Source organism: Mixophyes fleayi, chromosome 4, assembly GCF_038048845.1.
Source record: "Mixophyes fleayi isolate aMixFle1 chromosome 4, aMixFle1.hap1, whole genome shotgun sequence".
Taxonomy (NCBI): domain Eukaryota; kingdom Metazoa; phylum Chordata; class Amphibia; order Anura; family Limnodynastidae; genus Mixophyes; species Mixophyes fleayi.
The window spans coordinates 251,319,034-251,463,212 of NC_134405.1; the positions used below are offsets into that span (position 1 = coordinate 251,319,034).

The window sequence follows — 144,179 nt, forward strand, 5'->3', positions numbered from 1 at the left end:
TTAAAATGAGTTTCCTGGATAAATGCTATATCCACCTTGTCTATGTGTAGTGTATGTAGAAGGCGGGAGCGTTTCTGTGGGACATTTAGACCTATGACATTGGTAGAAATAAATTTCAACTTATCCATTGAAGAAGGAGTTGGCATCGTTGGTGGAAAAACAAATATTTATGTGAAAATTTAAAGACTATTGTAAAATTTGTAAATATAAATACATATTCAATGAGTCCATAATTTTCAATTATTATATATATTTCCCCAATATAGAAAACAAAAGGGGGACATTCAAATGGTATAATAAAAAGGGATAAGAAAGTGTAATTGAAATAGGGCACATGTACCAAATAGGTAGAACAAAAGTGTACTTATCTATATGATGAAGGGTGTTTGTAAATCACTATGATCCTGATCTGCCAGGAGTAAGCAGCTCCAACAACACCATCAAATGTACAGGAAGCACATACAGTACTAATTTTGTATGGCCAAAATGCCATATGCAATAAATAGTTGAACAACATAAAAACAGACTATTAAGCTTTAAGATGTATATCTCACCTTTCTTCTGCCTCTTTTTTGGTATATGCTCAGACAATTGATTACACATGAAGATAGAGCAAAAACATAAATTATATAAAAGTGTTTCAGGAGTGGAATACTGGCCCACCTTCAAAGACATCTGAAGACAATAAATTTACTCTGCTTCTGGAAGTACTAATCACAAATCTAAGATAGTGAGGCAGTACAGTGTGACTATGTCAGGAAGACGTCTCTTAATTATTGAAGCTTTTACACCATGGTGTTTCACAAACGTACAAACTCAGGAAGGAGTTATCCCATAGGAAGCTCCTCCTCCCACTCTGCTTGTATCATATTTTACTGTTCTCTCACCTGTTCTGTGTCCCTGCAGTTATCACCTCACAGAACAGTCTTTTTAAAATGTTGGACTTTTAAACCCTATATTTACTGCTTTACCTTTGGTATATGCTATTTGAAAAATAAAATAAAGCTTTTGAACAGTACATCTAGCCTTAGGAATTTTTCTATCTCTCTAGTTATCTGAACAGTAGTGTAACATAAACAATTTTGGAATAAGGATACATGTCCTAATGGAACATACTAAATAAAGCAATTTTATAGTATTTTATGTGCGTTTGTATTAATTGGTGTTGAAGCGTGCTGCTGAGCCAAGTGGCAGTGCTATTTCATTTACGCAGAGTGGGATGCCAATAGACTTGCTCCTTGCCACAGTATCATGGTTGCTAAGCAACCATATAACCTAAAGCTCTGTTGCTACGTTCCATTCTCTGTAGTGGGGTAAAAACTGTATATGTGTTTAAAATAGAATCATTGATGCAGCCATCATGTTATAAAATCGGATAGCCCCATGTGCATTAAGTACATTATATGCTGTATAAAGGTTTGATGTGTTTTGAATATAAGTGTCAATTACTGTCTCTATGCACATTCCATTAATTGGATATTCCAAAAAAAGGATATATACATTTATTTTTCAGAGAACTGTTTACTGTACATTATATTACAATAATATAAGTATTTCTAATTTGTATATAAAATCTGTGTTTAGCTAGTCAGTTTTTTGAATAAACTTGTACATACGATACAGCAGGTAAAACATGCTTGCTTTTAAAACTATATGCTAAAAACTTCTGTGTTGTGCCATAGCTTTCTGTAGTTCAATATGTTCAAGCAACAGTGCAATAATAAAAGAAAGAGAGAAGGGAAAAATGTTCCTATAAGAAAACGGGAAAAAATATATACTATATGGACAAAAGTATTTGGACGCTTGACCATTGCACCAACAGGGACTGTAAAGACATTGTATTCAAATACATATACTTTAGTATGGAGTTTTACCCCTTTTGCTTTGATAACAGCTTCCACTCTTCTTGGAAGGCTTTCCACAAGATGTAGGAATATTTCTGTGGGAATTTGTGCCCATTCATTATGTAGAGCATTTATGAGGTCAGGGACTGATGTTGGATGAGAAGGATTGCTCGCAATCTCCATTCCAGTTCATTCCAAACCATGGGGTAAATGTATCAAGCTGAGAGTTTTCCGGCGGGTTTGAAAAACCAATGAGATTCTAGCTATCATTTATTTAGTACATTCTACAAAATGATAGCTAGAATCTGATTGGTTGCTATAGGCAACATCTCCACTTTTCAAACATGCTGGAAAACTCTCAGCTTGATACATTTACCCCATGTCTTTTTATTCCTTGCTTTGTGCACTGGGATACAGTCATGTCGGAATAGAAAATGGCCTTCCACAAACTGTTGCTACAAAGTTGGAAGTATGGCATTGTCCAAAATGACCTGCTATGTTGAAACATTAAGATTGCCCTTCACTGTAGATAAGGGGCCTAGACCAAACCCTTAAAAACAGCAATATACCATTATCCTAATTCACAAAACTTCTCAGTTGGTATAATGCCGTTAGGCAGGTAAAGTGCTCTCGGCATCCACCAAACCCAGACTCATCCATTTGACTGTCAAACAGGACACATTTCCTCTGCTCCACAGTCCACTGTCGGTGTGCTTCACACCACTCTCTCCAACGCTTGGCATTGGTCTTTGTGATGTGAGGCTTTCATGCAGCTGCTCGGTCATGGAAACCCATTCCACTAAGCTCCCGACGCACAGTTTTTGTGCTTACATTAATGCCAGTGGAAGTTCGGAACTCTTCAGCTATGGAATTAGCAGAGCGTTTGCGACTTCTAAGCACCATGCGCTTTAGCAGTCATTGACCCCGATCTGTGATTTTACGTGGTCTTCCGCTTCATGGCTGAGTTGCTGTTGTTCTTAGACTCTTCTACTTTATAATAATATTACTTACAGATGACCGTGGAATGTCCAGCAGAGATGAAATTTCATGAATTGTCTTAATGCAAACTTGGCATCCTATCACAGTAACACGCTTGAAGTCACTGAGCTTTTCAGAACGACCCATTTTGTATCACAAATGTTTGCAAATGGAGTCTGCATGGCTAGGTGCTTGATTTTATACACCTCTGAAAATGGGTCTAATTGAAACACCTCAATTCAATAATTAACAGGTGTGGCCAAATACTTTTGTCCATATTGCGTATATATAAAAGGTACATAGAAAAATGAACTAATGTATTTAAAGGTGCATCAAACCAAAGTGGGACAACTATGTTGCTCCCTTTACTCATACCAATATTTGATAAAGGATATAAATATATTAACATGTTAAGTAGTCTAAATAAGGTCAGATGAAGAAGCCACCTTGTTGCTGTCATTTTGGTCGTGTGTGTGGGCAATTTACATCCAGTACATACTCTCTGCATAATTCTACAGCTGGTCAGAAGTGTTGGATACCCAACACCCAACATAGTCCCCATACTTTCTGAGGGAGGCATTTTACACCTTCTAGTTGAACATTTGTAGGCACACTTTGACCAATGTAATAAAAACGTACAAACACACAAAAGTGACAGATGTAACACAAATAATATCCCCTCTTGCTCATGAATAATTGACAATTGGGCATATCTCTGCAAATAAATAAGCAGTAAGGGTCCATATTTTCTGTAAATGAGCCATAACATATGGAAAGAAAGTGGATGATTGTTTAATAATCTGAGTATATTTGCATTAACCATCCATAACAAGCTTCCTACTTGTACTATCACACAATCACATTGCAGTTCTCACATACTCTTCAGGATCAGAGGTTAATATTTGTCTGTTGCTGAGAATTTTCTAGTGACCAAGCCAAGTTTCCCACTTTCTTTAGAAGTTTTGCTTTCACTGGGAATAACTGTTTTATTTTGTAGTCTACCAAAATTTTATGAAAAGTAAGTAAATTGATACACTTATGGGGCTAGATTTACTAAACTGTGGGTTTGAAAAATCAGATTCTAGTTATTATTTATTTAGTGCATTCTACAAAATGACAGCTAGAACCTGATTGGTTGCTATAGGCAACATCTCCACTTTTTCAAACCCACAGTTTACTAAATCTAGCCTTTGGTATCTATTTTAAATTAATCTCTAGTTCTATGTTGCAAGGGTTTCTGTTGGTTTATGTGAGATACTGTCAAAAGTATAGAATTTGAAGTAAAAATATGGTATTATAATTAATAATTATAAATCTGTAAATGAGTGGTTGGAATGTTGTTCCAAATGTATCCCTTCATCCACCATAAATTCTGGTGGGTGGGTGTCCTCACACCCCCGCGATGAACACGTGGGCACTAAGGGTTCTGGGAGTGCTGGGATAGACTTTTTAAGTCTGGCTATGGCAATTCACTTGCTCTCTCTGAACCATCTTACCCACTTAGAATGATCACTCCAGCAGTCAATACAATCCCATTCCCAACATTCTTCCATACGCTCTCTGCATAATCCTCATTACTATTACTAATATTCTCACTATTCCTCCTGCACTCTCTTCATAATTCTCATTACTATTATTTTCACTAGTCTCCCTGCACTCTCTGCATAATTCCCACTATGCTCCTTGCGCTCTCTGCACTGTTTATATTATTGAGAAAGAGAAAAAAATAACATCAGGCGCTAGTAACCAAGAATAAATTATATTAAATTAGTGCCTTTCTAATCTGCTGCTCTCAATGACAGGGTACTCAAAACTGTATACAACAACAATATAAATACAAATAAGTGAGCACTGATATAGAAAAATATTACAAAATTTATTAAAACCAAATAATACAAACATTTATGACACTGATCAAAGCTGAAAAAATATACAAATGCCCATATATTGTGAATAAATAACCAAACACCTATATCACATAAAGCATGTATTATAATTCACAATAGGTTAGATGTTTTTTCTCAGAACGGCTATAAATGTTCCTTTCCAGATCTGCTATCCACTTTTTGGTTTCACATATTTACTTTTGCATCCCGCATATTCTTGTGTGTGTAAGCACCACAAAGTTTTGATTGTAAGAAAACAGCTGTTAGAATAGATTAGTGCTATATTTAGGTTATATGAAATTCAAAACTTCCCAATCTTTAGTTGCAGTTAGTCATAAAATACTATTCTATTGTTGCACCCCTGACAGAGGCATATCATTTACATCTGTTTTCGGTTTAAAGTACATACCGAATTTGACATTATTAAGTCACATCATCTTTGCACTTTTATAAAAGCCACTAATAATGTCATGTTAATTGCAGCTAGTCCTGAAGACAGTGCGAATGTTCACACTAATGTCATTTATGCTGCCAATATTCAACATCTGGAGAGCTGTATATTGCCCTGTTATGCACAGAGCAGTCTAAGAAAGCATAGGTAACTTCAAACCCCAATATGACTTGACTATGAATCATGAGTTTAAAATAATTTGATTGTTTCATGTATACTCTTTTCCATTAAATTATAACCATCTGCCAAATATAGAACAGAATAGATACTTTATATTTCAATGCAAAGTATCTGCCGCTTTGAAGAAGTGCTTTTATGTGCAAAATAGCTTTCAGCAAGGAGCCATTTATCTTAGTCATTTGTCTGACATTTATTTTTGATTCTAAATTAGTACACTTTTATACCCTTTTTAGGTGCATGTAACTAGAGTCTGAGTATTTTATTGTAATTAATCTTAATTTCCTGCTCGTCTGTATTGTACCAAATTTATTAACTAGTCAGATAATTGGAATGTTCACAGCACAGTCAATCAGGTCATTAAAATATTCACAGTATATCAGGATATTTCAGTGAGTGTTGCTATTGTTTTTGCTCTGTTTCTAGATTCTTCTAAAATGAGACAAATGTAAAGTGAATTAATCACGTCATTAATAAACACTGATGCTAATGAACAATAGTAAGGTTTGAGCACATCATGGTATGTAGATTGTGCATACATGTTGTAGTTATTTAATTGAACAAATGAAGAGCAGCCAGTGGTATCTAGCTGGATACATGAAATACATTTTACATAGAGGTGCAGTTATTGACCACAATCTTTCAAAATTGGTTTGACAGAGGGTCTCACATAACTGTTCTGTTGGAGGACCCTGCTCTTTTCATCATATAATTCCCATGATGTGGCCTTGTTCTTGCCTCTATTCGCTTCCTTACACCACCATTATCTGCTGCTGTCACATGCAGCCCAATCCCATCAATATAATAACTCAAAAGGACAGGTCATTGCCATCCACCAAATCAGCATGTCTCCCTTTCCCATCTTGTCCAACCTCTGTCCACTTAAAAGATTTGCACCTCTCATCCAATTTTCAAGTAGTTTGCTAAAGCTGTATGAACAAATGTTAATGCATAAATAATAGGCTCAAGATGAAGAGTAACAAACATGTTATTTGTCCCTAGTACTAGGCACATCGAAACTGCTAGTCATATCTTAAATTACTTGTGTTATATGTTATGTAAAGAATCATGCAGTGGTACACTCTTCAGTATATATAATCCCCAGAAGAATGTTATATTCTAATAGTGAGGGCAGTGTTATAAAGAGGGTGACAAATAATAGAATTGTTACATTTAAGTGCACTTTGTGCAAAGAATATACCTGGCATGAATATTTTACTTAGAAAATTATATTCATCAAAATTGCTTTATTACAATAGATACTGAAAAGTCTAGATTTTTAAAACAAACATAGCATCTAATATATAGACTCATAAAACTGACATACGTGCCTCAGTGCATCAGATGATAGGCAACAAAAGAGTAATACAAAACAAAACAAAATCAAATCCTGCCATTTGGACAGAACCAATAGACAATATGAAGAACCATATGGCTGATTTTATTGGGTGCAAATGAAAAGTGCAAATGAAAAGAATTTTGAAAAGTATATCAACTGCTTAACCTATGGTCACTAGATTGTAAATTAGCATTTTTCCACCACATTTACAATATAGAGATTTTTATACCCCATTCACATTTAAATCACTGCCTTCACATGATCCATTACTCTGGAGAATTGTGTATTACAATGAGAAATGAAGGCCCTTTTGGGTCTTGTGTTTGTTCTGCATAGATTATCTTCTCTATTAGATATAAAAGTTTCTGGATTCTGACTTTATAATCCCATACACAATGTATATTTGTACGTGTTTAATGCTTTGTAATGTTTGTAACTGCAAACTGTTTTTATTTGTTTCTAAATGTCTGCTATGTTGTGTGTTCATATCTATTAATGCAATAAAAGACCAATGTTTTAATAACAAACCTGATCATATAAAAATTTGGGAGATTCATTTATTATTTGTCAGATTGTAAACCAGACGCAAGCAATTTATACAGGCAGAGTAAGCTGATGACAATGATGGCAAATCTCAGGAGATCCTGAGCTATCACACATCTTTTTAGCCACACAAATGGACCTGAAACTTACAGCACATTAAAAGTGTCAGAAACCAGTACATTTCCAATAAATGCAATCTATGTAATCATGCACACCTAAACGAATGTTAAAATCAAGATACATAAAAAAAATTAAATAAAATATTTCATATAATTTGCAACAATGGAAGTCCCAATTACTGTTAGGAGTTGTACATATGTAGATTCACTGTGCAACACAAGTCCTGTTTTTTTTTTATAAGTGACCATCTATGAAAATTACAGTGCAGTTTCTCAGAAAGTCATAAAAAACCAACAATTTAATTTATGCGGAGACCTTTTGACACCCATTCAAAAAATTATTATATATTCTTACACATTTAATGCTTGCTACTTGCGGGTCAATCACCTACATGACCTTATTTTCACAATCCCTGGACTAAGAAAAAAATCATGCAGACAGTGAATCACAATTTTTAATGAAAATATTTAAATCATACTTTTTATTTCCCCTGTTGAAACTACATTAACGGTATTAGTGAAAACAGAATCCTGTATCATGTGTATTTGGCACTCAAAGGATGCACAGGGTGATAATATTCAATATTCACATCACATGGGTCCTGTCTAACTTTTTTAAAATATGGGAATGCACAGCCAGCTCACAACTTTCAAAGAAACAAATTACAACATATGCGTCTCTATCCTGCTAATCATTGTTTATTTGTAAGACACAACAAATATCTGCAGCGCCAGACAGCCAAAGTTGCAAATCATGTGAAATTGGAGGAGGAAAAGCATAGGTCATATGCAGAACAAAGAGAGCCAGAGGGAATGATAAGGGCAGAGATACTCTATATGGTGGTTAGGAGTTGGGTATAGGAGAGATGAGTGCATGTTTGAAGATGGATGGAAAATTGGCATTAGATAGTGACTGGTTGAAGATGTGAGCTATGTACTTGCCATCATTGGGGAGGGAGGTATGGATGAGTTGGGACGGAACAAAATCAAGGGCACAGGTTGATGGGAAACAAGAAGAGAGGGGTGTGAAGATCCTGTCTTCAGAGATGGGATAAAGAATTATCAGTGAGTAGGTTAATCGAGGAAAAGGTTGGCAAAGTGTGATGGGAGGAGATTTCTTGATGGGTTATGTTGATTTTTCCTTTTAAGTCTGTAAGCAGTGAGGGAATATGGGGAGGGTAGTGAGGTGGGCAGAGAAGTGAACAGACTGTGGCAAAGAGGCAACGGGGTTGGTGAACTGGGCAAATTTTAGTAGAAAGCCTAGTCCACCTTGTCTGCCACCTGGTGGAGTAATGTAGGTTAAGGAGAGCCCGTTATAGGAGAAAGACATATTTCAGTAATGGCAAGTAGACAGATCTAACATTACAGCACAGGAAAGGGGTAAATGGGAAAGTGGGGAGATGGGAATGTGGTTGATTTGAGGTATGTGGTGGGTAGAAAAAATTATAGTGAAAGAAGGAACGTGAATAGTCAGGATTTTGCAGTTTCCAGGGTTGGGAAAAATGTCACCAGGAGCCAGAATGATGAGAAAGAGCCCAGGGGGAGAGATATGTGGGTGAGAAGGCAGTACCAGTTAGGGTAAGCTACAGGGAGCAGAGCATTTAAAGCTACAGGCAGAAAAAGTGATGAAGGAAAGGATAGAGGGGTCTTGAGAGAGAAGAAGATGTAACAATATAGGGATGATAGCAGAGGATAAGGGTAGCAGAATCATCTAGTACAGGGCAGAAGAGGGACAGTAGTAAATAAGGAGTTCAATAAGAAGGAGTGCAGAGGAAGTATATATGAGAAAGTGAAAAGGTTATTAGTACACCATAGTGAATAACAGAAAATTAGCCTATATGAGAGGGTGAGTGAGGTAAGTAGCTAGTATGAGTTGAAGGAGAAGATGAATTAAGATTCAAAATACTGATATATTAGCATTTATAGTTAAGATTGTCATTTGCAAATCATGGAAAGGTCCTGAGTAATCTATATTGACATATACAGTATAAAAATGGTGTCTCCGACTTACCAGTCATTTAAGCTTGAAGTTCTGCAACATCTTCTTTGTCAGAATTATCTTACACTGGGGAAGTGATAAAATGGTGCACAAAAGTTAACATTCTAGTTAATTTTATTATCAAATAAATCACAAAACTCAAGTATGTTACAAAGAACCCTTCTCCAAAACTGTAGACATTTAATTTAAAAAAAGGACTTTGTTTCCTGAGATTTCCAATAAATTGTTTAAAGATATTTCCTTTTTATATCTGCATAGATATTTTAAATGAAAGGTCACATTGTAATGTATTATGCACAAAGGTTTGTATGTACAGACAACAACAAATGAGAAAGCATCTAGGTAATAATGTTCCATCTACTCTAAATTTTACGGATATAAAAAAGTAGTTCAAAAACAAAGTCAGAGCAGCAGAGAGGGTACTTTTATACAGGTCATTAAACACTGAGATGTCTTTAATTATCCTTTTTATTTTACAGTAATCAATACATTATTTCTTGTATGACATACACTTCAATTTGGAACAAAACAAATTTCTTGCATGAGGTAATCCACATATTGTATATCGTCAAAATTTAGATTTTCTTAAATAATATATCAAGTTTCTTTTGGACTTGTGGAAAACATAATAGTGGAGCACAGTAGATCACATAACCTGGGGCTGCACAACTTCATTGCATCTTCTTGTACTCCTCCAGGGTTAGCACAAAGATGGAGTCTATGAATGTGAAGATAATGACTTAGTGGATGTGCACAGAGTTCTGCTACGTAACTAACTTTGCTCATGTTTTCTTTTAAGTAAATTATGGTGTCTGAAAGTAGAATCTGAAGATACTGGATTTCTTATTGCCAACCAATGTTAATGCTAGCAGATCAGAGGCATGGAGTTTAACTGATCTCCATTTTCACCAGGGACCCTTGCAAGGAGGTTTGGGCTTCACTGAAAACAGGTCGCAGCCTTCTCATATGTTCCTTACTGTGACAAGCTGGTAACCAAGGGATGCGTGGTATCTAACCAGTAGGCAGGAGATGAATCAAGTGGTCTGAGGTCTGGTACACTACTGGACAGTGAAGCAAGAAATCTGAAGCCAGAATGGAGATGGGCTTTAGATTCCAGACAAACAAGGGATCAAGAATGTAGAAACACCAAAAGAAGTATTGAGTCTTCAACAAGCCAGGTCAGAAACTTAGGGAAGCATCTGAGCAGAAGGAAACAACAGAAAACACTGGAGCTTTGAGGCCTATGGAGACCTAATACTCTGGTACTGAATAGTGCATAGAGGCATGCCTGATATCAATCAGTCAGTCAGGACTGAAGTCATTTTAGTCAGACATCACTCTAAAACTCAATCTTTTCTTTGCAAAACTTTTCTGTAGGGGAGATTGATATGGCTGCCAGCACAAAAAAATTATCTGTTAGCTGGAAGGATTTGGTTTCAGCTATGTAGTTGCTCATGAGGAGAGTGTAATCTGAGTCAAAGCAAATCCACTGTGAAGCTCCTCAGTGGCCATGTGATGGCAGAGAAGAAAGGGGGACGAGGGATTGTGCTATTAATGTGCGTGCTGAGAAGAGAAGCATTCCAAAACCTTTCCGCTCACCGCGTCATATGTTATGTTATTATGACTGACATGGTGATCACATGACACTTGGCAAACTGGAAATCACAATTAAAAGCTTTAAAAAAATTATATGGAAAAATGTAGTAAGTGTCCTGCATACAGGTAACCAGTGTGATTTATGTTAAAAAAAAAATACATATTATTTATTTCTTTAAATATATACAGTGTGCCTGATTCATTAAGGAAAGTTAAGTAAAAGATTAAGTAAGTAGTCTCCTGGTCAAACCTATGTTACCGTGCAAGGGGTGCAAATTAGCTTTCTATTTCGCACATAAGTTAAATACTATCTGTTTTGTCATGTAACACACAAATAGTTGATAGCTTATTTGTACACTGAAATTTGAAGTTGATATTTGTGTGCTACATGAAAAAAAAGACAGTATTTAACTTATGTGCAAAATAAAAAACTAATTTGCACCCCTTGCATTGTAACATGGTTTTTTCCAGGGGACCACTTACTCAACTTTACACTTAGCTTTCCTTAATGAATCAAGCCCAGTATCTCTAAACCATTCTTCAAATCTAGCAGATAAAGCTACTTGCCAGATTGTGGCTGAAAAGGGATGCTGGGATTTGTAGCTCTCCAATAGATGGAAGCCTAAACTGACTCCAAGGGACTTTCTGAAGTGATGTTCTGGATTTACTTACTTTCTACCTGTTTAAATGATGCTACATTTTTTTTATTACTGCAGTCAAATATAAATGTACATTTCATCAATCAATATTATTGTTGCTGTTTGCAATAGGAGCTTAGCTGCTTTCTTGTCTGTATAACAAATACTGTCTGTAAACTTTTTTAATGGTGTAATCATATTAGATGTGAAATGTAATATTCACTTAACGTTCATATTGTAAATTAGTCCCATTATACTACTTTATGGCCGACTACAAGTACAAGTGATAGAACTGTCTACAAACCATCTCTCTTTGCTAGTCCATGATTAGCTTGCTTAATACTAGAGATGCTCAGGCTTGGTTCCCCGAGAACCAAACACACCCGAACTTATAATATTCGAGTACCGACCACTTTTGCGCTTTTTCGGAATTGAAAATGAGGCAAAACATCATTACGTCGTCGGATCTTGGGAGTTTTGAAATCTATTAGTACCGCCCTCCACGGCGATCTAGCGCTATTTCACAGAGGGACACAGAAGATGTAGCACAGTCTGTAGTGCAGTTGGGCAGCAACATAGATAGAATAGATAGAATAGTAAGAGGAGGGGGTTGTAATGTTCAACAAAATCTACAGTGACATTCAGGAGAGCTCCATTGCTCCATTGCTAATTTTCATTGCTGAAATACAAATCGTAGTGCTGGCAGGCTTGGTGTAATTCTGCAATCACATTCTGCTGTGTTATATAGGTAACACACAAAGAGGAGAGCTTCATTGCTCCATTGCTAATTCTTATTGCTGAAATACAAATCCTAGGGCTAGCAGGTTTGGTGTAATTCTGCAGTCACATTCTACTGTGTTATATAGGTAAAACAAAAACAGGACACCTCCATTGCTGAAATAGAATTAATAGGGCAGGCTTGGTCTTCTAAATCTGCAGTCCCATAATGTACAGTGTTATATAGGTAACACACAAAGAGGAGATCACAATTGCTCCATTGTTAATTCTCATTCCTAAAATACTAATACTAGGGCTAGCAAGCTTGTTTTCTGAATTTGAAGTCAAAGTGTATGGTCTTATATAGGTTACACACAAAGAGGAGAGCTCCATTGCTCCATTGCTAATTGTCATTGCTGAAATACAAATAATAGGCCTGGCAGGCTTTTCTTCTGAATTTGCAGTCAAATTGTACAGTGTTTCTATAGGTTACACACAAAGAGGAGAGCTCCATTGCTAATTGTAATTGCTGTAATACAAAATTATAGGACTGGCTGACTTGGTCTAAATCTGTAGTTACATTTCACTGTACCATAGCTCACTCAGAAACAGGAGAGGTGGCAGGGTTCAGTGCTGAAACAGAAATTGTAATAATAGGGCTGTTAGTGTTCTTAAAAGTCTCCAGTGACATTCTACTGTGCCACAGCTCATACAGAAATATGTGCTAAAGCCTATGTTCAAGTGCATAGTGGTTTTAAGTCAGGGAAACAAAAATGTAAATAAAAAGCTTGTACCTTTTTAAAGAAAAAAATACGCTCAAATAAAGGTGAAAGTTTAGAAAAGCATAAAATTGCCAAGATGTTGTTCTACCCAAAATATTACCAAGCATACCAGCATCAGCTAGCTCCCTTCTCTTAGCTAGATTTTAGCACCTGTAATCTACGCTGTCATCATATTCACCCTCATCATTGTGTACATGTTCCTCAAACAATATTAATTCATCCCCGCTGGAATCCACCTTCACAGAAGTCTGTGTACTTTGATGTAATTGCCGATAATGGCCTTCCTCATGGAATTTGTAGTTCATTTTATGGCAGCGCTGTCACGATTTTTGGGCAATTCTTTTAGACCAGCCCAAATGTCAAAATGTTGTGCTGACTCATCTGCATCACCACTAGGTGTCTTTGGAAAGCTTAGTTTTTTCCAATAAGCAGTTGCCAGAGTAAATGAAGGAGACGTTGTTGTGTCATGTACCACTTGAGCTGTTAGCCTGCTGACCAGGAGCTCATTGCATCTCTTGTGATCGGGGACAGTGGGAAATAAAGACATAGCTCTTAAACCTAGGATCAAGCACAGTTGGCAAAATGTAGTCATCCAATTTCAAGATGTTGATAACTCTTGGATCCTGGCGAAGCAAATTAAGTACTTAATCTACAATTACAATATAGTTAGCCGATTTGCTTTGTTTAATTTTCTCCTTCAATTTCTCTAGCTGTTTCTCCAAAAGTCTAATTAGGGCAATCACTTGACTCAAGCTAACAGTATCTGCACTTTCTTCACAGGTGACTATTTCGCTGGACTAAAGTACATTTCCCCTCAAATTCTATTCTTCTTGCAGCTGCTGCCTTCTCCTACATGCTGTTGCACAATCCCAAAAATGACCCAATGATATCAATATTTCGGGACACAGACAGCATCTCCTGTATGTCATTGTCATTTTTTTAAAAAGTTCTGTACTACCAAGTTGATTGTGTGAGCAAAACAGGGAATGTGATGGAATTCCCACTGCTGTTATGCTCTAACAATATTGGTGGCATTATTAGAAATCACATATCCTCAGGAGAGTCCAAGCAGGATAAGCCATGTTGCAATGACATCCCTTAGTTTTTCAAACAGGTTGTCAGCGGTATTACCTCTGACCTGCGCCTTGTCTCCTGATAACCACCTCTCACTCCTGCCTTCAAAACTTCTCCCGTACTGCTCCCCACTTATGGAATTCCCTACCACATTCAATCAGACTTTCACACAGCCTTCAAATCTTTAGATGCTCTTTAGATGCCCAATAATTACATTTTTACAAACCTTCTGGTAGAGGTGAGGAATAGCTTTTCTAGTAACATGGTGTTTGTGATGGAATCTAGTGATGGAATTTGGTACCTGGGACAGAAGACCTCAAGTAATTGTCTAACACCAGCTGCATTAATAGTGGATATTGGATGCAGATCTAATACTAGCATAGTCGCCATGGCGTCTGTGATCCGCTTTGAGACTGGATGACAGCTTTCAATCTTGCTAAGGATTGTTTAACAGTCAATTGTTGTAAACTACTAGTAGTCTTCTTCTTGGTCTGCTTCTGGCTTGAAGATCCACCCCCAGTAGCAGGAGCAGCAGCAGTGGGCTTAACACACAAGGATTCTTCTGAGGAGTCCTGGATAGGGGAGGAGTCATCTCGCATTAGCAACTTGGATGCAGGACTAACTTCGATCACTTGTGAGGATATTGATGCTGAAGGTGTTGGGGGTGTAGATTGCAGGTGCTGGGATCTAGATAGAGAAGGTAGGTAGCTGATGCTGGACTGCTTGTTGTTATTTTGTTAGCATAAGTTTCTGATTTTCCCAAGAGCTTTCCATGAACTTGCTTTAAATGGCGCAACATGGATGAAGATCCTAGATTGTTAAGGTCCCAACCTCTACTGACTGTGGCTTTACAAACGCTACAAATGGCTATACCACTGTTGTCAGGATTTGGGTAAAAATAATTCCACACTTAAGAGGTCGATTTTTGGTCTTATGCCCAGGCATGACAATGGCCTTCTTCTTATTACTGGCAAGAACTGCTGCAGTCTTTGTTTGAAAGTGTATAAAAATAATATTCTGACCTGTGAGGTGGTCAAAATTGACTGCAAATTACATTAAATTAGTGTTATTGAGGTTAATAATAATGTAGAAACAAAAAAAGAGCAAGATTATGTGATTTTAGCCTATTTTAGCAATTTTTCTAAAAAATATAGATCCAAAACCAAAACACACAAGGGCGGTTTTGCCAAAACCAAAACCAATACACAAAGCTAATCCAGGTCCAAAACCAGAATCAGTTCACGGGGGCCAGTGAGCATCTCTGCTTAATGCCATAATATATTATTTACATATTGCAGAGTGCGCCACTATAATTGACAATGGGTTATTTGTGTCTCTAGCGATTGACATCATGTTTATTCTCTTACCTCACTGGCTTGGTTTTAGTCTAGTCTCTAAGGAAACATGACGCATATTTTAACTTGTTCTAAACAATGACATTTACCCTATAGCTGTATTGTAGTAATCTATATCATGTGCACGTTCTCATCAAGCATACATAATCAGCAATTACCTATGCTTCCTTTAGCATGAAATGACACAGTTAGACAAAAGTAAATAAATTAAGATTCAGCCATACTCTTATTTTTCCCTGTAGGAGGCATTGCCGGTTAAGCGTTTGGATCTCGCACGTATAGTGCAACTCCACATTTCCGACGCCAGATGGCGCACGTCTACAGGTGAATAGTAAAGCTGCTCCAGACTGAGTGCCGCAGGAACAGTGTGCTGCAATAGGCGCCCTTTCCCCTTTAGTAGCTCTCAGAAGCCGCCGTTTCAGGATCGTTGTCTGCATCAGCACCACGAACAGCGCTCAGCTCTGCTCCCACCAGCGTGGCCATTGAGAAAAAGCATCTCGCTGTGAGTATTGTTCCTGGTTATTAGCTACCCTGTTCTCGCCCTAAGCTTTTGTAGTTAAAGACACTCCCTAATTGTATAACGATAGATTGCCTATGCATAGGCTTGTATGTGTTAAAGATGTTACATACCAACATGTATGCTCACTCTTCATCGTGTGTAAACAATCGGATAGCATGCTGAAAAAGCGTATCGATTTTGTACATTACTATAATACTCATGATGCCAACCTAATAGTTGGATTGATCACTATTACCAACATTTGTATTGTGGTCAGGTCTGCTCGCCTCCATTTATGCATGTGTATGCTCTTTTATGTTGATGTGGGACATTTTCCTCGTTTTCGAGGTCTGGGAAGAGAGGAATAAGGATGGTGAAACTGGGGAGTAATCTGAGTGACAAAAACAGTAAGGATCCTTCTGGTGAAGATGGATTTCAGACGGTGCCTTTGATCACACCCTTGGATGTAAATCATCTGCAGTTCTCTGCCCCCGAGAAGGTAATATTATGGATATTAATGGATGTCCTTTCTTAAATGACGGGAAAGCACATCACTGTGACTGCTGAACTCTCTTTCCTATGCATGATCCATTAAATCAGCAAGACATTCATGTCATTGTTATTGAGGAATGTATGTTTAAAAGATGCATTTCTGGACAGACAATTATATACAGTACACAGGGGACATAGTTTGGACCCGCATATCTCCACAGCTTGTTTAGTGAAGAATATTCTAGTCGAAGTTGATTGTTTGATGTCTAATGGTGGACATAGTCAGGTAAAAATAGTTATTCAGTGCACCATAATGTTATCTTATCTTACAATTTTGAAGCAAGTGGATTATTATTATTTTATTTTTATTCAACAATAGGCAAAAATTAGAAGTGTATTATTATTTTATTTTGTATTCCAAAATATACATCATTTAAGCAGTGTTTAAAATTAATTATTGAACATTTTTGTTAAATGTCACATAAGATAATGGTCAATATAGCTTTACTATACATATAGACCTACAAAGAAGTGTTCAGTCAATTTGAACACACTTCCAGATTCATCCTTGCAGTAATACAGGGCCCTGAAATGAACAGTTAAATCTTAATATTACTTCAATTTATTAATTTATTCATTGTAGCTTTTTTTTTCTGCAGAAAATAATCCCAACATATAATCCCTTTTGACAAATTTCAAGTATTGTATTAGTAACATTTTCCAATATTCATTTGAAAAATGTTGGTGAATATTATGTTTTATGCATTGAAGTATAGAGTTAAACATCCGCTAATAAATGTAAGACTATGTTTCACAAGTGGGAGTATCATGTTTTGCTGCGTTCGTTCTGTGCAAATAATGAAATGGGTTTATATTATTTGCAAATATGATTAATCATCAAAGACTTTTCACATAAGTGTGATGGACCATGACATAAGTACTCTATCATATAGACATGACTGGCAAGCATTCTTTCTTACATGTAGGCATAGCTGGTTATTGCTCAAACATAACACATAGCTGGTTATTGCTAGTACTGTTACATATATACGTGGCTAGATAATACTATTACACAGAGACATGACTGTTCACTGTGGTGGATGGCTAGTTTTATTACGGATAGACATATCTTGCAAGCATTGTTACACACGCACATCTAGTATAATAGATATGGCCACATAGATGGCTTACACCTACACATGGATAGTTAGTACCTCTGTGAATAGCTAGTACTCCTGTTCAGAAATGGCTTGCTGATTATTTTTGTCACTTATATGTTCAGTGACAGAGTAATATTTTCAGACAGGATGGTTATTATGAAATGTTGAAAAATAACATTTAGAATAGAAACTCTACTCTGTAAGCAATACAACACAATCAATTATTGCAAAATGAGCTATATACAGTTTTCTCTTACAAATAGAAACAAGAGGATTGTTGCTCTGTTCAATGTTTCTCACTTTACATTTTGTAAAGCAGTTTGTTGTTATAAAAGTGCCGCCCGCTATTGATCACAGAGGGTAATGCATTTTCACAATACATCCTAGCTAGCTTGTTTATGTTTTTTTTTATAATGCTGCTGAAGTAGCATATTTTTATGGACAGATATTTTCTTTCTCTGAGAAAACACATAGAAGCCAATACAAAAGATAGGTTGCATCTGTTTATTGTGGTTTGAAACCTCCATTTAGTCGAATGAAGGTGGAAATGTTTCCAATATATTACTCCTTCTTAGACCATTACTTTCAATGAAGCTTTTACTTTACATCTTGTTTCAATTTCAGAGAAAAAACATGTTTTACTGTGGAAAACTACTTTTTTTTTTTTTTTTTACATCAGACTTACTTTTCAAAAGAGTTTTGCATTGTTTTTTTTAAATGTCTTGTAAAGATTAAGTGCTTCTGATAAATAAACATTTTACACTGATTATTTCAGAGCTTTACATATTGCACTCACCCCCTAAGTTTACATGAGCATTTTTTCCAATTTTGTTGGATTAATCTCTAAAAAAATTGTTTTGGATACTTATTGTCATCTCGGTTTGTAGTTAGCGAATCTACATTATAGGCAAGAGATGAATTTTAAAACTTTTATACATTGTAAGCAGGCACACGTGTGTGCATGAGCAAATACAAGTACTCTTGAGAACACAAGTAGATATACAGTTCTGCTAATTGTTGTAGTTAATACCTTACACATATTGTACCTGATTCATCAAGGCAAGTATACTGAGCGCAATGTGCGTTTGTTTAAGAATGTACGTAATTCGATTCTGCGCACACGCCCAAATTCAGCAAGGAGCAGATCTGCAGATACGTGCGCTGATGCATATGGGTGTAGGCCTACCCTGCTCTACTACACAGGACACTTCAGGATACATCCAATACCTATGTGGATTATAAATTCTCAAAAGAATGCACAGAAAAAAAATAATTAATTATTTTCACCTGGTAATAACATAGACATTAATGACAACACATTAAAACATTTTAAAAATAGTTTTTTTTTAAAAAAAAATGTTTTCCCTTAAAATACATTTATTAGGATGATATTAATGTCTACTGCACATAAAATATTTTTTTACAGTTGCTACTGATTGCATATACTTGTTATAGCATGCATACATGGCTGTCGTCATTAGTAGGCTACACTTAGACTAGCCTTGTAGCTGGAGCAAGCGATACGGCTGAAAAATAAGTACTTTTGAGATGCCCAGAAATTGGATCGGACGCTGCTGCATGCGCTAGTGTTTGGCTCGCCCTTACCGTAAATTGACAGAGTAAGTGCTTCTGATGAATAAACATTTGACACTGATTATTAAAACAGTAAAAATTAGTAAATCGTAGGCTGTAGTAAGTGTCCTTTGCTCTTGAAGATTAATTGAACTTTGCTGCGTTCTGTGGGGTATGAGCTGGTTCTGGGCATGTGTGAGGGATTTTGCGAAATGTACGCACTAAATCGCCATTTACGGTCCTTGATGAATCAGGCCCATTGTATCTTAAGTTTCTTTTATACATTGTTCTTTAAAACATATCAGAAATCATAGCTAAATGGACACAGCATGAATATCAAATGATGCAGATATCTATTGACTGAATCTGCTAATATATAGAATACTATAGGCCTGATTCATTAATGAAAGTAAAGCAAAAAAAATGAGTAGCTTTGCACCTTGGCAAAAACATGTTGCATTGGAGCGGAAGGCAAATTTAAAATGTCATGGCAGATTATAGTTGGGGGAGGGTATGTTCTAGATCAACTTTAAATTTCAGTGTACAAATAAAGCTATCAAGTATTTGTGTGCTACATGAGAAAACAGCCAGTATTTATCTTATGTGCAAAATAATAAACTCATTTGTATTCCTTGCATTGTAACATGGTTTGTCCAGCAAAAAAGTTACTCATTTATTTGCCTTACTTTCCTTATTGAATCAGGCCCTATATATTTTATTTTTTACGAGGAGAGATTTTCACATTTGTAAGATATTTAGCCCTATTCCCCAACAATAAAATGGTCAAAGAGGGTCAAGAAATCTGACAATACACTATGGCTGATTAGTATTAATGATTACATACCACAGTTTAATAAACATAGCTGAAAACACACAAAGTAGGAAACACTAAATAATATATAGGCTGCAGTGCCAGGCCTGCATCAGAGGCAAGTGAAGCTCTGCACTGTTCCCCATCACATACCCCAATCATCTGCTGGATGTAGTATTCCCCTTGAAACTCAGTTGCCTCTGCCAGCACTCAAAGTGGGTTGGAAAATTAGGAGATGACCTGTTAGCCAGAAAGCAAACTCCAAGTAATTATGTAGTTAGTGACATGTATATAATCTTGTGCAGCAGTTCATGACATGCCTTCATTCGCAACTGCACTTCTTTGGGTTTAAAACATCCATGTTAGGGCCCCCTACAAAAATCACTCCAGGGATTGGTACACTCAATGGAAGGTACATGGCTGGTACGTTAGTAAGGACACAGGGCTGGCACATTCACTGATGGCACAGGTCTGCCAAGAGGGTTCCAGGCTGATATAATGTGCAGGGGTCTTGCTGGACATAATGAGCACTGTTGGATAATGTAGGAGGTACTCTTGGGCATTATGTGTGAATGTAATGGACTTTGCCATCTTTGCCATGGGTGTGAAAACACATTGTACCATCATTTATACACTTTGGAGCCAAAAAAATTCTTTGGGACCCAGTAGATGAGTTTTTGTGTCCAAAATAAACACAATTGTCAGGTACAGTATTTTACATGCTTTGCAGCATGCAATGGCTAAATTGTATTCACTTCACTAAAGCTTTTTTAGTCCATATTGTAAACTAAACACATTCATAGCATAGTGGCTATTTTAAAGTAAATATTCCACCATCTGTTAGAGTTTGAAATATTTTTTTTTCCATAAATGTGCTACCGAGTGGTATTGCTGTAGTTGTTATTATTATGTAATTGCTCCAGGTTTAATGATCATATGTTTTCAAAAACATATCATATTAATCATATTATTATTAATACTAATCCCATTATTAATGTTCTACTCTGGTCAATAAATATTAAAATAGGTAATTTTAACATAATGCATATAAGATCATCTTTAGAAATAAAATACTAATTTATTAATATTTTTAGGTGGTTGTTAAGACAAGGACAGAGTACCAGTCTGAACAAAAAAACAAGAAAATTAGAGTGCCTAAAATTGCAGAGTTCACTGTCAGCTTCACTGATGGGGTGACTGAAAGGTTAAAGGTAAGTTATCTATATTCTTCTCTCTAAGATTTATTTGTTCATATAGAGATTTGATTAGACTAAAGTTTAAAAAGAGTATATATTCAATCAGCAAAGTTTTTGTGGCAAATGTTTATCAAAAGCGTGTTTTAATTTTTTTACGAATCAGAATTACTTTTCATAGAACCCATGTATGTTCTCCCAGTCCCCAAGAAACAAACAGAAAAATAAAATAATAAAAACAAATAATATAATAAAAATAAGATAAAATGATAAATAAAATAAACAGTTTTCAATTTTTCCATCTAGTATTCAAATTGAAGCCAAGAATAATTTTGTGGTTTGACTTTTTAATGTATTTATATATTTTCCTATATAATGTTGGCTGCATCATAAATACACAATAATATTATAATTTCGCTAACAAATAACATTGTTTGTATTTTGCAAACAACCATTTTGCTAAACGATCATTTGAAACCTCTCTTTCTTCATACATATATATTGTTGTGTATATATATTGTTAAGTTCATTTTGTCACTTACCAATAAACATTGTCCAATGCGATTATTGTGGTTCCAACGCACAAAGATATTTAATTGCACAATATAGCAGGATTTACAGTAAGCCATCATAACGCATAAAAGATATTACAATAAATCAGGAAAGTATAAAAACATCAAATACATTACATTTTCGCTAGCGCTTCAAGATACAGTCATGTTGTCTGTTGTCAGGAAGATAGGGAAAAAAATGGCCCAGAGAAGCTTGCTTATATGCAGTTTCAGTTTACAAAGAACACTGATGATGTCACTATGTACACAGACAACACGTTGAGAGGTCTTCATTGGTTCAGGGTTCAGGTCAGTCCAGTATAATGCAAATCCTAGGTCAATTTCAAGAATTCCTCTAATAAGGTGTGGCCAGCTTACTCCAACAGCTGAGCACATGTTGTTCCTAAGAGAACTGACCTAATCCAGTTTTCACCAACCTATTTGCATTCCAAACACAATGTCATTTTGAGCATTAATCGTTAATCTTCCATAACGAGCGATCGCAGGAAGCCGATAGTAGCAGATTCATCATGGTAATGTGTAGATCAGAATGACACTAAACATACACTATACACTAAACATTTCCTATATCCTGAGCCTTAGATACCTTTAATATATTATCATTTATGTGTAAATAATCTCTAATACATTTTACTAATAAATAAATGTGGATTGGAACCTTAATAAATGTATATCATTCACAAGTGTAAGTGCGAATGTAATTGTGTGTGTTATTAATCCGGACGTTTGCATCATAACACGTGGCGTACTAATCGCAACTGCACGGTAAAAATAAAACAATATTAATTAATTTGGTTTACTTCATCCAATCATTTTACTTTCACGATATATATATATATATATATATATATATATACACATACACACACACGCACGTGGGGACGTGTACAGTGGTATGCCACACCGCCACCATTCACTTACATTTCAATTACAATTTTCATACTGCCACTTCTAAATTTCCACTTCGACCACTTTATATATATATGCACATACTGTATATACACATGTTGTCCCCATGCATTGCCATAGCTTCGCCCCTATATTGTGACTTTCATCATTTTACCAATGTGAGCTGAAGATTGCTTAGGCTATAAAATCCATCTTTATTTTGGGTAGCAACTACTGTTAAACATTTACAGTAACCAACTGCACTTGTCCTGTTGATTTTGGTGCAGTAACAGTATAAGTTATGAGAAAGTAAGAACTGTGAGCAAAAATATTTTTGGTAGAAATAAATGGACTATCTGGGAAAACAAATAGAAGCTGTACCCAGGATATCAATGAGATCTTTAGAGTCTAATAGATTTCATATAAACTGGCAGATGACCTGGCATTAAACTGTATCAAATATTTGATATATATACTTTAAATTATATTTTTTTGGGCATTGTACCAGTTGTGTGAAAAGTATATATTAGAATAATCTTGGAAATGGTTTTGCATTCAATTTCTCATGTAATGCTCTTAAAAGGCAGTTATTCCAATACACTATATAAAGGTAGCCAGTCTTGTTCTGTCTATCTGTATGCCTGTCTGTCTGAAGCATTATAGTTAGATAGCATATATGTATTATCTGTCTGTCTATCTGTCTATCTATCTATCTATCTATCTATCTATCTATCTATCTATCTATCTATCTATTTCAATTAAGTAAACAGAGAAATGATAAATGTTATATCTGCATGTCACAGAAACATGAAAGTCAGATTGAATAATTAAGATACCCGCAGATATGAAGATGCAAATAGCTCATTCACCGTCATATGAATATTAAGATCTGCTTAGGGGCTTTGAGGGTACATCAGTGCAGATCTAATGCTACCCCAACTGAGTAACATTAAATTATCATTTCTTTTGAAATATAATTCTATTCAGTATGATAATTTTGAAACTAAGTAAATGATATATTGAGTGTCAGTAATTGTTCAAGCTATTTCTGACTTGTGGGATAGAATGTTTTCAATGTGTCAAAGCTTGAGATGTGGCTATATGTCAGGTGATAATGAGCTAACACTTAGCGAAATCTGGAAATAAAATGTATGGTGATTGCACTCTTACTTTTAAGTAGAAAATATATTCATATAAACTATTCTAAAAAACAAAATTTATGACCACAATATACAACACATTAAAACCAATATTAAAAAGAGCCTGTAAAAAAAATGTTGTAATAAAACAAAAAAAAACCAATAGTCTCTATTTGCCAGTATTGTGAGCAGCATGAATGTTGGTAACTATGTATATCGTTGCTAACGAATATTGTAGTGTTCAATAGAAGAACCGACTTTCGATAGATCCTCATTGCTAATAAGTATTGAATACGTCCCGAACAGATGTTTTAAACATTTCCAATCACGTGATCTCCAATACGAGTGAAAATACAGCAAATAGTTCTTTAGCAAGTGGCAGATAGATTAAGCCTCAGAGATGAATGAAAAACTTGTCACTTCGTAAGCTAGTGCCTGTAGTGCACATCACCTTCACATGGGCAAAAACCACTTGATACAGCTGAACAGTGCTGAATGTTCTGGAGCTCCGAAGTGTTCAATATCGCATTTTGTTATACGTGATCGGATGACATCTGGACTATAAGCACTGATTAGCTTACTGGCAGGGGATCGTCTCCAATCAAAAATAATATTTCTATTCAAATCAAAAAACAGGAATATGGACCTTGACTGGTTTCAGTGCTATATACACTTTCATCAGAAGGATAATTTAACGAAATCTATCGAAAAGGAACCTTAACGTAGAGCAAGATTTATGAAATTCCATGAGCCATTACCACCCTATCAATTTCTAATGTTAATTTGATTATTTAAAAATAAAATATAAGCATCCTCTCTGTAGTATGATTTTGGTTGCTGTTTGAGTATACCATTGTTTAGATAAAGTGGTAAGAAAGCATTAAAATATAGCAAAGCATTAGAACTTTTATGCAGAAATATAGTATTGTAATAGTTATTCTGGTTTGGCTTACTGCAAAGGTAAAAGTGGACTAGAGATGACCAAACATATTATGAGCAAGTATATAAACAGCACATCCAAAAGGAGGTCCATGCTGCTACAACTGTTATGCTGTAAAAGGAAATCCCTGTGATGTCATCATGTGATATTATTGTTATTAATATTTATTTATATAGTGCCAACAACACAGTTAAAAAAGACTGGGTCTAAAAAAGGCAGACAAAGCAGTAACAGGGCCCTGTTACTATAGGAAAATAGGAGATTGGCGCATGAGTGGAAATGCCACAGAGCCGTAGCTTGGAATTCTAGCGCCCTGGGCGAGAAAGACAAATGCCGCCCCCCTAGCCCTCAATTTTAATTAACCTAAAATATTCCTCAATTGCGCCCCCCTTCAGGGTTGCACCCTGGGCGGTCAGCCCTAGTTACAGCCCTGGCCACATGTTGCGTATTGGGCTAGTCACATAGCAATGAGGAAAAGTGCTTAGTTTAGCTATGTGATCCAATCACGTACAATGTTGGTTTGGAGTTCAGAGGGTTGCTTGACGCTGATAGAAGAAGAATAAATGTAAGTTTTGCATACATTGCGTAGAAGTGTGTTAATCAGTTAAAAGATGGCTCACTAATTTCATAAGCTTGCATATAGTATTGAGTTTTCACCAAAAGCTTGAAGGTTTGGAGGCTAGGTTAAAGTCTTGTTGTATGAGGGAAGGAATTCTAAAGTGTGGTTGCAGTCCGAAAAAGTCCTGTAGTCTGGAATGGGGACAGAATGAGTGTGGATGAGAAACGCAGATCTTGGGCACAATGGAGGGTTTGAGTTTGGAGATATTTTGACAAAAAGGAAGATATGTATATCGGTGAAGGTTTGTGTATGGCTTTCTATAATAATAGAAATATTTTATATTGTATTCGGGAAAATACAAGCAATCAATGTAGGGACTGACAGAGCAATGTTTTGCATGGGAAGTTAGTCTAGCAACTGCTTTCAAAATAGATTGTAGAAGTGAAAGTCTAGATAGGAGAATACAGGTATGAAGAGATTAACAGAGATTAATAGTCATGTGACTGCATGAATTTCATTTTTCTCAGTGTCTGTGTGAGATACGTGTATTTTGTAAAAGTTTCTAAGATGAATCTGATGGGATTTGGAAACAGATAGTATGTAGGGAACACAGTTCTGAGTTGACTCCTAGATAGCGAGCTTGAGTGGTGGAGTTTATTATCATATTGTCAAAATGTATGTATGTTGTAGGAATGTCATAGGAATATTTTTAGCTCAGGTTTTGAAAGACTGAATTTTTGGTGGTAAAAGGACATACAAGATGAAATGGCAGAAAGATATTCAGTAACACGGCCAATGAAGATAGTGAGAGAAACGGAGAGGATAAATAAATTTGTGTTTCATCATTGCAAAGAGGTGATGCTGAAATCCAGAGGAGCTTATTAGCTTTCCAAGATAAATGGTGTACATAGAGGAGAGGGTTTAGGACTGAGCCTTGTGTTTGTCCATCTGATAGCTGAAGCGGAGAGGATGTGGATCCGGAGAAAAAAACACTATAAGAGTGGCTTGATAAGTAGGATGAGAATCTTTGAGAAGAGAGTGGTAAAGAGTCTCAAATAAGGCAGAGCGGTCTTGGAGAATTAGGAGCGAGTAACCACCTTTACATTAGCATTGATGAACACCTAAGTTAGTGCAATCTCTGCTGGGAATGAAAGCCATACGAAAGAGGGTCTAATATGTTGTGTGAGAAAAGAAAATGTGTGAGGCAGCCCCTCCAGACGCTTAAGGGGTATGGAAGTTGAGAGATGGGATGGTAATCCGAGAGAGAGAGTTAAGGTCATTTGCCTTTTTTCAGGAGAGGAGTAATAACTGCATGCTTTAATATTTATGGAAAGATACAAGTGGAGAGAGAAAGATTACAGATGTTAGATATGGCTGGGTTGTGCACAGAATACAGTAATCTACTGAGTTGTGATGGCCCAGGGTCAAATAGAAAAGCAGTAGTGTGGGAGGAGAAGAAGAGAATAGATATTTCCTCATCAGTTGTGTTGTCAAATGAAGAGAAGGTGTCAGGGGATGCGGGAATGTAATTGAGCAGGTTGTTACTCAGAGAATACCATTTCATGTAGGAGCTTGTCAGCTTTGTCCTCAAAGTAGGAAGTAAGATCTTGGGCAGGGATTTTGGCCAGAGGGTTTTGAATGGGACGGTTGAGAAGAATTTAAGTGTATTAAAGAAGTGTTAGTTCTTAGAGGAGATGAGAGGTTGGCAGTATGTTTAGCAGTGTCCAGAGTTTAGGAATTGTAGAAAGAAATACATTTGAGGAAGTCATTAGAAGTACAATATTTGTGCCAAGGTTGTTCTACTTTGCAGGAGAGTTTTTGAAGTCAGAGGGGTATATTTACTAAACTGCGGGTTTGAAAAGTAGAGATGTTGCCTCTAACAACCAATCAGATTCTAGTTGTCATTTATTTAGTACATTCTACACAATTACAGCTAGTATCTGATTGGTTGCTATAGGCAACACCTGCTCTTTTTTAAACCTGTCGTTTAGTAAACATACCCCAGAGCGTTTCTTTAGTGTGTCATGCTGCAATTGTGATTGACGCTAAGAGAAAAGAATGGTTGGAGCCACTTGATCAAGGCCTGTTGCTAGGGTTTGATAAATTTGTGGTGCTTCCAGATCAGTTCTCAGAAGAAAGTTGGTTCAATAGAAGAGCACGACTGTTATTGTATTTTTGTTATTGATGTACCTTTGCTGTACCCCGCTGCAGAATCTGTGTCACTTTATAAATAAACAATGATGATGAGAGAAAGAGTAGTTTTGAGGCACAAGGTGAAAGTGGAAAATAAATAAGGATTTTGAAACCACCCAAGATGATTGTGCCAATGTCAGAGGATAAGAAAGAAGGGAGCCAGGCAGTGAATTTTTCAAGGACTTGGTATGGTTTAGAGCAGGGGTCAGGGAACTTTTTTACCTTTTACCCCCAAATATATTTAGATACACCGACGTTACCCCTTTAATTTGAAAGGAAGGAAATCATATATTATTAATTATTGGAATTCAAAATTTTATTGAATCTATTCAAAATTTCTTTGAAAGCTTCACCTTCAAAACTTCAGGTTTTGGAGAAATGATGTTGCTTAATTTTTGATACGAGAACATCAATATTGGGGCATTTTAGAGCAATTTGGATACAGTCTTTAGCGTCCAATCAATTTCTCTGCTTTGTTTTTATGTTCTTTAGAGTGGAAAATTCTTGTTCGCAAAGGTAGGTTGTTGCAAAAGGCAGCAACTTTTTAACTGCCTCCTCATGTGCAATTTTGATGCCTTTGCAGCTCTTGACATCCAAAAATATGACAGATCTGCTTTGTTATCAAATGCAATACATGCTTCATTATTGCATCGAAGCTCAAGAAGTGCCTCTGCCAACCCTTGAGGCTCTTCTGGTACAACAGCAATTTCACATTTAAAGGGGTCTACAATCCAACTGACAGCATATGAAGCGGCAGCATTACCCCCATGAATTTCATTTTTACCCCATTTGGGGTAATTTACCCCTGTTCCCTGACCACTGGTTTAGAGGGATAGTAGATAAAAGCAACATGCAGAGATAAGGGGTTGAATATCCATATAGTTTGTACTTCAAAAGACAGGAACAGTTGATAGATCTGTAAATATGCAGTTTGGAGGAAGCAGGAGACCAACTGATCTGTCTGCTCCAGGCCTGGAGGTATGAGTAGAGTAGAGGCCACTACTGGAAATAACTACAGGTGAGGTGGTGTCTGACGGTATGAGACATGTTTCTGTTAATGCCAGAAGATTGGGTTGTTTGAGAAGAAGAGATTATGGATGGAGGTTAGTTTGTTGCAGACACAGCGCACATTCCATAAGGCACATTTAAATTATTGGAAAATGATAAGAGACAGGTGATTTGCATAGTTTATGAAGCGGAATGAGGTGAAGTATATGGGAGATGTGGACAGTGGTATTTGTCGATATGTTATCACCTGGTAGAAGCAGAAGGAGAGAGATAGAAAAGATGATTGTTTCAACCATTTTGTTTTATGCTTTCAGCCATCTTGTTTTACTCTCATCCATTTGCTGCAGCATATTCTGCTAAAACAGGGCATTATAGTCTTTACACTTTGCTATACATACGCTATCCAATCCTTCACTTTGGGAAAAGCGTTGATACGGACTCATATGTTATTGGGACTTATTACCTCAACCATTGGATTCCAATACCTCCACGAAGAGAGACTGTGTATATTCACCATTACCTCTCACTCCAATGTGACATCTGGACTCTATAGTATCTAGAGACTGCATATTGGGGTTTTTCTGATTGTCTGAATCACTATTGATAACTGTCATTACTCCAGCTACTTGCTGTTGTACCCTTTATCATCATACACATCAGTACCACTGTTTTATATGTATGTTGGGTCACAGTCTATGCGAATGCCATTCATTTATTGTTTCCATTTATGTACCAATAAAGTGGACATTTTTAACACATACATCATCATTTGCTCTTTGGCGCCACAAGGTCCCCCATTTTTCTATTCATCTAACCTAGAGGGTTGAAGCCCACCCCTCATTTTTCCTTGATGCAGCCTACCATTTCTATACACTTGTGGGAAGCGCAGATCCCAACTTTTTTTTATATCACTCTATTGTGTGTGTATTGCTTAAGGTGTGCCAGTATATTGTGTGTGTGCGTGAGATGTGCCAGTATATTGTGTGTGTGCGTGAGATGTGCCAGTATATTAATATAATGTGCGAGGGAAGGGAGTCTTAATATAATGTGGGAGGTAGTCTATTAATTTAATAGTTGAGTGCAGGTGGGGAATAATTATTGGGTGTTTTTTATTTGTGGGGTGATGGTGGGACAATTTAATTTAATAGTGGGGACTATGACTTTAAGATGAGGTGATTGGACCTTTAATCTAATACTGGCGTGGTTTGGGAGCTATTAATTGAACATGGGTCTGTTTGGGGAAAATTAGGTATATTTATTAAATGTGAATATTAGTTATTTAGTGCCTGGGATGATTGTGGGAAATATTTACTAAACGTAAATGCTATTAAATTTATTGCTGGGGCTGTTTTAAGGGAGGCAAATAGGTTTGTTTATAAAATATGCATGCTATTAATTTAATGTAAGCTCCAATGTGTCAGGGACTAATGTGAATGAGTTCTCTGAATAGTGCTGCGGAATTAGTGGTGCTATATAAATAAATAGATGATCATGATGATGATGTCAGGCTAGTTGGAGGGAAAAGATCTATTTATCAAATATGAGTACTGTTATTTTAATGTTGGTGCTGGAGGAAGGCCTAATTATAAAAAGGGTGCTATATTGATTTAATGTCAGGGCTGGTTGAAGTTTTTCTAACTTTCATGTACCCATTTTTATCCCAAATAGGGCCCCCAACATTCCAGGATCCAGGCAAGCAGCAACTGATCTAAAGAAAACAGGAGCCACAGGTGGTGAAAGTGACAAGAACAGGTAGGAGAGAGCAGGACAGTCTACTTTCCTGAATCTGCTGGGGGCAGACCCAAATTTGGGTTACTGTCTCTCTTAGTCAGGATTTGGTCTGACTACAAGGACAGTTGGGAGGTATATCCCGCTTCACACTGTACAGCTTGTGAAGGCAGAGCTGCATGCATCCACCCTTTAAGGATGGGCTACTGCTTATGAGCCAGTGCTATTTGCTTGCCTCCCGGTCTACAGTCTGCCAGCCAGCCCCTGTTTGGGGATCACCAGGGGTTGGCGACAGCAGCAAGCACTATAATTAAAATTTGCAAGGTAAGTTGGATAAAATAGTAAACATTATTATAGTACGCTTTTAACTAATGTGAAGCTATGAAAGGGACCTCTTCAGCAGGTTTCAACAGCCTGAGAGGTCAGGTCTATTCCAAGGCACTTGAGTTAAGAGGCCTCCATATTTGTACTTAGATGGCTCTATTGCCTAAACAGTTAGCCTGCTTATCAGCTAATTATAACTTAATTTCAGCTACAACTTTCAACGCAAAGTCAACCCACTTTGCGCTGACTGGCCACACAGGGATGTCTTACTATACCAGGGACGTATACCCAGTACCTACTCGGAGTTAACCAATCATTCAGACAAAGCTTTTATCAATTAAAATTGTACTTTTATTATTTTACAGTGTATCTGAATAAAAATACACTTTAAACAAATGTCAGGCAGGTTTAACACACAAGCTGCCCCTTACCCCCATCTAGCCAAAAGGAGTGCAGTGACATTTTCTCTTGGTTCTTTGAATCCCGGCCGCTTTATCCAAGTTTATTCCCAACTACCGGTGTGGTAGGAATCTGATGTGATATCCCCTTGCTCTAGCACACCCTCCATGCTATCATGGGGTGACGGGTTGAGGAAGCATTAACGTGCACTAGTCCAGCAGAAGCCAAATACTCCAATGCGTGGACCAGACCCTCAGCACAGTAACCTCTGCAATCACACTGTTCTTCCCTCTCCACCCTGAACCACCACCCTGAACCACCTTCCCCCTCCTTTTAAACACAGTTTGATTTCCCCTGGTGGACTTGGTTATATAACCCTTCAGGGATTTGGCAACTGTTATAACAGTCTGTAACAGGGCTGTACCTTCTCATACCAGTAAATCATACTGCCCCCTGCTGATTTGACTCCAAGGTGTCTAGCAACAGACACTGGGGACATACTCAGGTAAATTAAAGGCCTAGGTCAATATGATGTCCTCCGGTATTCACTTATGCACAAATTATTGCTGTGTCCTCTGTTGTCCAGGTTGTCTCTTTTATTTGGTAACAGTTTCAGTTCTATGGTCTGGAGAGCCACAGTTTCCCATAGGCTGTTGTATTGTTCATCTGAGGCTTCTTTGTTTTCCTCTGAGGTTGATAGTTTGGTCCCAAGATGTGTAAGGTATACTTGGAGAGTAGCTTCCTCTTTACAATCCATTTCTTGAAGCTTGACTTCCTGCATCTAAAAGTATTTTTCGGTTGGTATCTGTTGCTTCATTGGTAAAGTCTTAAGAAGCTGTAGGATTTTGTTGATATCATGTTTTTCTAGTGCTGCAGATGTGGTCTTCCACTACAGATGCGATTTCAGAAGTAGCTGGGTAGGTGGGAGCAGAAGGCTGGTTGTACAACTCATATTAGAGGTACTTGGTGTTGTCAAGAATGCTCTTAGGTCTGAGCATTGAGACATATCTGCAGTTTTCCCGGTGTCCTTTTAAAGGAACTTTTGTTATCTTTGCCCATTTATGTGAAAGGATAGTAAGTTGCGTATGATTCTCGAAAGGTCTTACTGAAGTTAAAAAGTGTAATATTAACTCAGTGGGCTATGACTGGCCACTGTCTTTCAATTGGAATTTAAGCAGTTATTTCTATTTCATATTGATGCACTAGGTGTTGTGATGGAATAGTTAGGGTCAATTCATGTAATGTTGGCATTCCGCCATTGGCCACATGGTTTTAGAAGAGATTTATTTAGTTGTAATATGTGGAAAATTTATTTTTTGTGCAACAGTGTTGTTTTAGTATTCAGCAGAGGATTATGTTGATGCCCCTCAGTGTAGAGTTAGAGATTTGGATCAGGAAAATCTTGTGCAGTTACGAATGATCCTGTGGATTACTATTTCCAGTGAGCATCAAGCTTAGGGAACTAATTTGTCCAGCTAGGGAGTGTTGATTTAGGAGTCCCTATACTGTAGGCACCAGATAATGTAGCAGGGATGTCAGGACTCCAGCCTAGTCTATTATTCAACTTATCTCAGGTCTAGGCAGCTGGTAGTCAGGTGAGTCCCAAACAGTACCACTGGTTCTAAATGGTGGCTAGCTTATTTGACTACTAACTGGTAGGCTGGTGGGTATCCAAGTTCTTGTCTTGGTATATCACTATCTGCTGGAAATGTCGATCAGATTGCATGGAACACAAGTCTCCAGCTTTTTGGTCTAGCTTTATCTAGGTTGCCGTTGGGGAAGTTCACAGCCTACACTACTGCTTGTTTTCCCAGTAGATGTGGAAACATAGCCCATTGGTGGAATCTCAGGTCTCACAGCCTGAACACTTGTTATTCAAATTAAACACTTGATGTCATTTTTGGGGTGAACTGGTGTACGAGGAGGGGAGGTATTGGTCACTGTGGGTGAGGAAAACTATGACAGCAGTTGGTTTCCTTGTCCTGCTAGCAGGAGCTCCATGAATGTATTTCTTGCCAATGGCTGCCAGGCCACGTCCACACATGGTAAACAGTTCCTGTGACCTTGCTTAACTGAACCATAATTTTGACTCATTTTAATATTCTACCAAAATGGTAGATAACCCTGGACATAGAAAGTCAACCAATCAGCCAGAATTATGAAAGATATTTTCCAGCTACTAAAATGTTTTTTGGTTTTTTTTATTGTTTTTTTTTCCAAAAAAAGAAAAACAAAATACCAAAAAAACATGAAAGCAAAGCGTACGGATTCAAATATGGCACCCAGACTTCTTTCGAAAACCACGAAAGCCCAATGTTTCAGGGCTTACGTTGGCCCTTTGTCAAATGCATCCAATGAAGGACAAATATAACCCTCAGAATACAGTGCTTTTCTGGTCTTCTAATCAAAAAACAGTGCACATTCCCCAACAGTCCTTGTAACATCTAGCACTAGTTATAGTTGTCAAAGGCCTTTTAGAACATAATAGGCATATTTGGTAACATTTTGGTAAGGAAGCAATATTGCTATTTTGGGAACATTATTATTGTTGTTGCCTGTTTATCTGACATGAAGATTGCCTGTTTCAAATGTCTTACAAATTACAAATAGGCTATTTGTAAGCATTTTTGTAAATTACTTTAATTCTTAATTATTTAGCAAAAATGAACAGTAGCTATAACAATGTAAGGTTCTTTATTTGAAAGTTAAGATAATGGAAGTTATGTGTTTGCATAAATATTAACCAAAGACCTCCTCCGGTGGAATGTAGCTTGCCAGTGAATCCCACTTGTTGTCAGTTAACCTTGTATTCTTAAACATAAAACATAAGGCACATTTTGTACAGCTTGTCTCACTTTAACTGAAAATCACAAGAGATCAGAATGTATCTAATCATGGGCTTATGTGCATCCCAAGACTAAACTCTAGATGTGTTAGATGAATTATTGTCTTGCAAATATTTAGTCAATGCAATCTCAATCTAGGGACACACTATTGAATCTAATAGGAGACATTAATTTATTTTTCTGGACAGCGACACAAAAGTTGACAGTGTCTACTTGTAGGACTTGTGGAGTTTAAATGTCCTCCTTATAGTGTGTGCATTTACTTCAGGGGCTTCAGTTGTTTTCCAGAGATCATAAACATACTGATGGGTTAATGGACTTCTAACTAACCCTATTGTGTGTCGTTTCTGTGCCATTGGTAGGAAAAATGAATTTAAGCTCCACTGCGGCAGGATCTGAATAGTTAATAAGCATTCTTTGTACTGCCCTATATAATTAAAGAGTTATAGTAACAATAATTTAGTTTTCAGGAATTATAGTCTCTTCCCATTCTCCAGTACACAAATATCTCTCAATACTAGCAGACAAGGTCATGGATGTAAGTTCAAGAGACCATAGGAACATGATTGGCTTTGGCAAAAAGTAAGTTGTTCTTTGAGAATTTACTTTTGAGTGCAGGGAAAGAAAGAAAATCTGATAATTGAATAGCTTTTCATCTAGAGCCAAATCATGCATATGGGCAAGGTGAGATTAGGTAGGTCAGCTCAGTTTATTATGGGACCAGTTAAGAGTATTTTAGATACTGATATTACATTAATCACCAACAATTAGTATTTCAAAATGCACCTCACCCACTTTTTGATAAGATGGACTTTATTATTTATATGCTGCTTGCCTGACCTTGGAAAAGGATAGTCAATAATCACAAAACAGTGATTGTGAACCAAAAATGTATCTTGTCTTCTCAGTTTATATAGTATCCCTATGGATAAAGACAACTCTTTTTTTTAAATAGTTTGTTACTAGCATCAAATTTGTACAAGAATAAAACACAAGGAAAAAAACATTGGCTATCTAAAACAAATAACACAGAAAACAATAATACAATGTGCAGTAGACAGAGGCAATAACTAACTGCAAGTGCACAAAGAATCTAAAGAAGTCGTAGCATGGGGTTGATGCCTGTTTTTTGTTTTAGATAAAAACAAATAAAGGAGATAGGGGAAAGGTGGGTGAGAAGAAAAAAGGAGAGTAGAGGGTGGGGAGACCTGGGCAACATGAGATCAGTGGAAAACTAAATATGTAAAATATATTTCAGTAAGGAGTGGGGGAGAGCTAAAAGTGAGGAGGGGGCATTGTTAAACATCCATGCAATCCATGTTTTGAAGGAAAAGATTAATTTCTCAGAAAACTAGTCCTTTATTCCATTTTATAGATGTATCAGATTTTTTTTCATAAGAACAGCAGAGTAGGGGGATTTTTTGGCTATCAAGTAGATGGCTGCACTAACAATGTGTCTGTTGGGATGTTTGGAAAGACCAGGAAATGGTAGAGGCAGTAGTATGTGTTTCGGCTAGATGGGAAGAATGGGTAAAGAAGTAACAAGATTCCGAACCTCCAACCAGAATCCCTCTATGACGGGGCAGAACCACCAAATATGTAAAACAGAGCAATTTTCTTGACAGCCTCTACAAAAGAGGTGAGGTATTAGGATAGTTTTTTATTTTTGGTCGGAACAAGGTGCCATCGGTACAAGAGCTTGAAAGCATTTTCTTTGACTCTGACACTAATGGAGGACTTGGTTACTCCTTTCCATATGTCTGACCTGTCCTCATCATCCAGGTCCTCACCTAAGTCTCTTTTCCTTGTTCTGTTGACTCATTTTTGTTTTAAGATTGGTTTGGTCCATATACTATAGCCTACAGGAAATCAAGTCTATAGATGCGTTCACTAAAGAAAACACTAAATACACCACATGTACTTATCCATTTATTTTGTTGTAGCAAACACATTCGGTATTAGGCATCAATTAAACTTGAAAAAATCTCTCTGCAACAGAGCAGAAGCAACTCCCTATCTTGTGTAGTTTAAAAAATTGCTTAAAGACGTGCGCTAAAACATATATGCACAAGCAATGAGGAAAGCAAATATTAACGCCAGCGGAACATTCGCAAACAGCCAATCACAAGCGCGTCGCTAGTGATGAAGACCATCATAATCATCAACTGCTATTTGCACCTGCCCTTGATCACCCGCAAATAATACATCTTTCTTAGGTGCATATGCAGCTGAGCTCTGGTCTGCCTCTGTTTACACCTGGGCAAACACCGACTACCATACTCAGCCTACGTTAGTCTGCCCCCTCCCTCACTCATCCCACCACTCCAGGTTCAGTCTGGCGTATATGCCAAAACCATGTACATCTGCATAGGCGCATTTGCATGATACACTATACAAACTGGTGTAGTACTCATTCTGCAACAGCCCCTAAATGTTCTTCTTGTATATTAATTTTGATGTAGTATATCAGTTAAATGAAATATGCTTTTGCCATAATTTTGATATTGTATTGTTTTATAGGCATACAGTAAGTAGTCTGTGGCATTTATTATATGGATTATACTACTGTTTGGCCAAACCTTTACTCAACTCAAAAGTTCATATGTCTAGAAGCTGTGACTGGGACCATCAAGACAGGTTCCCACAAGGAGGTCCCCTAGTATTCTCCTGGTATAATTTTCATTAGGGTCAGACAAGGGCTCACCCATAGTGTTTTTCTTGTGTTCTAAATTGAGTATACATTGAAGGGAACCAAATGGAACATTTTACTTTCATACAGCAGGCCTAATTGATTATTATGCTTATAAGTAACAATATTTACACTGGTAATAATGGTAATAGTGAAAAAGTAGCACAGATAAAATAGAAAACATTGTTTCAATCATCTATTGTTTGGTAATACCATACCATCCTCAAAATACCTATATTGTCCAGAAAGAATGTAAGAAAATAAACACATTGATTATTGGCATCCACAGTTTTCTTTATCAGTGACATAAAATGTTTTAACAAGGTTGATACTACAGCATATTTGTACACTGAAGCAGAAGCATACACAAATGTCTATCTGGTCATTAAGTAATAAGATATGGCTATCAAATCAAGAATCACTTGGCTATGAATCATTACGATTAATTAAGTGGGATGGGTCCATGCAACAACCTGACCCCCTGTTATTGTTTTGGGCCATCACCTAGTACAAACTTCTAATGCAATGCACTAGTGGTAATGAATGAAAAGGAAGGCAAATTATAAAAGAGGAACTATCATCGTCATCATCAGTTATTTATATAGCGCCACTAATTCTGCAGCGCTGTACAGAGAACTCATTCACATCAGTCCCTGCCTCATTGGAGCTTACAGTCTAAGAGAGACTAGAGTCAACTTGATAGCAGCCAATTAACCTACTAGTATGTTTTTGGAGTGTGGGAGAAAACCTGGAAACCCAGGCAAACACAGGGAGAACATACAAACTCCACACAGATAAGGCCATGCCGGGAATCAAAGTCATGACCCCAGTGCTGTGAGGCAGAAGTGCTGACCATTAGGCCACCGTGCTGCCCACAGTAAGAAAAAGTGGGAATATGTTCAAATATGCCCACAAAACACAGAATTCATGTATTGTAATTACCTAGATACTCAGAGTAGGATGCATTGTAGCATAGAAAAGTTGTTTTGTCAGGCTGCAGTAAATGCTGCAAGTCTTTGTGACCTTGCTATAGACGCATTCATAATGTCAGCAAATATTCTTCAGTATGTCCAAATGAGGCCAACGCTGTCACATTTATCTATACATATTATAATACAGTGGATAGAAAGGAACATATGTTCCCCTGATAGTGTACCTAGGAGCATGTACTGCATGGCACAATCTGTCCACTGAAACAAGGAAACGAGTTTCTTGCAGCCATCTCAGGATCAGACTTTTGACCTGGTTTCTGGGTCTTCCAATCAGGTGGAATAGGTAGATTTCCTCACTTATCCTACTGATATTGAGATCTAACTTGTAGCATACATGTAGCAACATTTTGGTGACGTATAACACTCCCGGCATGCTGTGATCATACTTAAATAGATATTAAATTAAATAAATTAAATTACAGTTTAAATATAAATAGTTTTATCGATTATTTTGGGAGCCTACAATGTAGTCAGACTTCATACACACACACACAGTAGCAAGTTATCTTCCTCCATTTTAATCCTGAAATTGAACATTGCATACATAGTGCATCTATGCTACTAGTATTTCCAAAGAATTAAACATGCAGTACATTTACTTTTTAACAAATGTTATACCTATATTTTGCAAAATCACACACAGACATATTTCATACCTACTGTATAACCTTCATTATCTACATTTACATGACCTGAGTTATTAATTACCCGAGAATTAGCTTAATAGTAATTGTGTTTATTATTCTAAAAACACTCTTGCCTTTGTTTGCTAATCAGAAAGTAGCAGTATATAAAGTTCAGACTCTGGTTGATTTTAATGGCATCGCTGATTATGTAGGGACATATATTTTTAATTTCTAACTTATTCCTAATTACTTTCCTCCTCCAGGGTGCTCATAATTTATGCAGCAGCAGTTTATGTGCACTTTCTTCAATTATTTCACTTGCTTGTTCAGTTGGGGAAACAGTTGCCATAGTAACATGAGTGTCACGTGGTCTAGGAGACAATTGCAAATGTCAGACATTTATAGTCACATTGTAAGAGCTAATCCCTTTTGGCAAAAAAAAAAAGGTTAAACGTAGAATGCCAGATAAAAGCTCACATATAATACGTAAAAAATTAGAGTTAGGTGCATTACAGTTTCTTTTAATAAAATTATTTTCTGAGATAAATATATATAATACTAGATTTGCCCCTCTAGCTGTCTTGGTTTTGCAGCGTTGCACCGAGATGATCTGTCCAGTGCACTTAATGGTGCACTCCTACTGTACACTTTTGAGAATTGCGTTCACAAACCATTAATGGACATAGGTTTGCAGGTAGATGGAAATATCTGAAGAGACACATTGTGTAAAGTGTATACATCAAATGCAACCTCCTACCACTTTAGAGCCACTCCTTTCATTAAATTAAACCATTCAGAGTTTCTCCTATAATACTGCTAGATATAGGGGCCTTTCTATTAATGCTCGAACCCTCCTCATTAATTATCATCCTTTATCGCAATGATAAGTGATGATATAACATAGGCATTTATTAAAAAATCCTCTCAGGACAGTGCATCGGATAAGAGGCGATAATTTTACTTTACCAATCTGACCCGGAGTCTTTAATGCACAAGTGCAACCTGAAACGCACATGCACATTTTCCGTATTTAACGGAGGGGAGAGTACGAAGGCTGCTGGAGTTAATCCGGAGATCCCTCTCCTATGATGCTCTTTCTATAGGGCAGAACGGGTAACCCCATCTTCTAATGGCATTAGCTATCATTAAGCTCTGAAAAGCAGTTTAATGCAATTCTTAGTCTAATGGAAGAGATGTCTATGATATCTCCTGCGTTAGGCTTTTGTTAAATAGCTATGTTACTAAAAAATGCTTAAACCATGGGAAAAATGTTTCCCCATGGTTTAAGGCTGAATAAATAGTCCCATTAGGCTCATGTATGGCTTAAATGAATCATGATAGTGAGGGAAAACAGACACTGTCTTTATAAAATGTGACACCTTTGTTTGATCCTTTTTTATACACGGGGCAAAGTGCACCACGTTTTCACTGAAGTACAACTGGGTGCAAACTGTTACATTAAAAGTGTAGTATGAGATCTGATCTCTGCCCTTTCAGAGCAAATTAAAAATCCAAGTCATTTTGCAGGGTGTGTCCTTCTGCAAAGCAAGGAACGCCCCTAAAAAAGCACCCTTTCCAACCGGTTTTTCAGTAATCTTGCTCTACAATCATGTTTTTGTACTATTCAGAAAAAGTATACACATCTGTGTAAGTACACCTATTTCCACCCACCTTCTCCAATTGGCCAGTGCAAACTTCTCTGCAAACACTGCCATCTGCTCTGCAAACCCATGCTCTTGGATGGAAAGCTAGACACAGCTCTGCAAATCAAGGCATGCAGCTCCTCCTGAGGCCCACTATACTCTTCTGAGCATGCGCAGGTCTGGTGATTGCTCAGAAGAGGCCCATCCCTTCTGCTCTTCTGAGCAGGCGTGGGTCTGGTGATTGCTCAGAAGAGGCCCCTCCCTTCTGCTCTTCCGAGCAGGCGTGGGTCTGGTGATTGCTCAGAAGAGGCCCCTCCCTTCTGCTCTTCTCAGCAGGTGTGGGTCTGGTGATTGCTCAGAATAGGCCACTCCTCTCTACACTTCTCCATGAAGCAGTACACAAAATGTAAACAAAATTATCAAAGCCCAAACATTAAACAATTTAAGTTTCTATAGCCTTGCTGATTATTTACTTGCTCAGTACCTACTCTGTGACTAGTAGGGACAATGGGACCCATTACCAATGTTTAGAATCTAATAATAATATAATTGTAATATAATAATTAATAATACAAATAAGAAGGCCAGATTTTTTCCCCAGAAAACCTTGCAACCCTAGGGGCTAGTGGTGCCACTGCCATCGGATTTTTAAATGTGTTTCGACCCATATCACTAGAGCAGTTTTTTAATGTTTTAATTTTAATTTTTTTGTTTACTACTCTGTATATTGCTAAGTTTATTCTACCACTTTTAATATTCAGAGGGATACATATTGTGCTCTTATCTGGTTATTTTGATGTGCACATATCTTAATATACCTTAAGTGTATGTTCATAATCATTTGTGTACTATCATCATCATTTATTTATATAGTGGCAAGCATATTATGCAGTGTTGTACAGAGTATGAAATTATATTCGGACTGTGGGAAGAAACTAGAGCATGGAAACATGGGGAGAACATATGTGTAGAGTAAATAAAATAAAAAGCTCATCCCAGCACCACTTTCTAAAGTAAAACCAGCACCAGTACACATAACCTAGTCTGGCTACTGCTAATGCAGGGTAATGAACAACTGCAAAAGCCAGATATATCACCAAGCAGTGACAGGCTGATGCATCAGGTGGGGTCTATACGTACGTAGCCAATCAGAGCAGCTTTGTTATGCTCTAGGCTTATTTTAAAGCATGTTAACACATGCTCTAACAATAGAGACGGGTGTGTAATTCCTGGTAATGACCTCACCAAGGTGTTAACGGGAGATATAATTGGGGACACTGCTTCTCATGCACAGCTAATAATACCGTGCAGGTAGAATCTAACGTCTGGGATCCACTCTTTATACTAGCAATAGCTTGTTTGTTTTCAATCAACAGGATGTAACTTTACTGCCTGTTGTGCAAAGACATTACACAGCAGGGCAATAGAGTTCCTTCCTGTTGCTCAAGGATTATGTAAAGATTTGTCTAGTAATTGTCTGGATGATTTATGATATTCAATGCGCAATGCAAGATAAAAGCAGATTTTACGTTTGTGGGTATATATATACAGTGTACATAAACTCTCCTCATGTCATTTCTCCTTCCATCCTTTTCAGCAACTTTGTATGCTACTTGTCTGTCTATGTCTTATCTTTAAAAAAAATTTCTCTCCTCATTTTCATCTCTTTCAAATGTATTAAATTTACTTAACTTCTACACACCAAACTGATCTGACTGACCAGAATCTTCTAACCCTTGCTTTGCGTGCCAATGCTCATCTTGTTATATCTGCTATATTATCTTGTGTATATTACTGCAAAATTTAAAATATATTACTTTGATCAAGTGATTGTTAAACTCGTCATCACTTACATGTTAATAATACCTGTAGCTGAGTTACTAGCACCTGTTATTATAGTCTGTGTTACGACAGGTTTAAAAATTGGGTTGGGTACGTTTTAACGGAGACCTACAACTAAAAAATGAATTTATGAAAAAATGATTTCAATATAAACAGACTTACCTCAAAAGCGACACTGCAGATCTCTGATCGCATGCTGGTGCGATCGGAGATCTGCAGCATCACTTTAAGTAAGTCTGTTTATATTGAAATCGTTTTTTCATAAATTCGGATTTCAGTTGTAGTTCTCCTCTGTGTCGGAATTGTGGTAATCGTAATAATGATTACCACCGTAAACATTAATACCATCGTCAGACTACCACCTGATAAAACATGATACTAGTAATTTGAAATTCTCATTATCGCTCTGTTCTCATTCAGCGCTAGACAGCTTGGGTTAATTTCCTCTTAAACAAGGGGATCACGAAAGTGGGGTCATGCTGACACTTGTAGTGCCACAAGTGCACACTATAAAAAGTGCCCATATCATTAAATACACATGAAATAATTAGTGTTGCTCCATCTTAAATAAGCTATTATTGCCCTCATTAGCATTCAAATACTATTGTCTTATAATATAATTATACAATAATATTGCCTCCTTCATATAATGTTAAAATAATGTCTCCTTAATATAATGTTAAAATAGTATTGCACTCTTAATATAATCATACCTCATTTTCTTCCCCTAAATATATTTATAAAATTATTTTGCTCCCATAAGATCATTATTTTTGCCCTCTTAATGAATGAATACAGATTGTCCTCATAATTAATAAGTGTATTGTGCTTCTTCCTAGATTCTGAACTGTCAGATAGAGTTATGTCGCCTCTCACAACCACCCCTTTTTTCTATAGGGTTTTCTTGAGATTTTAGGTTTCAATCTACCACCCCATCACACGTCACCAATGGTTTGTGTATTGCTCTACAAACCAAACCACTGGAAAGTAAAGTGTTCATTTTGGAGCTGAAAATCTCTAGCGATGTGTGGTGATCTCTGGTGGTTTTAAAACCTCCCAAAAAAATCACTGCTTAGTAAATTTTCACCTAGGTGTAACCTTAACAATTAAGTGCAATACAGAAATAAGTAATAAGGAAACTGAGCAGTGTTTACATGCTCTGAACATTATATCAAGGCTGCAGAAGAGCATTTGTGTATGTGTCATATGTTCAAAAGTTATAAGTGAAATTAGATAGGTTTATAAAATGAAAGGTCATGGAGAAAGAAAGCTAACCTAGTATTAATGTTCTCATGTGTACTGATTCTTGCAGGACAACCTTTACCATTGAACATGTCTCTTGGAAGTGGTAGTCATAATATGGACCTTAGATTAATTCTGACAGGCAGATCAATACCCAAGGAAAAGCTGTTAATAAAACTGAGGCTGATAGAGTTGTTAGGAAGTGGGACCACAAAAGTATGGAATAATTGATTTCAAATAAGTAAAGGTAAACATGGCTGACAATATTAATGATTGGGAGTAAAAAATGTTCTGGTTGGCACTGTGTTCATTGCTTCCCTCATATTTCTCTGCTTTTTCTCTGAGGAGCAATCAAGTATGAAATGACATCTTTAGACCATCCTGGATACATTACGTTTTGCTTGTTATTAAAGGGGTATCTACCTGTGCTTGAGCTTGACACACACTTACTGTACATTGACTATGTGCATTCACCCAGTCCCATCCCCCTTCCACCCCTGAAATCATAGGTTGTAGCAAGGGTCCTTTGCGCTCAAACATTAATTGGACGTTGCTGCATTCACTGCCGTATTTTTCAGTTCTGGATATGCGCAGTGCGATTTTACACAAAATACAGCACATATCTGCATTTACGTTCGTTAATGAAACAAGCCCACAATGTTGTAGAATGTCAGGAACAGAGATAAATCAATTTGTACAGAAGGGAAATTTTTATAAGTATTGTCAATTTAAATAAATTAAAAAAAATAATTATTTTGTCATTTATTTAGTTAAAAAGATCACCTATTCAATTATAAAATTATAATAAATAACATTTATCAAACTGTCTGAATTGGTTACATTAATTAAATCAAATAATTAGCTTGAAATAACTAATTGAATAAGGAATTTAAACATTGATAAGTAACTCATCTGAAGATATAAGAATACAGTAAGTGTATTGGTATTTGTTATGCAGGATATAGTTTAATTTTTATGTGCCGTTGTCAGCATTGCAACTCATTGCTATCCACCAGATTATATTAGTAGAAATTGCTCGGCTGAAATGTTTCTTTGGAAAAACATTTAGAAACCAACAAAAACAAAACACTGGAATAAAGAAAAAAAAAATTCCTGAAAGTTTGCAGATTATCTACAAGAAATTACCATAACAAAGCTACCATTACTTTTGAAATCTATGATAATTGAGAACTAGCAGAAATTGAAATACATAGCTAGTAAAATGGAATAGAAATTATGGGCTGTGATACAGAGTTGGCCATAATTGCGTTCCAGAGCACAGGCACAAATTGTGTTAACTAAAAAGCCACAATTGCATGCTAGGTCACATACATTTACGCTCATGTTTTTATCCATTTACTTTGTTTGCCAAAGGCATCGATAAAACTTTAAGAAAGCACTCTAAAATGGAAGAAATAAACTCACCATTTCTTTTAAAAGATTTGATTACCCTTTGATCTTGACTCGAAAATAGTTTATCATGCCAAGTCCTTAGATACAAAAGATCAAATTAGAGAACTTTTTCATGAGGATGATTTTAACAGGGCAGGAGCTAAACCAATATTTAGAAATCAGATAAGCTGCCCTTTTCTAATGAGAGGTAAAAAAGATTCTTAGAGAGAATTTTGGATAAATTAAATCATTACGAACATCTAAATCAGGGATCCCCTAAAAGAGGAAGAGATTCAGAGGAAGAGATTCAGAAGTAGAGGTTCTAGAGAAGAAAGAAAAACATTTGGAAGAAAAATCCAAAAATACCGATAAAACCAAGAGGTATTTTTAGCCTCTCCTCTAAAACTAAATGATTAAAATTTGCTCCTCTAGCCAACTTAACTTCTTTGAATTATTTGTTGATTTAAATAAATATGCATGTAACCTTTGTTGAAAGAGATATTTTGCCTTAAAGTTATTGAAAAAGAAAAAGATTAATGGGTCTCCAATTGTTCTGGACAGTAATGATACAAAATGTATTTCTATACTAGAAAGTTTGGATACTGATATGATACAAAATTCAGATATACAAAATGAGTGAAGTCCATTTCCAGGTTTTGATATAAACAAAAGAGAAAAAGATAAATTTAAAAGTCCAATTGTTATCCGTTTTTGTCCAGGGATAATTATATTGATATATTTTATAAATTTTCTTTAGAACAATTCAAAATCTATGTAAAAAGGAACAGAAGATTAAATATATAAGTAATACTCTCTCATTAGTACAACAAGAAGCACTTAAGGAACTCTGTTAAGATAAATCTATAATAATTAAACCTGCTAACAAGAGCGGTGGAGTTGCTATTTGGAATTTGAATGATTATTGTTTAGAAGCAAAATGACAATTAACAGATAAAAATTTCTATAAAACCATATTATCAGACCCCACCCTCCAATATCAAAAGAATTTCATTGAATTAATAGGTGTTACTTTAGAAAATGAGTTATTACTAAAGATATAAAAGAGTTTCTTTATCCTAAGTATCCGATTATCTCGACTTATTATCATCTTTCTAAAATTCACCAATGTTACTCACTGCCCTGGTCGTCTCAATATTTCTAGCATAGGTTCACTCACCTCTAGTATCTCATTTTATGTTGATTCTTTTCTCCAACCTCTAGCTACTTCCTTTCCTTCTCACATTAAAGACACTACACATTTTTTACATCTTATAGAACACATTCATTTTTAACAAATCTTTTTGTTTTTAACCTTTGATGCATAATCACTTTATACTGATATCCAACATGGAAAAGGAGTAGAAGCAGTAAAATATTTTTTAAATTGTCATAACACCTTAACTATAGAACATTGAATCTTTATATTGTCATCCAAAAATTTTATTTTAACACATAACTATGTTTAATTTTGACCGTACACTATATTTACATACACATAATACGGCGATAGGGACCAGGTTTGCCTCAAGCTTCACCAATCTCTCTATGGGTCGCTTTGAACAAGATTTTTTTATGAGATGGCCAGTTCATGGCAAACATGGTCCTTTACGCAAGATGCATAGATGATTTGTTTTTTATATGGAGAGGTGATTTAGACTCAGTTACTCACTTTATCACATACCTTATTCACAATACATATAGTTTTACATTTACAGGATCATCAAATGCTTCATCTATTAACTTTTTAGATATTTCACTTGAAGTCATAAATAATAATATACAAACCCACACTTAACAAAAAGAAGTTGACACCAACAGTTTTATACACTTGTTGTACTAATAAAAAAATGGCTTTGAAATATACGATCTGATCAGCTAAAAAGGCTACGAAGGAATTGTTCCATGAATACAAAGTTCATGGACCAAGCAACAGATATAATTGATTCTTTTAAGAGAAATAATATCCTGTAGATCATTTGAATAATTCATTAAATATGTCTATCAACTTAATGAAGAAACTTTATTAGATATTACAATATTTAAAAATACTGGTTCTGATTTTGACAGATTCCCTGTTTTTGTCTCAAGATTTAATAATTGTTCAAACAAAATCATAATATTTTACTTTTTGATCCCTTATTCAAATCTGAATTGGGATGAAATGCCAAAGTAGTCTTTAAAAAAAGCATTTTAAAGAAAAAAATTACCATTTCTAAGGATAATGAAAAACAATCCTGGTTGACAAATTGACAAAAAAGATAGGTTGTTATAAATGTGGGATGAAAAAAATGTATTACTTGTAGTTATATGCAATGTCAGAATAACTTTGAATCTTTTGTTACAAAGAAAAAAAATCTCTATTAAGTCTTTTATTAACAGTAATACAAAATATGCTATCTATATGCTGCAGTGCCCTTGTGGCCTGTAATATCTTGGGCGAACTACCAGGAAATTTGGAACACAGGCAAAATATTATACTATAAAATCCAATCATAGCATACCGCAAATTTTTTTTTTTTTTTAAAGCATAATAATGATCCTAAGGGAAAAAAACTGATTGGACTTGAAACTGTCACTCCTGCTGAAAGAGGGAGAGATAGATTTAATAGATTATGTCTTAGAGAATCCTTTTGGATTAATTTAATTAGTACTCTCCTTTCAGATGAATGTTTGGATCTTGACTTTGCATACATTTTGTAAATATATTAATAAATTTATAATATTTTATTTTTTTATTATATTCATAATATTCAGTTGTGTTTTATGTTTATTTATTATAGTATACATGCTTTTATAGATATAGTTTTTTTATTTAGTTGTTAACTTTTATAATGCTATTAATAATAACAGGATTTCTTTTTCCTTATATGATTTATTATATATAAAGAAGCAGAATACATTGATGCAAATCTATGATATTTATATTTATATTTTATGCTATTACCTTAGCATTATCCTGATCACGCACACAGACCAATTGTGGTCATCTTCCAATTTAAAATCATATGTCTAGAATGTAAGCTCTCACAGGCAGGGAACTTTCCACCTATTGTCTCATGTTTGTCTACTGTCCATCTCCCTCATATATCCTGTTGTATGTTATGTATTTTGCTACATTCTGTGTGAGTCCCCACAGTGTTACTCACAATCATCTGTGCTACTTTTGTGTAATTGCCTCTTGCATTTGTGATTTGCATACTGTATTAATTATGTCCTATCTGTATTTGTATGATTGCTGTTGAATCTGAATCTAATTTAATCTGTGGCTCCTTATCAATAAACACATAGACAAATAATGATACCTGAAAATGCAAGTCAATGAATTTCAATTATAATTTTATCAGACATTGCACTCATTTTGGAGCCACACATGATGTGATATCAGGCCAATTACACAATATAGCTGATTATGTCAATATGTGGCCAGCATTACCGGTTACAGAGCCCTAATTAGTGATACTATCCAAGTATTTGAAAGATGGCATCATATGCCACCCTTTCTGACACTGGATGACCCTCCTTTCCAAGTGCTAAAAGCTGAAGTGGGAGGGTAGGAAGTGGGTTTGTGTACAGCACCTTTAAACATGATATTAGCAATTGTTAGCAAGCTGACATTTGTTGTATCTATTGTGCAATGCAGAGAGGCAACGTTGACTGATAAATAAGTAAAACTAAACTACATTAAGAAAACATTTGCATGCAGTGCTCACAAGTATTCCAAGTGGAACAATAGCAGTTACTTGATAATATGTAGGAGAGGTGGGGAGAGGGAGGACTAACTGAAAACCATGCTTGGAAGAGTTGGCCTTTTAATTTCCCAATAACCACCTGGGAGATCTGGGCAGATGTAGGCAATTTATTTTAGAAAGAATAAAAAAATACTTTAGCTTTCTTAAAGCCACAGTAGGATAGAATAGAAAATACACATTTCAGGTGTACTCAGAAGACAAATGCTTGTTCTTCATGCAGCTGGTACTCTAAATGGTTTAGTGTTTTGCAAGAAAGCCAAATATTTTTCAGTTTAGGATTTAAGTGTGAAGTCTTTTCAGTAAATAATCATGCATTTTATCTTGCAAATATATGTTATATGATGCCAAGGTTTTTAATTGAATAAGCGTTTCCCTTTAGGCTATATTAGCTAGGGATATTTATATTAATACATAACAATGGGATATATAAGAATAATGACGCTCTTATAACTAACATTTCTTCAAATTCTCAGTGGGGTATAGCATTTGTTTCAGCCACATAGCATGAACTGCTCTAAAATAAATACGTGGATCGAAATAAGGCCAAAATGATCCACCAGGTCAAAGAGGGAAGGTGGATAAAGTCCTTATGACACTTAAGTGGAATTTAATTCTGCGCGATGTGCCATAGATTGCCTGCAAAATGATCTGTGATATAATTATATAACTTTCTGGGGGAAAAAAACTGTGCTTAAAGGTTATACACAGCAAGCAAAATGCATTTCTACTATTTAGTGTGTGGAGGACAGATATGCGAAAAAATGTACTTAACTCATGTACTAATTCCAACAGCTTCCTGAAAGTCATCTGCATAGCAACCCAGGTAAAATCAAACTCACTTTTGGCATGTTTCAGCACTCTATTTATGGTAGCTTCAGACTGGTTTAATTGCCAATGCCGTGAATAGAATGTCGAGACATTTGCTTTCTTTGATTTTTGTAGTGTTACTTTGCAGTAGAGCATCACCATATAGTAAAATAAAATGCACATTATAATAAAATATGAATTGTAGGTGGAAAACCACTTTTAAATATAACTACCATCTCGCCCTGAACAAGCAACAATAACAACACCCACACAACAGATCTGAATAAGTATATATATATATATATATATATATATATATATTTAGTGGTGTATACCCTGCTAATCCATTGGCAAGCATATGTCTTAATACTTCCTTATCATTTATGTTTTCTGCAGTTTTCAACATGTTCTGTGTATCAAAATGTGCATATGTGCCAAATACACAATTCACAATTAATAACACTCAACCTCATCTTCACATTTCTGTTTTTTCCTGCCTAATAAACTTGCACAGGAAGGTTGTGCATATTAATGAAGTGTAGTGTCTCTGTCCAAAAATACTCTCCTTGATAAACAAACCCTAATTGACACATTTAGTGCCGCATTAAGTTGGATCTCTTCCGTTATATATTATCTATTGTAGTTGCTCAGCGAGCTATTTAAAGAATGGTTAAACTGTATCTACTATGTCCTTCAGTCTATTGCAGTGTTACCAAGATAACAACGCTATCCTCCAAACCCATAATTAAGAGAATCAGTGTGCTAGGATGCCAGTGGAACGCTGGGCACAGTTTACAGCTTTCATCTTTATTTTGTTTCAAGTTGGCAGATGAAAGCCACAGAGAACGATGAATTGATTCCATGCAATTAACTGCTGATCCTATATTGTTTTTTCAATGCTGTTTCTGGGCGCAGGGAGGGTGTTTTCAGAGGCACAATGTGATTCTCCTGCTACATACAGGCATACCTGATAAAGAGGCTTTCGAGAATAAAGGTAATGTGAAACAAGTCCAAACATTTGTCAGATTTCCAGCTGGGACCTGTGAAATCTACTGCATTGATTCCATTACCTACATTTCTCTGTGACCGGTGCTTACAGTCTGATAAGCCATTAAGGAGAGCAAAGCAAATAAAGAAGTAACTTTGCACCTTGGCAAAACCATGTTGTATTGGAGGGGGAGATAAATTAAAAATGTGGAGACAGATTTATAGTTGAGCTAGGGCATGTCCTGCATCAACTTTAAATTTCAGTGTAAAAATAAAGTTATCTAGTATTTGTGTGCTACATGGCAAAAAAGACAGTATTTTCTTTATGTGCAAATTAATAAACTAATTTGCACCCCTTGCATTGTAACATTGTTTGTCCCGGAGAACATTTACTCCTTTTATTTTGCCTTGCTCTCCTTAATGGCTCAGGCCCACTATATTTATAACCCAAATAGTGGACACTATTCACAGGCCATTCTTTAAAAACAGTCTATTTGGATTACCAACAAGGCCAAGCAGGTGTTGATGCCCTTACCCCATGAACTCTGCATTTATACGAATAGGGGCGTCAACACTTGATCAGCCTTTTGGAAACAGTACATAGTAGAACAACATGGGAAAATTACAGACATTGAGAATCAGACATATTTGGCAAATGGAGCATACCTGGTAAGTATAACTTTGTTTATGCATTCCACCCAAAACTAAATGCTTAGTTTTAGGTGTGAGTGTCCTTTAAATACTATGAAGACCTAACTTCACCAAGCCATTGTTTTCATGATAATTTTCAGTAAAATGAATATAATATTAATCCAAAAATACAAAACTGCTAATATTTGATATTGCTAAATAATACTTACTAATGATTAAAATGCATTTTCTATAAAGTACACTGAAATGTTCACTTCCTCCACCAACTCTTGTTATTGAAGTATTAAAATTAGTCACGGATTTCCCTGCACCTTTCCTTAACATTTTGTATTTGACTGTCATCCTTTGTTAATCAAATGAGTAGGAAATAATATGAATTTGCATTTCGTCCTGCAGCGGTCTGATTTAGCACAAAAGAAATTAAGAAAAATTGTATTATAATGGAAATGATAAGTTAAAAACTGATTTAATAAAATGTATAATTCCCGAGTCTGTGATTCGGCATGCTGCAAATATTTGTCAGACATAGATGAGAATCATTGTGTTATTAACTGAAGTGAAATGTTATTATTGTCCAATATTTACACATTTCAAATATGTTTTTATTGGTCAAACCATCTAATATTTAGCATAAAAGAATAAATATTATTTTAATAGCTATCATGAACTGAATTATTTACCACCCAAGTCTTGAGGCTTTAATTGCAACCAATGTTTCCTTTTACTGAGTTGTGATACAGTCTATTGTCTATAGTAAAATACCGTCAGTATATTTCTATATATGTGCAATGAGAGTGGACATCACATATTATCACAAAGCCTCTCTAACGCTATATACATTCCCAAACTCCCACTCTTTATTAGCATTGGGACACCACATATTTAGTTAAGCTTCCTGAGTAACATTCACAGTTATCCCTCAGTATTTCTAGGACCTATGGGATAGTGGTCCCAGCACAAACATACTATCTTCTTGTAGACAGTAGTTCCAGCACTCTTATACAACCTTCCTTGTGTTGTGGTAGATAGCATAGTAAAACAGCTTCAAGATTGGTACTGGGGGGGGGGGGGGGAAACAGTAGCTTGTCTCACCTATAGCATGGGATGGCCAAGATTTAAAAAAAACAAAAAAAACAACATATGACCAACATTTGGGCCTTTAGGGTGGATATCTTCCCAGCCACATATGGGCTGGGGGAATAGGCTCCTATGCACCCTACCTTCATCCAGGGTGGGTGTAAATGTACCTGTCCCATAGGAAGGGTAGGTCAGTTTAGGTAGGCCCTAACTTAAAGGTGCCAACCTAATACTGGGAGCTCCTACAACTTGGTTGGGTGGGATATTGGGTTTATATGATGTCCCATATCCTGGTAGTGAGAATCCTGCTCCCGTATAATGCTGGGTGATGGTCTATGAACACTTGAGGTGTTCATACAATATATAAAGTGAAAAACAAAAAAGAAACGGACCTGCTTCCTTAAAAAAATATTAAACACAAAGAGCTTACTGATTCTCCCTGAAGTGCTCAACATTTTGTTTAACAGAAGTAATCCATCCATCCACAGCGTACATAATAAATGTAAAAACGGCATTGTTTTACATCATCTTTGTTTATTTATAAGGTAAAACAAAACTCTGCAATGCCAGTAAGCAAGTATAGCAAATCATACAAAAACAAATCCTACATAAAAACAGAACAAGAATAGGAGGTTGAGAAAGAAGGTGCAAATGTGAGACATGGATAGAGAGGGTCCTGCTTACAGTCTAAAAGTCACAGGGATCAATGATTGCTAGTCCACATTATATGTACTTATACAAAATGACATAAGTATATATTGGATAAAAAAAGGACTCATTGGTAACATTGCCTTCCATGGTCCATTTAGTGCAATGAAAGTAGTCATAATTAGTGCCTATTATATAACTTATCTCTCTGCCACATACGCTTACATAGTATATTGAGTCATAGGCTATTATACAGCAAGAAAAAGGTAGACTCTAAATATACAATGTGTTTGTGGCATCAATATATATATATATATATATATATATATATATATATTATATATTACTGCACTCCCTACTTTAAATTATATGAAGCAACCGGGAAGTTTGATGGCCAGATAAAAACAAAAGGTTGTAGTATAAGAGCTTTTAAACAGATTACAGAAGCTGACTAATCATTTACAGTATGGGGCACATTATTCCTTATAATACACAATGTTTCCTAAAGTAATAACATCTGAACTACCGTATATACTCGAGTATAAGCCGAGTTTTTCAGCACAATTTGTGCTGAAAAAGCCCCCCCTCGGCTTATACTCGAGTGATGCTTTAAGCCCACAATGCAGGGCCGTAAGGAGGGTGGTGCCTGCCTCCATAGCTTCAGCCCGCTTAAGGGCTGAAGAGAAAGTGAAGGAAAATATTAACGGAGAAGAGTTTGGTGCTTGCCGTTAGTGCCGCAGTGGAACGCATGTGCGTTCCACAGACAGGAAGCTCGGCACTTGCAATGCAAGTGCCGAACTTCCTGTCTGTGGAACGCACATGCGTTCCACTGCAGAGGTTAGTAAAAGATCTCTCTCTCTCTCTCTCATGCAGTTTGTATAACTCAAACTAATTCCTGCTCACATTTGAAAACGCTGAGTAGATAATGAAATGTATAGCTACATCTACCTATTTCCTGGACATCCTTAAACCGCTGATAATAGCAACATGTTTTCATGGGGACCTGCGACATAAGGCACATACGCTTCCCCACATGGCTTCTTCATGTCAGCCAGCATCATTGGTATGAATTTTTAAGCAGCATCTGCATTTTGTTCACTAGTACTGAAGTCCTTTGTTTATAAGCAGCCTTGTATGGAGCTCTAGAACATTTCTGTACAAGTGCAGATCATGAAGGTTACAGTTTTATTTCCTATAAATTGGTATTCTAAGTATTTGTTTACTCTGCCTGACTTGTCCTGAAGTTTTGGAGTTGTATGCTCTTCTGAATAGTGTACCACAGTGTCTTAAAAAGTGTTAGTGTTATTCGATGTTAGTGTCAGTCTCTCCTGCAAACACAGTGGAGGTGGATCAGCAGACAAGTTTTTATTATTAAAGAAATTTACCAGTAGCTGCTGCATTTCCCACCCTAGGCTTATACTCGAGTCAATAAGTTTTCCCAGTTTTTTGTGGTAAAATTAGGTGCCTCGGCTTATATTCGGGTCGACTTATACTCGAGTATATACGGTATTTGTTTATACAGATGTTATTTACAGTTGTTTATACATAAATTAACATCACTTGTGTATTACATACATGTTATGCATGTATGAAGAGTGTAATGTAGCAGTTTCTAATTGCGAATTGTGAAAGTTGAATCCTGATACTATTACATACCAGTTGTATGTACTGTAAATGGAATAAAGAAGTAAACATCAAAAAAGAAATGTCAGTTACCTGTGTAAAGAGTAAAGCAGTAAACAGTGATTACATCATTTTAGTTACGAAAGTAAACACAAATTACATACTGAAAAAAATAGGAAACCGATAATATCATAATAATAATTAATAATAATAATAATAATACTCACAGTGAGAGACCCCACAATTACAGGGTTAACACTAGTTCAATTTAGGAATGTTCACATTTTTTATATGAAATAAGATTATTTATCAGCATAGCAGTATTGATGCAGTGGACACACATGATAAAAGTGTTTTTACAGGCATATGTTGAATCAAGTGCTGCTGATTTAGCGTCCTGATCACAAACAGTAGCACTTGAACCAGGCCTACATCACTCATAACAAATGTGTGTGCCACAATATTGTAGAGATGTGACTTGTCAGTGTTAGTAGTAAATTCCAAAGTCACACTACCTGCATTTTACACAATATAATAATGTAATGAATTGTCATATACACAAGAGAGAATATCGTCTTGACATTTATTAATAATTGCGAGTCACATCTTCAATATAAAATTTAATTTAAATGCTAACATTAATACAAATGTAAACTGGATAAAATGCAAACATCTGTTGTTTAATCTTTAAAAATCAAATGGGAATCTTCCTCCCTTCCAAAAGGAAATATCAAATAATGTGCATAGACAATCGCAACTTTATATAATATAATCGCAATGCTAATGATCTAAGTACTATCAGTACACAACCAGCCAATCAGAATCATCTAGATAGTGCTGCTAATACTCATTATCATTATTGCAGCCCCCGCAAGACCCACAAGGGATATACCACCTAAAGAAATTATACATCCATATCTAATTGAGTTGCAACTACATGGACACTCCCTTACTATATTGAGATTACGCTTGCTTGCTCCTTCCCCTCCCTGTTCTGCTTCTCGAGGCGTAAGGAATAGAGGCAAGTCACTGATAAGTAAAAAACTATACACAGACAAAGCTTTAAGCATTTTTGGGGCATATGAATATCGTATACAAACAAACAGATGAATGGAGAAGCAAGATCATGAGTGTGGGTCTCCTGCCATAGTGAAAACCAGCCCCCAGGTTCCCAGTTCAGGGCTGGTGCCTCTTTGAGGAGGATGGGTGCCAAAAACAGTGTATGCCCTCTCTTAGCTAGCATCCCAACACCAAAAAACAATGTGGTTCTTACCATCTACCCTGGACTATAGAGGACAAGGTATTTAACAAGATTGGGACCTGTTGTAGGATCCTGTGTTCCGCCATAATAATGATACAATGCCTTTTATATTATTAATAACTAATCTAATTATTGGAATATAATGCAATTTGCTTCTTTTTCGCTATTTTAGTCACGTCGAATAATATGCACCCGTGACATCTCAGATGTACATTAGAGGCATTATTTTACACAACCTTTTGAGCTTTTGCCTTATACTATGCCAACCATAAATTATTATTATTATTATTATTATCGTTTATTTGTAAGGCGCCACAAGGTTTTCGCAGCGCCGTACATGGTACAAACAGTAGACTATACAGGGTAAGACAGTACAGAACAATAAACACAAAGTACCAGTACTTCAGAAACTCCAGGCAGGCAGATACAGTAGAGACACGGAGTGGAAGAACAGGTATGGAGACAGGAGGGAAGATGGGCCCTGCTCATACGAGCTTACATCCTAAGGGAGGGTAAACAGAATCAGGTACATACGGGAAGTGAAGCACCGGGGAGAGAGAAGGGGGCAGGGGAGAACCAGAAGAGGTGAGAGGTTAAGTGGATGGTTGATAGGCCTTAAGGAACAGGTGAGTTTTAAGAGCCCGCTTGAAGGAGCACAGATTGGGTGAGAGACGAATGGAGCGAGGGAGGTCGTTCCAGTGAAGGGGGGCAGCACGGGAGAAGTCTTGGATTCTAGAGTGGGAAGAGGTGATCAGAGTGGAGGAGAGGCGGCGATCATTGGCTGAGCGCAGGGAGCGGGCGGGAGTGTGAATGGAGAGGAGGTTAGAGATGTAAGGGGCAGTAGACTGAGAGAGAGCCTTGTAAGTGGTGGTGAGGAGTTTGAAAAGGATTCTGTAGGGGAAGGGGAGCCAGTGTAAGGAAAGACAGAGAGGGGAGGCAGAGGAGGAGCGGTGTGAGAGGAAGATGAGTCTCGCAGCCGCATTGAGTATAGAGCGGAGGGGGGCAAGGTGGGAGCAGGGAAGGCCAGTAAGGAGGAGGTTGCAGTAGTCGAGACGGGAGATGATGAGAGCATGGATGATAATTTTGGTGGCATCTTGAGAGAGAAAGCGATGGATGCGGGCAATGTTACGGAGTTGGAAGCGACAGGCTTGGGCAAGGGATTGAATGTGGGGGGCAAAAGAGAGAGAGGAGTCGAGAGTGACACCTAGGCAGTGGAGTTGGGTGACAGAGGAGATAGTGGAGTTGTTAACAACGATAGAGAGGTCATAGTGGGAAGGGAGCCTGGGTGGGGGAAAGACAATGAGTTTGGTTTTGGAGATGTTAATTTTAAGAAAGCGAGAGGACATCCAGGATGAGATGGCTGAGAGGCAGTCAGTTACACGAGAGATGAGGGAGGAGGAAAGATCAGGAGAAGAGATGTAGAGTTGAATATCATTAGCATATAGGTGATAGTGATACTGAAGACCGAAAGAGGAGATTAGAGCTCCAAGGGAGGAAGTATAGAGCGAAAAGAGTAAAGGGCCAAGAACAGAGCCCTGAGGGACTCCAACAGGGAGAGGGGAGGGGGTGGAGGAAGAACCAGACATGGATACGGAGAAGGAGCGATTAGCAAGGTATGAGGTGAACCAGGCATGGACAGAGCCAGAGAGGCCGAGTGAGAGAAGAGTTTGCAGTAGGAGGGGGTGGTCCACGGTGTCGAAGGCCGCGGAGAGGTCAAGGAGGATGAGTATGGAGTAGTGACCCTTGGATTTGGCTGATAGGAGATCATCGGTAACTTTAGCCAGGGCTGTTTCAGTGGAGTGGAGGGGGCGGTAGCCGGATTGGAGAGGGTCAAGGAGGGAGTTGTCAGAGAGGTGTCTGGTGAGGCGGCTGCAGACAATCCGCTCAAGTAATTTGGAGGCATATGGGAGAAGAGAGATAGGGCAGTAGTTAGCAAGAGAGGTGGGGCCGAGATTGGGTTTCTTAAGGATAGGGGAGAGAAGAGCGTGTTTGAATGAGGATGGGACAACGCCAGAGGAGAGTAATAGGTTGAAGAGGTGTGCGAGGTAGGAGCAGGCAGTAGGAGAGAGAGAGCGAAGGAGGTGGGAGGGGATGGGATCAAGAGGACAGGTAGAGGGTGGAGAGGAAAGAATAAGGGAGCGAACTTCTTCACCTGATGTGGGGATGAAGGAGGACCACAGCTGGTTGATGGCGGGAGGTGAAGCGGTGGGAGTGGGGGGAGAGGGGTGGGAGGAGGAGATGTTGTGTCTAATGGCTTCAATTTTGAAGGAGAAAAAGGAGGCGAAGTCAGATGCCGAGAGGAAAGGCGGGACAGTGGTAGGGGGGGGGAAAAGGAGGGAGTTGAATGTGGCAAAGAGGCGGCGGGGGTTGGAGGACTGAGAAGAGATGAGCGACTTGAAGAAGGATTGTTTAGCGAGGGACAGGGCAGAGCAGAAAGAGGAGAGAATAAATTTGAAGTGAAGGAAGTCAGCCAGGGAACGAGATTTCCTCCAGAGGCGTTCAGCTGTGCGAGAGCACTTTTGGAGGGAGCGGGTGAGTTTGGAGTGCCAGGGTTGGGGAGTAAGGCGACGACGGCGGATAGAAGAGGCCGGGGCGATGGTGTCCAGGGCAGTAGTGAGGGATTGGTTGTAGAGAGAGGATGCCTGATCAGGGCAGGCCAGTGAGGGAAGGGGTGATAGGAAAGTTTCAAGAGAGGCGGAGAAGGAGATGGGGTCAATGGTGTCAAGGTTGCGCCTGGTGAGGGTGGCTTTAGGCGAGGTGGGAGAGGGGGAGGAGGACAGAGAGAAGGAGAGGAGATGGTGGTCGGAGAGTGGGAAGGGAGAGTTGGAGAAGTCAGAGAGATCACAGAGGTGAGAGAAGACAAGGTCGAGGGAGTGACCAAGACAGTGGGTAGGGGAGGAGGTCCACTGAGTGAGGCCAAGGGAGGAGGAAAGAGTGAGAAGTTTGATGGTGGCAGGGTCAGAACAGTTGTCAACAGGGATGCTAAAGTCTCCCAGTATAAATAAGGTATCCCAGTTGTCATGCTTGCGCATCCCAACTAGAAATCCGTAAGAGCGACTTATGCAATCCCTGTGTTTATATACCGTTTATATCCCTGTGTATATATACCGCCTAAGTATTACACATCTATTGACCTTGACGTCAGATAGCCCACCATTAAGTGTTAATCGCTAAATAAATACCAATCTATCATTTACTTCACTATACTGCATTATCTATATAAACATCCATTCATCCTATTCATTCCAGTTATCTAAACATACAAAACAGGCATAAAGATACAATCTTTTACTTTACAAAGATAATCAAACATACCATATATAAATGCATACATACAATACAGATAATACATTATAGATTCAACAGACATGATGTTAAAACTTCAGAAATAACTATATAATATCCTATTCTGTTGTATATATATATATATATGTACTAGTGCAGTGTTGTCTAACCTGTGACACTCCAGGTGTTGTGAAACTACAACTCCCAGCATGCTATGCCAATGTGTTCCAGCTTATTGCTGGAAGGGTATGCTGGGACTTGTAGTTTCACAACACCTGGAGTGTCACAGGTTAGCCAACACTGTACTAGTGTATATGCAATAAGACAGAAATGTATATGAGTGTATCATCAGTATTGCTCTTTTGTGTAGTGTGTGTTTAGATGTAACGAGAAAGAGAAAGAATGTGTTTTAAGCAAGCTCATGTTTGTGTGTGTTTAAATAGGAAGAGTATATCTTTTAAATGAGAGACAGAAATAAAGATTGCAAGCACATGTTTGTGTGTGTTTAAATGTGTAAAGAGAAATGTGTTTAAGCAAGCACATGTTTATGTGTGTTTAAATGTGTAGAGAAATGGGTTTAAGCAAGCACATGTTTATGTGTGTTTAAATGTGTAAAGGGAAATGTGTTTAAGCAAGCACATGTTTATGTGTGTTTAAATAGGATTTGTACAAAGAGGATGTATTTAAGGATAAATGTCTGTTTGCAAGTGTGTGTAAGATAGAAACGTGTTCAGGCCAAAGGATAATACAGACCAAGCATAGAGAGAGAGGGAGATGGGGGGAAGGAAGCTAGAGTTCATTGTAGTATAGACAGTAAGCATTCCTGAGATGGGGGAAGGAGGTAGCCTTTGTAAAAAGATTCAGAAAATTAATAGAAATAGAGTGTAATAAGAAGATATACAGACAGATATAAGAAGATAAAAGTTACAGACAGATAAGGTATAAGCTTACTGTGGAGTGTGTATGTCCTGTAGGCTCCAGGTGGAATAGATGTCCCCACTTCTAGGTGTGTATGTGGTGTGGTCAAAAGAGCACTGTATTGCATGCTTCAGTGGCTTATAAACCTTTACCTAGAATGCATTGCTTTAGGTGGGGGTTGTTAGCTTTACTACACCTCCCACATCTGAACACTACCTGCAATGATGACTCACTGCTCTGTGTTTTTCATAGCTGTCACTTCTTGTCCTGTGAGCACTTGTTTTCTTTTGTTTGCAATGCTCTCTGCCAAATGTGAGACGATTTCTTTGTTGAAATGCTCTGGTTTTCAGCCAATTCATATCTTAATCTGCACAAAAGTTTGGCGCATGTAAACAGCAGTGGAATGCTAATGGCCATTATTCGTGGCTCAAGTTCTGCCCACCGCGACTGCGTGATCAGCGGCGATATAGGAGCTCATTCACATTCCCCTGTTGTCAGTAATCCGACACAACAAGTTGGAAGGTTTACTTTAAGTCAATTGTCTCTATCTAAGTGTATTTTGTACAATTATATACTCACTTCTGTAATAACATAAAACATAACATTATAAGACATTTTTTAAAGGAACAAAAAAAAATCATCAAGTTCAAAGGAAGTCCACATAGATATCTTAGAAAGAGTCCTTGAGTAATACTTGTTAGGTGTAGATCTTGTTTAAAGTCCTGAAGCATTTGGAATAAAATTCATTGTTAACAATTTCTCTTTTCCAAGGTTAGCAGAGTCCTTTTTCAAGTTATAAGAAGGCCTTTTCACAAGTTATGTATATGAATTTTTAAGCAGAATGATGTTTGAAGGATCGTAAAGACTATGAATGTTCTATTGAAGTCCAGATGGATAAGAATCCAGGAAGAAGGAGAGAGAGGGACCCCAATGATCACCAACTTTCACTTGTCCTCTTCCTACCGACTATGGAGGAAATAAAAAACCTCTATGCAATTGTCGACATCCCAGGAAAAACCCTCTAAGAGATCCATAGTAGAAAAAGTATCTCCCTTCGAAAGGGATATTCTATAAAAAATAACAAATCTTGCGCCATTAATAGTGAAGTCCATGAAAAAAATGAGAATCTTGTCGTATCTGGTGGTGCATAACAAAAATATTCCATGTAGTTTGTTTAGTAGCTAGTCCATAAATGAAATAATCCATAACAGTCCATATCCCCCCTCCCTTAATAGTTCGACATTTGTTGTCTTCTAGTCCTTATACGTTGTTCTTCATTGTATAGCTTTACAGTGTCTTTAAGTTCTTTAGTCATTCTTTTTATCTTTCTGTAGACAACCAGTAGACAACCAGAAGTACAATATATAGGATTAATACCAAAAGGAGAACTATTATGGGATGTATGAGGAGATTGAAAAATGATGTTGCTTTTGGACTGTAACCAAAATATGCTTTCCCACCACGATACTTTGGCGTCTTCCTCTAAGGCTTGCAGGATCTTTGTGATTTTGATGGCATCATGTTCCAGCTTGATGGTCGCTTGTTTCTCCATCTCCTTCAGTTTCTCCAAGATGTTGTCCTCCTTCCCAAAGTCGAGCAGCCAGTTCTTGAGCTCTGTCCCGAAACCAAGTGGAATTTTTCTGAAGCCTCACAGGAGTATCTGGGCGGATATCTAGTCACTTCATATCGTCTGCTACATCGATACCTAGAGTGCTAATAAGAGTACAATATGCTCCTCAGAGGAGGTTTGCTTTTTGGGTGCAGTTAATAGCATAAACAGTATACAAGACATTTTGGAATTGATACCAGCACCAGTAACCTTGACCCAGATATTTTAAATTAGATGATGGCTTTGGATTAACATCCATCAAACATGATCCTTCAGTATCCCAGCACTGTTGCCTGAGTACTCTATCATGATTTCCTTGACACAATATGGCGTGTTCTCGTCTCCAGCATCCATCCATGTCAAATAGATATGGATGTGACCCTCCATATGTTAACGTGTCAGATTGGAGATGTGGTTGGAGTATTGTATCCCCTGACATTGGAATACCTAAACTTACTGCAGTGTACCCCTTCCCATCTCTACCAGAAACAGGAGCTAGAGAGGAAGCAGTACAGGTCAGATTCAGGCAACTATGCCATTGTGTGAGCCACCAGTTTGTATGATTCAACGCAAAGGCAGGGACAAATTGCTTTATCCTCTGTCTAAGGTTGAATGGATAGTGAACATTATGGAGAGATGACACTATGTGTCTTAAATTTTCTGAGAGTTCACTCTGAACCTGTGTACATGCCAGAGCCAATTGAGCTCTATCTTGTTCTCCAATGAGACCCAACACCAACCCTTTAAATTTTTCCCGAAGGGCTACAGATAGAGAGGTAGTGGCATCTATATGAGCATGTTGTAAGTTCTCAAGGATGTGATTTACATCGAGTTGAGTCCATATACCATCTCCTGTATGTTGTGCCAGGTTCCCACATTTATTCCTCAGAACCTCTAAATCCATAGTATTCAGTGTACCTATTTCCATTGCACCTCCTCCAAGAGCGGTTGCAATTACATCTCGCTTCCTCCTATCTTTTCTAAGTCTCCAGTCATCTCTTCTTGATTCTTGTCCAGATTATACCCATCCCTTTAGCATATCTAATTGATTCTTCACTAGTTCCTCACAACTGTAATCCCAACGATCTACTCTGAAATCCTGTACTGAAATTCTCCAGGTGTATAGCATAAATTTGACGTTGGTTATTATTGTCCATGCAGATGATAATTGGGGCGCTATCAGATCTGCTATCTTATGGATAGGGATGTTACAATCATCAAAATGTGGCCTGACTAGTTCTAACACTTCTGTTTCATAAGGTATTCTGACTGTAGTCACACATACTTGTCCTCTCCCTTTAAACGGATACCACTGGTCACTATGCCCTGGTTATAAGGAGAGATATTTAACAGGTTTTGTTTTGGAGAGATAAATCCACCAGAGAATGCCCAACACCCTTCATCTGCTACTTTGCAGAATGGCCATTTAAAAGGTCCATCAATGTTGAATTCAAAGTTAATACCTTTTCCACTAGGATCCTTCCTGTCAACAGACACATATCTGTTCCTGTACTCCTCGGTCATAGGGGTACCATCCATTCATACATCAATTACCGGAGTATCTATGCCATTACATACTTTATCCCACCTCCAGGGGTTTAGAGCTAACATAACCATTTGCCTATTTGGTTCCCAATGGGCATATATAATAAAATAGTATCCAGCAACTTCTAGTACACACATGCCTCTCATAATTGTTATCATAAAAGATCTTTTAAATGCTGATCCCTCTAGCAGGATGTACTTCTGATTTTTGGCATCTGTTCTAATTTTCAAAATGGCAGCTCTGTACAAGCCTTCCATGTCTACTGGCTCATGGTCGTTATTCTACATAGCTTGGCCTGTGCAACTACAGTTCAAGTTCATTATCATAACACTAGTTTGTAAATAATCCATGGGAACGTGACCTTGGGGATATTTGAGTTCTCTTGTGAATAACAATTGGGAATCTCTCAACATGCAGTATCCCGTTATGGTACCTATAATTGGAATAGGTCTATCAAAATATGTTTGAACACGCAGATTATCCTGAGCGTTAAATGCTCTGAAGGTGGCTTTTAGAATATACTACCCGTCATATTCTCCCCCTGTGGTATCTTCTGGGTCCAGTACTCCCTGCTTTGTACACAGTATCTCTGTTACATTATATGGTGTTTTCTTAAAGGGTGGTAAATGAGGATTCTTTGATATCCACCTGACAGATTTATTTGGCACTAAATCAATATCCTTATAATAGTTATATTCTTTAAGGCAGAGTGTATGTAGATCATGTTGATTCGCAGACACATTTTCTTTAGGGGTATAGTGTCGGACCTTATCCCCAGCATAACCATATCTCCAAAACCCATAAAAATACCATTGACCCACTACAAAGCTGTCATTAGAGTAGAGCTCTAGGACTTTCTACTACCAAAAGCTCTATCTGGTTAGTAGAATTAGATCTTTGGGAATTTCTTATTTATGCTGTATTTGACCCACCCCTGTCCTCCTCGTTATTCTGAGGAGAAGCAAAACCCACTAGTAACACACCTACCAGTAGTACCAATGTCTGTAACACTAGTTTTCTCAGAGGGCAGTATACTGAGCACCTTTGCTCTCCTACAGAGGAATGAGATTTGTAACGGTGTCCTCTGGATGCTGGTGTTACAGATCTTTCCTTGGGCTCCATCATCTGCTAAGAAATAAGGCATGAGTCTAGTTCTTTTCAATAAGGACAGGTTTTAATTTTCTTTACTAGAACCTTTAGAAGGATGGTTTTATTGTCCCACACTCCTCTTTTGTTCCCAACTTAATGAGCACACAAGTGCTTTACTGGGTTGAGGAGGCTTGGGTGATTTTTGCCTGATCAATATGGACCCACAATACCTTGCGCCTCCTCTGAGAGTTTTTCGTGGTAGTCACTGGCCTCTGTACCTTCAGCACAATCAGATTCTACGATCCTGGGAATTCCCCAGCGTGTCAAAATTTGCTTCCATAGGACCCGTGCTATAGTGGTAGCTGAGTCATTCACTGTTCGAATGGCTTCTACCCACTTCGAGAACACATCAACAACTACCAAGGCATAGTGACAATTGCGACTGCCTGCTGGTAGTGGACCCATGAAATAATTTTGTAAGGCTGCCCATCTGCAGGAGACACACGCTGTAATGCTGGCTTGATAGGTGGTGCCCTAGGGTTGATTTGGGCACATACAAGACATATTTCAGTAACACACTCTACTGTTTTGGACATTCCTGGCCAGTATAATTTACTCTTTAGCAGAGACAAAAACTTATCCCAACCAGGGTGCCCAAGAATCTTGTGATTGAGCTGTGTCAGCTCCACTTGGAGATGTGAAGGGACTGCTGAGAGTGGATCTAAATTTTCTCCTGTTACAAGGAACAAGATACCCGGTCTGATAGACCAGGGATCCTGTGGTGAAATTCTGAGTGTCATAAGAAGAGGGTCTTTCACCTGTTCCTCTTCAAATGACACCTGTCCTTCTTTGAGGACTTTCCTGTGTACAGCCATCTGCAATGAGGGCAAAAATTTAGCATCTGGATCACAAAAGATACCAGATACTGCAGCCATTTTTGCTGCTTCATCTGCTGCATTGTTTCCTATGATTAAGGGGTTGTTCCCTTTCTAGTGTACAGGCACTTTGGTAATTGCAGCCTCATCAGGACTTTTCCTATTACCGAAGTTCTTTTTAAACTGAAACGTGCTCCAAAGGTTTATTCTGGCTGTCCTTGAATCCACATTTTTGCCAGGTCTCTAAGTGTGATGTTAGAAATCGCACTACATATGAACTGTCACTGTATATAGTATGCCGCCCTGGGGGCTGAAGAAAAAGTACTTCTTTCACAACTTCTAACTCAGCGCGTTGTGCTAACAGGTGACCTGGAAGTTTAACCAGGCACTGGGTCCCAGTGGTCTCATCCAAGACAGCATAACCTGTCGCATATGTCCCATCCACTAGAGAGCGAGGCTCGTCAACAAGGATGATTCTGTCATCAGGGTGCGCTATCTGCCTGCAGAAAGATGTTGTGAGGGAATGTGTCAATAGACCGCAATCATGCTCTGTTCCAGTTGTATTTAACCACACAAAGCTAAAGGTTCATGGCGTATTGTAGGTTTGAAACTATTTAGGATATTTGGAGTTACCTCCCTATGCCCTGTTGTCAATAACATAAGAGCAGCTATTCTTTCCTTTTTGTCATGGTAGTGTCCCCAGTGGTCTCATAACTTTGACTAAGGTAAGTGGGTAGCCACAACTTGAAGAGATCCATGCGATCTTCTGGGGCCACACTAAGTTGAGTGCAATGGCCATTAAAAATATTGCATGAGGTAAAAGGGTCTAAACTGCTATCATATTGAGGAAATTCTTTTTAGAGTTCCAAGAGGATTTTTGTTCTCTTTATAATATTACCTGTAAAAGGTTAATTGAAAGAGATCAAATCCTTGCAACCATTGTTGCTTGGCCCTAAGACAGGAGTGGAATCTATAACATCCCATCCACTCTTCTGGTCTTGTGCCCATGCACCAATAGTATTTCCCAACGGTGTTGGGGTGTACTCCAGTGTGCGTATCACTGGGTAAGTGACAGGGGATCTTACATCCAGCATATCAAGTAGTGGTGCAGTGAGATCCAAGCCAGATAAATCTGCTTGATACCCAGCTGTACTACCACTTTCCCTATTAAAAACACAAATTTGTTTTGTGGGTATTAACTCTGTAGAGTCCACCCGAGGATTACTTTTAGATAGCTCTTTTATCAAATGTAAGATATCAATTATTAAACCCTGCATATTCATGATCATTTAGGCTCTACTTTCTAAATCCTGTTGTAATTGTGCCATATGGTCTTCAGTAGAAGCCATCCGATCATCTGCAGTATTACGGTCAACGCATAACTCAGCGATTTCCTTATCTTTATCAATACAATTTTTACAGCTATCTTCCTGATTTATTACATTAACGTTCTTAGTCAACATACTTCTAGCTATCATTTCCGCATGCTCCAGTTTCCAAAATGTGTCCTTAAAAACCTGGACTAATTTAACCAACATTTGGAACCTTTTATGGGTTTTCTTAAACACACCTCACTTATTAATAAACCATTTGTCATGATTGTACATCTGGTCTAGCGGTTGTGCCCATAAGTTTTCTGCAGATGTATAACTAGCTGGTATAAACATACTACCTTTTGCAAGTTTAGTGATATTAATGAAATCCATAAGGTTTGATGACCTTAACGACTGGTTTAAAGCCCTGTGTAAATACTTCCTTGTTTATTGCATGGAAATGAAGTCAATTGGTTCGTCTTGTAGACCTGAATTCACCCAGCCAAAATGGCGACTAATGGCTGTACGCGGGTGACCATTGCCCGCTGTCTACTCAGAATTCCAAAGCGTTGCCGATATGTATATATATATATATATATATATATATATATATATATATATATATATATATATATATATATATATATTCATTTATATATAATGAACAACCCTGGCTAATAATATAAAGACTATCAGAGTTGATACTTGGGTGTATATTTACTAAACAACGGGTTTGAAAAAGTGGAGATGTTGCCTATAGCGACCAATTAGCTTATAGTAATCATTTATTAGGTACATTTTACAAAATGACAGCTAGAATCTGATTGGTTGCTATAGGCAAAGTTTCCACTTTTTCAAATCTGCAGTTTAGTAAATACCCCTTGGACTGCTATTGTACCAGACATGCATTAAAAAACCCTATAAAGACTTTTGGTTTTTAATGAAAATGTTTGAAAGAAGTGTGTTGCTTTCTGGAGGCTAATACTTCTAGATGAAAGCGATGTGTATCAAAATATTACTGTGTAAAGCACAAGAGATTTAAGGCTTGCATTCGGGTCTGTAAAAATTGAAAATTATATAAACATTAAAATGAAAAGGATAATTTCTATAAATACGATTCTCTAGGATAGAACAATAATATGTTTTCAGCACTGGTGGGGGGCTGCCAGGTTACATGTGCTCATGAGCAGATGTGCTGAAAGCACAAGCCTCTTGAAAAGCTTTCTTTCTTTTGAAATCCTCAAGATGCACTGTGTAATTTAATTCATGATGCATTATGAAAAGGCCATTCAAGGAAGGACGTGATGTCAGTTTCCAGGAAGATCAGAAAGAACACTCAGGTCCTAATGATGCTTACTTGTCTTCATTCCTCGGCTCTGCAAGAGGGAAGCTGTCAATTTCCTCCTATTGATTGTAATCCTTTCAGTACTGCAGTGTCCCTCTTTTGTATCCCAGGGGCAAAACAGGCGCTTGAAAACATCATTCCAATTGAAGTAAAGCTAAATAAATACATCAGTAGGATCTAATAATTATATCTTGGAAGTGACAGCGCAGATCTTTTTTAACAGTGATGAGGTTTTCACTTTGCTGGCAGCGCACAATTTTATTTATTATTTGACTTCTTTTCTTTCTAGGTCACCATCCTAATAAGCCTGGCACTTGCCTTTCTCGCTTGCATAGTGTTCCTTGTGGTCTACAAAGCTTTCACTTATGATCACAGCTGTCCAGATGGATTTGTGTACAAGGTATGCAATGTTTCCTTATAAAATTCAAAGCATAGACCACTAAAAGTATGCCTGAAATACAGTTAAACTTTAGGCTTGCAAACATTAAGTGTGGTAATAGGTGTTTTGATGTTTTTGTGATTAGCCTGCCTATATGTCTTAACACTCTAGTAAAAATTCAGAATAAAAGTTGGTCATGCCCTTGGTACCCCCAGCCATGCCCTGATCTACCGATTTACTGAGACCATGCCAATGAACTGATAAGCTCTGTCCCTCACGGCTGCCAAGAATTGTCACCATCCTACAAAAATGTGGACTTTGGGGAGAATGTGGACAGTAAGATAAAATGTATCTAAAAGTCATCTATATATACTTCAGCTAGTGTTTGTTCAACTTGCATGCTGAGGTGTGTCTCAGACACATAGACAGCAGAGGAAGTATAGACAGTAATGCACAGTATACACTTGGATAGAAAAAAATTGAGATTATGCAGTGAGATTCTCATTAAGACTCAAGGTTATGTTAGTGCTGAAGGCATGAGGAAAATGAACATTATCTCATAAAATGGTGGACAATAGGCAGAAGAGGGTGAGATGAGTGGGTGGGTTGTTTCTCTGCTGTGTTAATAAGAAACAGGAGCTAATGGCTCACAGCAATGTCATAGTCCATCATCAGACATCTTATGATGTACTCTGAGTTGGACAAACTGTGATTGTAGTATTACCCCAGGGAGGGCCTATATTGAGGCAACTATATCAGACAGCATGTTTCTAAAGGCAACAGAATGGTGGTAATTCATTTAAGAAATAACAATTTTCTAGATGTAAGCACCTGATAGTATTTACCTTGTTGCTATATCTAGTAATACTTACAAATTACCATATTAGTTTTTAAAGTATGCACATTTTGTATACAAATTGTGGCAGTAGTAAATACCATTATGGTAACCCATTGCAGCTGTCATGAGGGTCGGCAGTGAGGGGGCTGGGCTATGTAGGTGCATATGCCCCAGAGGCCCTCTCTTTGTACTTCTGAGCATTTGCGGGGGCGGGGCATGTGCAGTAGATCCCTGTTTGGGCATTCAGTTCCAATGTGAGTGGAATCCATAGGTCTAGGAACCCTTCTAATATATATATATATATATATATATATATATATATATATATATATATATTTACTACGGGGCCCAACGTCTGCTAGTTACCCCCCTGGCTAACATCCACTATAATGCATTTAGTGTTACTAGTGTGTGCCTGCTCTCATATGACAGGCATTGAGCCCAATGAACTGCAAGAAGTGACGTGATGTGGTAATTTCTAGCTTACTGCAATGTAGCTCCTGAAACTAGTCATCCCTTCAGCATTGCAAAGCATAGATATTAGTATTTTGAAATTGGTAACACAATAGACATATGTAAAGAAAATTATATACACATATATGTTACCATTAAGGGAATGCAAATAAAAATATTAGCACATTGGAGAAAGTGGAGTTACAGTCATTTGAATATATAGCAGTGTTGTTTTTTTTTAAAGACAGTAAGAAATTATTGTATGCATTTTTGTTACTAGTTTCCCTGAAACTTTAATCTTAGTCAAAGGTGGACATACAGGGAGTGTAGGAAATGCAGCCACTGTGGGGTCCAGAGGTGACTGCCCCAGCCTTTGAAGCCCCAAGACTGTGGCTTTGCTTTCACAAGAGTAAAGCAGTAACCTCTCAGAAGGGATCTCTGAGAGCAGAGGGGAGCCCGGAAAGCCTAGAGCAATATAGCCGAGCCCCTACCGAAATTTTGCTATGGGATTTGGCAATGCATTGTACCTCCCCGAACGTAAGGATAATTTACATTCTGCACCCCTAGAGAAGCATCATTTTCATATTCAAACTTCATGCATGTCATACAATGCCAAGCAAATTTGTTTAAAAAAGTCACATAAACATCGTTTGCACTGCAGGTCCACAATTTTGCATTTTCAGAAATGACCTTTACTACTTCTGTTAGTAACAAACTGTCAGTAGTTAATGATAGGTGAGTGTGTTCTTTCCTTGTCATATCTGGGTCCAAGTCCATGACTAGACGGAGATATGCCAAGGAAAGAACACACCCACTAAAAGTGCACATTTTTGTGGGAGGGGGAAATAATTTCATAGCTCTATTTGGTGGTTAAACAATTGAGCTTTCTCACTTGAATAACCACAGGTACACATAACTCACAATCCATGAGCAAAGCAGCATGAAGTAGAACATACTAAGCCCTAACAGATATGGACAGCCCTCCAGAATTAGGTCAGATAATGCTGCTCTCTCAAACTCCTCCTAAAAGTTTTCAATATCTGATGCTGCATGTTTCTTAAGCTCAGTTGCTGCTTGTTTGGACCCTGAAATGCTGGGGTTCTGTTTGGAAAAAGAGATTGGTACTAATCACCTCCTGGAAACCCAAACGTAAAGTGAACACTCTAGGCCTCCCACCCCCAACAGCCCCAGCACCCAGCATTAAATCAATAGTACTTATGTTTTATAATTAAACCTCCTTCACTCCAATCAACCATGATGTCATTTCCCCATACCAGCCCTGACATTAGCATTCATATTTAATGAAAAGGCCTATTTCTCCCTAGCCAGCACCAACATTAAAAGTAGAATTCACATTTAATAAATAGGCATCTCAACCAGCTCTAAAATCAAATTAATAGCATATACAGTACATTTAAAACAGAGGTCCCAAATCTAATGGTAATCCCCACCAACCTCACAGTAGATTAATAGCCCTCAAATAATTTTAACCCCCACCCCAGCAGTCAACACATAACATTAACTGCCCAACAGCAGTCCCCAGATAACATTAACCCCCCCCCCCACACACACACACTAGTTCCCATATAACATTAACCCTCCAGCATACACACACCAGTCTTCACATAACCGTAGCCCCCTCTATACCAGTCCCCAAAACACTTTGAAACCTCCATCACTCCTCGGTCCCCACATAATATTACCCCCCCCCCACACACACTAGTTCCCTCATAACATTAACCCTCCGGCATACACACACACCAGTGTTCACATAACCGTAACTCTATGCCAGTCCCCAAACCACTTTGAAACCTCTGTCACTCCTCAGTTCCCATATAGCATTAATACCTCACCCCAAAACACTCATTAACTCTGTAGAGTACCGGGGAGGCAGAATCCTCTGTCTGCTTTCCATGACTGATCAAGCTTTGATGACTCAACGAGTACTGAGCAGTGGAGGTGGGAGTGGTGTAGGGCAGGAGGGTTGAAGGTGAGAGGGAGGGAGGAATGGATGAGGGGACTGATCCGTGAGCTTAGCCAAGAGAAGGGCCAGCCACTAGGAACTGCAGCAATTCCTGGACGGCCTGGCACTTCTCAGATTATTAAAAAAACAGAGTAGGAAAGTGCCTCATTCAATCAGTGCCCATGGCAGCATTTCGGTTCACTCATACCTCTGTGCAGTCCTTCTAATGCTGGTCCAGGCAGTCTATTCCTGCCTGAGAAGAATATGCCATCCAAGCCCATTCCTGGTACCTATTATTTTCCAATGTGACACTTATGTTTATAACTGATGTCCATAGAAAGCAGCTATGCAACACTACATCCAACATTAATGAATACAAAGAGCACTACATCCTTAATATTACAGTGCTGTGTATAGTTTTTCTTGTAAAACTAGAACATTTCAGATGAATAAATGTAAACTTTTTTTTTCATTTTAATGATTTATTTCAATTAAAGTTATAACTAGAAAGATATTTTTTGTATTGCAGCATAAGAGATGCATACCATCCTCCCTTGATGCCTATTACTCTGCACAGGATTCTAACTCACGAGGAAGGTTTTACACTGTAATTAGCCACTACAGCATGGCTAAGCAAACAAGTTCAAGATCTGTTTCTCCATGGCTTTCTTCAGGATCCATTAATCATGAAGCCAAGGCTAGTAAAACTGAAGGTCACTAGAAGGTCAATCAGCTAAGGGACTTCCCTGTTCCCAGTGTCCTGGGCATGGCTCATATGAGGTGCCGTAGCGAAGATGCAAAGCTAAAAACAAACTTGCGGGAGTCACTAATGAACAACAACAAAATGTTTCTTTTTTGTGCATTGCTATTGTTAATTTGTAACCAAGTCACAACCTTGTACAAAGGCATGTTCAATGTTTATTGTTAACTTGCAATTTAAAAATAGAAAAAAAAAAAAGTACATATTGAATTTTTACGTTTTTTAAAAACATTGCCAAATTCAATACACAGTTGGTAGAAGATGCAAACATATGCAATTGAATGTCTTGCATTGTGCTCATTTATAATAGTTGTCATTGTTCTCTGTGAACTGGCACAGTTGTACTGTGTGTTGGAGAAAGCTGCTGCAACCACTAGAGTACTGACATAATAGATCAAGGAACAAAATAAGGAAAAGCGGCACTCACAGCTTAACATTTTATCATGTACCTAGACATGAATAGCGAGGGTACAAGTTTAATATTTCAAGGTCAGTCAAAAGGAACATCTTTTCAAATCATGTATGGAATGCTACTGTCGATGCCAATACCAATAGTTTATGTAATAGCAGCATCAAAGCCTAAGTGCTATTGAACAAAACATTGGAACAAAATAAATTTGTTAATGAAAAATATACTAACATTGAGGCACTAAGAAGAGATTGTAGGTATCCATAAATACTGTTGACCCATCTTATTAGGCTAGGTACACACTGAAGAATTTTCTGACCGACTTCTTATCTGCAATGATTGTACATGTGACCGAAGGTCCGATCGGACGGACAGTTCATGAATACACACTAGACAGATTTACCTTCAGATCTGTACTCTTCATATGGTCCTATAGTTGTTTAGAGAATGACAGCACAATAGTCACTCATTCACTCATTCCTGTCACACTGATTAAAACCACTTTGTTATAGCTATCCACATGCCCGTACGAATTTTATTAGCATCTGTGACTGAAACAACAATATTCAGTCTCAGAATGAACAAACTATTCCATCTACAGCACTCTCTACATTTAGTCACCGGGACATGTTCATTGCCGACTTTGACTGAAAAGACCATGGTGATAAATGAATGAAAGTCCGATTTATTCAACTCGCCGGAAATCGGCGACTTTGCAGCTAAAATTTAAAGCGGCGATGGCTTGTAAAGGCAAACATCACAAGCCATCGCCACTTTAAATTTTAGCTCTACAGTCGCCGATTTCCGACGAGTTGAAAAGATCGGACTTTCATACATTTACCCCCATAACTCTGTAAACTCTATGGAGATCGTGATCGTGAGCGCATACATGACCTCCCTACATGATCGGGTGGTGATTGGAACAAGGTTCTTAAACAGTACAACCAACCAAATGAAACAACAATCTGCATTTTGGAACGATTGTCGTTCATCGTGTTAGTATACAGACTAACATGATATGTGGCTGGACGGTCGTTTATTGGGTGATTGGCCTCATAATAAGCTGAAAAACCTCCAGTGTGTACCTAGCCTCACTCTCACAATTGTTTGGGCTAACGTAAAGCTAACAATAGTGAAGAATATATTATTAAAATTATTTTGATAGTGGGCAGATTTGAAAATAACATGGACCTAATCTGAGTTAAAGGATTTAACTATAAATAGATGAAATTATAAAAGATCTATGATTAAGTGGTGGGGATAATATGGCTTGTGAGCCCATTTCCATATTGTGCCTGTAGATACATGACTAAGCATAAATCCACTGGTGTATAAAGGAGTATTAGTGGGGAATGTTTTGGCAACCTCAGCAAGTAAAACTAAATTGAATTTATGACTGCTTTAAATTTTAAATTTTAGATCAAGATGAACCATCCATTTCTAGTTCTAGTAAAAGAAGGAGAACTTAATAAACTTTCAGCAGCTGAGTAATTAGAACACAATGAGGGTAATTATTTAAAAGTTAGTAAGATAAATTAGTTTTTGCTAATTACTGATTACTATAATTACTAGAATTGGTTACTAATTAGTGGTTTCTAATTAATATTTACTAATTAGTTACTTATTACTTACCAATTACTAGTTATTTACAAGTTAATAATACTTTGTAAGATGTATTTTTGTCTAAATCAATGTGCTATCCACATAACAAAGAGAAAAGATCATTTTTCAATTGTAATATTTGCACAAATAATTTTCCTTAATGTACTCAGAAATGAGATAAAGGATTGACTTTGTTTATTTACCTTCCTTATTGTATATAGCACTGATGAGACTATTTTTATTATTTCTTTGTGGATTGTATATTGGTTTAGTTTGAAACAATTAGCCTTGGAAGCTTGGCCTGGTAGGGGAGCCTACCTGTACCTTTCCCTAGATCTGCAAAACATCTTTTATGTAGTATGGGAACACAAATTGATTTCTTGAGTTCAATTTAAGTGCCATATTCTGCCCATGCTATTTTTTTGTGTTGCTTAGTCTAATGATATTTATTAATGGGTCACTTTATTATGGTTACAACTGACTGTGCTTTTTACTCAACTAAACATTCACCTAGCTTGGTAGAATGTGTACATTGCAGTTCCATTAGCCATAATTATATTCTGTAAATGGATCTATGATTGCATCCCTCACAACACCCAGTCAGATTGTACATAGTGAAGGATTGTAGGCCAACATGTTATTACCGTTAGGCTACAACTACATGCTTCAAATTCACAGATATGAAATATCATACAATGTATACATTGTTGTTTGTTAATCTGGTTTAATGTTCTTTTAAGGGTTCAGTGAAAGGTTCCTTAATGTATTACTCTCAAATTCAAATAATTTAAAGTGAAAACTGTGCAGAGCTTTCTGAACTGTGCTGTGCTACCATATGTACTCCATAACCTTAAGCTTACGGTGTAATATGTGTTGTACCCAGACTATAGTGCCAAAATCTCTTCTGCAACTCTTTCCACTACTTCTTATCACCTGTAAATCCATTGTCACTGTATAAAATAATTTGGCCACTCATTTGCTTATAATTTTGTGGTGTGTTTCTTGTTCGTAGCTAGAAGAGACTGGAGTATTTTGATGTAATCATTGCACTCTTTTCTGACAGGAAAAATAAAGCTGGTTGTGTCTGAAGTGTGGTCAATTGTCACGTTATTTGTTAACAACTGCAGGTGATAAAAGGCAAATAACAATGAGAGAGAAGACGTCCACATACACATTAGAGAAAGCACAAGACTTAATTTCTAAACTATTCTGTGTTCATCTTAATTATGTATAATTAACAAACAAATGTATATAACTCTATGCAGTTTATTTTTAGGTATAGATTTCTTGATCTGATTAGCTTGCAATCTAATATATGGCATAAAGAAGCAAGTGATTTGTTCAGGACCACAAGGCGTTAATATTTGGATACAAACTGAGAGTTCCAGCCAATTTCTTCTTGCAATGGCTTTAAAGTCAGATTGGTCATAGTCACATAAAAATGCAGAGGCACAATTAGTGTAATGTTGCACAACTGTTTATGTTTCTTTCCATACCGAATTAGAGTACACCCCAATTCTGCTTTATGATGTTTTATCTTTACAGAACTTTGCTTAACGTATACTAGATGTTTGCTCGGAGATTAAAATGTGCACGGGTCCACACCTTTAATTATGTTGAATGTTTCCATTTTTTCTAAGAAATACTGTTTATTTGACATTTCACGTTTATGTTTTCATATTTTCATAAATCACGTGAAATCATTTAAGTAAAAGCACTTCAGCGCTTCCTTTATTGCAAACTTAATATTGATTCTTCATCTTTGGTTTATTTGCAGTTATTAATGTGTTTCTCATGTGCGTATAGTATATGGAGCAAAAAAGGTGTCACGTACACAATGTATTTGCAGAACACAGTTTAACACCCTGAGCTGTTGCTTTTTGAGTAGACCTTTAGAGAAAACGTGTCATTTTCACCCCTTGCATTAACATGCTTCCAAATTATTCTACCTCAAAAATCGAAAGGATGAAACACTATTCTGTAATTGAAAATTCCACACGACAATTTACTTTTTATTTAACATTCTCCATTCCCCAAAATAGGCAAAATACCAGGGACGCTCGCAGTTCTGGAGAACTCACCCTGCCGAGGCTGTAATTGCTGCGTGGAATGTGCACACTGTACGGTCTTCTGATTCCGTGTTAAAAAGTACAACATTCCCTGAGGGTTTTGCTCGACCCACGGAAAATGTCTCAATACAAGCAGCATCAAAACAGATTCCTGACTTAAACCTGTCGGATGGGTATCTAGGGGGATTCTGACTTTAGGCCAATTGTTTAATTCAGGTACACTTTCCTCCTTTTCTCAGTTAAGTCAACAATATCATTTGCCGAAGAGCGAATTTTATAAATTTCTTCAGCTTAGACACTGGCTGTCAGAGCTCTCATTCAGAGGTATAGTCATAGGTTCCCCCCTGGCTATATATCAGGTAAACCTGACAAAGAGTAACAACAAAGCTAGCATAACTACCTGGTATAATATTTTAACTTCGCAAGTCGTTATCACCAAATCAAAAATTCAACTCCAATGGGAGGTAGATCTCGTAGTAGTCTTCACGGAGGAGGAATGGTAACGTATTTTTCGAAACTCTTTCACAATGTCTAAATGCCTTAATCATACTGAAATGTTGGTGAAGCTTCTGAATAGATTGTACGTGACCCCTGAGAAACTGCACAAAATTGGGCCCTCAGTACCCCCGACATGTTGGCGTAATTGCACTGAGAGAGGGGATATATTCCATATTTTTTGGGCATGCCCAGTTCTACAACCCCTGTGGTTAGAGGTTTTTCAGTTGTTGGTAAGGGTTTTTAGATATCCTACAACTCCTTCCCCAGAGCTTGCTTTGTTGCATCATTATCCCCCTCCGTTCCCTCCTGGGACAGGTACGTGATGGGCCAAGTGCTCATTGCAACTAGAGCTGCTATAGCTCAGGCCTGGAAACAACTGTCTCCCCCGTCTTTGGCTAAGGTGATATCTAAAGTGAACTTCAGCTTTGAGATGGAGACCCTAGGAGTTCCGTATTCCACGGCAGCTACTTCCCCATTAGTGAAATGGCGTAGCTGGCATAATTACATCACAGACGGAGGTGGGGCCCCATCCCAGTCCCCCCATAGGCTGGATATCTCCGACTCAGTGTCTCGTGCCTTGATCTAAGAAATATTTCCTTTTGGGCCTAGGTACAAGGATGGAATGGACTAGTCTCCGTATTGTAAAGTTAAAGTGACTTATGTTTAGAGTGCCAATCTTTAGTTTTACTAGTCTACTGACTATAATTATATTTAAATACTACAAAGTGATAAATGTCTAGATTGCTGGTGTTTTATGACATATTGTTGTGTTTCGTCCCCACTATGTACCCCTTTCCCCTTTATGTCCTACCCTTTCCCTATTTCTTTTTTTTGTATCCTTTGCAATTATCTTAGGAAATTCAATAAACTTTATTTCAGTTAAAAAAAAAAAAAGTACAACATTACAGGTTACCAACACCTGAAGAAGCAGCACTGGAATGGTGGTGGGCTAAAGTCTCCTGAACCCTGGTGATTTCTGGGTTGAGGGTAGGGAGAATGGTAGGAAAAAATCCTTTTTGAATGGAATTATCATTTAATGGATCACAGAAGTAAACTACAAGTTACCTTATATGGAAATGATACTAGTATCATTCACAAGTGTATATGCAATAGTTTCAGGAACATAGCACAATAGGGGAACTTTGAGATCAAGCTGTTATCACACGGAATATTTTCATCTATGTACCCTAGGTTTCTTTTATGTGAGGGGAACTGCAGGGAGGCCCTCTGGGTCTAAAACAGATGCAAACAACACATTCAGCTGCACAGGTAACACAAATACTACGGGAAGCATATCAAAATATAGAAATGTTTACTATACATTTGTTTCAAGATGCATTTTTATATGAGCCATTGCACTCTGAATTTAATGCAGGACCAATAGGTCAGGTTCCTTAACCTTCTCAGTACAACGTACGTCTGGTTTCTAAAATAATAAAATTATTATTTTTATTGCTAATATTTTACTCTTGGTAATATTATTATTATTATTATTATTATTATTGTCACCATTCCTACTTTTGTTTTGCAGTCTTGAATGTCTTTCATTACCCAACTACTGTACAAAAGAAAGAAGTGTGCGCATATGGTCAAAATGTGATATGTGTGATTTTCAATTCTTTTTCCAATATCTGTAGGAATATTATGGTGTATGGTGGTAGGACTGTCATTGCTTGCAAATGCATATACTGTTTCTGAACAAAACAAATGTGGTTTATTCACTTTTAAGAGGAACTTACTAACAGCTTTTTGCATTGCCTTGTACTGTATTGATGAGTGACTAAAAGGTTAACATGCAAATAATAAGCTCACAATTTACACAAAATTACACTGTTTGTTATCACAATAAAAGCTGGCTGTTTTCATAGAGAAGAACATTACACTAATACATCAAAAAGGTATACAGTTCATACCAGTTCCTGTGCTATGCAATGATGATTTTTATCCTGCCACCATTAAAGTTGTCCAACATATACCCCTTGAAGGTACCAATCATGTATCTGTCACTTTTTCTAAAGCTGTTTTAACCGGCCATGATTGCCAACTTCTTATAGTTGGCATCCGGGAGCTGCCGGGGAGAGATGGGTGTTCGGGGGACGGGGCTCACAAAATTGTGTCATTTTGTCCCCGCCCCTGTGACGTAATGACATAAAAGCGTCATTATACAGTGAGGGGTGGTGGGGGGGGGGAAGCAAATGCTGCGATTCCCTGAGATCTAATTCTGCCCACTTCACTAGGAAGTGGGCAGATGCATGAGGCTGCCATACTCTCCCGGGAGTCCAGGAGACCCACCCAGAATCAGGGAGTCTCCCGGACATTCCAGGAGAGTTGGCAAGTATGTTTAACTCACCGTGGGACATGACATGACAGTTTTGCTGTAATCCGTACAACAAAAAGTGAGATCTCAGACTGAGCCTGGCAGGTACAGGATCTTGCATCTTTACTCGTGAAGAGACACATGCCATGATGCAGAAGCATTAATGAGGACAGCAGGACAGAAACTGTGTGCATGGTAGGGGCAGGATCTATCTTTCCATACAAGAGAGAAGATATGAACAGACATAATTGTCAGGTAAAGATTGCTGCAGCCATCAACACTGACCATCCTATGCTTCTAGTCCTTCAAATGTGCCCCATTCAGGAAGAATGGTATGAAGGAAAAGTAAAAAAAGAGCTGTTTCATGTGGTAGTATCTTCAAAGCAAGCATGTATAAAACAGCTGCAAGGGTATTGTAACCCACACCACCACTCTACACCCTATGTTATGTTGTCAGATGTGGATGAATATATAATGCCTAATTTTTGCTAACATTTACTTCTCTAAAAATTAGCGAATGCCCATGTTTATTAATGTTCCTGTTGACTATTTGTTATCAGCTCCCTAACTGTAAGGTTAAGAGGTCCACCTAAGAGTGATTCTCCTCAGTTATACAAAAGTACAGCATTGACCCTTCCCACCAATTGACATGAGTGCTCTTCACAAACAAATCTTTGGTGGATTCATCAGTAACACTTTACCTTGTTACAGGCAGGAGGGGACTAGATCCGCTGCTGGCACATGATTGTTATTTTATGCTTTTGTGGTGGTGTGGTGTTGTGGTTATGTATTGTGAGTTGTGGAGCTAGAATAGAAATTTAATCTGCCTCGTGGTATATGCATTTTTCAGGAATGTGTATTTCACTAGATGATCTCTACAATGTATGTTTCTGTCTCCGCAGCTGGAGAATCACCATATTCAGTCAATTCTGCAAAACTCCAGCCTGGTCCCATTTTTTGGGAATTAATGAAACTTATTTTTTAGAATACATTGCTTGCCATCTAACCCCACCGCCACCTTGAAGTTATCAGGTCAGTGACAATTCTTCCCTATACCTGCTATATTTTTATTACCTTTTGTATTAAATTCATATTAAATAATTAGATAGTGTGTATCTAGTTGGTTTATTGGTACTATTATTTATTCACTACTATTATATTATCTGTTTATGTTCTTCAGTTCCATACAGTAGGGGTTTAGGCAATTTACATGTAAAATGTTGAACAGTAAGCAAAATACTGAACAAGCTAAATCATTAGCATCATCTATTTATTAATATATAGCGCCACTAATTCCGCTGCGTTGCACAGAGAACTCACTCACATCAGTCCCTGCCCCATTGGAGCTTACAGTCTAAATTCCCTAACATACACACACACTGAGAGAGACTAATTGCAATTTAATAGCAGCCAATTAACCTACTAGTATGTTTTTGGAGTGTGGGAGGAAACCAGAGCACCCGGAGGAAACCCACACAAATACGGTGAGAACATACAAACTCCACACAGATAAGGCCATGGTCAGGAATCGAGCTCATGACCCCAGTGCTGTGAGGCAGAAGTGCTAACCACTAAGCCACCGTGCTGCCCATAGATCTCTATAACTGACATGTGTGTAACTGACTTATGTATATAACTGACTGATGTGCGTAACTGACTGATGTGCGTAACTGACTGATGTGTATAACTGACTGATGTTTGTAACTGACTGATGTGTACAAATGACAAAAATACCTGACAAACAGAAAGCATTATATGGAACATAAAAGAAGTAAATACAAGGACTCATATATTGAAACGGACACGGAGAAGAAGACCGGACAAAAGAGATCAGGGCTTCTGAGAACAAACTCAAGCCCCTGTGTGGCTGCTCATGGCCCTCCACCAGGGTCTGTGTTATGCCTTTGCAAGAGACAGATGCACACATTGTCTAGGAGAGAAGTGAAACCATGAACCAATAATAAGCTATTGTTCCAAGCAGTCAATTTACCCCTACCCACAATTTGGCTTAGGTGGGGCCATGAGTAGCTGGAAAGGGCTGGAAACCCATCTGCCCCTACTATTGTTGCCACCACCAGGCCCTACTCCCAGGAGCTTAAAATCAAATAAATTATTAGAGAGTGGATGAGTAACTGGTTTACTTTTTGTTTAATTGTTGTTTGGCTTGGTTGGGTTGATGGTTCCATTAGCAAAAAAAATGTAATGCAAATGTAAATAACTTGGTTAGGGATGTGTTATAGATTTTTCATTCCACATTTAGTTCTAAACAGACAGTGCATTTTCCTGTTTCAAATCTTTTTCAAACAGAAAAGGCAATAATAAATAACAGCACTTTTTCTAACAATCATAATAGTATCTATTGTTTTACATGGAAAAGGTGCATATAATAAATAATAACAGTTAATTTAATTATTAGATATTAGTTATAATTTTCCCTAGTATTATTGCCAGTTATTTATATAGTGAGATCATATTACACAACACAGAGCATATTTAATCATCCATCAGTCCCTGTCCCATTGGAGCTTATTGTCCAAATATCTAGAATATATGCACTGGAGAAAATAAACACATTTTCAGCGTTAAGAGAGATATTCACCTATTCAGATGTTATTTTAACTCAAAGATGTCACAATTTATGTAGCAATATTAAATGTTTCCCAATAACAACATTGTATTGACAATGCTACTGATCCTCATATATAGATTATATAGATAATGAATATATTCAGTTATTTCTCATTTTTGCAAACAGAACTGATAAAAATATTTATTTTTCTCCTTTTATGATTTCTTATAGCTAGTTGAAGTATAATTCATAAGCAGCGATATTGATTTACATATATCAACTGTAGCATTTTCTAAGAAATTATAGAACAGCTTGTAAATTTAATGCTTTTCTCAGAGAAATATCCTTCCTACGGTTTAATGAAGGAACAACTGCTGATAAAACATGCGGCTTAACTGTTCTCCTGTTGTAATTGTCATCCACTCTGGTGCCTAGTTATGTTGCCATTGGAGTATCTGATAACTGACTGGTGAGAAACACAAGCCGCTTCCTCTCTAACCTTCCAAAATGCTCAATTCATTTAGTCATTATTACGTTGCTGGATGCATCATGGTAATTTTAAAGTGGTCTGTGTGCAAATCACAGAACTCTGGAGAGCGGCAGAAGTGTATCTTTTCTAGCTGCAGTCATGTTGCAAGACAATATGACTACAGGGGCATTTCCTGTATACCAAAACACTACTTGTGTAACACATACTTGCCAACTCTCCCGGAATGTCCGGGAGACTCCCGCATTTTGAGAGAGTCTCCCGGACTCCCGGGCGAGTGTGGCAAAATCCCGGATCTGCCCACTTCCTAGTGAAGTGGGCAGAATTAGGTCACAAACGCCGCGATTCCTGGTGAATCGCGGCGTTTGGCCCCGCCCCCTCTGTCAAATGACGCATTTTGCGTCATGACGTCATGGGGGCGGGTCCAAAATGACACGGATTTTGGAGGCCCGCCCCCCCATGACGCCCACCTCCCCGCAGGCTCCCGGATACCAACATTGTAAAGTTGGTAAGTATGGTGTAACACAACACTTCCTGTAACATGTGGATGGCAATAATATAACTTCCCACCTTACACATACAGCATACATCTACAGCATACTTAGCTACTCACCCGGAATTTCTGGGAGGCTCCCGAATTTCAGGGAGTCCTCCTGGACTCCCAAAACAGTAGGCCTCCTCCTGGAACGAGATTAGGAGGCGGGGCTTAATGCCACGATTTTGCATCATTAAGACCCACCACTGCTATAAAATGCAGTGAAGTTTGCCATTTCCTAGCAGGGGACAAGTGGTGCTATGGTGCCCTCTCCTAACCCCCCACCACAGAGGAGAGGTTTGAAAGTTCGGCAAGTGTGATGTACAGTATATACTGCTGTTCATACACTGGGTTTGGGTTGCCTTGGAATGATATATCTATAATAAGACAGGATGACTTCATGTACACACACGCATACATGTATAAATATGAATATTATCTTATAATATAAATTATATATTTATCTGTAATCTATGTATTTATTAACTACAGATTTCTGGAAACTGGAGCAAGTTTGTCGTGTCTACACCGGAAGTTATTACTGTGGAGAATGATTATATGCAGTCTGCAGCAACATCAAGTTTTCACACCGTGTCATAGCAATCAACAAGGGTTCAGATTCCTAACAGTAACTCCAGTTATGACAGCTACAATAATATTTTTTTAGTTGCATTGGTGGCTAGGGTAGATAGCAGTTACAAATGTATTGCTGTGAATGTTGCAGTCTATGACAACACTGCAGATTCAAATGTTTCCAATCATTCTCCAATAGGAGGGAAAATATTACAAGAAAAGTTGAATTTGCCACAGCCAAAGCAATAGCCATGAACTGATCCGCATCTCTTTCCTTTTTTATGTTTGTAGCTAACAAAGCTTTCACTTTATTTGTAAATTCACTCAAACCATATCCTAACTATGATCTTGATGTACGGCATTGAGTTATTAATTATAGAAGTACCACCTTGTGAACTGCACTTTTGGCATATTGACTGCAAATTTAAGTTTTTGTCTTGACAAATATGATCGATGTTAAAAGGGTGGAACTGCAATTAAGACAGCATGTGCTCTACATAACTTTGTCAGACAAAGAGAACCTGCATTTGTAGAGGACAGTATGCCTAGTGACCTTGAAAATACTAACTGGACAGGCACTTAGAGTGACAGTCAACCGTGACATGTTTGCAATATTTTATGTCAGCTGAGGGAGAATTACTCTTACAGTGCGAGATAATTTAGTTATTTTATTCGTGTTGTGTATTTATTAAATAAAAAATGCAGAATGTGCAATAAAACAGTTAGAATGTGTTCTTTTATTCACTTACATCTATGGACAATATACATGCATATGATCAGATATACATTCTGTGCACATAGTTATTTATCTTAGCTATCAGGTCAAGGGTTGTAAACACAACACCAGCTAAGATTGACACAGTCAGAGAGTGGAGGTGGGGAGTCTAAGTTACTATCGGTATCACGAGAGCCTGTCACAAAGCAGGACAAATTTGGCTTAGTAACCAAGTCGTGGCCCACCAATCTGACCCATAACGCGGTGGGCGAAGAACTACAGGTAGGTAGTTCTGAAAGCAGACTGCCGAGGTCAGCAGGATACACATCAAATAAGCAGCAGAGGAATTGTTGAGAAAAGCTAAAGGTCAAAACCAATCTGTTGGTGCAGTACAAAGTCAGAATCCAGATATCCCGAAGTCAGGAATAAACTAGGTCAATAATCAGAAATCAAGCAATATACAGAATAACATGCTCAGTAGCTCAAAACAGCAAAACTGATAATCTGTCAGGAAATGACTGGCAGAGCAGGTTTAAATACAGTTTGTGAGTTCACCACCCTACCTCTCTGATGTCAGTGATCACCGGATTGCATCTCAGTAAACTTGCATCAGATGTGCTTGCCATGCTGTAAAGTAAAAGTTGAATACTGAGTCTAAATGCAGGGTTCCTGACATTTGTATAGTTTAATTGTTTTAAGTGGACCTCTGATCAGGTCATATATTTTCCAATATTTTTCCAAATTTTTATGTTATAGCTTGTGTGCTATGCAGTGCAAGAAGCAGTAGTCAAAAAAGTGTAAACCTGAACTGTTGTCACCAAGGGCAATACTCAGCCACATTTTGCAACAGAAGATTGGCATGTACACTGCACCATACAACAAATGCTGTTTGACATAATTGTGGTTTTGGTATATTTTTTTCTGGGGTATTGGCTACATCCCTTGCATTTCCTATCAGACTTCCAAAACAAGAATACCTTTTCATTTTTTGATAGTGATGCTGCAAGACTTTGCTTCTGTCTGTGGGTTTATAACTGCTCAAAAAATGTGCATCAGTGTCTTCAGTTTCATTTCTAGTTTGAACTGGGGGTCTTGTCAATGATCTGGAAATGTGGACATAATAAATAGTCTTACATTATATATAGCGTCAAGGGTGCCAAAATACACAAACACACTAATTAACAAGCATATGTACATAACCTGCTGCAATTGGTTCACTGATTTTTCACAGGCTGCTCACATGAACCAGACTCCTAACATGGACATAAATTATTATCCTACTCAACTAAAAACACATCTGTCACATATCAGGGTCTTAGCCGCACTTACCACATCTGCCGCTGTCATATCATGACTAGTCGGGTCCCTCCTGGTCGCCTGCATTCCTGTCCATCACATATCCGTTTGCAAACAAACACATACTGTTTGTTCTGCTGCATGGGCACGGCCATCTTGGATGCAGTCAGGTGATCATTCCAGACCAACCAGATTCAGCAGCTGTGATCACATGAACTGTGCAGCCATTAGTTGTTTGGAACACCCTATTTAAACCTGCTGCTGAGATGTGTTCATTACCAGAACAACACACTTCTCTCCTGAGGATAGGTCTTGACTCCAGGTTCCAATTGGTCTTGCACTGTTCCTGATTACCCTGCGTTTACAAAGTGATCATCTTCTGTAAACATCCTGCATTACCATCTGAACTTCACTTTGCAAGTATATCTTTACAATTACCTGCAATTCTAAGTGCATATCTTTCTTCAAGTATTCTGCATTATCCGGACTTCATCTTTCTGTAAGTACTCTGCACTTCCAAACTGCTCATCTTTCTGCAATATTTTGCAGTTAGCAAGAGTGCTTATCTCAGTAAGAACTTTGCACTATCCAGAGTCTATTCTGCAGTATCAGTGGATTTACCAGTATCATCAGTTCTGTTGCTATAGCTGGTTCTGAGTCTCTAAGGTTTATTTCCAGTTCCCTGCTTCTGTCTGTGGGTTTCAGGTCTGTGGCTGCCGCGCATTCCTGAGTTCGTCATTCTGTGTCATGGTTCTGAGTTCCTAGCCCCTGTTTCCAGTTCCAGTTCGTTCTGTTCTGAGTTTCCGTTTGTTTTCTATCTGAGTTCTTATTAGTGGCTTCCAGTCCATGTGCCTGGCCACAGGCATCAGAATTGAGTTCCTACGAACAGTTCCAGTTGGTCATTACACTGGATTCCTGTTCAGTACTCAGGCACAGACTCCTGTCCTAAGACTCCTATACTGCTTGTGCTACTCTTAGTTCCCTAAATGAGCAAAGAGATCATCAAAGCCTCCAGGTTCCGTTTCAGTCCTACTTCAGCTAGGCCCAAGGGTCCCGAAACGGATCGAGAAATATAGATGACTGTGACAATATCATACTACCCAAAAACTATTTTCTTTTTGAAACTGCTTATTACCTTCAAAATCAAGGAGCAGCTATGGGGTGATGGGATCTAATATAACCCCATCGAGCACCAATTTGTTTAGTACTCACTATAAACTCAGTCAATGTCAGTATCATCAGACTCAGTCTCTCTTGTAGCCCATTTGTAATTCATTCTTTGGTTGACTGTCGGGGTACGTAATGGAATGCTGGAGATGTCCATCTACTTTAAATCAATTGATAACAATATTCTGCTTCACACAGAAAGTTTTCATCCATTTCCTTTAAAAAGAGGGTTACCCTATTCTCATATTTTGAGGGTTGCCAGGATTGACTCTGAAGAGCTGCTGAAGTGCTGTCTCATTGACCACATTCCCCAATCATACGCAGTTGGGGGTGCAGACAGATTCCTCTTACAGCAAGAACTGAGATGCAGAATGAAGTTTCTATCATGGGATTATATGAGGATTATCAATTAAGATGCTCTCTATGTTGTGCACTAGAGTAAGTCAAGTTGTTGATGTTCATTTTTAGTTTAAGTATGTCATACAATGTTATTTATGTATGACTAGTGCAGAACCTGATGGATACATATGTAGAATAGAAAGTAGCCTACATGCATACATCATATTTTTTTCACATTTGAGTGTGCTAATGTGTGTGGGTTTCAGTATAATTACTTCAATCACATACAAGTATAAATGTTATGGGTAAAACTGTAAAGACCCATAGTAGTCTTTACACCGTACTGCATCTGTCTGTATTATGTTACATAATGACGATGATATCTTTGTGTTTGTAATTTACTTACTGCAATTATGATTCCCATGTACTAATGTCCTACATTTGCTTTATTGACCTTATCTTTATAATTGATATGTAGAAATCATCGGTACTCTATAGACATAAGTTTTACAATCTGTCAGAATGATTTAGCATATTAGGTTTCTATGACTACTAAACGACTTCTAGACATAGTCTTTGAATAGAGAAATACATGTTGTAGGCACATGTTTAGCGATAAAAATGCCCCCTTGTATTCCCATACTTTTGTGAACATGGTAATGTTTTACTTTATCATTTACAATATCCCGCTGGTACGACTTTGTGTACAGTCTGCTTTGAAATCTTTGCCTGGGAGAGAATGACTGCGTTTCAACCTGCATATGAAAATGATGATCATTATCATCTGTTTGGTATTATTGTTTAATCATACACCTGACTATAAATCTACAAAATCCCTATCTTTGTGCAAGTGTACCTAAAAGAATTGATGCAGTTCTGAAGGCAAAGGGTGGTCACAGCAAATATCGATGTGATTTAAATTTCTCTTCTGTTCATTCACTTTGCAATTTGTTAATTGATAAAAAAATTTGAAAGCATTCTTTCATTTTTTTCCACACCTGCCTAAAACTTTTGCATAGTATTGTGTGTAAGTATATATATTCTTATTACATTTTTATTAATAAATAATGGATATATATATATTTTTAATTCACATATTAATTAATGCACATATGTTTGTTAATTAGTATGTTTTGTATATTTTGGCAACCATGATGCTATAAATAGTGTGAACCTATGCCTGTTACCTATCCCCTGATGAATGTCTCTACAGGCTGAAACAATTGTTAGGCATAGTAGCAACAGTTGTCGTCAAGTGAATAAAAAGAGACTTTATTTTCTTCCAAACCTGTGCTGGGTTTTTCTATGTGGATGCATTGGTAGTCTATTTATATATTGCTATAGACCTGTGCAGTGACTTTTTTACCAGATATCAAGTGCTTCCTTTCTAAATGTGTTTGGGAACATTAGTACACAGCAGAATTTCTGCTTTTTAAATATATAACAGTGGTTGTAGTGGAAATTTAGAATAGTTTTAGAATGAAGGCAGTAGGAGAAGTGTTATGGCATAACACCATATACCAGTCAACTATGACTACTGTACATAGCAATTAATAAGTGCATTAAATATCTAAATATATCAGGCACACATGCACTATGTAAATAGTTCAAAAAATTCACAGTGCGCACAGTAATAGAAATAAATCAGTATAGCACCTAATTACAGATGCATATAATTTGGACAGTAAAAGTACTTCGTAAAGTCCATTATAACCCGATCCTTCTAACTCCAAATCCAGCAGACTATAGTCCATGCGTCCTCCCATTCATGATCCCAATCTCCACGGGTATTAATGGGTGTCTAAAAGATTAAACAGACCGGGGCGCTTCCATGGTGTATTGTCTTTTATCAAATTTAATTACAGTACAAATATATATGTACCAAAAGATCATAAAATGAAAGCAAGTCACAATCACTTATCCATTCGCTCCTGTAATATCTGTGAAAGGAGCAGACCTCACAAGCAATAAACCTCTTCCAGGCCCTCTACACATTTCATCTGTGGGGACTTCGTCAGGAGGGGTGGGTCTAACATCAATCCATGGACTTCTCATAGAGCAGCATAATTGTTGAAACAGATACACACCCAATATCATTAATTTAATCTCATTCTCACATAAAATAGTACATTTTCACTGATATTCATACACATTATAAAACATTGTTATATTTTGGTATATTGGTATATTTGTTATAAATACAAATAATAACAGATCTATACAAAGTATGTTTGAACAATGGTCTGTCTCACTCATAAGTACCTATTGCCGGCACCTGTGAATCAACTCTTCCATTCAAAAAACAGAAGATATATAGCTCATTAAACTCTATCACTATGTAAAACTGGGAATTCCAGAGTGCACTAAAATTCAGATCACTATCAGACTTACATATAGAGATCACTGTCATCCTTAACAGTGACGTATAGGTAAGAACCGCTAACAATCAATTGTTTCTATAGCAGTTAATTTTACCTAACCTCTGTTCCACCATCAGTCCCAATACACTGACTCATTATCCTAATAAATTTGAAGGCAAATGCCCAATCATTTGCAGGGGAGGAGTACCTATTGAACCAGGTACTCCTTTTATGATCTGTGTATGAAAAGCCTGAAATGTACTATTTTATGTTTATTTTGCATACCTCAATGAATCAGGCCCATATAGGGAAATTCAATTGCAGGAGATGTGGCACGCACATTGCTGGCAATTACAGTAAAAACCTCTGCTCATACCCCATAGCGGTGCAAAGAAAAATGAGAGGAGATTTTACAGAACACTCCGCCGTGAAGGGTCTCACAAACATTCTGGAGACACTTTGAATAAAACACATGTTGCACTCTAACAGGGGACATGATTGTAGCTTTTTAATTTTATATTTGTTTTGGGTGTCTTAGAGTTGCATATGGCAAGACTGCAAATAAGTACATTTTTAGGATGGGGTTGACTGTCTGACCATGTGTCACACACTGGACCTGCTAACCCTTATAGTGTGGGCCTGCTACACATACATATCCCCCTTTGCAGCCACTCTCTCTCCCTGGCAGCGCGGCACTCCTCTGCTGCTGGGCGCCATTTTGCTGACGGTTCTGCGCATGCGCAGACTCAGCTTTTATAACTTCCCACTGGGTACGCATTGGCTGCTCTCCGGCTGTTTCTCTCTATTTAAAGCACCTCCCTCAAGCCCTAGGTGCCAGATCTTCAGGTCACCATACCTGTTAGGACGCTTCCTCCTCTGGTTTCTGTTTGTTGTGCTTCCATCACCACTATACTCTGCAGACCGCTGTGCTTTCTACTGTTCCTGCTTCAGCACTATCCAGCTTATCAGGACCTCAGCACATCATCAAATTGTAGACCATTGTTCCTCTTATGTATACCTGATTCACCCTTTCCTCACTCAGGACGCCACAGTCACCCAGCGGACCATTGCACCTTCCACTTATCCTTTTCTAGGGCTTCCCAGCTCCTCAAGACCACAGTGCATTCCCACTCTGCAGACCATTGCACTCCCGTGTATACATGACTTGTCTGCTCCATTTTGTAAATATCATTGGGCCTCCTAGTCTATATACCTGGCAGTCAGCCCCTTTCCTACCTGCTGGGCACACCATTGGCATTCTGAGGTCTCTTCTCTCTAACCCTATTTTCCGGGTCCTCCATTTGGTCTTGCTCATTGCCCCCTAGAGGACCGCGACCTCCATATTCCCTTGCGGGGATCCCTGGTGAACATCTCTCTTTCCATTAGACTCTCTGGGGGCAGTGTCCACCTGAGCAGACCCCGAGGTCCTGCTTGCCTCTGAAGCTGTGACACCATGTCCTACTCTATCATCTAAAAACCTTCCTGTCATCCTTTTTTGCAACCTTTAGTGACTTTATTTTATGAAACCTGACAGCAACTGAATATGGTACGGATTCCACCGAAGGAAAAGTATAAGTGTAAGTGCCAAGAAGAACATTTTGATTTAAAATTTTGAAATGAGCCAATATGCACAATAAAACAAAATCACCAAAGTCTTGTCACAATTCATGAACCATAAAATCGATTTGTTGGTTTATTATGTCTATGCTTTAGTGAACCTGTCTCTCCTTTTGTGTCCATTAGTGTCAATGCAGGTTGGGCCATTATATTGTAAATATTTTAATGAGCTCATTACTTGCTGAATTACAGCATAGCAGTGCACCTGGGTTCAGAAATATACAGGTCTGAGACATGTAATAAAGTAAAAGTGTGATTTAACTTACATGCTTTGAAAGTGTCTTTCACAGTTACAGTAGAATGATGTATGAAAGTGTCTGAAATTAAAGAATGAAAGTGTCTGTATCAAGAACGGTTACAGAGTACCCACAGGGAACTCCTTTTAATGGCAAGGTAGGAGTGTCACCTTTCTATTAAGCCAAGGCTGTGGGAGGAGTCTCAAGTATATAATCCTAAACTGTGCATGTGTGCATTGCGACCTATGCCGGCTAGTTACTGATGAAAAATTTAGGCGTTGCAGTAAATTAGAATTTGTAAGTGAAAACATTGTCTATGAAAAATATATAGTAAGATATATCAGTAGTGGGTGAGTGATAAACATGAAAAATGTACTCACTATATAGATTACTAAGAGGGGTTTCAGGAGTTAATTCACCATGGAGAAAACCATTGTTTTTGTATGCTTCACTATGGTATGAGTGTGCTACACATAATAGTAATATTTAAATTGTGTGTATGTTCTTCATATATGAATCTACAACTTATCTTTACATATTGTTGAGTGCTAACAGAATGTTCTCCACTGTGGACCAGGATTTTACAGACACCACCTTGTATGCACATTACCCACAGACAAAGTCTATGCTGTACAATACATATCATTTTTTTCCTCTTATTGGTCATGTTTTTTCTTGAAGCATCATATATATTATTACTTTACATTTTAAAAGTATAACAAATATTCAGTGAACCTGGCATCAAATCAAAGGGAAAAAGGGAAGGGCACAGCCTATTTTTATATTTTGTAGTATGTGGAAAACAATTACTCAAGCACATATTGTTTTTAAAAAGCTTCACAGTGTATTATAAGTCATGCAAATACCATTAATGTGAGCACAAATACAATTATTATAATGACAATATTACCTATTTCAGTGCTTTTTAACAATACTATAAAATATATTTCTCATCAAGTCAAATGATCAATGCAATATTTTATCTGTAGGTTGGAGTAGTGTCCTAGAACTCCATTCAGAGATAAAGAAATGTGATAGCTTATGAGTCATTAAGCTATTTCATTTTTGAAGTGCCCCAGGATATTGGCACCAATATGTGGCTTCTGCTTGAAACTACAGCATTTAACTATCATAGCAGTATTGATCTCCCGATTTTCTCTAAAGGAACACAGTGATGATGATGTAGAGGAAAAGGATTTGTTGGATAATGGTTTGCTGCTAATGTGGCAGTTATTGATAGTGCAGCTGGCAATGGGCACATATTGCACGGTAATAGACTTGTACTCTTCCTGACCGTGCTCACTCATCCACATATCTGCTGAGAGGTACATATGGTGACAACAGAAATGTTTTATTTCATTAATCACCTTGTCAATCATATTCAGAATGGCTTTCCTTGAAAAATAATGATACTATGGTACTCAGTCCCCAATATTAAATCAAGAATAGCTTCCGATTCAACTCCATTAAAATCTATCCCTATCCCTAACAAATCAACAGGGGCAGAAGTGTAGCCGTTGCAGTTTAGCTATAACTAACAGGCCTGGATGCGACGGGGTGCCGCAATGCCGATACAAATGTCTGCTCTTCTGAAACTTCTGAACTGAAAGTGCAAATGGGCCTTCACTATGCATACTCTGATCTAATGAGGGGATGGAAACATATCACCACATAATTTTTAAGTGTGGGTTTTTTTGGGGTTATTCTGCAAGTCAATTACCTTTCACTGATTCCACTCTAATTAGACAATGAGAGCTAGTAAAACTAGTTTGCTAGTAAATTATGCCTTTTGAGTGTTAGTGGTGCAAAAAGCAGTGAGGATTCTTTGTAGATATAAACACAATTGAATAAGCAATTCTCTATTTGAGTTTCCCTGGGTTTTTTGGTCAGCAGGTAGATTAATAGCCTTTTTCAGGGATTCTGTCTTATTTATTGCAAGCAGTAATTTCCTTCAACTACTTCTCTATATTCCTCCTTTGCTCCCACATTCAGTGTCTTGCCACATTTTCAGAATAGCCCCTTCCTTGCACAGGATTACACTAAGCAGCAAATTCACTATTTCATAATATTCTAGATATATTACTGTAATTTCCTCTTAATTTATTTTCCACTCCAATTATTACTTCTAGCCACCAAGACATTTCCCATCCTGTATCTCTTCTTTAGAATCCCCTACATTGTTCTATCTGACTTTCTCCAAATGTTGCATCCTTAAAATGCTTCCTCAAAGTCTATCTATTTAGCGATGATTAATACACCAATCAGTCACAATATTAAAACCACTGACAAGTGAAGGGAATAACATTGATTATTTCGTTACAATGACACCTGTCAAGGAGTGGAATATATTAGGCAGCAAGTGAGCAGTATGTTCTTTAAGTTGATGTGTTGGAAGCAGGAAAAATAGGCAAGCATAGGGATCTGAACGACTTTGACAAGAGCTAAATTGTCATGGCTAGACAACTTTGTTCAGAGCATCTCCAAAATGGCAGGTCTTGTGGGGTTTCCCAGTATGCAGTTGTGAGTAACTACCAAAAGTAATCCAAGGACAGAAAACCAGTGAACCGGCGATGGGGTCATAGGTGCCTAAGGCTCACTGATGCACATGGGGTGCGAAGCCTAGCCCATCTGGTTCAATCCCACAGGAGAGCTATTTTAGCACAAATTGCTGAAAAGTGAAGAGTGCCAGAACTGGACCATGAAGCAATGGAAGAACGTGGCCTGGTCTGATGAATCACATTTTCTTATACATCATGTGGATGGCTTGGTGTATGTGTGTCATATACCTGCGAAAGAGATGACACCAGGATGCACTATGGGAAGAAGGGAAGCCGGTGGATGCAGCGTGATGCTTTTGGCAATGTTCTGCGGTGCCAATGTTCTGCGGTGAAACCTTGGATTCTGTCGTTCATGTAGATAATACTTTGACATGTACAGCCTACCTAAACATTGTTGCAAACCAAGTACACCCCTTCATGCCTTCATGGCAATGGTATTCCCTGATAACAGTGGCCTCTTTCAGCAGGATAATGCTCCCTGTCACACTGTAAAAAATGTTTAAGAATGGTTTGTGGAAAATGGCAAAAAGTTCAAGGTGAAGTCAGAGCCACAGAGGGCCCAACTCTCAACTTACAGGACTTAAAGGATCTGCTGCTAATATCTTTGTGCTAGATGTCACAGGACACCTTAAGAGGTCTTGTGGAGTCCATGTCTCAATAGGTCAGAGCTATTTTGTTGGCATGAGAGAGACCTACACAACATTGGGCAGGTGGTTTTAATGTTGAACATTATATCTTTTCATCTATCTAGTGTTTGAAGTGGGTTTGTATATGGTGGTTTGATTGTAAATATATTCCATTCACTTACATTTTCCATACCGCCACCTCTAAAATTGCCTACCATTACTTCTAGATGTCCACTTTGACCACTATGTGTGTGTGTATATATATATATATATATATGTAACACTAATTCAAAAAGAAGAGGGACCAATGAAATCATATTTTAGTCACTGTCCTCACCAGACTATACTAAGCTCTTTCTTTCACCTTGCCCTGTTTCTTGATCTCGCTCGTCTTCCCTACAAATTTAATTAATCGGTAAACGTGTCAGGCAGAAGTGGAATAAGTTTGTTATATTCTTCTTCACTCTGTACTCTGGGGCAAACATACGATTTCTAAAAGGGGATTTAAATACTTAATTCAGAAGAAAGCAAAAATAAATAAATATAAAATCTATAAATATATTTAATATATAAAACTGTAGATAAATGTAAACCAATCACATTGATATTAATATCCTTTTAATAACCCCATCTTGACCAGCTAACCAAATGATATACTTTGTAAATTAATACAACTCTGCAAAATTAATAGAAATCCAATTAAAATAAAAAAAGGACAGTTAGTGTTTCACTTGCTCCCCAGTGATTCACATCACTCTCAGCAGCCAAGAAACTGCAGAGGAGCACAGGTAACTTACCTTCTGCATTTTCTTTTTCCTAAAGTCACCAAAAAACCCTGGAACCAAGAAATATACAATACACTAGAATCTAAAAATGAGTAAAAACAATAATGATGCCCAAAGAACAGATTCCCACAAAAATCAGTCTCCGGTAGATTTACTAAAAATCGCATTGGTTTTAAACAGCCACACATGTGTTTTAGTACTCCAAATCACCACATTTACTTCAGGGCGGTTTGAGGCTGAGATGTAAAATGCCTGGCGATGTGTGGCAAATTGAAAACAGCTAATCCGCTGACAGTTTGGTCAAAATCGCCATAAAAAAGGCAGATTTTTTTAATGACTTCTTCTGATTGGATAGATAGTTCAAATATGCAGTTTGAGCCTTAATGCCATTCAGAACATAAGAGTAGGCATCATTGACTTATAAATTATGGGGGTAATCAAATCAAATCAAATTTTCTTTTTCATTATATTAATGTTGCAATGTTATTGTATTTATTATATTATGGGGACATTATGTAATGCCACTTGTGTGCATCATAAATAATTATATCCCCCATTAACAATCACATAGTATTGCAAGTTAATACAATTATATACTCATATTTCCCGCATAATATAATACAATAATATTGTCCCCTTGATACAATGAAAAATAAGTTGATGATAAATTCATTTTTTTCTTAGTCAATAAAAAATGATTGCCCCCATAATTTATATGTCAGTGGTGCTTCCTCTTTTGTTCTGAATGAGAAGATAGCTCAAACAACATTCAGTTTGAGCAATCTTGCCTCTCTAAAACACCTCTTGTTTTTGGCTGCTTTTCTGGCGGTTCTCCCGGCTGTTGGTGAAATAGCAGGTTAGTAAATCTGGCTGTTCATATTTTGATCATGCAAAAAATCGGGATGGTGATTTGTAAAGTGGTTGTTTTCCAACTTTTAACTACCCTTTACTGCAGACAAAGTGTTGTAATTTATTTAGTGAATGCACTAGCAAGGAGGTTCTTATAAGCCTTACCTCCTCCAGCAGTCCAGATGCAGTGATGTTTGATGCAGTACGCTGTCCAGACTCCACTGCAGACACCGGATTTCTAGAGGGGAGGTATCCAGGTGTTAGATTTCGGAACAAAAATCTTGACACAATAAGCCTATGAATTATGCACTTGTTAAAGGCAATGGACGGCCCTAACATGTCCCTTCATCACACATATGTTACTGCATCACACCACTGCACCCCCCTCTGCCTCACTTGCAAACTATGGTGTAGAAATTCTACCCCATAGTTTACAAGTCAAATATAGAGCATGAGGTGCCAATAAAACAGTCATTTCTCCACCATAGTTTGAAAATAAAATATAGACCATGAGGTGGCAAACGGTATAAAAATTACTATTTACCACCTCATGCTCTATATTTGATTGGCAAACTCTGCGGGAGAAAAATGACTATTATTTGACACCTCATGTTCTATATTTTATTTTCAAACTATGGCGGAAAAAATGACAATTCTATTGGCACCTCATGCTCTATATTTGACTTGCAAACTATGGGGTAGAAATTCTACCCCATAGTTTGCAAGTCAAATATAGAGCATGAGGTACCAAAAAAGTCATATTACCCACCCCCCCATCCCCCATTTTTCTTTTCTCTTCAAACCTCTTCCCTTTTCTTTTCTTTTCTTCTCTTTCCTTCTCTTTTATTTTCTTTTCTCTTCTCTTCAATGGCTGCTTCACACAGGAGGCGGACCAATGCATGCTGGAAGGGGAGGGGTACATCAGGAAAGAACTTTATTCACCATGTCTGTCACTGACAGACAGTGTGATACTTCAGCGAGGCGCCGCCGGACAGACTGTCACATGATCACTGACTCAGTGTAAGATGCGCCGGGCTGCCCGGTCGCATCGGAAGGAAGAGGACCGCGGACACTGAAATACAGCGGCGGCACCCCGCTGCCGCTGCACTTCTTTCCCAAGCTGCTGACTAGATAAGAAAATCTAGTCAGCGGCGCCTTGCAGGTTCCGGCGCCCTAGGCAACTGCCTAAGGTTGCCTAATGGGAGCGCCGGGCCTGTCCATACTTACCAACTTTCTTCAGCTCTCTTCCGGGAGCCTGCCAGTGGAGGTGGGTGTGAGGGGCCGGGGCGCCAAAAATCGCATCATTTTGGCCCCGCCCACCAAACGCCACGATTCACCAGGAATCGCGGTGTTTGGGACCTAATTCTGCCCACTTCACTAGGAAGTGGGCACTTCTTAGTGAAGTGGGCAGAATTCGGGAGATTGCCACACTCTCCCGGGAGTCCGGGAGACTCTCGCAAAATGCTGGAGTCTCCCGGACATTCCGGGAGAGTTGGCAAGTATGACTTATACCCCACAAAATTGTTGTGATTCGATTCTGTCCCTAGTGTGTACTAGTGGTACTGTGTCACATTGCTTAGTTTTACATTACTGAGAGTCCGCAAATTTTAGAAACTTCTTAAAAGGTTGACAAGTCCATAAAATAAAAATAAAATATTTCAAATCCAAAAGCATTGGCGTTTATAGATTTTCACATAAACCATGTAATAATCAATGCTTTAAAAAAAGGGGTTTTGCCAGTGGTGTATGATTAATAGAGGAAGCTTATGCAGATGAGAAGAGAAGTAGTAAGGAAGGAATTGAAGGAGAGTGGGGATAGAGGGGTTGTTAATAATAAAATAAGAGGGATGATTACTAAAAAGTTATGAAAGGCAAATTTTAAAATGGGAGGTCCAGGGATCTTGGTAAATGATTTAATGGACTGATAATACATGCACTAAACTCCATTCACTATACATGCAAAACTCTATTAATAACTGCTGATATTAATGAGCGGGTTGGGTTATCACCATACTGTCGTCAATCAGAATGTGGACACATTAATTAATTTGATCTGCAGGCGTGCCTGTTTTTAGCTACTGCGGCATAAAAAAATCGAGCAATTCAATTCTAAAACAGGTAAGCCAGCAGCCGTGCGTTAATCATTGGTGCTTGCAAATTTTTTGGAGAGTGAAAAGTATGGTTAACGTGGTCATCTATAATAAAAAAAATGCATTGGCATACATTTGTATTGCATTACACAACCTTTCTATTTTATAATATCTACATACAGTACTTTCTTTCACTATATTTTTTTATTCAACTTTTTTTTTACTATACAATCATCTATACCATGATAAAACACATTAGTACATACATATTAGTACATATAACATACATAAATATATTAATTAGTGATTAGTGTATATTATTTTTATGATTTTTTTTTACATGCTTTTTGTAAAAAAAAAAAATCACCTTTTCATATTATGCATTACTGATAAACATAATTTATATATTTTTTTTATATTATTACATGATCTCAAATAGTTTTCTTATGTTTTTAATTTTTTGCACAGGCATGAGAGATGCAAGATAAAACTGGAGATTTAACAGTTTACCACTCTGCGCTAAAAAACAATTGAATAGCTTTTAATGCTACTCCCTCCCTCCCTATACTTTCAATGGCTCTTCTACTTGTCTGTGATAGGACCATTTGTGCAAAAAAAAGTGCGTTAAAAATGTAATTGAATATCGGGTAAAGTAATCCGCTCTAAAATAAGTAAAAACCGCATTAAAATGACAACGCGGTATAAAAAAAAACAATTGAATTACCCCCTGTGACTGTCGAAAGGGTTGAATGTCGATAGTCACAATGTCAACATAATGGATTATATTTTAAGCATAACTGCTGGCAATATACAGTTTAAAAAAAAATACAAGTTCCAAAACCTATCCCCAAACAGCTTAAGAAGTCAGTTTAAAAAAAAAATACAAAGGAACATAATGTTCCAATAGACAATTCCTCCCCTCCCTCCAATCTATACAATATACATAAAAAAAATATAAAAATTAGCCCTAGTGCTGCCAGCCTAGACTGGTAGTAGCAAAATCCAGAAGCAAAAAAGCATGGGGTTCCCGTGATTTTACTAGTACCAGCACTAAGCATTGCTATCCGGGACTAGTGGCACTATAGCAGGGAAACCCGTAGCAGGGGGTCCCCCTCTAATAACGACAACCAACCGCTGACTGGTCAGGTCGGGGCACCTAGAGAGGTGGGATCCATAAAAAAAAAAAAAACCCCCTCCCCTGCCCCATGCTGAAAGCACTAGGGCTCTTCCCAACACCCTGGGTGGGTATAAAGTTTAGTATTGTCAATTTGTTTTTTTTTGTACATACAATATGTAGAGCTATAATGATCATGTAAGCAAACTAGGCAGTACAGTTTAAAGGGTTGGGGGAGACTCAACATGTTTTTATATAATTTAGGTATTTTTTTCCTTTGCTGAACCATCATTGAAGAACTGCAATCATACATGAACAAGTTTGCCGTCAGTAATACTCTGTGGTGTTTTCTTAAGTTAGAAATAAACCTGTCACCTGTGATAGTCCTGAAGCCAGAGCTTCTTGCTATGTTTAAACTGTGACGACAATGGTGTGGTTTTAGTTATGATTTACAGTGTATGTCACTGCTAATTAGAGATGGGCGGGTCCGGTTCTCCGAGAACCGAACCCACCCGAACTTTGGGTATCCGAGTACCGAGCTGAGCAGCTCGGTACTCTCCCGCCCATTCCGAATCCAAATCGAGGCCGAACGTCATTGTGACGTCGTCGGATCTCGGGACTCGGTTCTCGCGATACTTCAACTTTATAAATACACGCCTCCACAGCAATCCATCGCCATTTGACAGAGGGAGAGAGCAGGGTGTAGTCATAGGCTAATTAGAGCAGGGACAGAGAATACCATATTGTTCTTGCAATTGCTCTAACCAAAATCGCTAGTGCAGAGAGGAGGATAGAGGTTTATTATTTTTTCTTCATATTTGGCACTCCCCAGCGCTTTTGGGGTGTCCCCCATAATTGTGCATTAATATTTCTGGCTGTCAAAAGTCATATCTGTCAGCAGTATCTACTAAATAATTTGTAGCACACCTCAGTGTTTTTGGGGTGTCCTCCCTAATTGTGCATTAATATTTCTGGCTGTCAAAAGTCATATCTGTCAGCAGTATCTACTCAATAATTTTTAGCACTCCTCAGTGTTTTTGGGGTGTCCTCCCTAATTGTGCATTAATATTTCTGGCTGTCAAAAGTCATATCTGTCAGCAGTATCTACTCAATAATTTTTAGCACTCCTCAGTGTTTTTGGGGTGTCCTCCCTAATTGTGCATTAATATTTCTGGCTGTCAAAAGTCATATCTGTCAGCAGTATCTACTCAATAATTTTTAGCACTCCTCAGTGTTTTTGGGGTGTCCTCCCTAATTGTGCATTAATATTTCTGGCTGTCAAAAGTCATATCTGTCAGCAGTATCTACTCAATAATTTTTAGCACTCCTCAGTGTTTTTGGGGTGTCCTCCCTAATTGTGCATTAATATTTCTGGCTGTCAAAAGTCATATCTGTCAGCAGTATCTACTCAATAATTTTTAGCACTCCTCAGTGTTTTTGGGGTGTCCTCCCTAATTGTGCATTAATATTTCTGGCTGTCAAAAGTCATATCTGTCAGCAGTATCTACTCAATAATTTTTAGCACTCCTCAGTGTTTTTGGGGTGTCCTCCCTAATTGTGCATTAATATTTCTGGCTGTCAAAAGTCATATCTGTCAGCAGTATCTACTCAATAATTTTTAGCACTCCTCAGTGTTTTTGGGGTGTCCTCCCTAATTGTGCATTAATATTTCTGGCTGTCAAAAGTCATATCTGTCAGCAGTATCTACTCAATAATTTTTAGCACTCCTCAGTGTTTTTGGGGTGTCCTCCCTAATTGTGCATTAATATTTCTGGCTGTCAAAAGTCATATCTGTCAGCAGTATCTACTCAATAATTTTTAGCACTCCTCAGTGTTTTTGGGGTGTCCTCCCTAATTGTGCATTAATATTTCTGGCTGTCAAAAGTCATATCTGTCAGCAGTATCTACTCAATAATTTTTAGCACTCCTCAGTGTTTTTGGGGTGTCCTCCCTAATTGTGCATTAATATTTCTGGCTGTCAAAAGTCATATCTGTCAGCAGTATCTACTCAATAATTTTTAGCACTCCTCAGTGTTTTTGGGGTGTCCTCCCTAATTGTGCATTAATATTTCTGGCTGTCAAAAGTCATATCTGTCAGCAGTATCTACTCAATAATTTTTAGCACTCCTCAGTGTTTTTGGGGTGTCCTCCCTAATTGTGCATTAATATTTCTGGCTGTCAAAAGTCATATCTGTCAGCAGTATCTACTCAATAATTTTTAGCACTCCTCAGTGTTTTTGGGGTGTCCTCCCTAATTGTGCATTAATATTTCTGGCTGTCAAAAGTCATATCTGTCAGCAGTATCTACTCAATAATTTTTAGCACTCCTCAGTGTTTTTGGGGTGTCCTCCCTAATTGTGCATTAATATTTCTGGCTGTCAAAAGTCATATCTGTCAGCAGTATCTACTCAATAATTTTTAGCACTCCTCAGTGGTTTGCGCTCAGAATGGATTCAAAGCAGTCCACATATGATCTAAATGAGCAACCAGGTTCTGTCACCAGTCCTGATGTTAGTGTTCCCAGTACGTCATCTGGCCAAGGCGATGTCAAACAACAGAGTGTTTTCAAATTAGTGCAAAAAACAAAAACCAAAAAAAAATTTACTGTATTGAAGCGAAAAAGAAGTGTAACTGAGCAAAAGTTAAGTGACGATAAAAAAAAAATTGCAAGCATGCCATTCTACACACGCAGTGGCAAAGAGAGAATGAGGCCTTCACCTTTGGCTATTAGTGGCAGATCCCAAAAAGTTACCCAGGCTACAATTGGTGCACAACTACTGTTACGCGTCAAAGCTGAGCTGCAAGATACCAGTGAGGCATTACAGGAGAATATTTGCTCTGATTCACAAATGACAACAATCCCTGTGGAGAGTCCATCCAACAGTGGGATGTCTAATCGTGAGCATTCTGCTGATGTGTGCCTTAATAGCCCGAGTGTAGCCGGTGATACCCAAATTGAGGATGCCACTTTGGAATTAGAAGAGGATGAGGGGGAGATTTGTGTAGGCGACGAGGGCGCTAATGAGGATGTTGATGAGGATGAGGTTGTTTGTGTAAGTCCTGCACCAGTGGCAGCAGTTCTGGCACGTGACAAGAAAAAGGCCATTGTCATGCCTGGGCATAAAACAAAAAAATCCACTTCTTATGTGTGGAATTATTTCTACCCAAATCCAGACAACAATTGTATAGCCATTTGTAGTGTATGTGAAGCCACAGTCAGTCGAGGGAGGGACCTTAACCATCTTGGAACCTCGTCTATGTTACGCCATCTAACGAGAGTTCATGGCAAAGTGTTGGGAAAAGCTGAAAGTTCTTCCCAAAAGAATACAAGCACTCCCTCATCAGCTAAGACCCTCCGCTCACCGACATACCGACGGCTACAAAATACACCCACCACACCATCCTCATCAATATCCTCAGTAGCGCTCGGAGTTAGCCCGGCATCCCACTTAAGGCTGGATGACTCCGGCACTATTATTGATTCCTCTGAAGAAAGCGTTAGTCCTGCTGCTGCTGTTGCTGCTGCTGGGGGTGAATCGTCATCCCAGAGGCAGGTGAATAAAATGAGCAGTCCTACATTTCAGCAATTAACTGTGAAACAATCATTTGCGAGGGGAAGCAAATATGACAGCAGTCACCCAGTCGCCAAGCGAATCACAGACGCCATGGCTGCAATGTTAGTGTTAGATCTGCGTCCAATCTCCACAATAAACGCAGCTGGTTTTTCACAGTTAATTGAGGTTTTGTGTCCGCGTTACAGAATTCCATCGCGACACCATTTCTCCCGTAAAGCTATTCCACAACTATACCAAAAAGTGTGTAAAAATGTAGAGATTGCGCTGAAAAATGCCATTCTGCCCACTGTTCACTTAACCACAGATATGTGGACAAGTGGAAGTGGCCAAACCAAAGACTATATGACTGTGACAGCCCACTGGGTTGGTCATTCACCTTCACCAGCAGGAACAGCAGCAGCATGTACACCACTACGTAACATTTGTCACAGGCAGGCCACTCTTTGTATCACCGGCTTCACTAACAGGCATACGGCTGACAATTTGTTACGCAAACTGAGAGATGTGATTGATGCATGGCTTATACCACTCGGACTCTCCCCAGGGTATGTCATTTCAGATAACGCCAACAATATAGTGCGAGCATTACAGCTGGGTGATTTCCAACATATTCCCTGTTTTGCTCACACCATCAACTTGGTGGTGCAGAGCTTCCTACGAAATAACCGTGAGGTGCAGGAGATGCTTTCGGTGGCCCGTAAAATTTCAGGCCATTTCAGGCATTCAGCCACAGCATGTAGGAGATTACAGCAGCTCCAAGAGCAGTTTAACTTGCCCTGCCACCAACTTAAGCAAGAGGTGGTAACTCGGTGGAATTCCACCCTGTACATGCTTCAGAGGATGGAGGAACAGCGCAAAGCCATCCAAGCATATTGCACAAGTCATGACATTGGGAAAGGAGGGGGGATGTATTTCACTCTTGCACAGTGGGGAATCCTTTCAGTGCTGTGCAAGGTGCTGAAACCATTTGAAGTTGTGACATGTGAGGTCAGTGCAGACTCTGCTAGTTTGAGCCAAGTCATTCCTTTAATTAGACTATTGGAAAAGCAGCTTGAGAAAATGAAGGAGGAGCTGAAAGCAAGCAATTCAGCAAAGTATGTTGGCCTTGTCGATCAAGTACTTAATTCGCTTCACAATGATCCTCGAGTTATTAAGATCTTGAACTCGGATCAGTACGTTTTGGCCACTGTGCTTGATCCAAGGTTTAAAACCTACATTGAGTCTTTACTTGTAAATGAGCGAGATGTGAACTTTTGCAAGGAGCTATTGCTCAGCAAGTTGGCCGCTGAACTGGGCCTCGGCTTGACGACGTGTCCTCCTTCACTTTCTCAAGCTGTTGCTCGTAAAAAATTAAATTTCCAAAAAAGAAGCAGGGAAGACACAGGGGGCAGACGAGAACAATTTAACATCTGGGCTGGTTTGAAGGATTTTTCAAAAAAATGTGTCACTTTGCCCATAAGTCCATCCAATATGAGTATAAACATGCAAAGGATGGTGGAGGATTACTTTCAAGAGGTAGTTGATATGGAAATGTCAGACAGTCCCTTTCCTTACTGGGAAGAAAAGCAGGCCATTTGGAAACCCATGTACAAACTTGCTTTGCAATACCTAAGCTGCCCACCCTCCAGTGTGTACTCTGAACGAGTGTTCAGCACAGCAGGGAACTTAGTCAGTGATCGCCGTAGAAGGTTACTTCCCAAAAATGTGGAGAAAATGATGTTTATAAAAATGAACTACATCTTCCACGAGGAAGGCCTTCACCATCCAAGACATCCAAGCACTGACTGTTCTCTAATGGCGGATTCAAGCGGCGATGAATTGATAGTCTGTGATGATGACGTACACACTGATGAGGGTGAGGATGAAGCTGAAGATGATGCCGATAACATCTTTTTAAAACTTTCTATGTAAGTGTAGGGTGCAATCTACCCCCAAAGAGGAAAGGGACTTGTGGCATTTCCATATCACATACCATCTTGAAAGGCTGCTGTTAGGGCAATTTATCCTTAAGGGTAGGGTGTCATAGACAGAGTGACCCTAAACTGGCTTTGTCCATTTTTCATAATATTGTACAGTCTATAATGGCTGAATTTTTTAGTATTTTATACAAGTGGAGGGGGGCCTAGAGAGACAGAAACCAAACTGGCTTTCTCCATGTCAATTAATATTGTACAGTCTATAATGGCTGAATTTTTTGGTATTTTATACAAGTGGAGGGGGGCCTAGAGAGACAGAGTGACCCCAAACTGTCTTTCTCCATGTCAATTAATATTGTACAGTCTATAATGGCTGAATTTTTTAGTATTTTATACAAGTGGAGGGGGGCCTAGAGAGACAGAAACCAAACTGGCTTTCTCCATGTCAATTAATATTGTACAGTCTATAATGGCTGAATTTTTTGGTATTTTATACAAGTGGAGGGGGGCCTAGAGAGACAGAGTGACCCCAAACTGTCTTTCTCCATGTCAATTAATATTGTACAGTCTATAATGGCTGAATTTTTTAGTATTTTATACAAGTGGAGGGGGGCCTAGAGAGACAGAAACCAAACTGGCTTTCTCCATGTCAATTAATATTGTACAGTCTATAATGGCTGAATTTTTTAGTATTTTATACAAGTGGAGGGGGGCCTAGAGAGACAGAGTGACCCCAAACTGTCTTTCTCCATGTCAATTAATATTGTACAGTCTATAATGGCTGAATTTTTTAGTATTTTATACAAGTGGAGGGGGGCCTAGAGAGACAGAAACCAAACTGGCTTTCTCCATGTCAATTAATATTGTACAGTCTATAATGGCTGAATTTTTTGGTATTTTATACAAGTGGAGGGGGGCCTAGAGAGACAGAGTGACCCCAAACTGTCTTTCTCCATGTCAATTAATATTGTACAGTCTATAATGGCTGAATTTTTTAGTATTTTATACAAGTGGAGGGGGGCCTAGAGAGACAGAAACCAAACTGGCTTTCTCCATGTCAATTAATATTGTACAGTCTATAATGGCTGAATTTTTTGGTATTTTATACAAGTGGAGGGGGGCCTAGAGAGACAGAGTGACCCCAAACTGTCTTTCTCCATGTCAATTAATATTGTACAGTCTATAATGGCTGAATTTTTTAGTATTTTATACAAGTGGAGGGGGGCCTAGAGAGACAGAAACCAAACTGGCTTTCTCCATGTCAATTAATATTGTACAGTCTATAATGGCTGAATTTTTTGCTATTTTATACAAGTGGAGGGGGGCCTTGAGAGACAGAAACCAAACTGGCTTTTTCCATTTCTTTACATATTTAACTATAAGTGTAGGGTGTAATATACATTCAAAGACGATGGCTGCATTGCCAATATGCATAGATGGAGAGGAAGACAATCTGTTTTGTGTGTAGAATAGGCCTACCAACGAAGAATTAAACTGTTTTTTTGGATGATTTATTACCTCAACAATTAGATTACTTGTCTCTAAAACAGTTGGAGCACTAAATTGGGTTAATTTAGGCCCAAAAACATGGATTTTCCCAAAAAATAGCAAAACAAAACCAAACAAAACCAAAACCAAAACCAAAACACGCAATGGCGGTTTTGCAAAACCAAAACCAAAACCAAAACACGACGGTAATCCAGATCCAAAACCGAATCCAAAACCAAAACACGGGGGTCAGTGACCATCTCTACTGCTAATGCACTTTTCCCTAGACAGTTGTCGTAATCACTAACATTGTAAGCAAAGAATAGCAACATAATGACTTATATCCTATGCACCCACATTGTGTAATTGAAGATATTACTGATCCAGAGAGACAAAATAACATTATAACAGACTTACAATACATTTAGGTGACTGTTACATTCAAAGAGTTTGTGGCTGTCAAATGTTTTAGAATAACGTAACTGCACTTTAGTTAATCTAGTATTGCATTTGATGTCTTTTAAGCTTGAAATGCATTAATTAAGATTTAGATTCATTGCTAAAAATACAACCGTATACAAAGTAAGCACTGCAGGATGCAGATATTTCTTGTTTGGACGTGTAAACAGGGATAGATCAGACAAACAATATTTCAGTAAATAAAATGTATTCAAATATTCTGTGCATGTCAACAATAATGGATACAAATACTATATTCAGGTTTAGTGGAAGATAATATCTACTTTTCATAACATAAGCTTTAACAAATAAACATATGTCTAATATACAAAATATGCAAACTTAAGTTATTTATGCTGAAATTCTTAATTAAATTTAGAGGGGCATATTCAATTAGCTTTCGGATTCGCGGTAACGCGCGTTACCGCGAAAAGTGCGCGTTCTTGCGGGTATTACGGTACCGCATTAAAGCGGATTTTCGTTCGCAACCCTATGGGCTGAGAACGAAAATCCACGTTATTGCGGTAACGTGTATTACCTTTCGCGGCTGTTCCGGCGCATTACCGCGAATCCGAAAGCTAATTGAATATGCCCCAGAGAATTCTAAAAACCTGCAATAAAGATATATATATATATATATATATATATATATATATATATATATATATATCAGTCAAATTATCTAGTCTTTACCAATTCCTAAAATATGATAAATGTAATCTCATGGGACAAATAACCCATAAGAGATTGTACTTTGTCATTATTTATAGAACAAAAAATAAGTGGACAATCTGGAATATCTATATACAAGGAAGGACTCAAACTGTCTCCAAGTGAAATAATTGAAGCCTGTGAATTTTTTATATCTTTCCAAAGAAATAAACATAAACAATCCAAAACACCAGATGTCATCAGTAAAATATTGTAATATGATTCTAGAAAATATGACCATTAGTATTCTTAGTGTTTACACCAAAATCAAAGCCAACGCAAGAAGAAAATTTGAATTAGTAATCACAGCTGGTAAGTTTAGACTTGTGGTGAAAGGTGTGTACCAGGTACATTCAATAAAATGTATGCTTAGGACTCTTTTTCTCCCGCAATGGTAATTGTATATACATATTTACATCCTTAATTGTTCCATCTGTAGAAATGTAGTATGTTGCCATGCTCTATGTTATCTCAGACAGAGCAAACTCTTTGCCTGTTACCAGTAAAGATGCTTAGAACACTGATCCATAGCCTATCCCTAAAATAACCATAACAACCCTGATGCTGATGCCAGCACCAGCTCATAGGATGAAGTTTCCTGTACCTAAGGCCTGGATTATTTGTAACTGATACTAATGGGTAGGAAAATCATATATTAAGTTAATCAAGCACTATTGTTTTAAGTTAATAAACCACCCCATTGTCTCCAATGCTTAAGCTTTTGTTGAGCTAACCCCACCAGGGGATTCCAGGAAGGAAGTTCCTCCTTACACCATCCCCTCTAGATATGAACAACGAATGGGCACTGACTTGTAAAGAGACTCCCAGTTAAGGACCTTGGGAGGCAAGGTGACTATATAACGGAAGATAAAATATAATGAGGCAGGTCAGTCAGTACTGGCTAGGGATTGAGTTTCCTGCTAGACTGAGGCCACTGAGGAGGAAGGGTCTGCTACAAAGCTGGTGCTAAATCCAGGAACTCTCAATTTGAACACAAAGTTAAGTGCCTGCCGAAAGCGGGGTGACATCAGAGCTTTTCTGCTACATTGCTTGTAGGGAAGTGCCCAAAACGGCTATAGAAAGACCCCAAAATCAGCTGCTAGGTAACCAATCCACCACTTTTGTGTACCGCTATGCATGTTGTTATTATTAGTGATTTTAAACACTTTTAGTGAGTGGAGTGTTAAATAAAGTTCATAGTTTATTTCATGTATATACGTCTAGGTGGAGATTCTTAACAACATTGCAGGGAGAAGGGTTCAGGGGGTATATATGTCTTGTGACTACCTCTTGCACATAATACTACATAAATCCGTAGGATTTAAACATGTTACAAATATAGAATTAACTATTGACTGATGTGTTGGAGCGCTTGAGTTTTGATTTGTGCATGATTTGCCTGCGCCACAGAGAGTGAAATCTTTGTCTTTAGGTAAGTTAGATACACTGTACTAGAAAAAGATGAATTTCTAGTTAATTAAACTAATAGGAGAAATACACTTGGCCTATTTTGTAACAGTGACTACATGACACTATGTTATGTAGAATAGAATATCCTCAACATATATACATTGTGTTTATTTTCAACATTGCTTTCTTTAGTTAAAAATAGAGAATTTACTTGATAATTACCTGCACACCCCGCTAAAATGATTGTATGGTTGGAACACTACACATAATTTAAGAAAACTAAACCTCTTAGTAAAAACCTTCCTTGGTTTAGGACTTATTGAATGTGTGTGTTACACAGACATTGACAGCATTTGTTGTTTGAAACTTATATTTTGAGAGAGAGGGAGGGAGAGGGAGAGAGATAAAGAGGGAGGGAGAGGGAGAGGGAGAAGGAGAGAGAAAGAGAAAGTGGGAGAGAGACACAGAGAGGGAGAGATGCATCTTTGGTTGTTATGGTCTTTGTATAAGAACTTAAACATTAAATATTGTAACTATATTGAACATAGTTAATTGTGTTTTCATAGTTGTATTAAGAACACTGTATGTTTTAAATAGAATCCTGGGTTCTCCTGTTAAGTACATAATGGAAAGGTAGATTACTGTACCAAGCTACTAACAGAATATAATATGGTCTTTTTCCACAGCACTGCCCAAGGCTATAGCATGAAAACTATGCAGCTGCCCTACTATTGATTCTTATATTTATCTACGTGCCAGAGTAATCAATGTCATAATCAAAAGTGAGTAGAGGTATATGCAAGTGAAGGTAGGAATGTCTATAATGCACCTACATTTTTTTTCAATTAATAATTCCCTATAATGTATAGAGCAGAGTGTGCTTGTCAGTCAAGCAAACAGGGGCCACAAGAGATGCTGCAGTCAATATATTTTGTTGTAATATGTAATGTAATATTTATTTTGTTGTTATGTTTTTCAGGGCTATGCTCATTATTCTAGGAACACATAGGTGGAAAAGTACCTTCCCCAAAGATTACTTACATGTTTAAGAGGCAGCTTGTGAATTTCAGATGTTTTTTTTTTGGGGGGGGGGGGGGTATCACTAGCTAGTAATGTAAGCAAGGAGGGCAGATGCAAGTAGAAATATTTGTGGGTATAAATTATTAATAAAGATAGTAGATACACAGGAATTAAAAGTTTGCAAAAAACATATATTTAAAGTACCCCCATTGTTTACAGGCTGTGGAGGCAGACATTGTATGTGCTTCACCAATATTCATAAGAATGCAGAGCAACAGGCCGGCTGTGCGATCACCTCTCCAGGCTTCTCACGGACTGGTTCTTCGGCCTTCAGACAGTTATAAACATGAAACAATCAATGAGAGACAAGAGAAGGTCTCAGAGGTACATGTAAGTATTGCAATGATGATGAATTTCAGCCATAAGACTCAAAACACATTTTAAAAACTAAATTACGGTCTTAAAAGAGCAACTTATGGTCTGACAAATATGGAATCATCTACAACATATTTATAATACTAGTGATCTTTTAAGAACGTGCACCTCTCATTACCAAATACAGCGCATCAATGCATTTTCATAATATAAAATGACTCATAGAATCTGTATACATGTTGAAAACAACAATATCATCATCATCATCATCATCATCATTTATTTATATAGCGCCAACATATTCCGTAGCGCTTTACAATTGGGGACAAACGTAATAAACTAATAAACAAACTGGGTAAAACAGACAAAGAGGTGAGAAGGCCCTGCTCGCAAGCTTACAATCTATGGGACAATGGGAGATTGACACATGAGGTTAAGTATACATTTTGCATCTTGGCCCAGCCAGACTGCAAAGGTAGGGTGACTCATAAGCTAAATGATCCTGTCACACAACAATGTTGGTCCGGGGGTAGTTGTCTTGTGTGAAATTGTGTAACAGGCTAAAGGTAGTGAGGTTAAGATGGTGGTTGAGGAATATTATAAGCTTGTCTGAATAGGTAGGTTTTCAGAGAACGCTTGAAAGTTTGTAGACCAGAGGAGAGTCTTATTGTGCGAGGGAGAGAGTTCCATAGAGTGGGTGCAGCCCGAAAAAAGTCCTGTAACCGGGAATGGGAGGATGTAATGAGGGTGGATGAGAGACGCAGATCTTTTGCAGAACGGAGTTGCCGAGTTGGGAGATATTTTGAGACAAGAGAGGAGATGTATGTTGGTGCAGCTTTGTTGATGGCCTTGTAGGTTAGTAAAAGTATTTTATATTGGATTCGGTAGAAGACAGGCAGCCAGTGTAGAGACATACAGAGTGATTCAACAGAGGAATAGCTATTTGCAAGGAAAATCAGTCTTGCCGAAGCATGCAAAATAGATTTTAGGGGTTTGAGTCTGTTTTTGGGAAGACCAGTAAGGAGGGAATTGCAATAGTCAATGCGGGAGATGATTAGTGCATGAATTAAGGTTTTAGCAGTGTCTTGTGTGAGATATGTGCGGATTCTGGAAATGTTCTTTAGATGTATATAACATGATTTAGATATAGAGTCAATGTGGGGAACAAAGGATAGGCGTGAATCAAGGATTACACCTAGGCAGCGAGCTTGTGGGGTGGGATTTATGGTCATGTTATCAACAGAGATAGAAATGTCAGGTATGCTCTTGTTGGCGGGTGGGAATATTATTAACTCTGTTTTAGAAAGATTAAGTTTGAGTTGACGAGAGGACATCCAAGATGAAATGGCAGAAAGACAGTCAGTTACACGGGACAACACAGATGTCGAGATATCAGGAGAGGATAGATAGATTTGGGTATCATCCGCATAGAGATGATACTGAAAGCCAAAGGAACTTATTAGATTTCCAAGAGAAGCGGTGTAGATAGAGAACAGCAGAGGACCTAGCACCGAGCCTTGTGGTACTCCAACTGATAGGGGAAGCGGAGCAGAGGTGGCTCCAGAGAAATTAACAGTGAAAGAGCGATTAGAGAGGTAAGATGAGAACCAGGATAGAACTGTGTCTTGAAGACCTAGGGATTGCAGCGTTTGTATGAGAAGAGAGTGGTCAACGGTGTCAAATGCAGCCGAGAGATCAAGGAGAATTAGGAGAGAGTAATGGCGTTCAGTCTTAGCAGTGATCAGATCATTAACAACCTTGGTCAGCGCAGTCTCTGTGGAGTGTTGAGAACGAAAGCCAGACTGAAGAGGATCCAACAGGTTGTTTGCGGAAAGAAAGCGTGCGAGGCGAGTGTAGGCAAGTCTCTCTAGAAGCTTGGAGGGGCAAGGGAGCTGAGAGATGGGACGGTAATTTGAGAGAGAGTTTGGGTCAGAGTTTTGTTTTTTTAGAATAGGAGTAATCACTGCATGCTTGTATAGTGATGGAAAGATGCCAGTAGAGAGTGAGAGATTACAGATTTGAGTTAGAGGTGAAATGAGCACAGAAGACAGGGATCTACCAATTTGCGAGGGAATAGGATCAAGAGGACAGGAGGTAGAGTAGGAAGATAAGAAGAGCGTAGAAATTTCCTCTTCATTTGTGGGGTCAAATGAAGAAAGGGTGTCAGAGGGTAGAGGGAAGGAAATGAGCTGATGGCTTGTTGAGGAAGAGGATACCATTTCTAGTCTGATCTTGTCAATCTTGTCCTTGAAGTAGGAAGCAAGATCCTGAGCACTGATAGTAGATGGAGGGTTCGGGGTGGGAGGATTGAGAAGATGATTAAATGTATTGAAAAGGCGTTTGGGGTTAGAAGCCTGAGCATAGACAAGAGATTGAAAGTATGTTTGTTTTGCAGTGTCCAGAGCATTTCGATAGGAGTGGTAGACAGAAGTATATGTGAAGAAGTCATTAGAGCTTCGAGATTTACGCCAGTGACGTTCTGCTTTACGGGACAGTTTTTGAAGATTTCGTGTTGCTTTGGTGTGCCATGGTTGACATCGAAGTCGACGTGTAGTATGAAGTGTCGCTGGAGCCACTTGATCAAGGGCCGTTGCTAAGGTTAGGTGAAAATGAGGTACTGCCATCTCAGGGGATGAGAATGTAGAGATAGGGGAGAGAAGGTGTTGGAGAGAGGTGGAAAATTGTTGAAGATTAATAGAATTAAGATTTCTACGAGTATGAGGAGGCTTGGTTGAGTTAGACAGTAGAGAGGTTAGAGCAGTGGGGGTGAGAGTGTAGCTGATAAGGTGATGATCCGAGAGGGGGAAGGGTGTATTAATAAAATTAGAAACTGAGCATAGTCTAGAGAAAACAAGATCAAGGCAGTGGCCATCCTTATGAGTAGATGATTCAATCCACTGGGAGAGGTCAAGTGAGGATGTTAGAGAGAGTAGTTTGGAAGCAGCTTTGGAAGGTGGGTTATCAATGGGGATGTTGAAGTCACCCATGATGATGGTGGGGATGTCTGAAGATAAGAAGTGAGGGAGCCATGCAGAGAAATCCTCAATGAATTGTTGGTGTGCTCCAGGGGGACGATAGATCACCGCAACACGTAGGGAGAATGGATTAAAAATGCGAATAGCATGTACTTCAAAAGATGTGAACGTGAGTGATGGGACATTTGGTAGAACTGTGTATGTGCACTGTGGGGAGAGAAGTAGTCCAACCCCACCTCCTTGTCTGCCTTCAGGTCTGGAGGTGTGGGTGAGATGGAGGCCACCATGTGAAAGTGCTGCAGGTGAGGCAGTGTCTGATTGCATGAGCCATGTTTCTGTTATTGCCAGAAGGTTGAGGTTTTTTGAGAGGAAGAGATCATGAACGGAGGTAAGTTTGTTACAAACAGAGCGTGCATTCCAAAGGGCACATTTAAAGGACTTGGGAAGAGAGGGGAGACAGGTGATGTGTTTGAGGTTTGCTATAGAACGGTAGTGTTCTGATGTATGTGTGTGTGAGGAGTGTGGGGGACCTGGATTAGGTGATATATCACCAGCTAATAGAAGCAGAGTGAGCGAAAGATAGGCAAGGGGATTGTAAGATGTGTGGCCTTTTATTTTCTGGCGACAGGTGGAGGCTGTACTTGTTAGAGATAATAAATAGGACAACAGTTCATGGGTGTTAAATAGAGGTGAGTGGAGTAATGCAGGTGCAAAATGAACAAATTTGTGTGTTGGTGGAGGGGTGAAAGATGACACAGTCCTAAAGATCATGCCATGAAATGAGACTAAGAAAAGCAATTTGTGAATCATTGTGATAAAAGGGGTAAAAGCAAAAAGCAAGGGTATTTTAAGAATTACCTCTTAGCAGTAGTCCATATAAATAGACAAGTAGTGCAGAAATAGGCTGTGGCAGATGTTGCTTATTGCTGGGAGTAAAAGCAAGTCAAATGTAGTCCAATGTTTGTCCAACTGTGTTGTCTAACTGTGCATTTTCGTCCACTTTGTGAGAAAATCCCACTTAGTGTAGAAATCACACACGTCTAACCCCACATACGTCTCCCCATAGAATGAAGCTAAGATGTAGTCAGTCTAATTTAGGAATACACTACAGATGAGCTAATTGGTCAGCTAATCAAAGGAAAAGAAAACATTTGTGGGAAAGGATAGAGGAGGCCAGATACCTATCATAAATTAGGCAGCAATAAAAGACTGTGCCAACCTAAGTTTAAACAGATAACAGTTTCCTATAACATACTTAAACACAGATTGCAGGGATGAAATTCACAGAATAATGATCAGAGTAGTAGTAGCAGCATGGATGAACATACTTAAACACAGATTGCAGGGATGAAATTCACAGAATAATGATCAGAGTAGTAGTAGCAGCATGGATGAACATACTTAAACACAGATTGCAGGGATGAAATTCACAGAATAATGATCAGAGTAGTAGTAGCAGCATGGATGAACATACTTAAACACAGATTGCAGGGATGAAATTCACAGAATAATGATCAGAGTAGTAGTAGCAGCATGGATGAACATACTTAAACACAGATTGCAGGGATGAAATTCACAGAATAATGATCAGAGTAGTAGTAGCAGCATGGATGAACATACTTAAACACAGATTGCAGGGATGAAATTCACAGAATAATGATCAGAGTAGTAGTAGCAGCATGGATGAACATACTTAAACACAGATTGCAGGGATGAAATTCACAGAATAATGATCAGAGTAGTAGTAGCAGCATGGATGAACATACCTGAAGATGAAGATGAATATACTATAAGTTTCACTGTGCTGGCACCAGGATAATGCTTAATTCTTTTTCGCCTACTCATTCCCACATAACTATTTGTCTGACTGATTGTTAAGGTCTAAAAAAAGCTGTGAAAGATACGTTAGAGGGAAGCAGGGAGCAATGCTTTAATCTCTTCAAAGAGGCTAATGAAATCAAGGCTAGATAATAGGAATGTGCTTGAATGTCACATCTTTTTATGACTTTAGTTAAAAATTGTTTCTTCATTTCTTCACTGGGGCACTTATGGACTGATACTACATTGTTCTCAACAACCATAAATAAATAATAGTAATAATAATTTTCATAATATTGTACATACAATTTGTCAAGCACAATCTAATATAAAGGGACTTATTCAAGGTCCTAAGTAGCTGTTCAAATCAGATTAACAATATGCGTCAGTGCTCCTAATCACTATGCCAACTACTCTTAGAATAACTATATTTATCTTTTACTCTATGTAAGATTATTATGTCTGCTTCTTATGAATCAATGGGATTCAGTTAATGATATATTACTTATCTGAAGAAACAAACAGTATATTAGTGTTAAGTCACTGATTTACCATATTTCCGTATGTTAGGAAATTTTCACTGTTCATTTGCCTCCCATTTGACTTTAAAGCTGATTGAATATCCTTGCTGATTCTACTATTAGGGATCATCCGTTTGGATAACTCTTCATACTGTATGTCCTGCCCTTTCATGTACCAATTATGTGAGTGTTCCTCACCCGGGACCTCCACTGTTACCTGAAGCCAGGAGCTGGTCAGAACCATTTATTACAAGTCAGCTGATGTAATTTATACAGTAGAGTCATTTCATTCAGCATCCATGAAAGTTCAATAGGCCAGGGCAGAAGGGGGAAGCGAATGAGATCCCTGATTAGACAAGCGGCACAGCTATCCAATCAGTTGTTCAATCACTTCCTCATTGTGACCTGATTATTTGAATCTGCTTGGTAAATTATAGCATTTGCAGACTGCATGTTACTGATTTTTTTTTACTGTTTTAAAAATCATTGTTTTGTAGATCACTTATTGCTGAATAAAGTGTGAGATCACCTATGTCTGAGGAATACATTACTTTAAAAAACATTTTTTACATATTGTTTCACTATTTCATTCAACCTTGAGTGAGCAGCATAAATACAAACAAGGAAAAAGTGTTGCATTATACTTATTATATTAAACTATCTTAGTATTATACCTCTTTATTTTATTAGACATTTAAGAACAAATAGAATAAAGTCATGTTATAAAAATGGTAGATTTTCTAATGTCTGTATCAAGCATTTAGCTATTAAAAATCTAATTGCACAATGTAATCAAATTACTTTGGAGTCTTGGGCTGCATTATTGCTATAGTTTATTTTATTTAAGAGCTATATTCTTTCCCCAGCTGTTTGAACATACTGGGTGTCTATTCCCACTTACTGTGCATTAGTCTTTATTTCATGGCCTCAGCATGCTGCTGGCGGTTGGAGCATGTGGAGCAGTAAGGGATTATTTTATTAAAGCTGTGAAACAGTAACTCAATCTACAGTTTTGTTTTTTATTTTTGTTTCTCATTTTCTGCCAAAAGCAATTTTTGGCTAATTGTCAGCATTACCAGATGTTGTAGTTTGATTGTTCAAGCTAATTATATTAATATTTCAAATTAAGCCCTTAGTGTCAAAAGCTCTAACCTTCAAAAATGGCCTCGCCAACCTCAGTATTAATAGAATAGAATAAAGAACTGTTCCCAATCTCCAGAGACTGTCCTAGGTTTTTGAGATTTGTCACTGTTTTATAGTATGACCTACTACACAGTATAATTCATTATTCTGTATATGTAATACAATGTTCACTAGCTTTTTTTCTGGGTTTAAGGAATTCAAGAGGAGTATTTAAAATCACAAAAATATACATTATAGCCAAGATCAGTGATGGGAATTGCAGTGCACCAATGCCAATTTGACTGCTCCACACACGAGGAACATGAATGCACTTAGATAGCAGCAAAGGCTCCCTAGAAATGATTTTTATTTCTTTTTCATTTTTTTGTAACTCTTTATATCAAAAGGGTTCTGTTGAAAAATGAAACAATCTAGACAAAACATTTCAGTTTTAAGTTGAATCTCTTTGAAGTTGGAATATATAGTCCCAGACCATCTCTCTTGGTGAATACAGATTATTAGAATATAGGATTTTTGCTATATTTTCTAACTTCATACACAGGTCACTTAGTTACATTAGGCATTTACTAAGCACAATAGCTGACATTCCTGCGTAGAGAACTGTCACTTTACTCTCATGTCTCATACTCACCTATTTTCAATACAGGCAAGTGCAGTTTCAGACCTAATGGAAGTCTCTCAGTACAAACACCCGCACTTACTTGTCAGACTTGCTTTGCAGAAATACACTGGACCTAATTTAAAGTTGAACATTTAGCATACACCTGTGTCTGGAGTAAAGATGCTACATTCATTATCAACTCCAAAACTTATATGTACATGTTACATGTACTTTGAACGCTCTTGAGTGGTGTTGCACATGATCATAATGAATGTTCAACAGGTTTAAAAGGTGCTGTGTACTGTCAGTCACTTCTGTGGACCAACAGGTTTAAATATTTAGGTATCTGAATTACAGCCCATGCATCGGAATATGTTGCTCTAAATATTGACCCAATAACAGAATATCTAAAGGCCAAAAGCATCCAGTTCCAAGGTGTTACGCAGTTCCGAGTCACCAGCTGCTGCCTTCAGTTCCGAGTCGCCAGCCGCTGCCTCCAATTCCGAGTCTCCATCCGCTGCCTCCAGTTCCGAGTCGCCATCCGCTGCCTCCAGTTCCGAGTCGCCATCCGCTGCCTCCAGTTCCGAGTCGCCATCCGCTGCCTCCAGTTCCGAGTTGCCATCTGCTGCCTTCAGTTCCGAGTCGCCATCCGCTGCCCCCAGTTCCGAGTCGCCATCCGCTGCCCCCAGTTCCGAGTCGCCATCCGCTGTCTCAATTCCTGAGTTACAGCCTACTTCAGAGAGGGTGCTGCCCATACAGCCTGCTACAGGGAGGGCGCTGCCCTTACAGCATGCTCCAGAGATGTTGCTAGTCAATACGGTATAGCCCGAGTTGCCACTTAAAGCGGTTCAGCCCGAGTTGCCACTTAAAGCGGTTCAGGCCGAGTTGCCACTTAATGCGGTTCAGCCCGAGTTGCCACTTAATGCGGTTCAGCCCGAGTTGACACCTAATGCGGTTCAGCCCGAGTTGACACTTAGTGTTGCCCGCTCTGAGGCTTCTCACAGTGCTGCCCGCTCTGAGGCTTATCACCTTGCTGGCTGCTCAGAGGCCTATCACAGTGCTGTCCGATCTGAAGCTTTTCACAGTGCTGTCCAGTCCGGGCCTCCTGCCAAGTTGTCCGCCCAGTCCGGGCCTCCTGCCAAGTTGTCCGCCCAGTCCGGGCCTCCTGCCAAGTTGTCCGCCCAGTCCGGGCCTCCTGCCAAGTTGTCCACCCAGTCTGGGCCGCCTGCCAAGTTGTCCGCCCAGTCCGAGCCTCCTGCCAAGTCGTCCGCCTAGTCCGGGCCTCCTACCAAGTCATCCGCCCAGTCCGGGCCTCCTCCAGGTGTGCCCAGTCCGAGCTGCCTGTTGACGAGGGCGTCCTGTCCGAGATGCCTCCTGCCAAGGGTCTCCCATCCGAGCAGCCTCCTGCTGAGAGTGTACAGTTCGAGCTATCACCTACCTTTGAGGGAAACCTTTCTCAACTTAGTGCTCGACTGAGGTTTTGTATTTTATATTTCATCTCAGTACCTGGCCTTGTCAGTCACCCAAAGAGACAGGTTCTGTTCTTGTTAGCAAATTTTAAAGAAGAAGCCTTGGAATGGGAAAACCCTTTGGTTGAGACTTACCATCCCATCCTATCTGACTTGAAACTATTTGTTGAGGCAGGTATCAGCAAGTTTACACCATCTCCCACAGTGCCAACTTACAGTTCTTCTGGGACTCTGTCAGTGTCGTCTATCACCCCAGTCCAAGAACTACCTTTGTGCTCCACCCAGTTGGTTCAGGCTCCTATTCCGAGGAAATCCCGTAAACAGAGAGGATGTAAGTATAGATGAGGGTATGCAGTGCCTCAACCTCACTCTGGTATGATTTCCTTTGCCTTTCTGTCCTGGGACAAGGACTTTTCTGCCGGGCCCCCCCATATTGGACAATGATTCTCATGAATTTAACTGTTTTTGGTAATACTGGCGTCTAGAATGCACCCTAAGGGGGGTGGGGTACTGTCAGGATCTGCCTGCAGGCGTTTGCATTGTATGCTGCTTTGCATTGGCAGCTCCTGCCTTCTGGACTTTGGACTTGTTATATTATGTTTATCTGGCAGTATCTCTGTTCACCAGAGGTGCTGCTATTGTGCTTTTTTCCTTTGTTATTGCTAGGGGTTAATCTGTGCACCTGGGTGTTCCCTATTTATATCTGTCTCTCTTCCTCTCCTGTGCTGGTCATTGTTGTTTTGTTGCCTTCCCCTTTGGTTTGTCTCCTGGTTCTCCTGTGCTCTTGGACTTCATATCACTACTCCGGATCCCTTTTCATCTAACCATTCCTCCTGTAGCTGCAGTATTCCTTGCAAACAGTGTCCAGTCATCTCAGATATTCTTGTGCAGTTTCAGCATTATTTGGTTTGTACTATTTATCTGCATTTTGATCAATGAACACCTATATTCTTTTTCACAATCTGGGCTTCATAGCTGTTACTTACTTTGAAGCATGACAAAATTAAATTAAACACAAACCATTTTACTACTTTAAAATCAGATGTGGATCTATTTTCCTGTGTCAGTCCAAATAGAAATATCATTTAAGTAATGTGAATAGACAACCACAGCTTCATGCAGCTAGCTAATGCTGCTGGTCGACATCATTATCACAGCATCTCTTTGCACCAGCTTTCCAGCACCCACAAGAAATATGCCTCCTGACAGGTATATATGATATTACATATGGGTCTACCTCAGTGTTAATTACATGAATATGTCCATACTGTACTTGGCCTACATTTTCCCACTCATCCTTCTGCCTGTTCTGCCTCTCCAGTCAAAAAGACGTTGTTAGTGTAAGATGCTGCAAAACCTGCATACGGACATAAGCATATGTATTTTGGTGTGTATGCACAGTATAGAAATACGTATTTTACAGAAAAAAAACAGATGTACGTCCAACTCTCATAAGCCTTAAAACGTCCATGTAGGTTGGTTCGCATATCGGAGAGACAACACAGGAAATCCATTAACTTTTAAAATCACAGTGTTGCTCGACTGTTTTGTGCGTGTATGTTGAGGGTGGACTTTATAATAGAATTACTTAGAAAGCTTGATTTGTACTGTTATCTATTGGAGACAAAGGTCAGCACAACTTAGAATAATTAGGATCCAATCATGTTAATCTAATTTATAATGTATTCTTTTTTTTAAGCATAACACTATTCCAGTCTGCATATTTATATTTGTCATAGGTTCTCTGTGGATTTTAGCCATAAATCTATATAATTGATTATTAAATTATTTAATTATTGATTATTATTAAATTGGGATCAGCTTTTATTTTCATGTTCAACTGTTAGTCCTTAAAACCTTTGTATTCATAGATTGATTGTTATGGACTAATTTGTTTATTCTGTTTCATGACCACTCATCATGTGTGTCTTTTCAAGTACTTTATTGTGAGAAATTGTATATATTTGAAAAACAAAAAAACAACCTTCAGTGCTTCAATGAAAGTATATTTCCACTCACAAAATACATTTTTCATTACTAACTCCCCATAACATAGACAGAAGGGAATAGCGAGTATGGCAGGGTGTTAAAAGCTATTAACAAGAAAAGGTTGGCATGGGGAAGTTACAGAAGCTGACACGTTGAGAAAAAAGGTGAAATATGATTTTAAAGTAACAAAGGATCTGTGTAATATCCAACACAACATTATAGTATAAAAATGCAAATCAAAGCTGAATTAAGGTTCTGGGGGTCAAAGGCACTAACGACGGGGCCCTATTATGGCTATCATTTTAAACAAATACATGGAAAGTACTGTGTGCACTACTGTTAGGGTAGCTGCTGTCTTTAGCTCAGTTGCTGCTTGTCTGTATCCTGAAATGTTGAGGTTCCTATTTGGGAAAAAGAGAGGTACATGAAATGTAGAAAGCTCCAACCAGCCCTGACAATAAATCAATAGTACCCATCATCATCATCACCATTTATTTATATAGCGCCACTAATTCCGCAGCGCTGTACAGAGAACTCACATCAGTCCCTGCCCCATTGGGGCTTACAGTCTAAATTCCATAACACACACACACACACATACACACAGAGTAGGGTCAATTTGTTAGCAGCCAATTAACCTACCAGTATGTTTTTGGAGTGTGGGAGTAAACCGGGGCACCCGGAGGAAACCCACGCTAACACAGGGAGAACATACAAACTCCTCACAGTTAAGGAATTGGTCGGGAATTGAATTCATGACCCCAGTGCTGTAAGGCAGAAGTGCTAACCACTTGGCCACCGTGCTGTCCATGGGGGCCAAGTGGCCACCCCCTGCAGCAGCCCCAACATTAAATTAATAGTATTCACATTTCATAAATACACCTATTTCCTTCCAACCATTCCCAAAATTAAATTATTAGCATACACATTGAATAAATAGACCTATTTTCCCCAATCAACTCCAACATTAAATTATGCGTATTTTCATTTAATTAATAAACCTATTTCCTCCCCCAAACAGCACCTGCAATAAATTAATTAGCAGAATATTTCATAAATATAACTATTTCCCACAACCATCCCGACATTAAATAATTCATATTCACATTTAATAAATAGCCCTCCTCCCCAAACTCAGCACCACATCCAATTAATAACCCCAAACCTCCCCAATATAAATTAAAGGTCCCACCACCTCACCGTAAAGAAATAGGCCCTACTATCAAATGAAATAGCCCTACCAACACGACACAAACAAGTTAATAGCACTCACCATTAAACAATTAGCTCCCACCCACACTCCACCATTAAATAAATAGTCTTCCCCCTTCCCTCACTTATTATATTAAGAGACTCCTGCCCTTCCCTCACACTTACCATGTTCCATCCATACCAGTCTGTCTGCCTTTTGTAGAGTGCACACATTGAATGGCACACCTGTCATGTGGTGCACGTCCCATGTGATATCTGTCAGTGATGGGGATAGGAGAAGACCACACATAGGGGAAGCTAGGGAGGAGGAATGGATTATAAGAACTGCTGCCAAGTGAAGGAAGGTGATTGGTCCAAGAGGACCCCGCTGGCACCACTTGAGAGTACCTGGTCCGGAGGGGGAGGGGGAATCACTCCTGAGACACAAAGGATCATGTTATAGAGAAACCTCCTGCTCTACCCTGACACCACCACTTTCTGTAACTATTCCTATCAGGCTAAAAATTTGACAGCTAATCATCCTCCAACAGTATGTCCATATGTGACAGTGACTGCAGTTGAAGGAGCTTAACCAGTTAATCATCCTCCAAAACAGCATTATTTCCAGATGTGAATGTGATTGCAGTTAAAGGAGGCAAAATCTTCTGCATTTTGCCACAACCTACTGTCCTAAATCAGACTCTAAACTTGGATTGGGTACTGCCAACCTGGAAGCTGCAGTGCAACTCCAACAATCAGTTAAAACAACTTCCACACTTTTTCAAAGTCTTACCCTTTTCTCCTATCTGTAACACCCTCTTTTTTAAAATCCCTAGCCTTCCCACAGCAGAAGTTAATGTGATTGAGGATTCCTGATCCTTTTAGTCTCTAGCACTTTAGAGATGCACATTTGTAAAACTGCTTTGAGCATTGTAAAAAAACAAAAACTTCAAACACACAAAAACCTCAAATATAATAAAGACTGCCCTGATTTTTCCTCACTCTCATTCATATAAGCCATAAATGAGAGTTATTTTAGTGGACAAATAAAGAAATTTAATTTAACCAAAGTTGTGCTTATAAAGTAGCGGAAGTCTGGAATTTTACATTTAATATTTTTACAGTGCTCCTCTTCTGATTTTTTCCACCTTCCCGCAGAACTATGCACACTACTCAGCACACTTTGCATTTGTGGAATTGCAAAAAACATGAGTGTGACTTGATCTGTGCTGAGCAGGCCATCTATTAAATGAAAGCAATGTTGTGGTGTGCATCCAGTGCGCTATGTAAACAAGGTCATTATTGTACAGTACATTATAAAGTCAGGTTTGCTTTGCAACAGTTATAGACACTATAACCTCTGTGAACAGTGGGGGGATTGTTTTAGCTCTTAATTAATTCTATAGCATGCTACTTCTAACAACATAAGAAACAGCAAAGAGCAAAATATAATGCACAAAACAAATTGATGTAGAGTAAACAAGAAGAGAGGGCTTCAGATTTCAATTATTCCATTGAGTAACTAGGACTAAATTCACTGCCAAATATAAATAAAATATATGCAATTATTCCTCCTTCCTAATTCATTGATGCAGCTATTAATACAGAGGTAAAAGTGGACTAAATTAACAGCATGATTGGAATACAAAATCATCCCCACAGCGAGTGCATTATAATGAAAAATTTAGATTTTGTTTCCCAGTGTGCACTGTCTATCGAAAGTGTGAAATACCTTATGTAATACGGTCACAGCTATTGACAGAAATATATTAACTATTATATATTCCAAAATAAACATAGCACATACAATATGTGAAAATAGGTACAACAAAAGGATACAAATATAAAAAAACAAAGAATAGGAAAAATAGTCAAGGTGTTAGCAGTAGTAGAGATAAACAAGTATTTTGAACTGCTACAGGAAATATTATTCACCATTACAGAGATAAAAAAATCAATTATATAGTATTATTTTTGGAGACAAAATTTTCATAAGTTTAGATTTTAATATTGGTTCCTGGTACACTGTCAAGAAACTCACAACTCATCACTCCAGCGTTGTCCCTGCCTTCTCCAGCGGAGCCGCGCTTTCGGGTATCAACGGTCACATGACCGCAACTCGGGGTAGGGAATTTGAATCTGCAAGTGTATATAAACCTTGCTCTGACACTCGTTTAACTTGTAGGTGTCCTGACTCCCATACTTGGTATCCTTGTGCCTCACTGTATCCTAATTGTCTCTGGTGTGCCAGATTCTGCTTGGCTGGCCATTCCTACTCTCTTGCGTTTGTGTACTGATTTCAGCTTGTTGACTTCCCACTACCTCAGTGTTTACCTGTCGGCTATTGTTATCAGACCCAGCTTGTCCTGACCCTGATTCCGCCTACTGATTCTGCACCTCGCCTCCAGCTAGTGTTACCAGACCCGGCTTGTCCTGACCCTGTTGATTCTGCACCTCGCCGCCAGCTTGTGTGCCCGGACCTGGCTATCTGACTACTCTGATCATATCCTGCATACCAGTGTCTACATTATCAGCAGTGCTACATGTTGAGGCAGGCCAGTGGACCGCGACCTGCGAGCTCTCGGCAGCAAAGCTCATCCCGCCTTGCGAAGGTTCTTGGTGAACACCGGGGAGCTCGTTAGACCTCTGGTTGGCCAGCGCCAATCTAGATTAGCACTCGGATCCTATTCTATTCATTGCAAACACAAAGCAAAAAGATCACTTGTTTGGGGTCAAAACAAACTATTGCTGGTACTCTAATCTCTAAATCCAGTGTTAGAGGTACAGGTCCGAGTTGCAATTGGAGCATAGGGCCTCATTGCGAAGTGTACTCATACACTAAAAAATGCTTTGGTATTAGTAAACCTTGACGGTCTGCCTGGCACACATTAATGTGTACAGTTGGCACTACTACAAATCTTGTTGGCCAGGGAATGTTTAAATCAGAGCCGTAACTAGAAATTTTAGTGCCCTGGGCAAGTAAGAGCTCTGGCGCCCCCTCCCCCCATATGTTGGTAGGTGTAGGTGGTCTCTCTCAGTCGAGACAAGAGCTTGCCATTGCGCCCAGGGAGCTCATGCTGCCCTAGTTACAAGCCCAATGTGTATAATAAAGAAAAACAAAACAATAAAAAAAAGTTTCTAACAACAAAATAATGTGGGTTCTCACAAAGCAAACCTGCACAACCAGCGGCTCATCTCTGTGATGACAATTCCACAAGTGTATTATGTGTCTGGCTGGATACAGTGTAATCTATGACTCTCCAGCTTTTTTCGAACGACAAGTTCCAGCTTGCCCTCTGATAGGACATGCTGTGCTTTGTAGTTCCAAAACACTGAAGAGCCAGAGGCACCGATAAAAGTCATTGACTGAAGGCCCACTTACCTTGCAGCTAGTATTCTGGCCTGACTGCTTCTCCTCCGTAGATTCTTCAGAGCAGTGCAGGGCAGTGTAGTCCATTCATGTGGGGAGCTTGTATTACTATACAAAGTTAATATGAATCTGATATTTTAAGGTCTCTCACTATAATAAAAAAAAGCCCCTTGTCACAAGAACAACACTTAAAACAATGTTTATTGATTATTTGTGTTTTTAAATCAACATAAGATTAATAAGGTTAGTCTAAGCTAACATTATCAAATGGCCAGGGACCTTGAATGTTGTTTCTGTAAAAAGCAATAAAGATCCAATTAAAAAATAAAGGAGCCTATTTTCCACGCACAGCCCCTTGATGGCGATGTGTAAAAAAAAAATTCAATGCCACATATTATGGTGATAAGAAAATCCCTTATCGCTAAAATGTATTAATACAGCAGCTGGTCTGCAAATCTATAACATTATGTAAAAAGCTGGCGCATCTTACCATCATCAAGTTTTTAGCTGGCAATAAACCTTTCATGTATATGGTGAAACGAAAAAAACTATCGCTGGCGAAAACTCCCATTTTTGCTGGTAATAGGGCTTTTCATCCTTTAATAAATCTGTCTTAAAAGTGCATGTGCTAATGGGGTTATAAATAGGACCCTCAGCAGCAGATTAATGTTCCTCAGAACATCGTGGCCGTGGAATTTTTACAAGAAATCTCCGCTGATTTTTCCTCGTGCCCCATTGAGGTGTGATTTTACCATAGTAACAGTAAAAATGTGCCACAATGTATGAAAAAATTATTAAAATAAGAAGATTGTGCTTACCTGCCATACTTACAAATAAGTTTGTCCGCAGCTCTTCCAATCGGCAGCCACCAGGGCTCCATCGATGTCAGCAGAAGAGGAGGAAGAAGGTAAGAGGGGAGAAGAAGAGGTAGCTGTGAGGAGCACAGGGGAAACGTGGGTGTTGGGGGCAAATGGTAGAAGAAGGTGAGAAGAAAGATAAAACAAAAGGTAGGCAAAGAAACACAGGGGGAGACAGAGTTGCACAAAATTAAAGACAGACACAAAGTGGAGGTAAGAGATGGACAGACACAGAGAGATAAGACAGAAATGCAAAGACACGCATACAAAATTGCAGACAGAGAGGAAAACACAACAGGGAGAAGATACAGGGTGGGGGACAAGCAGAGTTGCACAAAATTAAAGACAGACACAAAGTGGAGGTAAGAAATAGACAGACAGACAGACAGAGAGAAGACAGAGATACACAGACAGACAAAGGGGAGGGGGGCAGAGCCACACATCATCATCATCATCATCAACATCAACATTTATTTATATAGCACCAGCAAATTCTGTAGCGCTTTACAATTGGGAACAAACATTAATAAGACAATACTGGGTAATACATTCAGACAGAGAGGTAAGAGAACCCTGCTCGAAAGCTTACAATCTATAGGACAATGGGAGTTAGAAACACAAGGGCATGTGCTACATCATATTGCACAATGGACCAGCCAGACTGCAAAGGTAAAAGTACTGAGTGGGCTGTGTGTGTTGCAATGTTGGTTAGAAGGTTGTTGTCTTGCGTTAGCAGTGTAGAGGATGGTAATAGGGTAATCTAGGGAAATTAAGATGATGGTTGAGGAATATCATAACCTTGTCTGAAGAGGTGGGTTTTCAGTGAACGCTTGAAGGTTTGAAGAATAGAGGAAAGTCTTACTGTGCGTGGGAGGGAATTCCACAAAGTAGGTGCAGCCCGGAAAAAATCCTGTAACCGAAAATGGGAGGATGTGATGAGAGTGGAGGAGAGACGTAGATCTTGTGCAGAACGGAGGTGTCGAGTAGGGAGATATTTCAAGACAAGTGAGGAAATGTATGTCGGTGCAATTTTGTTGATGGCCTTGTATGTTAGTAGAAGAATTTTATATTGGATTCGTTGAAATACAGGCAGCCAATGTAGAGACTGACAGAGTGGCTCAGCAGAGCAATAACGGTTTGTAAGGAAAATCAGTCTAGCCGCTGCGTGCAAAATAGATTGTAGGGGTTCAAGTCTGACTTTGGGAAGACCAGTAAGGAGGAATTGCAATAGTCGATGCGGGAGATGATGAGTGCATGAATTAATGTTTTTGCGGTGTCTTGTGTCAGATATGTGCACATTCTGGAAATGTTCTTTAGGTGTATGCAACATTATTTAGATATAGAGTTGATGTGGGGAATAAACGACAGTTGTGAATCAAGGATTACACCTAGGCAACGAGCTTGCGGGTGGGATTTATGGTCATGTTATCGACATCAAAATAGAAATGTCAGGCAGGAAGCTTCTGTTTTTGGGTGGGAATATTATTAATTCAGTTTTTGAAAGATTGAGTTTGAGTTGGTGAGAACACATCCAAGATGAAATGGCAGAAAGACAGTCAGTAACGCGAGACAACACAGATGGTGAAAGATCAGGAGAGGATAGATAAATTTGTGTATCATCCGCATAGAGATGATACTGAAATCCAAAGGAGCTTATTCGTTTTCCAAGAGAAGTGGTGTAGATAGAGAATAGCAGAGGACCTAGGACTGAGCCTTGTGGAACTCCAACTGATAAAGGAAGCGGAGCAGATGTGGATCCAGAGAAATTAACACTGAAAGAGCGATTAGATAGGTAGGATGAGAACCAGGATAGGACAGTGCCTTCAAGACCTAGGGATTGTAGCGTTTGTATGAGGAGAGAGTGGTCAACAGTGTTAAATGCAGCAGAGAGATCCAGGTGAATTAGAAGAGAGTAATGGTTATTATTTTTTGCTGTGATCAAATCATTGACAACTTTGGTCAGCGCAGTCTCTGTGGAGTGTTGAGAGCGAAAGCCTGACTGAAGAGGATCCAATAGGTTGTTTGCTGTAAGAAAGTGTGTGAGGTGTGTGTAGGCAATTCTCTCGAGAAGCTTGGAGGGGCATGGGAGCTGGGAGATGGGGCGGTAATTTATGAGAGAGTTAGGGTCAGAATTCTGTTTTTTTAAAATGGGAGTAATCACTGCATGCTAGAATATAGATGGAAAAATACCAGTAGAAAGAGATAGATTACAGATTTTAGTTAGAGGGGCAATGAGCACAGGAGACAGGGACCCATTTGTGAGGGAATGGGATCAAGAGGACAGGAGGTAGAGTAGGAAGATGAGAAGAGAGTAGAAACTTCCTCTTCATTTGTGGGATCAAATGAAGAGAGAGTGTCAGAGGGTGCTACAAAGGAATTGAGCAGATTGCTTGTCAAGGGAGATACCATTTCAAGCTTGATCTTATCAATTTTGTCCTTAAAATAGGAAGCAAGATCCTGTGCACTGATGTTAGTTGGATGATTTGGGGCAGGAGGATTCAGAAGAGAGTTAAATGTGTTAAAGAGGCATTTGGGGTTAGAAGCCTGAGCATAGATGAGAGATCGGTAGTATGCTTATTTAGCAGTGTCCAGAGCATTTCTGTAGGAGTGTTAGATATCAGTATATGTGATGAAATCATTAGAGGCACAAGATTTACGCCAGTGACGTTCTGCTTTACGAGAAAGTTTTTGTAGAGTTTGTGTTACTGTAGTGTGCCACGGTTGGCAACGAATTCTACGCGAAGTATGTAGTGTCGCTGGAGCCACTTGATCCAGGGCAGTTGCTAGGGTTTGATGAAAATGGGGTACTGCCTGATCAGGGGAGGAGAATGTAGAAATTGGGGAGAGAAGGTGTTGGAGAGAGGTGGAAAACTGTTGAAAATCAATAGCGTTGATAATCCTGCGGGTACGAGGAGGCTTTGAAGAGTTTGACACTAGGGAGGGTAAAGAACTGGGGGTAAGCGAGTAGCTAATAAGGTGATGATCCGAGAGGAGGAAAGGAGTGTTAAGGAAATTAGAAACTGAGCATAGTCTAGAGAAAACAAGATCAAGACAGTGGCCATCCTGATGAGTAGCAGATTCAATCCACTGGGAGAGGTCAAGTGAGAGGTTAGAGAGAGTAGTTTGGAAGCAGCATTGGAGCGTGGATTAGAAATAGGGATGTTGAAATCACCCATGATGATGGTGGGGATATCAGTAGATAAGAAGTGAGGGAGCCATGCAGAGAAGTGTTCAATAAATTGTTGGTGTGGACCAGGGGGGCGATAGATGACAGCAAGACGCATAGAGAATGGGTTAAAAATCCTAACAGCATGTACTTCAAAAGATGTGAATGTGAGTGATGGGACACTTGGTAGAACTGTGAATGTGCACTGAGGGGAAAGAAGTAGTCCAACCCCCCCTCCTTGTCTGCCTCCTGGTCTGGGGGTGTGGGTGAAATGGAGACCACCATGTGAAAGGGCTGCAGGTGAGGCAGTGTCTGAATGCGTGAGCCATGTTTCTGTTATTGCTAGAAGGTTGAGGTTGTATGAGAGGAAGAGATCATGTACGGAGGTTAGTTTGTTACAAACAGAGCGTGCATTCCAAAGGGCACATTTAAAGGACTTTGGAAGAGAGGGGAGACAGGTTATGTGTTTGAGGTTTGCCAGATTTCTGTAGTGTTTAGATATATGTGTGTGGGAGAAGTGAGGGGGACCTGGATTAGGTGATATATCACCAGCTAATAGAAGCAGGGAGGAAGAGAGGTAGGAAAGATGATTGTAAGATGTGTGTCCTTTTAGTTTCTGGCAGCAGGGTGAGGCTGTTAAAGTTATTGAATTTAAATAGCAAAAGAGTTCATAAGTGTTCACTAGAGGTGAGTGAAGTAATGAAGGGGCAATGTGGACAGAGGTGTGTGTTGCAGGATGGGTGAGGGATGATATAGTCCTAAAGATAATGCCATGAAAAGAGATAAAGAAAAATATTTTGGCAAGCATTGGGACTATGAGTCAAATAGCAAAAATGAGGAATTAAAGGAATTGCATAATTGCAATGTCCAGTGTAATCAGATAAGTAGTGCAGAGCTAGGCTGCAGCAAATGTAGTGTATTCCTGGATGTCTGGATAGTATAAAGTAATGATGTGGGGAGCCATGTGTGGGAGTGGGTGGAAGTGTTGAATGGAGAGTAATAAAGAGCAGGTAATTGAGTAGCTGAGATTTTGCAGACTCATGAGAGAGGAGATTGGTTAAAAGACAGTATAATTTCTTCCTACTTGTAAAGGGAGACAAAGCTTAAATAGAATTGAAGTACAGTGCTGAGGAAGGGGACTGAAATAACTGTAGCATGGGTAGGGAGTGGTTGAACAAGTAGTACAGCAGGCAGATTAAACAGAGTGGATTTTGCATTGAAAACAAACTGATAAATAAAACAAACTTTCATGAGATGAGAGGAAAATGAGATCAGAGTCCAAAACAGTCCTCATGTTGCAAGTAGCCAGGGTGAGTTGAAAACATCAGAGGTAGAATATGAAGTTTCAGGTGAATACTGACAGTTGTCCTTTTGAAGCTGTGTTAATAGGCAGAATGTTCTTCTCCTGTTTCCTCCAGTGCAACTCCGGTATAACTCCGAATTATGATGTTTCAATTTTTGTTTCACACTTGTATCTATACACAATTAGAGCTATACACACTAACTAATCAGCCATCACTGGCTTTGCAGCCATTCTACTATGAATATATCTGCTTAACAGACACATGTGATCAGAGTTGTTCAATTAAGCCCTCAATAAACCCCCCCCAACAAACATTAGCAGTAAAATGTTTACAAACAAACAGTGAAAGGACAACTTGCAATAAGGCTGTTGTAATTACCATTAGAAATAAAACTGCATTTTCTTACGTATTACACACATATTATTTTGCAGAGAGAAAAACACAAGAGTAGAAAAGAGACAGGGCTGGGGGGACACAGAATTGCACAAAATTAAAGACAGACACAAGTTTGCCTTTACAAGCCAGCGCCGCTTTAAATTTTAGCTGTAAACTCGCCGATTTCCGGTGACTTGAAAAAAATCAGATTATAATACATTTACCCCAAAGTGGGGGTAAGAGAGAGACAGGCAGACACAGAGTTGCACAGATACAGAAAGGGAGGGCACAGCCACACATACAAAATAGCAGACAGAGAGGAAAACGCAAGAGGGAGAAGAAGAGACAGGGGGTGAGAGATAGAGACAGGCAGACAGAAACACATTGGGCAGTGAGGGGGGAGGGGTGTAAGTCTGCAGACAGCAGAAAGGCAGGGGAATCTGTGCAGTGCAGAAACCTGCATCATGTGACGAGGAGCAGAGAGGTCAGGGTGCGAGCCTGTGCAGTGTGCACATGAAGAGGCCCCGCACCCTGTGTAATGAGAGTGATCACATGCTGCCTCTATACAGGAACAGGAAGCATGTGGCCAATTGTACAGAGATACGGGGGGGGGATCTTGCTAGTGTAACGCCCCCTGCGGGGAAAGACAGGGGCAGACGCAACACAAAAGAACTTACCTTAACAACGATGGTCACCTCCAGTCCGCCTCCGATATCCCAGCTGCGATCCAATCCCAGCAGATCCGCAGCCGCAACCCCTGTCACCTCCAATCACGTCCCTCTAAGATAGAGACAGAGATTACGGCCGTGCCTACCAGGTAAGGGCTGTCCGAGACTACGGCAAAGAACGAGGACACGGTCAGTCCAAGCTCACTTGCCGCCTCCTCACTTTGTTCTTGCCAAGACGCGGGGGACTACAGGCACTTAAGACCAAGACTAGTCCGAGGACTAATCCCGCCTCAAGTACCTCACACACCTGCCGGTGAGGGCCTAACCGAAAGGGGGAATCGAGCTTAATACTCACCGGGACACTCCCACTTCCGATCCGGTTCTCCTGCACCTTCCCGACACCTGCGGATGACAAGGACACACAGTCTCCCTCTGCACTGTCAGTGAGACTAAGATGGCACCCACAGAACTGAACTGACTATAACAGCGACCCGACCCTAACAACACTCTAATGGTCGGCAACGCAACTAAGTCAAACCACTATGACTAACTAGGTGTGGTGCACTAACGGAACTGCTTACTTACACACTACGGGGAACACCAGCCGGTGTTCACGGACTAAACCGGAGGGCGGTTCCTAACCCCCTCACCCAGGTCGTACCAAGAAGCTGCCTTCTTGCTATGGGGTCACCCACAGACCCTAAGGACTGGTTCTTTAAGCCCGGCTGAGGCTCAGTGGAACAGCACACTAACCCACGGGCCGACTGCCGCACGGAACAGCCGATCGAACTGAACCGCCCGACTGCCTGTACTCGGGTATCTCACACGTGTCCCTACGTCCGGAACCACAGGTCCACCTGCACGGAACCGGCCTTGAGGACCCTCAATCAGAACCACGGCCGCCCCTGGAACTGCCTCAAGGTGTGCTGCACTGCCACCAACTCACTCAGCCACCCCCTCTGGGTACCAGTGTGACCCCGGGGACCTAAGGGACAGGAAAACTACGTGTGTTTTCCCCTGACTATGTGTATGCTGGTAACTACACTTGTCCCCACAGCACGGGTTAGCACAGGAAACCACAGGAACAAGAGCCTACCTTTAATGGGGGCCTGACGTCTTGCCCCTGGACACAATTACGTAGCACACCCAAAATACTGTAATTCCACAATACCCGCCGCACAGATAGAATACAATATACAGTACTTTGTAAGCTACTTACCAGAGCACACCGCTGCTAGCCAACCAGCCGGTTGCTACAGCACCACAGGAGCCTCCGCTCTACTGTACCTCCTAACCACGTGTGCTCACCTCACACAGGACCGCGCCTACACTCACGAGGCTCCCACGCCTCTACCTCACCACCTCCAGGGCCTTCTGCCCTTCACACCATGGGCCTCTGCCCAGCTACACAGAGCCTTGTACTCTCTACCTCAGGGCTCTGAGCCCACTAACTAGGGCCTTGTGCCCTGCTACCTAGGGGTCCTAGCCCCTGCCTACCGAGGCCTGTGGCCTCCTTAGCTATCTACTAGGGCCTTGTGCCCTTTATAGCTTACGGGCTTCCAGCCCCTACACAGGCCCTGTGGCCTTCCTATGGCCTCTAGGCCACTAACTGCCTAAGGGCCATGTGCCCTTGCACCTGGGGCTCTCACGCCCCCTGTCTAACTAACAGGGGCTTGTCCCCTTTACCAAAATGGCCTACTGGCCCACTGACTTTATCGGGGCCTAGTGCCCAAGTCCCTGGGCCTTGTGCCCCTAATCCTCTGTGCCAACGGGCCTTGTGCCCGACCGTGGCCCCGGGCCTAGTGCCCGAATTTAACGTTGAATATACTTACCTGCTCTGCGCAGGATACTCAACTTGCCACGTCGTCTTCTTCCTTCTCCGAGTCTTCCAGACCCTCCAGCCGGCGGCGACTCTTCTCCTCTTCGGCGCTGGATCTGCTGTTGCTGCTGGGGCGGGGGCGCTCTCAGCCCTTACAAGGGCTCCCCGCCGACGATCTCCGCCGCTTCTGGTCTTCTTCCTCTCTGGACGTCCCACGACGTCCTTCTCTCTCCGCCGCCGGCTCTTTTTGACAAAATGGCGCCACCCGGCGACTTATATAGTCGCCGGCCTGACGTCATTAGCCGGCGCGAGCGCTGATTGGCTCGCGTCGGCGCCAATCTTTTAAATGGCCGGGAGCGAGCCGCGATTGGCTTGCGCATCCGGCCGCTGATTGGCCAGCGGGGAAAGATAAGCCCTGATTGGCTCATCCTTCCCCCGCGCACAGGACCTGCAGGAAAGAAGCCACGATACTCACCGCTGGATCGCTGGACGGGTGAGTACTTCTCCTCTTCTTTCTTCCTGTTGGGCACCATCGGGGATCTCTTCAGCCCCTCCAGGGGCACAGCGCTGGCGGACATCTTCGCCCTCTTCACGGGCACCGGCTCCAGCATCTTCTGTCCCTCCAGGGACACAGCGCTGGCGGGGGTCTTCACCGGAGACACCTCCACACTAGCAAGGCGTATTATATAGTTTTTAATAGTATAAAGTGCAAGAGGCCCTGGCACCCCTTTGGATTTTCGCTCTGGGCAGTTGCACCGGCCACACCACCCTATGGCTCTGGTTTAAATCTACCTGCTAGGCAATCTAAGCTAAACATGTGATGGTACTGTCAACTATACTCAATAACTACTCTGAGTTGCAAAGAGCAATAAGGAAGGAAAAGAGAACAACAGCTGGCATCAGAACCACGTTGTTGTCCTCTTCTTGTCCATCATCATAAGCAGCAACATACACCGATCAGCCACAACATTAAACCACTGACAAGTGAATAACATTGATTATCTTGTTGCAATGGCACCTATCAAGGGGTGGGATATATTAGGCAGCAAGTGAACACTTAGTTGTTAAAAAGAAAAAATATGGTGTATACAGGTACTTCTTCTTTCAACACAGGAGTAAGGACAAAAGCCAATAGTCCTAATTAAGAACAAAGTATAAAAATGAACAATTGAAAGCTCATAAAATTCAATAAAGTAAATGTGTAAAAGTCCAGAATTCTCCTATAAACAATACATGTGTTTCTACTTACAAGATCATGCAATGCGATCCTGATTATCTTATATCTAGAAACTTGTTGTAACGTTGCTCATATTCTTCCAGATTGTTTAATGCGCCAAACCAACCAAAAACAAATGGGGACTATCCCAATAGCCCAAATTTTGAAGAGATAAAAAAGTTTCCATTTTCAGTTCATATGAAAAAAGGAAAATAAAAAGAACATAGTGTGATAGTCTTCAAATAAAAAAGTCTTAAGTTTGATTAACATCAAACTTACATTCACAAAAACATATAAAACCACAGTGTCTGTGATATTAAGAGCTTGTGGCAGATGGCGATAGGTAACAATCATCCACATTGGGCAGGAAGGATTGGAAAGCACATTACTTATTGTTTCTAGGAGAACTCTGGACTTTTACACATTAACTTTATTAAATTTTATGAGCTTTTTATTGATCATATTTATTCATTGTCCTTAATTAGGACTATTGGAGATTTCGTACTTACTCCTGTTTTGAAGTAAAGAGCACCTGTATCCACCCTCTTTTTTTTCTTTTTTATATCTAGCATTTTAGGTGTTACTGCTTTGGGTAAGGACGGGCTGCATCTTTTCGGGCGCCTGTTGATTCTATTTTTTTTTATTAGTTAGTTCTTAAAGTTGATTTTTTGGAAGTAGGAAAAATGGGCAAGTGAAAGGATCTGAGCGGCTTTCAAAAGGGCAAAATTATGATGGTTAGGCAACTGGGTCAGAGCATCTCCAGTGTCATTCAGCAGGTCTTATGGCTTTTTCCCGGTATGGAGTGATTAGTACCTACCAAAAATGGTCAAAGGAAGGCCAACTGGTGAGCCAGTGACAGGGTCATGGGCGCTCAAGGCTCAATGATCTGCATAGGAAACCACTGTAGCACAAATTGCTGAAAATGTTAATGATGCCTGTGACAGAAAGGTGTCAGAACACACACAGTGCATCGCAGTTTGCTGTGTATGGAGCTGCATTGCTGCAGAGTGTCCATGCTGAGCCCCGTCCACTGCCGACAGTGCCTACAATAGGCATATGAGTGCCTGAACTGGACCATGGGGCAATGGAAGAAGGTGGTCTGGTCTGGTTAATCATGTTTTCTTTTACGCCATTTGGATGGCCAGGTGAGTGTGCGTCATTTACCTGGGAAAAAAAATGGCACCAAGATGCACTATGGGAAGAGGGCTTGTTCAGCGGAGGCAGTGTGATTCTCTGGGCAATGTTCTGCTGGGAAACCTTGGATTCTGGCATTCATGTGGATGTTACTTTGACACGTACTACCTATCCAAACAATGTTGCAGACCATCTTCATGGTTTGAGGAACATGACAAAGAGTTCAAGGTATTGACTTGGCCTCTAAATTCCCTAGTTCTCAATCTGATCAAGCATCTGTGGGATGTGCTGGAAAAACAAGTCAGAGCCCTGGAGGCCCCACCATGAAACTTACTGGACTGAAAAGATCTGCTGCTATCGTCTTGCTGCCAGATACCACAGGACACCTTCAGAGATCTTGTGAATTTATGCCTCAACAGGTCAGAGCTGTTTAGCGGCACGAGGGGCACCAACACAATATTAGGCAGGGGGGTTTATTGTTGTGTCTGATAGGTGCATAGTCAGGCAATATTATGCATGCAAAGTTTTTAGAGAAAATCACAATTTTCTAAGTCCCAGTGCACTGCTGACTATGTAGCAGCAGGCAATGGATAGGATATTATGGCTGACCTGCGTCAGTGTCAATAGCTATTGCTTTGCTCATGTTCTTAATCTATTTGCAAATTGATTCTTATTTTAAGCATCATTTTAATCCATCCTACAAAACCATGATGTTGCAACTAGTTAGAACAAAAGTTGATTTTGGGGAAGAAAGAAGAGCATAGTGATAAAATGGTAATAAATTATTAAGTAAATAAGGTATTGCGTAACCTCCAACACAACATTGTAAAATAATTAAGCATACCGCACTGCATTTCCAGACAAAACAGCAACAACAACCTGGACAGTTTCCCTGGAGTTAAATGCAACATTGGCAGCAAACAGACTTTCATCAGGATCCACGGCGTACACGTTATGTCATGTACTCAGTTTTATCCAAACAGGACACTCACCACACTCCAGTACCATGGAGCTTTGCATCGCTTGCACTTCTGCCTTACACCACTTCTGGGTACACTTTCGATGTTCTCTTTAATGTGTGATTGGCTTTGCTCTGACACTTGAACGTAACCTTGGACTATCACTTCAATGACACATGATGTGGGGAAATTCGTAACTAGCTAGGACGTTTGACCTTTTGGACTTTATCTTACACACAGAGCCTACAGATGCAATATCTTAAATGTATCTAATTTTTGAGAACAAATATTAACATATGTACATGAATGTATAAAACTATATTTAGAATAAAACGTAAACTATTCATAAAATGTAGACCAATAGGCCATTTTGCCCTCCAGCTCCTCCAAACAATTTTATTGCTCCTTTTGGAGCTGCTTGATGTTTTGCAACGATGCAGCAATTTCAGCCCTCATCTCTGACAAGGTTGGTGGGGGGGAGGCCAATTTTCAGCTTCCTCCATGGGTGCTGAAAGAAAATCAGAAAAAACATTAAATACATGTATATCTATTTTGTCAAACAGACAGGATTTACTAGAGATGTCTACTATTACATTACTTTCAAATGTTAGGCCTCTAGATACAAATGCATTGGGCCGCACAATAGACGTTGATAAGGCTTTGGTGTAGCATTTTGATAGATGTACTACATTCTGGTGTGCCCCAGGGAGAGGGGTGTGGACAGGGTGGTCTTAACAGCATTATAGGCCCCAGGGCAAAGCACTACAGTGGGGCACTACCTACACAACCACTCACAGGAATTAAAAACAAATTGGTTTAGATTAAAAAGCCCAAAAAATAGAATATACTGACAAGTTGACAAGGCTATCGGGCCCATCTGTTTGTGTCACCCCTGCCCTGCGTGCCCATGTGTTAAGATGGCTCTGGCTGTGGTTTTCTTGTTTAAGAAAAACAAATTTGTAGGGCCATTATGATTTTAACCTGTGATATTTATGTCACCATTTAATCAACATGTGTGACAGCAGGGATTATTTACAAGTATAACGAACATCTCAATGTTATCCATTTATGTCCAGCAGTTATTGCAAATACTTACAATATCCCAAGGCCTCTGCCTCTTGGCTGCCCGCCGCTACCTCCTCCTTCCTGGCCTCTGCCACATTGTCATCCTCCTCATGCTCCTCCCTGGCCTCTGGCATATCCTCCTCCTCCTGCCTGGCCTCAGGCACCTCTTCCTCCTCTTCATCCTCCTCGACCACTGGCTGCCGGCGTTGCCGCCGTTCCCAACGTGCCCGGACTGTTTGAAACATGGGTAAAAATTACTGGATATTCTTCTAACATTCACCAGCTTAATATACGATAGTATTACGCCAATCATGTGATCAGACATTTTTACAAAACTTCTCATTGTCAGCAGAGACAATTATTAAATAATTAATATCTATTCAAATCTACAATATGTTATCTTAACTGTAACACAAGTCCACAAATGACATCATAGGACCATAACTATATACTTACAAGCTGAAAAAGGCTACAAGTCCATGTCAGTTTCCTTCTGGATGCAATGGACATTTGCAATCCACCTTGATTAATGATTATTTTCAGGTGAGCCAGACATGTCCCAGGCCTGTTAGTACACAAAGGAAAGCCTTTAGTTTTGCAATAAACACAGCAATCTTTACTAAACAATCAACATTATTGTTCAAACTGTTCTGCTCATAAAAGGCACATCTGATAAGCTCCCTAACTCCAGACACAGCCCTTCCAGGAGCATTTCTATTTTGCAGAAATCAAAGGTACACTTTTGATTCCCTCCCAAGTATCTGGTCCCAACATTTGTATTTGTTTATAAAAATTAAAAAGGGCTTTACATTCATCACAATATAATAGTTTGTGTGGACTGACAGATATTACCCCAAGTGTGACAAATCAATTTTTTTATTTTTTTTATTTTTACCTTGAAAATCAATGTTCAATGTAAGGTGTCCAGGCTCCACATTTTCCGGAGGGCTGGTGATCTGTTGAATAAACATGCACCATGGAAATTTTTCTATACCACATCAGAGTTTAAATAATAGATATAAGATTGAAAAGCTTCACAACACCACACCCCAAAAAAAAGGTTACAATTCAATAGTCAAATAACACACATTAAAATGCTCATTACATCAGAAAATAAAAAAAATGCACTGCTATTGTGTAACATCAAACATCTTACAAACATTTAAAGTGCCTATAACACAGTAACTTTAAATAAAACTCAAAACAAATGAAATGCAATTAAGGAAATCACCAGCAACAAAAGACAGTACTACCTATTGATTTCTAACAAACTTTTAGTGTGCATGAGAATGTCTTTTATAGGGGATTGTAATGAGACAAGTATATGCAGATATATAGGCCAGGTATCAGCTGACGAGATCTGATGCTGGGTCTATGCAACGGTGGTTATGACTAAGGGCTAGATTTACTAAGCTGCGGGTTTGAAAAAGTGGGGATGTTGCCTATAGCAACCAATCAGATTCTAGCTGTCATTTTGTAGAAGGTACTAAATAAAAGAAAGCTAGAATCTGATTGTTGCTATAGGCAACATCCCCACTTTTTCAAACCCGCAGTTTAGTAAATCTAGCCCTAAGTCTCTTTTCATTCTCTACTGATTAAAGTAATTTTGTGTTTCTTTCTTATTGTACACTTATCTGATATGCATTAGACTAGACATTGCTTTATTGATTTTGCAAACACCAAACATGATCCTTTGTGTCTGTTACTAAGAAGGTGTGTTCAATTAATTAAGTTCAAGGACATTTTTGTGTCCAAATAGTTAATGTGCAGTTTGGTGTGGGTGTTTCCATCTGAAGTATACCTTAGTGGTTTAAGAAATGAGAATGATGCCTGTACGTGGCTTCACTTTGTCTGTTTCAGTGTATGTATTCCACTCTGTCACTTATCTGAGAGTGCTTTAGTATATGTTTTGGTGTGTAATATGCCATGTTGAACAGTGTGGTCAGCTACAACACAGAAAAGCAGTTGGTCCAAATGACTTGCTTGCAAAGAAATAGAAAATCTGTACTGCCAAAAGTGGAAAAACCTAAGTGGCCACAATAACCTTAGAGAAAATCCAATAATTTGAAGTACTAGCAATATTAATCTACTTTTGCATTGTATTAATATGTAACGCCCCCTGCGGGGAAAGACAGGGACAGACGCAACACAAAAGAACTCACCTTGAAAACGATGGTCACCTCCAGTCCGCTTCCTATTTCCCAGCTGCGATCCAATCCCAGCAGATCCGCAGCCGCTGTCACCTCCAATCACGTCCCTCTAAGATAGAGACAGGGATTACGGCCGTGCCTACCAGGTAAGGGCTGTCCGAGACCACGGCAAAGAACGAGGACACGGTCAGTCCAAGCTCACTTGCCGCCTCCTCACTTTGTTCTTGCCAAGACGCGGGGGACTACAGGCACTGAAGGCCAAGACTAGTCCGAGGACTAATCCCGCCTCAAGTACCTCACACACCTGCCGGTGAGGGCCTAACCGAAAGGGGGAATCGAGCTTAATACTCACCGGGACACTCCCACTTCCGATCCGGTTCTCCTGCACCTTCCCGACTCCTGCGGATGACAAGAACACACAGCCTCCCTCTACGCTCTCCGTGAGACTAAGATGGCACCCACAAAACTGGACTAACTACAACAGCGACCCGACCCTAACAACGTTCTAATGGTCGGCAACGCAACTAAGTCAAACCACTATAACTAACTAGGTGTGGTGCACTAACGGAACTGCTCACTTACACGCTACGGGGAACACCAGCCGGTGTTCACAGCCTAAACCGGAGGGCGGTTCCTAACCCCCTCACCCAGGTCGTACCAAGAAGCTGCCTTCTTGCTATGGGGTCACCCACGGACCCTAAGGACCGGTTCTTTAAGCCCGGCTGAGGCTCAGTAGAACAGCACACTAACCCGCGGGCCGACTGCCGCACGGAACAGCCGATCGAACTGAACCGCCCGACTGCCTGTACTCGGGTATCTCACATGTGTCCCTACGTCTGGAACCACAGGTCCACCTGCACGGAACCGGCCTTGAGGACCCTTGATCAGAACCACGGCCGCCCCTGGAACTGCCTCAAGGTGTGCTGCACTGCCACCGACTCACTCAGCCACCCCCTCTGGGTACCAGTGTGACCCCGGGGACCTAAGGGACAGGGAAACTACGTGTGTTCTCCCCTGACTATGTGTATGCTGGTAACTACACTTGTCCCCACAACACGGGTTAGCACAGGAAACACAGGGAACAAGAGCCTACCTTTAATGGGGGCCTGACGTCTTGCCCCTGGACACAGTTATGTAGCACACCCCAAAATACCGTAATGTAAACTACACTCGCCGCACAGACAGAATAAATACAGTATACGGTACTTTGCACGCTACTTACCCGAGCACACCGCTGTTAGCCAACCAGCAGGTTGCTACAGCACCACAGGAGCCTCCGCTCTACTGTACCTCCTAACCACGTGTGCTCACCTCACACAGGACCGCGCCTACACTCACGAGGCTCCCACGCCTCTACCACACACCACCAGGGCCTTATGCCCTACACACCATGGGTCTCTGCCCAGCTACACACAGAGCCTTCTGCTCTGTTTCATGGGCCTCAGCCCCCTCTCTAACTCAGGGCTCTGAGCCCACTCACTAGGGCCTTATGCCCTACTACCTAGGGGTCCTAGCCCCTGCCTGAGGCCGGTGGCCTCCCTAACTGACTGAGGGCCTTGTGCCCTTAATAGCCTACGGGCTACCAGCCCCTAACCAGGCCCTCTGGCCTTCCTATGGCCTCTAGGCCACTAACTACCTAAGGGCCTTGTGCCCTTGTAACTGGGGCTCCCATGCCCCCTGTCTAACTAATAGGGGCTTGTCCCCTTTATCATCACTTCTATGGCCTACTGGCCCACTAACTTCGTTGGGGCCTAGTGCTCAGGTCCCTGGGCCTTGTGCCCCTAATTTACCGTGCCAACGGGCCTTGTGCCCGACTGTGCCCACGGGCCTAGTGCCCGAATTAACGCTGAGTATACTTACCTGCTCTGCGCAGGATACTCAACTTGCCACGCCGTCTTCTGCTTCTTTCTCCGGGTCTTCCAGACCCTCCAGCCGGCGGCGCCTCTTCTCCTCTTCGGCGCTGGATCTCCTGTTGCTGCTGGGGCGGGGGCGCTCTCAGCCCTGACAAGGGCTCCCCGCTGGCGATCACTACTTGCTTGTAGTCTTCGGGTGGCAGGGTAGCTCACGGCCCTTACAAGGGCCCCCTGCCGCCGCTGCCGCTGGTCCTGTTGCTGGACGTCTTGAAGAGACGTCCTTCCTCTTCTCCGCCGACGGACTTCTGCCAAAATGGCGCCACCCGGCGACTTATATAGTCGCCGGCGTGACGTCATTAGCCGGCGCGAGCGCCGATTGGCTCGCGTCGGCGCCAATCTTTTGAATGGCCGGGCGCGAGCCGCGATTGGCTCGCGCATCCGGCCGCTGATTGGCCAGCGGGGAAAGATGAGCCCTGATTGGCTCATCCTTCCCCCGCGCACAGGACCTGCAGGAAAGAAGCCACGATACTCACCGCTGGATCGCTGGACGGGTGAGTACTTCTTCTCTTCTTTCTTCCTGCTGGGCACCATCGGGGACCTCTTCAGCCCCTCCAGGGGCACAGCGCTGGCGGACATCTTCGCCCTCTTCACGGGCACCATCTCCACAAATATACATGGATACTTTTCAATATGCACATTTTTTCACTCTGCATGTACCAAATCTGTATGTGTTGAATATTTCTAGGTTTTGACCTTTTTAACAAAGTTTTAAGCAAAACAACTTATGATAGAAGTAAGTGGTAAGCTTTTAGTTCTATGACATTTCCTTGACATGTTGTTTTCACCACTTGCACATTGGTGTAGCAGTTAGCTAATCTACCTTGCAACCACGCAAGCCTGAGTTCTACCCCTCACCAATGCTCTTGTATGTGAGAGATCATTAATATCCTTGCCATATTTGTGTTGATGTTAAAAGTGTTGATGGGGTCATATTAAGCTATGGTTAAAGTCACATGTGTTTTCACATTGAGAGTAATTATAATGGTGGTTGTTGTGATTCTATAGAGATTTTAAATCAATATTGAATGTTAGTGGTAGAAAATAAAATATTTTTTTTTTTACCATGCACTCAGCACTCCATTCCGGCAGCCAGAATGAATGTGGAATGAGTGTGCACGGAATGGATAGGGAGTGATAGTAGAGAAGATAACTGCCTAGCATACCAAACTGCAGTGTAGAGGCCTATAAAAGCCAGGCCACTTTACTGAAGAGCCAGCAAGCAGCATAGTGCACTATATGAAGCTAAATAATTCCGGCAGTTCCGATTTTAACCCAAAGGGCCTAAATATCATTATACATCTTACACTTGCCAGTGGCATTTATTAGAAAGGTGTCTGTAAGGCAAAGAGGCTTTTTTTTACACAATCACAGTAATGGAACATTTGAGACATATATATATATATATATATATATATATATATATATATATATATATATATATATATACAAATAAATGTTTTTTTTTAAAAAAAGCAAAAAAATTTCTGTATTCATATGTCTGTTTGTTTTGCATATTTGGTTGTGGTTTTTATCCGCAAAGTATGCTTCTAAAGGCTTTTAATAGTTGTTTGCGCTACCTGTTTTGGACTTAAACATGGCCCAGAGCTTCCTTAACTTTTAGCAATGATTTGAGGCATGAGTGACGTCAGTTTGTCTTAACCGCAAAGAGGGAACGCCTACTGTGCTTAAGTTACATTCCATAATGCCTACTTTACTCATGTGATCTCTCATCTCCGCCCAGTCCGCGTCCACTCTCCTCCCATTCCCACCACTTTCTACTCAAGTGGTGAAGCACCATCGCAACATCATCTCAAATTTATTTGCGATGGAGTTTGCATTTGAGTTGCCTCTGAGTGCCGTATCTGATGTGTTTGAGCAGCGTATGTGGTGCTTTTGCTGCTCAAGTCTCGTTTTTGCGCATGCGCAGAGACGACTAGCAGATTATCCGCATACGTTTGCGTTTGCTTACCTTGATGAATCAGGCCCTAGAATCTGATTGGTTGTGTTATGAGCGTTTTGTCGCTATCCAATAACGATTGTCGAATCTCAGTTTGTGTTTCCAATGCACAACTATTTATTCTCAAAAAGTAGCAGAATAATTCAAGTGAAATAATAGTAAGTACACCCTTTACTTATCGCAGGCACTCTGGATCCAGTGAACAGTCATTCAGTCTAAGTTAGTTTAAGCTCAGGAATCTAAAGGAGGGGATCATCTCTCCAGGGGATGAGCTCTGATCTTCCCGCCAAGATTTCTAATCATAATAGTCCATAATTCCTTAACATTAATAACTTGCGTATGCACTCTGCAATCCCTTTGCAGAGTGAACAGGACAGTCGCAAATGTGAAGGGGATTAGTATGATACCACACATGACATGATTCCTTCAACGTGTACCATATGTTTTACTGATATGCATATAACTTATAATATTACACATAAATACTACTATAGTTCGACATAAATGACTATGTGTTGCAACTACCATTAGTGTGTACTATTTTACAAGTGTGCGTATTTGTGCGAATGTATGTGAAAGACTAAATACTGTTGTTGCCACATGTTGCAGCTGCGTACGCCCTTCCAAGCCGTAGCGTGCCCTTTCACGCCGTATGCATCTTTTTAAACAAAGACAACCAAGTTTGCTCAATTTTAATTGAAATGACTTTATCCAATTTGCTGACTTCGACAGTTGCTAAGGGCAACATCTCCACTTGTAAGGTGTCCACTTCCTATCTTCGAGGTAAAACAAGATTGGAAGTAAATTTTTAATTACCTACCTTCTGTGTATGTATGGAGGGAATGGGCTATTGATTATAGTAGAAGTGAGGTTCCCAAGTCTTATGAGCTGGAAGACTGTATTCTGTATGGAAATAATTTGTTCCTAAATGGCAGTGGACTCCAAGACAACATTTGAAATATTTGTATTTGCACTGCATTTGAGCATTACATAAGGGCAAATATACCCACTTCCCTCAATAAGTGTTTCAAGCTTTTCTATATTTATATTAGTACAAATTGTGATGTATTATTTTTTTTACAAGGGTTTTAAAATAGATTATTCCTAATGGGCTGTAATAACATTTCTTTGAAAGTCAAGCCTTTATATTGTTTTTCTGCCATATTGAATAATTCTGATTAGTTTATGATTTTCTTGGTAATTCTAGGACTGTTCCTAAAGAGTTTTGTGTCCTATCAATATGCTACTAAAACTGTAGATGAGTGATTTATGTAAGTTGGCGTACTATGAATGTAGATCTAATATAATTATTCTTTCATTAATCCCAAATA

General features: G+C 39.2%; 1 protein-coding gene across 1 annotated transcript; it reads left to right on the forward strand.

Moving 5' to 3' along the window:
- The first annotated feature begins 15,840 nt into the window (after positions 1-15,840).
- Positions 15,841-74,523, forward strand: NSG2 (neuronal vesicle trafficking associated 2). The gene is made up of 5 exons (XM_075209642.1): positions 15,841-16,000; positions 16,346-16,496; positions 21,127-21,243; positions 67,320-67,430; positions 71,193-74,523. Exons 2-5 carry the CDS (start codon positions 16,368-16,370, stop codon positions 71,382-71,384), a joined length of 549 nt encoding a protein of 182 aa, XP_075065743.1. The 5' UTR covers positions 15,841-16,000; positions 16,346-16,367; the 3' UTR covers positions 71,385-74,523.
- Positions 74,524-144,179: the final 69,656 nt, after the last annotated feature.

Coding starts and splice junctions, on each gene's coding strand:
- NSG2 (XM_075209642.1), top strand. CDS start 16,368: ATGGTGAAACTGGGGAGTAATCTGAGTGACAAAAACAGTAAGGATCCT. Junction 16,497..21,126: donor AGTTCTCTGCCCCCGAGAAG/GTAATATTATGG, acceptor TAATATTTTTAG/GTGGTTGTTAAGACAAGGAC. Junction 67,431..71,192: donor CAGATGGATTTGTGTACAAG/GTATGCAATGTT, acceptor TTTGTATTGCAG/CATAAGAGATGCATACCATC.